Source organism: Perca fluviatilis, chromosome 8 (assembly GCF_010015445.1).
Source record: "Perca fluviatilis chromosome 8, GENO_Pfluv_1.0, whole genome shotgun sequence".
Classification (NCBI taxonomy): Eukaryota; Metazoa; Chordata; class Actinopteri; order Perciformes; family Percidae; genus Perca; species Perca fluviatilis.
In genome coordinates, this window is record NC_053119.1 from 23,495,080 (window position 1) to 23,612,552 (window position 117,473).

Consider the following 117,473-nt stretch of genomic DNA (forward strand, 5'->3'; position numbering starts at 1 on the left):
TGTGCTCAGTTACAATGCATGTTTAAGCTACTCTCGTACCATTGTAAAAAAAAATCTGTTTATTAATATCAGTCCCGTTTTTCAAAATGTGATGTCCCTGATGGAAAAAATACTTACTTTGTAGTCTGTTCGGTTTGTCAGTTTGTGTGTGTGTTGGTTTGTCTGTCAGCAGGATTACGGAAAACCTACGAGCCCGATTTTCATGAAACTTGGTGGAAGGCTGTAGCATGATCCAAGTACAAACCCATTACATTTTAGAGCGGATCCGAATCATGGGGCGGATACACAAATTATTTTTCACTTCCGTTAACCTTTTGAGAAGCAGCATTTGTGATGCATTCCTGTGGTGTCTGAATAATCGTAAATATGAGTTCCTAAGATGGGGCATGCCTCGCCCAGTGCCATGGCGAGTGCCCTTCTAGTTTCAAAAGGATATTTGTAGTGTTTTATCTAAAGACCATCATAACAATTGTATCAATATAATATGGGCTGAACCTCGATTAAAATGTCACCAGCACCATAGGCATAAACCTATTCTAGTCTATCAAAGTGATCCCGGTTCAAATTTGTTGCGATGCACTAACAAATCATTTTTAATTGATTATATTTCTTTCATCATGTTTTTCTCAGGATTTTTTTATGCAGTGTGTATCGAGGGTCTTCAGGCGTTTTACTCGAAGGATCCTATAATTAGATTCAACCACAGGCCCTTGAGTAGTCCCATGATTGAAATACTAACTCAAGTTTTAAACCCTCACAAACAGAACAAAACGGCAGCCATAAAAACATGAAAATAAAACCAATGCAATTACAACTGCTATTTCCTGCAGGTGGTGCAAGGGTTATAATTGCAGCCGCTACTATGTTTGCCTGTAGGTGGCGGCATGTGTAGAACTGGTCTGATATTAAAGCAACACCAAAGATTCTTTGTACCTTTTTTAAAATGTTTCCAAAATCGTTTCAGTGGTTCATCAACTCGTAACCGGGTGAACGGCACTTCTGCATTCGCTTTGCTAAATCGGCTAAAACCGCACTATGCAAGTTTGCCAGATCGGGTTGCGGATCTGTAGTTCGAAAGAGACATGATGAGACGTTACGACAGCAGTAATGGACAATTCCACTTCCAACCTGTAGGGGGACCGAAGAGGAAAAGTGCTTTTGGTGAACCGCTTCCCCTTGTGAAGAATATGCAGCCTGCTAAATGTTAGTGATGTGACAACCGGCTCTTTTACGCGAGTCGGTTCAACCGGACAGTTGTTGGTTGGCGAACCGAGTCTATAGATTCGGTCAACGGTTCACGTGCCTGCGGCTGCGGCATCCGGCTACTCCCGGTCTCGGCAGTAGCCGGGTGCCCGCCCGGTCTGCTCGTGACAGCCTGTAACATTCACTTCTCTAACATTTAACTTAACATAACTAAGATAACGTGTATTTGTATGTGATGCACTTCCCTATCAATAATGTGTGAATTTCCGAACACAGTCACCTAAGATGCATCAGAAACAAGGCTTGGTTAATAACTCAAACTTGCCGAGAACCGTTAGACAAACCGTTTGCTTATATACTCGGTTGTTAACTGTTACATTCGGTCTCGACTCTCGGCAGTGCAGACTCTCGGCAGTAGCCGGGTGCACGGTCTCTACTCTCTTAACAACTCTTTCGGTCCAATGAATCGTGCTGCTCGTGGTAGCCCATTTCCTGATTGATTCTACCACCACTCCAGTGGAGGCGCTAATGAGGTAAAAAACAGGAGTGAGTCGGTTCATTGACGTATGGCACTCGATTCTCCCGGCTCAGTGACACGAATCGGGTTAATAACCGGCTCTTCATCACTACTAAATGTGAATTTGTGAGTTTGTGACTGAGAAACAAAGCAGTTCACACAGGGAAATTAATTTAAAACTGTGCACAAGATACCTGGAATTTTACATTAGTTCTAATGGATTTATTTCATTATAAGATTATCATATTGTAATGTGGCCGACACTTTTGATTAATGTCTCAAAAGCATAAGACAAAAATACTGTCATCCTTATTGTTAATGATTCGTAATTATTTCATTTGCACATTTCATTCCCAAAATACCACCACATAATATTAATACTGTGTATTGTTTATTAAGGAGTGGTATTACAAAAGTAGGCTACAACATATATTTATTTCCCGGTGGTAATATGTTATCAGAGTTTGAGCTTGAGGGACATTTTAAAGAGAATATTTTGAACATTGATTGTCAGGCGTTGAAGTTGGTGTCAGCACTGTACAGTAGGTGGGGTTATAGCAAGCTGACAACTGGGACAGCTCATAGAAAACTCCTCTTTTTACACTTAAAATCGTTGTGCTCAGTGCCTACATGGGTAGCCTTCCCTGCGTGCTCTAGGGACCCCTCGGCTCTCTCTCAATGTCCCCTTGAGGTCCACGTGCCCGAGTTTCGGATTATTCAGTAGGTCATATGAGGGGAATGGGCCGTTTTGTGGTTTGTTCTGAAGAAGAGGAGGAGGAGGAGGAGGAGAGCGGAGGGAGCAGGTCTGCTTGGGCGGGGTTTCCCCTCTTATTTCAAGTCTGCACAGAAGAGGAGCGAAGCGGGAGCGGACGGGTCGTCTTCGGCTGCATGGGAATGTCGCTGTTTTTGAGACGGTTCATTTCTTTAACTAGTACGATATATTTTTTTTAGTCTTTTCTTTTAATATCCTCGTTTTCGTCTCTGTCCCGCATTTGCACCATGTACTGGCTGAGGTAGTAGTTTGTGCTGTTGGTTGGGTTGTGACACTGCCCGCTATGGAGATGACTGCGCAAGCTACTGCCTTGCTAGTGCTGGTGCCTCCACTTCAGCCGAGGAAAAAGCCCTGCTCGCAACGCTGTTAGACGGTTTTAACAGGTAATGCGCACCGCTAGCGTCGCAGCTAGCCGCCCTGTTATATTTAAAGCTGTAATTTACCGCTTTTAAACGGAACATGGCTTGTTACATTGTTGCATTTTGAGCTGAAGCCATTTGAGAAATGTATCATGTTTCGTCCAATAAAATAGTAAATGCTTGTGGAGAACACTTTGTATGCAGTTTTAATTTTGCACAGAAACCTAATGTGAGATTTAGACCTTTATGGAGGAGAACGCTTGTATGTATTAGCTGTAAATGTATTTGTATGCACATTTAAAAATGCGCGAGGAAGTCGATATCTCATATGGATTTGCATAGTTTTCCACCACCTCAGGCGGAGTGGGCCGTGTAGAAAGCATGTAGGTCAACCGCACTGTTGCTATGAGGAGAGGAGTGACGTGGCTCCTGCTGCCCACAGAGGTATCCTACAATACAACTGCTCTGATGCACACAAGCTGGCTTTATGGCTCTCCCCGGCGTTCTTTGTTGATACTGATACATACCATCAGATAGAGTGCGTGTGCGTGCTCTTCCTGCACTTAAACACCTCTTCTATGCAGAGCAGAGCCCAGACACAAATATGTGCAGCGCTGTTGGCCCCGTTCTAGTAGTAATCTGATTATTATGCTAAATCTGCATGGTGTGTGCCTATTTGAACTATACGATGTGCACAGACACGCACCCACGTGACCTAACCCCCCCCCCACAGGCGTTTCAGCAGTGGTGTCCTCAGAGGTCTGGGAGTGCAGTGCTGATGTGGGTCATGCGTTGTGCGTTAACCTTTTTGAAATGCTCCCTCTGCTGCCCAACAGCATCTGGTTGCGCTGTATCACATTAGTATGGGCAGTCAGGGGTCTCGTGATGGGGGTGGGGACCGGAATGGGTAATGAGCTTTGATTGGCTGCAGGGCCCAGGCAGCCTGGGTCGATGAAACCGCGCAGCGGCTGCAGTCTTGAGTTCAGAGCAGGGGCTATTCTAGGATCAGACCTTTAGGGGGGCTCAGCCCCTAATGAGATTGTGGCACGGATACAGTGCCTTGCAATAGTGTTAACCCCCCTGCTAAATCAGTACTTTCACTGGATAACAATGAATACATGTATTTATTATTATAACGGAGGATAAATGCAAAATTTTGAACGTGAAAAAATTAAAAGTCCCTTTTATGGACCACCAGAATCAAATAAAATGAGAATGAGGTGTAAACAATAAATAAATAAAAAATGAAACTTTCCGTGACTGGGTTACAGGTGCATAGCATTGGCAACAGCGACACAGGATATTAAAGCTGTTTCTTTGAACCTATAATTGTTTGCCCTCTGTCGCTAACAGACAAGTTCACAAACAAAAAAAAAACAAAAATATAGATTTGTTTTTTGTTATTCAAATTTTTAGGGGGGCTGAGATGAAATTTAGGGGGGCTTGAGCCCCCCTTAAAAAGGGTCTAAAATCGCCACTGGTTCAGAGTGACCCCCGACAGCCCAGATGAGAGCACAGCGCTCACCGACTGACTGACTGAAGATTGGATCCTGCGTTTGACCTTCCAAGAAGACATCCATGAAATATTTATTAGTTCACACTTGATAGTGTGTTAGGCAGCATTATGTTCATCTCGGGTCACAGCTCTGCCCACTAGCATCTCTGCTGATTTGAAACAATAAATTCTACTCCAGCTACTCAATGTAGAGCTACATGTAGGGTGAAAAGCAGTATTGCTCTTTTGCAGAATATGCAGCCTAGTAAACAAACCACACATGAGACTTGTGGTTATTGTCGAGCCTGTTGAGTCCTACAGGTCTCCATTTCATATATTCAAAAAAAGAGTGTTTCATGTAAGAAATGCATGTAGTCCAGCCTCCAGGGTAAAACCAAATATCATTTATCATCCTGACTTTAAAGCGAGCCAGCCTATGGACCAGTGAGCAGCTCGGAGGCAGCCAATGTCCTCATCCATCTTGTGTCAAAGCTCTCATTTGAGCCTGGCCGCAGATAAATCATACTTCAGGCAGCTGAAGCCCTAAAGCTGTTAATTCGAGCCCCCTGTAAAAAATGACCGTTCAGATGGCTATCACAGCTGCGCTGCTGAAGTAGCCGCACCCTCGTCCTGACAGGACAGTCGGCCGTCATGTGTGTGCTCTGTGTTCACCAAATACCTTCACGCATGCTGCCTCTGTAACGCAACATGTTTGGAATTAGTGCTTAAACAATTGGTATATTAATGAGTTGATCTTCGGAAAATTAAAGTGCAACAATTTTAGTATCAAGCAAAATGCCAAACTGGTTTCAGCTTCTCAAATGTGATTGCTGGTAAGAGGCTGCGACAAACAATTCATTCTTGATTAATCTATTAATAGTTTAGTCAATAAAACATTAGAAAACAGTGAAAAATGCCAAATATTAAGGAGATTCAGTCATTAAATGTGTTGTTTTGTTGACCAACAGTTAAAAAAAACAACCAATTTAAGTAACCGTAATGTAAAGACCATGACTAGCATCAAACTGTCTAATATAATATTGAATTGTCAAATTTAAGCACTGGTAACCATCAAATGTTCAGTATTTATTTCCTAAAACATAAATGGATTAATCGATTATAAAACAGATGCCGATTAGTTTTCTTTCAATCAATAGTATTATCTTTGGGTTCTGGACTGTTGGTTAGTCAAAACAGGCAATGTGAAGACGGCACCTTGGGCCCTGAGAAATTGTGATGGTCATCTTTCAATTTCTGACATTTTGTATAGGCTACTAAATGATTAATCAATTTGCTGATAAGTCAATCAACAGGAAATACTTAGCAAATATTTTCCTAAGTGATTAATTGTCATTTGATGGTTCCAGCGTCTCACGTGAGGATTTGCTTTTGTTGTTTAACTATACAATGAACTGAATAATGTTTTAAACTGTTAGTCGGACAAAAAACTATATATATTGAGAAAATGGTTGGCAGAAAAATCGATAATAAAAAAAAAAGCCCATGTCAAAATAAATATAAACACTAGTATTTCTTTCAATCTATCCTCCTCTGAAAGGAGGCTTGAAGGCTTTGGCCCCAGCAGCGCCTCACTTTGTATAAGAGATGAGTAACTCGCTGCAAGCCCACTCAGCATCTCCCTCAGATCTATCCACGGGTGGGGTGGGAGTGGTGTAACCTTGGAAAAACAAGCCGCCCACAGGAATGACCATGTCATCATTGCCGTCATCCAATCTGGACCACACACACACGTGCGTGGAGAGTAGGAGTGGAGTGCCAGATCAGTGCTGGCCTGACTGGAGGAGGATGCGGCGCTGGCCTGTGGGGACCAGATGGCCTTCCAGCTCCTGCAGAGCACCCAGAAGTGTAAGACTCCCACAAGAGCACTTTATGATCGTCTTGAGTGTGTGTGCGTGCAAAAGCATTCATAAAGGTATGTATGTGTGTGATGCACTTATACCCTCATCTTAACGTGTGGGTAAGATAACATGAATCAAGCGACTTGTTTGCAATTGTTATATGGTCCATAAACCTGTCCTGGGTCTCTGCTCTGACATCAAAAGTTCCAAATTGTACTAAGAAAAATATAAAACCATGGATAAGGTAATACAATAAAAAAATAAGGTTAAAGAAACACAAAGCACTTGTTTATATGAATGGGAAAGGCCACAGAACCTTGTTTACTGTTCTAAAATTCGGTCAAAATTACCTGCACATATTAAAGGACAATTCCGGTGCAAAATGAACCTAGGGGTTAATAACACGTGTACCGAATTCGACCGTTCTCTGGGATATGTTTTCATGCTAATCGATTGTGACCAGTTTTAGCGCAAACAGCTAATTACCTTATAACGCTAGTCGTCGGGGCTGGGGTAAAGTTAAAAGAAATCGCTATTTTATACCACAAACAAGGCTCAAAATAGCACCACACTTCCACGGTAGCATAATGAGGGTCCCTACATGTAAACCGAAGCGTTGAGAACTTTGTAAGTGTACAGACAGTTTATTAAAAAGATAGTTAATAAAGAGTACCGTTCACGTATACGAGCGGGCGCCATCTTGGGAAAACGGTCACGACCAGTCGAGCGACGAATGCCGTGCAACCAGTAACCTAGCTCAAGCACGCCGTTCGTCGTTCTTTTTTTACTTTATCCATGCCCCGACGACTAGCGTTATAAGCCAATTAGCGGTTTGCGTGAAAACATATCCCAGAGAACGGTCGACTCAGTACACACGTGTTATTAACCCCTAGGTTCATTTTGCGCCGGATTTGTCCTTCAAGTTGTATTTTGCAGCAGTGCTTCTTTATTGGTCTCCGGTGCAAACAGTCTCGCTGATGAAGCTCACTGATACTGAAGTCACGCGTGTGGACTGCTTGAAACGTAATCTCCACAGCTCCAAAAAGAAAGATCCTACTGATGCTACAGTTGTCATGATCCCAGTTTCATACCTTAAAGTATTATTTTCAAGATGAGTTACAAAATGCTTTGTAAGGAATGAAAGAAACAAAAGGATCTTCCATATAGGCCTTTTTCACAGAAGACGTTGACATGTCAGAAAAAGTGCAGAGGTAAATATTAAATGATGATGGCTGAATTCCATTTTGCTGCTCCGTTGTCAGCGTCCTGGGATTGTGCATGCTGGCCCACTGTCACCCTGCCGTGACTTACTGGGACACTTGAACATAACAGAGCCATCATTAATGTTATTAGCAACACCTGTGCTTTTCTTACTAGGGACAGGTCAAAATGTCTGCTGGCAGTGTGAAGCCTTCCCCACTCCAACCGTTACTAGGGTTTCACATTTTAAGTGCCACATTATGGTCTTTATTTAGTTTGAGAGGCATTTCCACACAACAACAAGAATACAGTTTTGGAAAGAAATGCAAAATCGGTGCTAGTAGCCAACATTTTATTTCTAAGGCTAACATGTTGACTACTAGCAGTGGCACCCCAAAATAAGCCCAAGATACTGGATTTTAAAGGGGGAAAACAATACAATATGCTGTTTCACACAAAACCTTTGAGTACTAGGAGGAATACAGGTTTCCTTTTACTACTCTAAGGACTATGGAATGCATCATTGTTCATATGATACCTTCATCATGTCATGAACTGTCAAAGCTTCATCCTGTGATTTGATTTACATCGTTGGTCTCAGGTATTTCAGCTATTTGGTATCGCAGCAATTAAGTATCACTAAAGTATTGCCCAAGTTTCATAAAAAAATGACGTTATTCCTCATTGTTCTAAACCCGCTTTTTACTTATTCAAGTAAGGCATTGAAATGAAAGGCCAGTTGAAATGGAGACGCACATCTCATGCACTTTTTTATCAAGTTATTAAGCTGTCTTTCATCGTGTGTGTGTGTGTGTGTGTGTGTGTGTGTGTGTGTGTGTGTGTGTGTGTGTGTGTGTGTGTGTGTGTGTTTCAGTGTCAAATTACGCCCCCCACAGCAGCCTACACCATGAAATCTTCTGTCAGGCTATTCTGTGAACTGATACCCTTCATCATATTGCTTTGGGACTCACTTGACACAGTTTGTCAGAGTGGTGATGGTCGTTTTCTATACAGTTACTGGAGTGTAAGGGAGTTTGCACATATTCATGCCTAGAGTTCCTACAGACTTACATTTTAGGTTCAACAAAAAGTGTATCCATGAAAGCTTTAAAATACTATACTAAAAGTCAATTTGCTTACACAGCTGTTGTTGGGCAAGGACATTGAATGTTAGGTCATCTTTCTTTCCCCATTTGTCTCTTCACTCCCACAGACTAAGTGCTTCCTGGAGCCAGGATAAATCAACATTCAATCGGTTTCTTCTGTCTACTATACAGAGTACACTGACTTTTGAATCAATAACACAGCAGAGTTGTGTGTATTTTTTTTTAATAGAGCAGAAAAGTGAGCATTTAAACCATTTTTACACTGTTCATTGTTTCCAAAACAGTACAAAGTACGTCTTTTGTTACAGTAAGACGTACATCACTCACAGTAAAAGAAAGGAGAGAAGTATCCACTGAAAACATTATTTACATTTTTACATTTAAATTAAGTTACTCTGTTCCATGTTTCACCAGCTTCAGCCACTAGTACAGCAGTTATGATACAATATTTGCACACAATTAGTAGAAACTGAAAACTAAACAAACTAAAATGTGGAAACCCACCGATTAGGGAACAGCATTGATTGTAGACACATAAGGTAAGTGTTGTCTATTTAATTGTCTGCAGTGATTTTACTCCGTTTTCTGAGACATTAAAAATCAGAGCAATTCTTTGTCAGTGGCAGCTGCTATTCATAAGGGTGGGTTTATCTTAATGGGGACAATATTCAGGAAAGGTAAACATGAGCTCATGACAAAGGTTTTTTTGAGCATATGTATAAAAAAATATATATTTGGTACAACCCTATAGCGATCACAGTTTCCTGTGAGGCTTCTTTTTTATTTTTTTTTTCCATCAGTGCTTTTCTGAAAACATTTTTTTTTCCAAATCTTGCAGGTACTGGAGCAAATCACAAACAATGTAACAGAATAATGGCACTAATGGAAGCAACCGATGATGCACCTGATGTAGCATACAAACAGCCACTCAATAAGGACAATGACAACATGTGTTATGCGTAATACAATAAAAAGGAGAAAGAAATTATGAGGTAGATGGCTGATGGCGAATGAGTGCAACAGAAAGACATCTTTGTTTTTTTTCTTCTTAAATCTGGGCTATTTCATACTATGATGGGAGCAGGGTCATGTGTAGCTGACACCAAAATCCTGAAGGGAACTTCTCCTGTTAGTGTATATTCTACACTGATGTGTTTTTTTCATTTCCAAAGAAAATCGTTTTCTTTAAAAATTTAATAATTAGTACAGTATTGCAATGCAAGGTGTGCAAATATAAAAAAAATAGCAACTTCAGCATCAGGAGAACAAGCTGAAATACTGTCTAGAGAAGGCTTACAAATGTTTCTTTGGACAGCAGACTACCATTTGCAGACGACTGAACGTGGCTAATTTAAAAGCTATACATGGAACAGAGGAGGCATGATTCATACTGTATATGCAGGACATCAGTCTTCGGGTTAGTTTTTATTTTTTTTTTTACACTGTACAGGTGTTCAACCAAACACACTTATCAAATGTTTTACGCTTTGGGAGTATTTACATTTTCACATTTATAAATATTGTGCATTAAGTTAGTAACTGCAATCCTGAGATGCACATTAACATCTCATCCATGAGAGGCTATGCTCTCAACCTTAGGCATTGCCCAACAACAAGGTTCATGATGGCTTCCTCGAGATAAAAAAAGAAAAGAAAAATCAAATAAAAAACAAACAAACAGTTCTCTTCAACAGCTCTTTTCACGTTTCTTTTCTATAAAAAAAGGACCAGACAAAAAGAGATCATCCTGTTTGAGGATGATTATGGGGAAAACAGCCTGGACAAAAATCCCATTTCTGACCAGAGACATCTTGGATCCCTCAGCAGAGGAGGACATCCACACTAAAGCACTTTTAAAAAGAGTATAAGGGATGAGGGGGGTTGCAGAAGGCAGGATTACGTTTCGGTAGTGGTTGTAGTTACGTAGCTTGGCTAGTTCTGCTTGTTGCCGTACATGAGGGGAATGATGTAGACAGAGATGTCATCTCCGGAGCCTAATCTGTCGTTGGATATCCTCCAGCCTCGATCCTTCAGCACCCCTCGTGCTCTCATTACGAGGTCTTGAGCTGCCATTGTGTACCTGACATAACAAAAGTGACACATGATTAAGGTGTAGTCATAGCACGGTGCTATACAATCAGACAAATGTTCAAATCTGATCATTACGCGCACTATTTGACTAAGTACATCTGCCTGCAGGAAAGAAATCGGAAAATACTGTGGTGAATTTTGGAAACTAAGCTCACAGGAGAGGAAGAGTCTGAGCGCCTCATTAACAATCTTTTCCTCGACATCAGAGAAATGACTTGTCTAAATGTTTGGAAATTTGCATAATTACAACAAGATAACAAACGTTCATCCTCTACAAATAAGACGGGGGTGAGGGGAAGTTCAGCCCTGACTGGCGGCTGCAGCTGTGTGATGAGTGAACGTGCCTGTGCTGGTCGTCGGGGTCACAGTTTGCCAGGAAACAGGTGACCGCTTCAGCTACTTCCTGGTTAGAGAGGACGTCCCACAGACCGTCGGTTCCCAGCACCAGAACGTCATCAGCTCCATGCTCGCACTGTGCCAAAGGGTAAACCTTGACCTGGAGGTGATATGGGGGGAGGGGATTAGCAAGGGTTGACAAGTGCATGGTTTCTAGGAATCATTTAAACCGGTTACTGAATTTCCTATGAAAATGTCACATAAATGGCTACATGTATATGGCAGAATGGGAAGAACAGGAAAATACCCCTTAATCCGACTTGTGTTCATGTATTACTCCAAAGTGGTTAGCCCATAGACTGTAGAATATTAATGGACAACGCATCCGGTTCGGCCAAGTGCTGCAAATGAGGATGTGCCTTAAACCTGAATTCTATCTGAATTCCAGCAGGGGGCGACACGTGCGGTTGCAAAAGGAGGTCGGAGAAAGTGACCCACTTCTCACTTGATTTATTACCTGAGTAAACATTTTCATAATGAGTTTATGGTCTCAATCGCTGGTTTTAAGTCTTCTGCAACACAGAATGATGTTCATTTTTTGAATTATGGTCTTGTTGATTTTAAAATTGGCGATAAAGCAGGGCGTGTTTTAGGCCGTGGCTATGATGTGATTGCCAGTGAAAGTGTGTAATGTAACGTGGCTCCTCCCTCACTCCTCCCTCTCGTCTAAAATCGTCACATCCGCAACCACGATGGCTGCGCCCGTAACGGCAAACTCGACGACTCATAACAGATCTCCACAAACCAATGGGTGACGTCACACATGCTCTGTCCATTAATATTATGCAGTCTATGGGTTAGCCCTACTGCTAACCTTGTAGTTACATCACATAGATTACATTTACTGGAAATCACATACATTGTACAAACATGTAGATGTTTATTGTGAGAGCTTCCCTCTTCGCAATTAGTTGACTAATCGGTCATTTTGGTCTTAGTCAACTTAGATTTCTTTAGTCGATTAGTCATGTTTTATGCTTTTTTCATACTGAATGACTTACAGTACAGGCAAGTTTGGACACACCTTCTCATTCAATGCGTTTCCTTTATTTTCATGACTATTTACATTGTAGATTCTCACTGAAGGCATCAAAACTATGAATGAACACGTGGAATTATGTACTTAACAAAAAAATTTGAAATAACTGAAAACATGTCTTATATTTTAGATTCCTCAAAGTAGCCACCCTTTGCTCTGATTACTGCTTTGCACACTCTTGGCATTCTCTTGATGAGCTTCAAGAGGTAGTCACCTGAAACGGTTTTCACTTCACAGGTGTGCCTTGTCAGGGTTAATTAGTGGAATTTATTCCCTTATTAATGGGGTTGGGACCATCAGTTGTGTTGTGCAGAAGTCAGGTTGATACACAGCTGACAGCCATATTGGACAACTGTTAGAATTCATATTATGGCAAGAACCAATCCGCTAAGTAAAGAGAAACGAGTGGCCATCATTACTTTAACAAATGAAGGTCAGTCAGTCCGGAAAATTGCGAAAACTTTGAATGTGTCCCTGTCCTGTCTTTTCGGGTTTATATATATATATATATACATACACATACATACATACATACATACATACATACATACATACATACATACATATATATATATATATATATATATATATATATATATATACACACACACACATATATACATGCTTTACTTTTATCCAGCTGTGAGCATTGTGGAAGAAAAGTGTAAATCAAGTTGCCATGTGATTCATCATCAATATTTCAGTCTGAACCAAAGTAGTGGACAGACTGACATATACCGAGGGTCACACTGCTAACATGACTACAAATTCAACGGCTATATCCATATATAGAAGTGTTTTTTCAGCACCACATACCTTAAAAATGTAAGAATGTTTCTCTCTCACACTCTCTCTCACACTCTCTCTCTCTCTCTCTCTCTCTCTCTCTATAATATTTTCTAGAAGTTATTGATGGCCTCAATCTTTCAAAGATATTCAAAGAGAAATGTTACTATGGCAACTCTTGTATGGCACTATCTCTCAAATTCCTATGCCTGAGCAAAAGCATATTCTGAAAAAGCAAGCATAATAACACCTAGAGACCTTGGACTTGGTAAAAAACTTTTGGTTACTTTGGTCGCTTCAAGTAATTCCTTGGCTACCGTGAGGGAGATGCCTAGTCACAACAGACACGCCAACTTACTGCTGAGGCTACTGCTAAAAAGAGCACACCTTGAAAAGTGGTTGTAAACCTTGTGATTTAAGTCAAGCTTTGAAAGAAAGAAAAGGACTGAGGCAGTTCCTAGAATCAATTCTAAAATATAGATTTCAACAGCAACATATTATCCCTAGAGGAGGGGTGATGACTAGAGCGTTTGGTTTCTGACTGCTGAACGCCCATATTTGATCTCATGATGATCTGATGACTCAAGTGTCAAGTTTAGCTTTTAGCCAATTTTCCCTCTGTAACGGCCATTATTTCTAGGACTTTCAATCCCTGCAGGTCACTCTCCCACACATTTCTTTATATAATAATTGTTTTTCCTGCATTTAACATCCAGCGAGACCTCTAATGCTCAGGTTTGACATGTCTTACAAATACTTAGAATGTGTTTGGACCCTTATCTGAAACAATACAAATGTACAAGCATCTGAAAAGTAAAAAAAAAGTAAATCTGAAAAGAAATACATCAAAAAAAGAGCCTGGATTTAATATGACCAATCCCAAAGGGCAATGATTTAAAGATTAAATTAGAAATTAGGAAAATTTAATTAAATTAAATTCCTGGGCTTCGTGACTACTGCAATCATGTGCGTTAGACACTTGGAAGGATAGGAGCTATTTGAGAACAACGGCTGGTGTGGAATGTTAATGTGCACGTTGATCACGTTAGTTCACAGTGTGGACTGTTAAAGGCATTTTAAATTGTTTATGTTGTGTATATTTACAGTATACACTCTGTGCCCTAGTTTTTTCAGGAGGTCAAGGTAATGAGGTAACATAAAAGGAAAGGTCCACCACACTGTTAGCACACTGCTATTGATAATGTGAATCACATTCCCATAATACAGGTTAGCATTTTTTTCAAACAACAGCCAACAACTGAGTTTGGTAGCAGAAATCCTTAAAATACAATCATCCCCTTATCCTTACTTTAACAACTTTGACTTTTTGGACATTAAACAATCAAACCAGATCAAATCCAGAGAAGAGGAAGCATATTTCTTCACCAAATACGTCACAAGATGTGTGTGTCCTTTATTGGTTTATCCACCTTTTTTTCTAAGGAAAATGTATCTTGTCTAGAAGATGGATACTGTTCAATTCAAACAGTGGAAATGTAGGAAATCACTTCTTGAAGTGACCGTTGGAGAATTTGCTTGGCTTTACTTAGAAACTCGTGTCAAACTTGAAGTAGCAACACTCTTAGTTGTGTATAAAGGATAATGTGAATGAGAAAATGTGCTTTCTCTGTACACACTGTGAAGGAAGACATAATGAAGGACAACAGTCAAATTGGATCCTACCTCTGGGCAGCAGGACAGGAAGGGCTTAATGTAGATGTTAGAGTCGTGCACTTTGAGATTGTGGTCCCCGAGACCTCTGGTGACCCCGATGGTCGCCAACACACGAGCCTGCAAAAGATCAGGAAGCATGTAAAGCGCAACCTCTGTTTGAGTCAAACATAGTAACACCCAACTCTTTAGGGATATTTGGAGTTTATTAGAACTCCGGTCTCATTTCTTCATCGGTTATGATAACATCGTACTTGCCAAAGTGAATTCTGAGATGTGGGGACATGGTCCCATCGCTACAATACATACAGACGGGGCAAGAGATGCTTAGATAAACCAACAGTTTTAGTCAAACAATTTCATCTGGAGGGAACCCTGTGAGTGAGTGCAGCCGAAATGCACAGCAAAACGTGTGTGCTTCGTACAGCGTGGCACGAGGCTTCTTGTGTGACTGCTCGTGTTTCTTGCCCCGTCTGGCTTCTTCTTAGTGATGGCACTGCGCTGCTACGTCTAAGCAAGTAACTTGGTGAGTGTAATGTTAATAATTACCTGTAGGAATGACGGCCAACACTACAGTACCAAGACCCATGTTTTAATAAACTGGAATGATCTGTTAAGTGTATATAGAAGTAGAGTTGTGAAACCTGTCTGATATGTCCAGTATGGCGTTTTAAGTAGTTGAAGAACATTTTGACTGCTGTGAAGGTGTTCCTGAGCACATCATATGACCCCAAACTGCTCTAATGAACTGCTAATGTTTGTATCAGGCAGGTTTCTGAAGTGTGTGTGTGTGTGTGTGTGTCTGTCTATATATATATATATATATATATATATATATATATATATATATATACCCCTCCTGATAAAGTTAAGACTTAGGGCCTAATTTACTAACACTAGCGCAGTTTGCGCTGCGTCTGTTTAAGCGAGTTCGGTAATAGCGCACGCTATGCTTCCACATTTTGCGTAGTATTTATCAACCCTGACACCCATCAGGCAATCAGCGTCTTTCTCCGCCCACTATACCGTAGATTGCGCTGTAGCAAAGTGGTACTTGAGCTATGATACGGCTGAGTGCAGACTGCGATATTCCCACTGCTGATGCTATGACTGTTTGAAATGATCCTGATGCCAATATTTGTAATGTAGCGAGGAATTTAACAACTGCTGGAATGTAATGTGAACGCTGAGTGAGAGATTCAATTTCATCTTTGATTTCTTCCAGTAACTCTAATATTACATGGCTGCTTGATCTGTAACGCTAAATGATGTTGTGTTCACTGACAAAGTGTGATTCTTGTGTTAAAAATATTTTCAGTCTCGCCTATGTCTTCGTCTTGCTCAAATTACTGTTGCCATTTCACCAGCGGCATAAAGATCTATTAGGAAACTCGATTGCGGCTGGTTTAGACCTGTTTTTAAGAGGCGGAGAATTTCCCCCGCAGAATAGAGGCGCGCTCTTACTTACAGTCTTTGTAAACACAACGGAATATATAATTAGGTGCACTTTGCGCTTATCCTCCCACCTTTTTGGGTGGAACTCCCACTTTCCCCACGACCCTCCCACGAACGCATATTGAAAGCGCAACTTGTCTCTTCTCGCTCATGTGGCAGACAATCTGCGATTTTACCCAAGTGCGCCCTGTTTGTAAATAGCCCGCATCGGTTACGTCCGTCTTTGCGACCAATTAGCGCCTGGAAACAGGCGCAAACGGCTTGATAAATCTAGCCCTTAGTTCTGTAAGTCTATTGCATTCATCCCTCCTCATAATTGTAAAGAATAACCTGCATGACATGTCACCCTCGTGACATTTCACTGACGGATACAGGCTACTCCAACTGGGAATCTTTATCTGGATGGATGAGCAGCATTTAGGCTAATAAACATCGTCAGCATCTTCCAGTTTTGGGAGTGCTTAATGATCATTCCCCGGGCCCCAGACGCCATCGAACTCATTTGTAAGCTGTGCAAAACTCCTTTTGATTCCTACTGTCTGCGTCGCCACCGCCGCCTCTAAAAATGGCTGCTGGCACAGGACTGGGGAACTGGGCTAATTGAATCTACTGTACAGCTTATGAGACAGGGCGGCACATGAGGCCGGGGGAGAGGAGTACGAGGGCAAGTGAGGCCTGTTAGGAATGGACCTGGATCAGTATGCAGCACAGAGAGGGAGAGAGAAGGGAGAGCGTTTGAAAGTGGCAGCAAAGCTCCTCCGGCGGAGAAGGGGAAACATCCTGGGATTAATTGTTGAGCGTTGGGGCCCAGCAGGCTGCGCGCCGGGCTTTGAAGTGCTCTGGCGTTTCTCTCCCTCGTACAAAGCCCCCTCGCTCTATCTAGCCATCCATCTCCACGCCTCAGTTCAAAGGGAGAGGACTCGACGTGGGCACGGCCAACTGTGCAGGGGTAAACCTGAATGTGGTTGCGGGCAGAGATCATTGTGGGGTGACATCTGCGGCAGTTATCACTCAAACATAAATCTACTCTCCGTCTGAATTAAATAGAAAACTGGAGAACGCCACAGTGAGAACACATTCAGATCTCTCATGTTTCCTCTCTGACCTTATCAATGCAACGAGGACTAAATGCTGCACACCACCACATGTACAGCATCACTCAGGGAAATGTCATGAACAGTGTGCTGAGCTTGACCTTTTCTTTTGTGTTGCGTGTCAAAACACTAAAATGATTCTCCTGCAAGTCAGTGTCTTAGCGGCATTATATTCCAGTTAATAACATATGTCAGTTTTGGACACTTTTTATCTTTCTTTCATCACGACGGGTGGCTCCTAGCTGTCTTAGTGCTTTGGTTTACCTGCTTGGGGGACATAAAAGCACAAATTATGTCCATTAGAGCAGAGATATTTTCTGTGCCATAAGTTGGTGCAGGATGTGAATTGTGGAAAAAGAGGCCAGGAATGCCTTGCACTAGCTGGCTCCTCCACACAGTGACGGGTGTGTGTGTGTGTGTGTGTGTGTGTGTAGAGGGGGGGGGGCTTTGATTACAGGCGAGGCACACAAGGCCGTGGGAGTAATTCTGTCAGCAAGCTGCCACCAAGCACTTCTTACCTTCTTTCCTTCGCCGTAGATCAGGGGAAACTTTAGGTCATCGTCCTCAATGGTTTTATACGCCCTGCACAGAGGAGAGAGGACACTTTAATGGGTTTTTGGTTTATGGCAGGCAGCATACACGTGCCCTGAAGATACATCGCCCCGTGCCCCCGCAGGCCCTGCTGCTGAGCCGACTGGCACACAGAGAAAGAGTATGCTAGGAGGGAAAAGAGAGACAGGGAGGAAAGAAAATCCACTCAGACATCACACGGGGAACGAGACAGCGCCTTAGCATATTTCTCTCCTTTTTTCTCCCTCTACTGATCTTGTAAAAGTCTCCCTAGCGACAAAGAGAGAGACGTCTATGGATGTATGAGACACTCTTGGTTTGCTGTTGGTTTTGTATGACTGTCTGCTGCAGTTTGCTGTATGTGGGTGTGTGTGTGTGTGTGTGTGTGTGTGTGTGTGTGTGTGTGTGTGTAAAGCAGCTGAATGATGCAAGAGTATCCACGTTTACATTCCCCCTTTCTCAGAGCGCTGCTAAAACCTCCCCAACTAATGAATAATATACCTCTTCAGACCGGGACCAGACAGCGCTGCAGTACAAGGTAAAAGACTCTGTAATACTGTATGTATTCAAGCCAAGTCTTAAGATACACTTTTCACCTCTATTCTGTAACTCAGAAACTAGCAGTGAAGAAACCCAGTACTCTTGCTCATAGCTAGTATACAGTTCTACTTCAGAGGAACAGCTGTTTCACTATACAGTACCAGAAACATTACAGATTTGAGCCATTTTCCAGAAGAGCTGCCAGGACAAAGTTTTCCATTCAAAACCCACACCAGGTGCTACGAAAAGAAAAATCTGGCATCCTTACCTAGATCAAATACCAATTAGAAATACAGGTTATTCTTTATTTTAGCCTTTAGACTGTAGGTAAGGAAGGAAGAAATGTTCATAAAAATGGTGAAGTGAATGGTTGAAGTGACTTGGTTGAAAAATAACATTTTAAAAGATAAACAGCTTTTAAGAAAAGCTGCTTAAAACAAATGTAAAGTGTTGATTTGCAAATATTAAACGACCCAGGCCTGCCCCACACACCTTATCCAATGCATTTCAGCTGCAGCGAAGCAGATTAGCAGGGACCAGGATGGCTTTTACATTACTGCTGGTTCCACTCAGAGAGACCATATGTTTCCACCTTAGGCGAGCGCTATACTGCTGCACTCAGCACTTTTTTAACAGTGTGCAGAGCGAGGACTATCAGAGCGAACGCAGCCCACAAACACAGAAATACAGTTTGCAGCCTGAGACTCTTCAGAGCAGTGAGCTGTAACTCTTGTAGAAGAGTTTCCTCACTAATGTTTGCAATATTCATGGTGTGGAAAAACCTCTAAAACAGCAGTTTGATGATGTAAAACTTAAACTGAGCATTAAAAGAGGCACTAATTAAACTGGGGCAGGTCTCACCCTCTCTATTTATTAAAGGGAAACACCATTTCTGCTGCCAAGTCACTTCAAACTTCTTTCATTTGAGTATTTCACCTTCAAGTGTTAGTTTCCTTAAAAATACTACTACATTGGGACATACTCTTTATGTCATTATTTCAAAGATGTCTTGGATGAACTCCTCAGTGCCTGCTGTCTGGGACAGTCTTCCTCCGGAGACTTGTGTTTACAGCCAATCCATTCTGTCAGACTTGAGATAACGAGTGTGTGACAGAAAGAGAGAGAGACACATTAATCCTGTTATGATACCTGCTTCCCGATCTGGGACACAGAGTCCAAAAACAGCGAGGAGAGTTGCTCAAGGGCTCTACTGTTTGACCACAACACTGAGCGCTTTCACATTCAAGGCCTGTTTGGCCGCCTGATACGTTGCAGAGTGTGACCGACAGAGAGAGTGAGTGGGGGAGGGGAGAGGAAGAGAGGGATGCAGCGAAGGAGGGGGGTTGTATCATCCTCTCTGCAGGTGACGAGAGACGGGCAGGAGAGGAGTGATGTCATCTCCACTCGGTGCAAAGATGGGTGATAGAGAAACACACACACACACTTTAAGGTGACGTTGTGCCAGGCCTGTTTCAGCACCGGATGAGTCACACAAATTGGTGCAATTGACAGTTGGGTTCAAATAAACTTTTTGGCCAACCTTGATGGGCTTTTCCGGAAATTGAGTGGTGCTTTCAGGAGCAAAGCAAGGCCAGATTTAATGGCATTGGCCCAACAACTCTCCAAATTATAATCTATATGCATCAGGCATATCGTTACAAAGGCATAGTGCAACAAGAAGGGAAGAAAAGAAGAAGAGATGGAGGAGCAGGAGAGGGAGTAAAAATGTATGACAGTGATGAAGGTGTGTGTTAGTCTCTCTCCTCTCACATTCATTGTCTGTAGGATCAGGAGAACAGACACCCTGGTGGGCGTGGGCATTTAAGGCAGACAGCTTGAGCGCCGTTCATTGTCATTTATCATTGCCCTCCTATGTGGCTTACACACCATCTTTTTTTTCTTCTTCACATTCTTTAAATTTTACCAACATTTTTCTTCCTAGCATTTTCCTCAACTCTTATCTTTATTTCTATCTTTGCAGCTAACATTTCTCTCTGTCTTTTAAGCAATTTCCTTCTCATTTGTTCTTTCCCCCCCCCCTCTCTCTGTCCTCTCCAGCGCCCCCACCCTCTTCCCCACCTTCCCTCCGCCTGACTGGCTGTGCTTTGCCTTGGTGTTTGGATCACGTCGGACACGGCCGACCGCTCCACATTCATCACTCTGGGACGTCTCGCAAACAAAACCGCCTGCCATCCTGGACAACAGCCACCATTACAGTTTGCAACGCCAAAGTATCCAACTGGCCGAGGGAGGGGGGAGGTTCAGAAAGCGAGGGAGGAAGACAGAGAGAGGTGGGCTGCAGGCCTGTATTCCTTCATTAGAGTGTGGCCTTGATCACGGATGCCTTTGAGTGAATAGGATGCCAGTGTACACCCACACACGCAAAGCAGCATGTAGGCACTCTGGCTACACACACTGACAGGAGAGTGTACATGTACAGACAGAATGCTGCAGAGATATAAAAAAAAAAAAAATCCTCTGTACCTATAGAGTGTCTGAACTGCACCTATACAAGATGACACATTTAAGTCACGCACATCAGAGCAATCAGCCATGCCGGCTGACAGGGTCCTAATTTAAGACCCAGACTTAGTGTGGATGAAATAAGCAGAGCTGGTTTATGGGTAGAACCGGATTAAAAATACATCACAGGCAGTCTGCGCTTCGGAGACAGTAAGCAGGCAGACGACAGGCGGAGAGTTCTGGGCCCAATAAGAAACACAGAGGCTGACTGACCTACATTTGCTGAACCGAGCGGCGCCACAAAACACGACTGCACGGAAGAAAACACAATCTCTCCTCAGTCACCTGCACCTACTCATATATGCATAAGTGCACGTACATATGAACAGCACATGTTCCACAGGGGGTAGACATAATTCAAACACTTCAAGAACAGAGAACTTCAATATTTAAATAACTTAATAACAAGAGCAAAAACCAGTGGTAGTATGTTCCTAAGTGCAGGTTCTCAAGTACTGTGTTGCAGTACAATTCTGAGGTACTTCTACTGTCCTTGAGTATTTCCCTTCAATGCCACTTTATATTTCCAATCCACTGCAATTCATTATTCAGGAACAAGGCCCACTACAGTGCATTATAATATATTTGATCATTATTACGGACTCAATGTGTAAGCATTATTTTAATGTTAAAGGTGATGCTAATTTTAGCTACTTTATATACTGTTGCTCATTGACTGTGTAACAATGCATCATATTGTACATGGTCATTTTAGGTTTTGAAATCTTAATCTGCAAAGTAATTACTTACTATAACAAATAAATGTAGTGGAGTATAAAGTACGATATTTCATTGTGATATGTAGGGGAGTAGAAGTAGCATGAAATCTGAATACTGAAGTCCAAGTACCTCAGAACTATATGTAAATCTTTACTTACTTTAAGTAAAGATTTGAATACAGAGCTTTTACCTACTGGCAAAAGCTGCTACGCGGGAGTTAGGTGTGCTTGGCCTATGTGTCCTTATTATGAAAACACTCGTCTTTGAAAAGAAAAAAAAAAAGGGTTAGCATTTTTGTACAGTTCACTTAGAATTTGGGCACCGACAATTTGTTGGCTTTAAACTCACAGTGCTGACCGCTAAACCTCTTTGATTGGTGAATATGCTGCCAATTGGCATTTCACCTTAGTAGCAGTGTTTGTAACTTTCTTTAGGGTTAAAGTCCTTGGACACTTTGCTACTTTAAAGAAACGTTGCAGTGTACCCTTGGAGCTGCACGTTATCTTTCCCTCCCTCAGTTTGTGTGTCTTCGATTCCCTGGTCTCCTCTCCTTTTTTCTCCTCTCTCTCCCTTTCACATTTCCATCTGTATCTCAGTCATTATGTACTCTCTCTTTTCTTCCTTCTCACACAATTTTTTTCAATCTCTTTGACCTTTTTTTTACCTCTCTCTCCACAGTCAGATAAAGAGCTGTCCTTGCTTTGCCCACATATTCCTTCTTACCTTTCTCTCTCTCTCTCTCTCTCTCTCTCTCTCTCTCTCTCTCTCTCTCTCTCTCTCTCTCTCTCTCTCTCTCTCTCTCTCTCTCTCTCTCTCTCTCTCTCTCTTCTCTCTCTCTCACACTCTCAACACACACACACACACACACACACACACACACACACACACACACACACACACACACACACACACACACACACACACACACACACACACACGTCAAGGCCACCTTCTGGCCTTCTTCTGACAGGGAAGGTTTGAATGACTTTTTTACAATACTGCACGCTCAATAGGATGGAGATTGCGGTTATTGGCTATTTTTGGGGTATATCATAGGAAATCACTCAAACGTAGATAATGTCTCAAAATAATTAATTCAGCAAGGCATAATTATATGAGGCTTGGGAAGCAGAAATTATTTTGACTCTCTCAGAGGGCTCATGAATGGATCTGACCAGATACACAGTGTAAGGATGTAAACAATTGAACGGTATTTCAACAAATGTGTTAAATAAATTAGCAGGAAGGCAGAGGAGAAACACACCGAATCAGCAAAATTGGGGAACAAAACTGTGGTATCCTCGCAGTTTGCATGATGTGTAACGTGCATTGCATTTGATATTAAAAGATTGAGTCAATTAGTCAAAAATCAATAAATCTGTCAACCCACCATCCCGACATGGTGAAGTCACGGTACAGCATCCTCTTCCCCACTTCCTTTCTCTGGACTCTCCTCGGGAATTCCAGATGTGTAAACTCGTTTCCTAATAAGTGGGGCTGCATGTAGGCCTTTGATATGAAAAGAGAAAGAAAAAAAACATAAAAAAGAAGAAGATTGACATACCCAGGGGATAGGAAAAACAATTCCATAGTCTATTAAGCTGGCAAAGAGAGCAGGCAGTGTAAGAGAGACAGAGCTAAGCATAGCCGGTGTCTCAACGGGAGGGGAGGTCAGCTCTGCTAATATCTGACAGCTGTGCTTGCTAGAAAGGAGCCGAGAAAGGTTCTTTCTTACCAGGAACTGCAGTCGCTGTCTCTCTGACTCCGGTGTGAACTCTGCTGACATGGGGACGACTTCTCCTGCCCGGATAATGATAGCCCTGAGGGAGAGGAGCAGACAAAACAAAACTGTGTTTATGTAAGCTGGAACACTGTTGCTCCTGCTGGCTGCGGGGCACGAGAAGGTGAGCGTGTGCATCATCGCAAAGGTACGCTTTTCGTGCACAGGAGCAGGGCTGAACAATGAATCGTTTTCAAATCGAAATCACAGTTTGAAAGAAAGCGATAAGCTAATTGCAAAGACCGCGATTAATCAAATGTTAAATATTTAGTTGAATGTTTTGGTGTAACATTTGCTTCAACATTTTTTTATTCCCCTTTATATTATTATATTTAATGTTGTTTCATAAGATAAATGCTGAAATAATGTCACATATCACAGATTGTTTACAGAAATGTCCTATTTTCAGTGGATCTTTCATTTATTTTTGATTACTATATTTAACATGATTGTAGAGGGTGCAATATGGAGCTAAAAAAATTTTCGCGAATCGAATCGTGATCGCAATATCTGGCAGGAAAATCGCAATTAGATTTTTTCCCCCAAATCGTTCAGCCCTACATAGTAGAGTAGTAGAATATGTGTATCTCACCTGCTGTCCCCAGCGTTCCCAACGTAGAGCTTCCCAAGCAAATAGACAACCACCAGAGCAGTGCAGCCACCTGAGATGTTGTAGACTGCCTTCTCCTTCTCTATGTGCACATCCTAAATAGAAACACACACAAATGAATCCTCTGATGAGAGCACATAATTCAAACCCATCCACTACACAGAATCATGTTTCTAATCATCACAGCCTTCAAAAACTTTTTCCTATCACGCTGCGGCACAAAGCGTTTAAGCAAAAACCTGATATGGAGAAAAATAATGCCCTGGTCCTTAGAACCCACCATGATGCTATTATTAATTATAGCACCATAATGAATTAATTCATCAACAGGGCCATAAGTCAAGGAGCAATAAAACGGAATGGAAACCAAAAGGATAGGAGAGAAAGTTTGGAGGGACCGCTGGTTATTACACCAGTTAATTAGCCCAGATTAATTTGCTGCTAATTAAACCAAAAAAAAAAAAAGTTCTTTGAAAAAACCCATGCTATCAGTTCATTAATTAGATGAATAATTAACCTGTCAGCGAATTAATCAAAATGCTAACATAAATTTGAACCAAGCTGCTCACACTTGGTTTAACCCTTTTATGCTCTCTGTCGCTACTGTTCGTCTGCTGTTAACTGCTCCTGAGGGGCCTTTAATGGCAAAACAGAAGCAGGAAGTTATCCCGGGAAAATGGATGACCCCTATGGCGCCTTCTTTGCATCCCTCCGTCACTATCAACCGATTGAGTTGGATGAAAAATGTTAGCGAACACATTTGCAGCAAGGCCATCCCTAACATGTTTTCCCATGAGGAATGTTACCCCAACTAAAGCTCATCGCCTTCTGCTCCGCTTCTGTCTACCTCCATTTGATTACAACTGTGTGAATGTGTGTGTTTGTGCACAGTGTCTGTGGTTTTCTGACAGGAGACAGCAGTGGTTTGTAGTGTATGTGTGCATAAATATGCGTGTGTGTGTGTGTGTGTGAATCAGAGTGCAAGTGCGTGTAGAGAGTTCTGCGTGTGTGTGTGCATAAAAAGCAATCATTTTTGTACCTGGATGTATGTGTGCAGTCACCTTCATTACGTTTGTGTGATTGTGTGTATGAGACAGAATTATTGTGTTTCTGAACGCCTGCACTCCATCTTCCTTTTCAGTTACAGAAAACACACACACACACACACACACACACACACACACACAGTATGGAGTATGGAGGATAGATATGTGTGTGTGTGTGTGTGTGTGTGTGTGTGTGTGTGTGTGTGTGTGTGTGTGTGTGTGTGTGTGTGTGTGTGTGTGTGTGTGTGTGTGTGTTGGGGAGGGTAAACAATGTGTCCTTCACCCTGAATGAATTATGAATCCATAGCGAGCCATACATATTTACCCTCGCTGTATCCAATAGCTCTTGCTGCAGGCAAAGTCTTTAATAATGAAAATGTCTGCATAAACATCTACACCTTTCTTCTCTCTACTTCCGCAAGGAAGAATCTAACAACTGAGCTAAATAACCAGCAGGCAGAGAGAGAGAGAGAGAGAGAGAGAGAGAGAGAAATGGTTTCTGCACTTCTTCATATTACTGTAAACTCGTTATTGTGATATAGGAAAACTTGCAATTATTGTCATCTTAATGCAGAGGTTTTACTTGAACAAAAGCTCAAGGAAACGCACACTCAAACACAAAACAGCTCTCAACACCTCCCCTCCAAACAAACCTCTTAATACCGTGGTTTTTAACCTTTTAGATACACCCTAAAACACCATTAAGTGATGCAACTGACCAATTAAAGAATATATATTTCTGGACATAATAAGGTACGCTCACAGAATATATGTGAGTAAATGTTTCATAGGTTGAGAAGGAGCCATTTGGAGCCAATATTGTCATGAAGGCCAAAATCTTCATAGCAATCTTCCTCTTACTCGCCAAAAAAGAAGACAAGGTTTGACTTAACTGGAAAAAGCAGTTGTTGCGTTACTGTACAACCTATGAGCTACAGGTCGGACCAAAAACTCCCTTCTCCATGCCGTTTGCAATATTAACTGTCAGTGCATTTGCAGAATTAATTAGATACTAAAGCTATTCAGCCTTAAAACAGGAAAAGAAAGTACAGAGATGGCAGAAAAATCATCAGAAAGAAAACTCTGATGATGGACAGTGAGACAGGTAATTAACTAAATAAATCCTTTTAGCTGATTAGCCTTTAATAGAGCATTAACAACCTACCTATTCATGCATTACATTTTTTTAACTATACTAGTGCCCTTGAGATAGACCACTTCTCACCGAATAAGAGCTGGGATGGAGAATATGGATACATATAGAAAATGGATGGATAATTAAACTACTCTTCACAATTCATAAAACACACACACACACACTGTGAATTTAGTATAAATTGAAAACATAAAATTTATTTACCTTAATTTCCTAAAGGCTAATGCTTAACCACAACATACCTCATGCTAACAATAACTTGACGGAATAGTTCAACATTCTGCTTATTTGCTTTCTGTTTGAGAGCGATACCACTCTCATGTCTGTCACAGCTGAAGTAAGGAGGCGTTTAACTTAGCTTAGCATAACTGAAAGTAGGAGGAAACTGCTAGCTCTTTCCAGTGTTCAAAAATATGCCCGCAACACTTATCAAAATAATTTTTGGAAATGTGATTATTTGCCTTCTTGCCACAAGTTAGAGGGGAAGATAAACACCACTCCCATATCTGTATGGTAAATATGACCACATGCTGCCGGTTAGCTTAGCTTAGCCTGGCTTGGTCCAAAGATAACTAAATATGCCCAACAGCACCTCTAAAGCTCACTCAAACACAAGAACACGTGGTACCACACATTGTGGTTCTACGGGGGGTTATGAGAATGACTATTTCTTGGCCAGGAGCATTGACTTCCCTGAGTTTCCGCCAATAAGCAGTAAAATACAGTAAAATACTCGCATGATGGTAAAACCTCAAGTATAGCTCAGTCTGACACATACCAGGTACAGAGGCATGCATGTTTTATACTAAAGAGGATCATATGAGGCCGGTGATCTCATCTCCTCTCTTTCTGTAATGGGCCCACAAACAGTTTAGCCCATAAGCCTTGTCTCACGTTGTTTTTGATGTTTACACATCCTTGAGTGTTTGTCGGGCTTCAGCTACAGCTCCACACACACCGGCCGCTTCCACAGGAATGCAGAGAGTCGTGTCAGAGGAGAACTAAAGGCGGATCCCGCTGATAAGATACAGAGACTCTAAACTCTGAGACAAAGATTTAGAGTGATACCAAACATTCCCAAGATTTTCTGACACCTCCCATTTTCTTAAAGAATGAACTTCATTAAAAAAAATAAGACGGGGGCTTTCAGGGGTGGGACTCTGCCAAACTCAACTTTTGGGTAGTTACTCAGCAAAAATAGAAGTGATGGTCTTTTGTTCCAAGCGAAAATGTGTACCATGTGAATCGTATCGCATTCAGTTAAAAAATGATTACCGAAATAAAAATAATGAACAGCTGTGGAGAAAAGTAGGCACTGTTTTCCCAGTTACAAACATTTTCCTCACCTATATGTGCTCTAATTACAATTAGTGAAACACTGAGCAATGAACTGGAAATACATTGTATTTTGCTTTAATATATAGCTCTCTGAAGAACAACTTTAGACCGCCATGAGAAAGTTTTGTAGCTGCAAGGTTTGAGGTATGCTGCGACATCAACTGCAACCTTTAAAATGGTGGATTTCAGCGCAATTCCCCTTTAAGAAAGAGAGAGAGGACACAGAGGGTAAAGAGTGCATATTCAAAGCGAGATGAGGAGCCAGAGAGGCATGTGAGAGGAGAGACGAGGAGCAGAGTGAGACACAGAGGTTTGCTGATTGCTAGGAGTCGTGGGCAAATATATGTTTCTGACAAGGAAAAGAGAGAAGAACAGAGGCAGCAAACTAAACTACAGTATTGTAAAGTCAGAATATGCACTGACTTAACAGTGTTCAAAATAAATCATCATTACAATTTCCTATAAATCTACTGCTCAGAAAAACAAGATTTTTGCAGATTACTGCCTTTCTATTTTAACAAAAAGTATTTTGTCATAACAACTATGTGCAACTGTAGTTCAAAAACACAATCCTCATGACTCTGTGAAAAAAAAATCCCCTCATCATTAACCATAAATTCAAAACAGACCTTTCAATTTATCCACTGATCCTTATACAATCATTAATTACACCTACACATGCCATAAGTGCCCCAACCCACCATTTCCCTTTGTATGGCCATGTTGCTTGGTGAGAATAGGCAATTGCACACTACCACCTAGTGGTGAAGACATGGAAACACCAGGATGCACTGAGTAATTGTATTTTCTAATTGGATTGAGCGGCACTGCCCTCTTGTAAGATCTTATTTAACCTCCCTGAGTAATCTCACCCACAACACAAATGTTCAAAAGAATTTATGCAGCGCAGATCTGGGTCGAGCATTACTGGAAGATGATTCAGAGTTTCGGTTATAACCTGTTTCTGAAACCAGGCGGCTGGGGTTTACAGCAGCAGGGCATCACAGATTACATTTGGTCTGTTGTACTTTTTTACTATATGTACTGTACTGTATATGTGTCCCCTACTGGAACTATTAGTCGTTTAAACACTGGACAAAATATAAATCATCTATTTTCATTATCAATTTATCGTTTAGTTCTTTTCTTTCTTTTTTCGTGTTTCCAGTTTCTAAAATGTTAATATTTTCTTGTTATCTTAGTCTTCCATAAGAGTAAACTGATATTTTTGTTTTAAACTGTTGGTGAGAGAAAACAAGACCTCACGTCACCATGGTCTCTGTGAACTTGTGATGGGCAATGTTTGCTTATAGCTGACAAGAAAATAATCAGATAAAATAATCGCTTGATAATGAGAATAATCAGAATTGCAGCTTTAATCATCATTAATACTGTGTTTTGTTGAGTTGTAAGTACATTTCTTTGCAAACTCTTATGTTTCATTGAGGTCTATGTTTAAAGGATCCACTTGTTTAATTTGTTTTTGAGGAATCCTTTTCTTCTCTTGTATACAACCCTTAATGAATGTCATTTGCTTGTTTAAATGGGCTGGTGGCATTATCCTGCCTACATGTACATAGCAAAATAGCAAACTCTGAATTACTATAATTTAAACCGCTTTGATTTCAGAACAAGAAGAGTGACTCTCAATGTAACATATAAGATCATTACTCTTTCGCAATCCATCAGAAGACAAACATAACAGGCAGGCCAACACTGTTTTGAATGGCTCTGGTCTTGATCTCTTGGCCTCTGCAAGTGTCCAGCATCCACTTACAGCACGGCCAGATGGCTTGCGTGTGTGACCTGCAGCAGCTAGATGGAAAAAGTACATCACTTCTCCTGGCTCTGAGGCTATTGGCTGACTGACTGACTGGCACCATGTGCTTTCAGTTTGAGAGGGACAGTCATGTAGGTAGGTAAGTCAGGTAAGAAACCTTATCTCTCTGGAAAAGAGAATGATGAGTCCATGTCAACTTACAGCAGTACTGTAATTATAACCTCAAATTACTTTTAAGTATCAATTATCTAATACTCTAATGTTGGCTTCATCATTTATGGTGAAATATATACTGAGGACACAGTGAGCAGCAAAGAGGTGGATCATTGTGGGGAGCTTTTTTTATGGGTGTTTTGATATAATTTCCCACCCGACGATTGGAATAAATTGTAAGTGGCATAATTCAAGCTGACCATATCCACAGCTCTTTGTGAAGACTGGAGCAGACAGCTATTTGCAGCTACTTTTCAAGCCTACAAGGGACAGGTTTTTCATTCTCAAAATATAGATTTGTTTGTAGCGTCATTTTACTGGGTTTAAGGGTTGAGGAAATCTGTATATATTTGTTGCAACAGTCTATATCATTGTGCAAGTTCTGTTATGATGTGAGTGTAATGTAAATGGCAAACGCATGAAATAAAAACACTTACAGTATTTTGTTTGTAGGATGTATTTAGCAGACTGTCTCTTTCTTTTTCCAGCAACTTGTCTCAATCAAGTAATGTAGCTGGAAACGTTTTTTTTTTTTTTTTTTAGAAAAGTGCATGACTAGCCTTTTTCTCCAAATACACATACACCCAGGGATGGAAGCACCAACTCTGGGCAATTTGACAGGGGTATGTCTAATGTTATTTTGGGAATTATAGGAAATCCCTAACAGAAGGAACATTAAGAGAAAGTCTACATAGTACAACACAAATTCCAACCGTCCACAAAATATGTATTAGACATCATACAACGCATAATTTTAATATAATGCTGAAAAAGTGCTACCAAATATCTAAATTTCCTTCCAGCTCACTTTTCATGAAAGTCATCTGTGAACTATAAAGAAGACGAGAAGACGATATGGGAGCATAATTGGGTACAAAAACATAAAATGAATGTTTTCTATGTTCTGTAATTTGAATGGTGTGTATAATATTTTCATTGCACATTGAAGAGTTTATCTACAACATTATTGGCAAAAAGGTCAGCACACTCTTTTAAACACTTTCAGACTTCTAATTTATACCAAGCAAACGCCTCTTACCATGTCTTTGAAAGCATTCTCAATGGCTCCGACCACCAGGCTCTCTTGTGAGACTTTCTTCTCAGTGAAGAAGCGTGTAGGTGGGGTGCTGGGTGAGCCCGGAGCCCCTGCAGCGCCGCGGAGCGAGGCGGCCCTGGTGAGGGCGCGTTGGGATGTCGAGGTGAGGTGGTGATTGATAGGCTCCTCTCCGAGGCATGTGGGTGCCAGCAGGTTTGGAGTGCAGACAATCTCCACCACCTCCTGAAGGTGCATGGCGATGTGGTGATGTAAAAGGCGGGAAGCCATTACAGCCACCCCAGAGCCAGCATGGCCATCAAACAACGCCCAGTAGTGGAAGGTTAGGTCTTCAGAGCTGTCCTAGATACAGATAGAGTCAAACACACACCAGACAATGACACACTAATTCATTGGGTCAATATTTGTATCTGCTTGATTTACATTTATAGTCATCAGTAATCCACAGAAAATAAAAAATAAAAATTCTGTGATTGCATGGTTCCCTATTAATATGACGTGTATTTAACAGTTTCTCTAACAATCAGTCTGAAGTTGATGACAGCCAGTCAAATATTTTAAGATTTAATAAGCATATCTAAATGGATGCTTGGACAACAGCTGCATCCAGTTTCCGATAACTCCAAAAGTTTGGTTTGTATTTTTTATTATTGTCAAAATGAATGAAATGTAATGACTTTTTATCCAACATTATAAAAGTGTGAATGTGGGGTAATTCAAAACTTCCTTCTCCTTGCAGTCAGATGATGTATCTGCTGTGGTTCCTTACCTGGAATGACCCACCAATCTCAAGATACTGTAAATTTCGGGGAAAATGAAAAAGGAAATAAGGAAAGTGACTTTTCTCTCATCTTTGCTTATTGTAAAATACTGGATAGTATACTCCTTTAGGCCTCTAAAGGGAGGGGAACAACACTAGTGGAGTCTCTTGCAACTGACATTTAATATGCAACCTGTGGTGGGGTAACAAGAAGATGTTCAGTTGTGTAAAGGGTCACAAGCCAAAAGGGTTGGGAGCTATATACTGTCCCAGTGACCAGAAGAATAGATACCACATTGGACTGACTTTAGCTCGGATTACAGCTGCTACAGAGACTCAAACAGAAAGCTGCACGGCCCAGGTGTTAAAGCTGACTCATGCAGACATCAGTGCTTCACACATTGCCCAAAGTTTAAAGCTCCATTCAAACTGCATTTAAATGTATCCCATGCTTTAGGTGTTAAATGGGAATGCTTTCAGGCCCTCATTCAATGACTTCTTCTGATCTAAAAGCCCCCTTCATTCTGGGTTTGCTATGATGTTAATTGATGCTCTGGGATCAATGCCTCAAATATGCAGGTTTTAATAGACCCACATGATGCACTATATATTCCAAAGCTGGATACGGTCTTCTGTTTTCATCTACAAAGTGCCATCTCCCACATAATGTTTAGAAAAAGTGTCTTGTGATCTGGTTCATTCATTGCACACCTTTGAGTTTGCCGCCTTCAAAAAGTGCAGCAACTGTATCATCTGACGCCCTCCTGGAGTCAATGGCCATGCTTTTTCATGTCCGTTAAGATACACATTTAACTCCATTCTAAGAAATTCAGTCATATATAATGTATGGACTAATGAAAGTATGGACACGGAGTTGCTATTGCACCATGCATCATGCCGGGACACATAAAGTATGTAAAGTGAAAAAGAGAGGGCAGACTTTATTCTGCAGGCATGGGGCAGGGGTTATACTGCATTTTTCTGGTCACTGAGTGTTGATCATTGCTAGCACATACAGTATTTCTGCACACACTAATAAAGCTCTGGTTGTCTAAATATAGTACAGGCAGATTCTAAGAAATGAGCCTATTAACAAAGAAAAAGCACTAGAAAGGCTCTACACTAGTACTCTTATTGGTCTAGTATCACTGCCGCAGTGAGTCATGAGGTACTTGCACGAGTTTCCTGTAGGCTCTGGGTGGGCCTGAGTAAAGTGCTGGTGGGCTGAGGGGAAATTATAGCATAAGTATTAGTAATAAGTATGTGTCAGTAACTGAATAAGTATATCAATAGTACATCACAGTGTCAATGTAGTACACATTTCCCTACAAAAGCAAACAGCTGTGAGTTTTCATTTCATAATGATATACAGTTTTCCTTACTTTACCTTCCTTTGTACACAACATACTGTACTTGCAGAAGGACATTTGCTAACTTTAAAGCATGTTTTAGTGTTTCTGTGAGCAAATGTACTCGCATTTGCCTGCCCGTATCAGTGGCTGTCGAGAGCTCCTGAAGGCCGAGGCTGCGGTGTGTAAAGGACGGTGTGCAGTACGCCCCAATAAACTGCTGATGGGACAGGATGAAGGGACACTGGGTCCCAACTGCAGGACCCCAGGGGCATTCAAGGACTACATCCACTCTGACCATTAGCTGGATTTCATCAGTGAATAAATGCTAAAATGTAGAAGCTTGCATTACAAAAACAGCATTTGATTTTAAATAAAGTGTGTGATAATGTCTAAGGATAACAAATGGGCAAAGGAGGCAATATATCTCACTACAGTTTGTATTTTGTTCTTAAGTTGTATCTTGTCTCTTCCTGTGGTCATAAAAATGTGTCTGCAGAATGTCATTCAAGTTGGAGATGGTGGAAAAGGAGGATATTTCCAGATGCAACCAGACCAATTAGTTTGACTCACTGAGCACTCCCGGAGGCCCAAACTCTCTCCATTGGGCAGGGAAGACCTCCTGCGGACCATCGGGGTCCGGTTGGGCGTGGAGCTTCCTGCAGGTCTCCTTTTGACCACCAGCACCTCACAGCAGGCCTGGTCCTCATTTAAAGTGCTCTTTCCTGCATTGATTACCCTAGATGGAGAGGGGATAACAGGACACAAAACAGGGATTTGAAGCCATACTTCAGTTTAACAGGACACCTAAGATAAGAGATAAAGAGATACTAATAATGATTTAAATTAATTAATAGTAGTGCAACAGGCAGGCATTATTTGTGTACTATAGGTGATATAAATATAGGTATACGTTTGAATAATAAATACAATAGAGTACATTATTAAATTGAGAGAGAGAGAGAGAGAGAGAGAGAGAGAGAGAGAGAGAGAGAGAGAGAGAGAGAGAGAGAGAGAGAGAGAGAGAGAGAGAGAGAGAGAGAGAGAGAGAAAGAAAACTATTTCCAGGACCAGTTGTCATCTCTACTCACATCATTTCAAGCATTCCCTTCTATCAGAAACACAAACAGTTTGGTAACAGCTATGTCTTGGATTAGCCTAAACTTTCCAAAAGGTGATTGTGCCTCGCTGCATTTATCACAATATAATTTCATTAAAAGATGATACACTGCTACAGGTAATTTAAGGGCTTCAATGTCCTCCTTACCAGTTCAAGGTGGGACCTTTAATCCCCCAACAGTTTTTAAGACTATAGAACCCTTCCAAACTCCATTTCTGTGTAATTGTTTCTCTTCATGACAGCAGTTTTTTTGTTGTTGCAACAAACAAAGTGAGACAATGCGAGATAAAGTCAGCAAATGCACACTCTTTAAATACACTTAAGTTTGAGAGCCACACATGTAGGAGAGAGGCCAGAAAGCCACATAAATACTGCATTATACAACACCTGGCAGATGGTGCGCTGCTGCGAGCTGCTGTCGTCGTGGACAAGCACACGCTGCTTAACAATACTCTAGGCATTCTCGATTTAGCCACACCGTAGGAGATGTTAAGTCTACAGTGACCCTATTGCTAGTGTAGGAAATTAGAGCTCAAGAGGTTAGATAAGCAAGGGGCACGCAAGAACAAAATGTGAAATATAAATATGTACTTTTGGAAAGCGTGCCTGTTTCTGGAATTCTGTCATTTTTTACTCCACAATAACAGTTTATTTTTCAACAGACTGTATGCTTAAAGACGTAGAGACTGGTAGCATGTCTCTATTTCTCTAAGCAATGTCTGAAGTGAGAATCATATCAAATAAATTAGACATTATATGGCTACGTGTTGATATGAGAGGCAGTCATGATTACCTCCCTATGGAGGATCCTATGTAAGTAATCCTAATTGGTCATGGGGATCAACATGCAGAGCACAGATCCTCTGTCTCCATTAACTGGGCAGACCTTCACTCAGAAATATTGATTCTAATTGGAGTCTTATACAATAGGATACGCACCACTTTCCTGTCCTAAAAACTAATAATAGCAAACTCTGTAGTCTGTCAATAAAACAGGTTTAAAGAAAACACTTTAAGGGTAACTACTGTTTTTTTTTTTTTTCAACTTGGACCTTCAATGTTTTTGTGTCTAAGTGACTGATGGGAACAACAATCTTTGACACTGGTCCAGTATTAAGCGAGATCGCTGCAGCGGTGAAACAAGCTACAATGTAAGTTAATAGGGCAATTGTCCAGCTTGTATTTACCTTCACAACAGTGCTCGTTTTGCCACTGACAGGCTCAGATTAGTATTCTAATAAGTGTCTGACAACATTATGAAAAGGATACCTTCAGAGATAGACCTTTAAAAACTTCTTTAAGACCTTTCTGTTTAACCAGAAACAGCTCTGAAGTCGCTAGCGCTAAACCCATCAGAAAAAAAGCAATCCTTTTAGTCTGTATAGAGCCAACGTATTTTCACATGTAAATCGGTAAACTATGTTTATTTCAACCAAAACTAGAATTGTGATGGTTGGGAAAGATGACCCACAACGGCTTTTCATAGTTTTATTTTGTTTCTGTCGACTTTAAATGAAGTGTATTTAACGATGCTAAAATAACTGTTTATTTACATGGAGTCTGGGGGATCTAGCCAACGCGATTTCGCGGATGTTTTTATGTTAAAAAAAGGATCATACTCTTTAACAGAAAGGTCAACCTCCTTAGAAATCCTTTCCATAATGTTGTCAGACACTTAGAATATTAATCTGAGCCTGTCAGTGGCAATACAAGTACTTTTAGATTAGATTCAAATTTACTGTCATTGCACAAGTAAGGACAACCAGTACAACATCTATCTAACCATAGTGCAATCATTAAAAGTGCTTTTTCTTTATAGCAGTGCTTAAGAAAAGACAGAATGCAGACAAAACACAGAATGCAGTATGATCATGTTTGTCCATTATTAAAAGTGCATTAGCAAATAAAGTGCATAGAATTCTGAGAAATCAGACAGCCCTACAGCCATACATCAGCCCTTCACAAATCACTGATAGAGAAAATATAAACGCAGTAAAGGCTCAGGAAATTGCAGATGTCATATGTGCACACACATAATTTTTAACTATACGTCATTTTGACCGGTCAATCACAGGTGTTACCAATACCATCATTACTTTCTGAAAGCAAAGTGACGTGGTGATGTAAAGAACAAGATAGACAACTGGTGTTTTTGTTATTTGCACAACAGAAGTTGTAGTAGTCGCAAATTGCATCATGAATTGGGCGTGAAATTGTTTCAGCATCCTAAGGGTGGCACTACAGAAAAGGCTATTTACAGGTCCACTTGCAAGCCTTTTTCGGTGGCTTTTAATCACATCTCACGGTTTTCATCAAGAGTTGTCATGATATGACATATGATATGAGATGACCCAAGTATGCAACCTGTATGAATTCTCCAGGTCAACTGTGCAAACTCTATCCACCGAGGATGACCATGAGATTTGGTGGAAAGACCCAGAAAAAGATAGTAAGTAAACACTCAAGATTTTTTTCAAAACTTTTTTTGTCAAACTACTATTTCCGAGGGCCAAGAATGAACTTTCATACTCAAGTTGTTGTGATGTTTGCTTAATTTGACTTGGATACGCCAACATTAATCATGTATATTATAATTCAGTTTTGTTTTATATTTATAGTGACTGTTGCTTATTAAGGAATTATAAATGACTTTGAAAACTATTTTCCACAGCATGCCAAACACGTTTAGATATTCAACATTTCCGGCAGCAGTTGCTTTTAGTTCATGCCACAAATCTCAAGCATTGCATGTAGTTTGAGTTTTCCCACAAGCTTTTAAAATCAGTCTATGAAATGTCTTGAAAATGGTCAACAGTAATGTAACTTTACAGTGATGTGTTCCTTTAACTCCTTACCCTAACTTTATATGAATAGAGGCCACAAACGTCATGCACCATCATACGTGTCTGAGACTAAAGCTCTGCAGAGACGACGTTCACTTGACCCTGGAAGATCACAAGATTAACAACAGTTGAGCTGTCGAGCCTTTCATCTCGGATATGAGAGGAAAAGCAATCCAGACCCCGAGGCATGAGCTACGTCCGAGAGCAGGGCTGTCATATTCAGTTACCTCACTTCATTTCTTCACATTTGAGACAATGGCATGACCTCAATTACTCGGTCAGAGCTGTAACCTACAGTGTGCCTTCTTTTGGGGGATTATTTTTCTTTTCAGTAACACCTGACCTGAAGTTTTGCTCCAAAGGCATTATCAGACACCACACCAGGTAATTTAAGGTACATTATGATATTATATATTTGCATAAGTCCCAAAATTAATAAATTATCCACTTAGCTGACTGGCAAATATAATGCCATTCTACTTCAAAAAGAAAACTAGTCAATTAATTGATTAGTTGATTGGCAGAAAAGTGACAGACAACGTTGCCATGCAATTAATTGTTTAAGTAATTTATCAATGAAAGATTTGCTGCATGGTAACAGCTTCTTACATGTGAGGATCTGCTGCTTTTCTGTTTTACATATCTGTAAGTTTAATATCTTCTATGGAGTGTTTAAAAAGTTTGAAGATGTTGGGCTCTGGGAATACTGGTGACGGCCATTATATAGACTAAACAATTCATTTTTTTTTTTGCAAAAATAATACAGATTACTTGGTAATTGAAATCATCATTTTTTATAGCATTTGTTGTACATTCACACACCTATCTTTATATTCCAATATTTCTTATTTGTGTGGTTGTTGCTACTGTACTTTCTGCTCATAGTTACATAAAGGAAACCCAGCACTGAACTGAAAAAAGCATCATGTTGTTTCTGCAGTAGAGCGATGTGCCGTGTTGATGTTGCAGAAACAACACAAGAACATGTGCTGTATCATGTGATTAAGCACTGGAAGCTTTGGACGTAAAATGTGCTGCTCATGTGCTTCCTCTCAACCGTTGAGTGTGACATTTAGCTCCTTTACAGTGGGGAAATATCAGAAAAGTAGAGGAAAAGACTGAACAAAAACCAAACGGTATTATGGATAAACCTACAATAAAAGTGGAAGGACCACATACATATGTATGGCATTTTTGTGGTGCTGACAACATGTTTTCACCCTTCTTTATCTTGGAGATGTTGGAGATGTTGAACATGCAAGTTAGTTCAAAAACACACGCTTCACACTTTTAAACACCCTGGAGCTGCCACTTTCTTATCTCTGTTCCTTTAACTTAGATGGTAATGCAGAGTATGGCAAATTACAGCCTCTCACCCATGAAGGTCTGCTGACCTGCAGACACAACATACAGTGTGCAGTGGGGGTGCTCGTGTTCAGCTTACAGACACGCATATTCATTACTGAGTATTGATCGGATTTGCCAGCCTTTATTTGTTCTCAAGACCTCACTTTTATCCAAACTGAAACTACACATTAGGTGGAGACCACAGCTTTTTCACTGTCCCTTCTCTCATTGTTCTCCCTCCAAAAAGTAACTTTGAGCAGACAAGGTAGAGGCTAGAACCAAGTACTCCGAAACAAAGTGGGAGTTTAGGAATCTACAGCTGGTTAAGTTAGCAGGTAAATAAAGGCGTCAACTAATGATAATTGCCATAGTCCTTTTACCCCTCAATTATTTTCGTCATTAATAGATCACTTTTTCAGTTGACTGCACCCAAAAAATTAAGTGGGAGGGACCAGGAGTCAGGGAAATTTTAAGTTCAAAGTGGTAATGGTGATGTAAGCTAATACCATTACAAATTACTGACTGTACTGTACAAATATTAATATAAGGTATGGTAACTGTAATAGTGACCTACACTCAGTGGCCACTTTATTAGGTACACTGGTATGAAAATGGAAAGGACAAGAAATTAGAAACACAGCTCAATATAATGCAGTCCAGAACAAATTTAACCCTGACCTCAGTATAACACACAAGGAATTTACACATTTCCGACAATTTCGAGGAAGGAATTATTGTATTGAATCGCATTAGACAGCACAGGTGTACCTATTAAGTGTGAATGACTTGGCATTTTTGGTTTTGTGCATGGACATTGTCACAGCGAGGTTGACCCCTCCAAAACTGAAAACACTTCCTGGAAAGAACACGCCTGATTGAACTCAACTGAAGGTGACATCACGAGCAGTTTCCTCCTCATATTAAGAGAACACCAAGCACCATGCAACACAGCAGCACTGCAAACTGCACCCTTACAGGGAACTGAGTGCACAAGGGAGAATCATTACTGGCCAATGCCGGTGTATACATGATGGGTAGAAAAAAACTGCACAGAAAAGCAGCAGTAAATGTAGCCTGTCTACATAAGTGAGGCCTGTGAGTGCGCTGGAGAAGCGAGGGCGGTGAGCAATACGCACTGATCCATTCAAATGATTGTGCACTTGACCAGACAATGCACCCACATCAGAATCCTGCTCATAAAGCTATAACTGCTCTTCCTGTCTCCACAGGGAGCAATCTAATAACCCAGGATGACATCAGCAAGCTCAGCTCAGAGAGGCCTAAAGACAGGCAGGGGTATGAAGGGGGGGGACAGATTAGGAATATGCAATTCATCCGCATGATCCTAAACTTTGATTTTACATTCCATTGCTAAATGATACGGACACAATGGAATCCTTTAATATAATTTACAATGAGGAAAAAACAGTCAGGATGTTGAAATAAGATGTAAAAAGTACAACAAAATAAATGTGTAACCATCTCAGAGATTCCCTTCAAACCATTTTTTATTCAAAGAAAATGTATAAATATATAGCTGTAACTACCAAGTCTTAAAATGCACTACAAGGTGGCCGGGTTCGGTCAGCGGTTAGAGCAGGTGCACATATACTGAGAGACATATGCCTCGATGCAGAGGTCCAGGGTTCGAATCCGACCTGTGACAATTTCCTGCATGTCTTCCCTCTCTCTCCCCTTTCGGAGGCGGAAAAGCCCAAAGAATTATGTTAAAAAAAGAAAAATGCACTACAAGTATGTATCCTGGCGTTTTATGAGAGAGACCCATTGCTATCTGACAATGTTAACCCCTACATCACATCATCTAATATGGGCTCGTGTCTGTGAGATTTCACAACAACAAAGCCAGCTGCTGACAAATCCCCAGCATGGCTCATCACACACACACACACACACACACACACACACACACACACACACACACACACACACACACACACACACACACACACACACACACACACACACACACACACACACACACACACACACACAAAATCTATTAATGTGGGGCTGTTCAACTGATCCTATAGAATTATACATCTTAGTTAAGTATGGGGATTTTTATATATGAAACAGAAACCTCAGTAAAATATTTGTGTTGTTTCAATCATGAACTTATTATGATTAATAATGAAATACACAATTAGCACACAAAAATTCTGGATTATCATTTTAACTAAAATGATGCAACCTACTTTAGAACATTCATGAGTGGTTTCCTTTCTTTTCCATTTTGAGATTAAAGATTCTTCGTGGCAGATTAGCATTGCAGAGGGCGTATGATAATTAAAAAAGGATTTCCTCATTTGATAGGAAGCAGAGAAAACATTCAATTAGTCAATTTAATCAACAACAATTTTAAGTATTGAATCAAGCAAAAATGCAACATTTTCTCTGGTTTCACCTTCTTATATGTGAGGATTTGCTGCTTTTTTTTTTTTTTTTACATCACAGCAAACTAAATATCTTTTGGACAGTTGGTCAGACAAAACAGGCAATTTTAAGACATCACCTTAAGCTCTGGGAAATTGCGTTGGCCAATGTTTCAGTATTTTATAACAATATGTTTCAGCCCTGCACATCTACACTGGGTTCACAGCAGGACAGCTGAAGTTGAAACATTAATTGCAAAAGAGATAGGGGGAGTTTCTGCACGCAGCACTCACTGAACGTCTAATATCACTGATTAAACAATTAAGCTCAAGGAAACAGGCACTCTATCATAACAGCCATCAACAGCATGAAGATAAGATATGTCAAGAGGAAAACACAGAGCACACTAACTCTTCTTTGTATATGTATGAATTCAGGGTACTAAACTGCTGTTTCACACAATGTGAAGTTGGGATTGCCTTAAGGCCTGAACTGTGACCTCTATAGTTAGACAGCCTCACTAACCATCAGATCGCCCGGATACTTATATGGGAATGCATGAGTAGAAGTGATAGTGACTCTGCGCTCTCTGGCGTTAGAGGATGATGACAACAAGAGTTTATCCCACTTTGTGAGTTATGTCCTGTCAAAGGTAAATGTAAACTGCATTAAGTGTTACGTTTGTGTAGTGCAGGTCCTGTTTTAGCCCGTGGAGGCGTACAACATGCTGTGCTTAACAGCATGCAAATTAAGTAATTCCTGGCTTCTCTAGCCTGCATTTTCTCATGTCCTGCCACTTTTCTGCAGCTGCACTCCCAAACTAACGACACGGTTTATAGAAGCAAAGTAACAACTTAGCTTTTCATGAGTCAAGCTGCTGCACTAGATGCGGTTTATAATGTCTTTTTAAAATACAACACAGCTGGTTTATTACAGCCTTAATGGCAGGAGGATGCAGGCAGCCAAATGGCTGTGAACGCCCAAGATGTGATATCAATAATGTAACAGATGATCTTGAAAGGTCTGGTTGTGATTCTGGTCTCAGTTGTGAAGTAGATGGAGGATGACTGTAAGTGTCTGACAAGACAAACATGGAATGAGCAAATACTTAAAACCTGCTAATCTACATGTGATAACTGTGTGTCCCATGTCACTAGGACATGGTCAGGTTTTACCAGTTTTACTGTGAGACTATGTATTTTATTATTACTATGTTCAACATACACGAACAATCTGAATTAGTAAATTATTTGTGAGAGCTTTCCTGACTAGCCTCATGAGTGCCAATACAAAATATTATTGCTTTTCAGAATAAAACCTAGTTGTGTGGGATAAACCTATAGTTTACTGTTGATCTCATTATGTTTAAAAAAAACACACATAGGCCTATGATCTCTTGCCTTACAGTGAGTCTACACTGTAAGATTGTGGTATTTTTTCCATCTACTGCGCCATCACAATAATAAATCATCATCAATCCGATATGGCCTAAATTATAGCGACTTTAGAGGTAGGCTGTGTTTGGAAAATGTTTACAGATTTAGGCAATCACTGAATGAATATGGGAAAGGCCAGCTCATGCACCTTAGCCTATTTTTTATTTCACAAACACATAAAACCTGCCATAATAATAATAATAATAATAATAATAATAGCCTAATAAAAGCGGCTGGTGCTCATGTTTACGCCTTGCTGAGGGATCTCAGCGGTCCGGGAAGAACGCGCACTTCCAAAGGATGCTGTGTGCTGTGCAAGAAAAGATGGACGCATAGCCTACAGGTTACTCACTCTGCGTAGCCGGTGGCCCACGGCAGCCGTTTGGTCTCCTTCAGTATGAGGATCGGTCTCGCGACGTGGTCCGCCGAGCACTCTATCTCGTCCGGCGACAGTCCCAAGAACTCCGGTCTGCTGTACGGAAATTTCAGCGGCAGATCCGAGCCACCGCCGGGATGGTCACCGTTGGAGCCACCAGCCATCATACCTCCCATAAAATTGGCCACCGCCGATTTCACCCGCGTGAGCATGGTCCTGCTGCAGCGTGGGTCCAGGCGATGCGATTGCGTGAGTTTCCCCCCGCCCGACAGATCCCAACACGGCGACGCAGTTTCGCGGCGTGAAAGGTAGACACACAGCGGCCGTAAAAACTCATTCAGCCCAGCGCTCCCTCGATGAACGCGGAAATAAAAGCTACACAGACACACAGGCAGGCAGGGCTGCATGCTAGTCATGTGACAAACCGGTTGCTGCCGGTGGATTTGGTCGCACTGGTCAGTGAGCAGCTTATGTTTACAGTGCTGGAGGTCAAGGTGCGTTAATCCCGGAGTGACGATTACCTGCTGGGCAAGGTGCAGCGCAGCACTGGGTCCTGACGTCAAACAGCACATTCCATGAAGGTCACAAAATGAACTATAAACTATTTCACCAAACAAGGAAATATGTCACGTTGTAGCCATAATATATGGGCTACAGTTTTGATCAATAGACTATGTTTATTTATTTTTTTGCAAAAAAGTAATTCACAAAGACATGTAGACCGTAGGCATCCTTACAGAGTGATGTTACTTATGTTTGGGATCAACAAGCCCCTGTTAAGCCTCTCAACTCTTAGGCTATACTACTCCAATACTCCAATAAAATCAATAGAATTATTAGTTGGAAGGGATAGTGCTGCAAAATCCAGCATCAGCATCAATCACTTATGGCATACACAAATCTATTGCATTTAGCCATCTTTTACATCTGGGGGTCTCTGAGCCCCCAAACAGATGTAATGCAGACTTTTCTGGAGCAGATTTCTGAAACATGTTATCAGTTCAAAATTTAGGAAAGTCATAGAAGTGTTAAGCTAATAAACAATGTTGAGTATCTTTTTTGAGCTGTTAAATGTTAACCCAAAGCACAAATTCTCCCTAATAGCTGGACTTAATCCTAATGCTGTTAAAGGTCAACCCCAGATTGCTCTGTCTTTCCAACAATGAAAAAATAACTAAAATGATTCTTCTTATGCTACTTATTTGTCTGCAAAAGAATAAATAAAATAAAGGAAAAAGAGCTTTCTGTTTGTGTGTGTGTGTGTGTGTGTGTGTGTGTGTGTGTGTGTGTGTGTGTGTGTGTGTGTGTGTGTGTGTGTGTGTGTGTGTGTGTGTGTGTGCACAAACAGTATCAAATCCATTTCGAACAAATGTTCACTGGAAAAAATGTTTGCTGTTTGGACAGTCTGCTTCTGTCAACAACCCTTTAGTCAAATGTTACTTGAGTCTGCTGAAAGTTGGCAGATGTCTGATCAAAATTCAATAACACAAGCTTAATTGATGGAAGACACTAATTATATCTCTGATGATGTTTGTGAGGCTTTACATGTACTTTTATTCGTAATATCTGTTTTTAAAGTGTTACCCCATTGTCCGTGTGACTTCTAATAATTCTTTAGTTATGAGTATATGACAATCATTTATTTGCTTTAAGTCTCAAGTGAAGCATGGCCAGATTAACCGATTTGGTTGCCCCAGAGCAAAACTTTGCTTTTAGTCCTTCCTGGCCCCCAACCTCCTGTTTCATTATACACGCAGACACCAGCAGTACTCAAATAATACTGCTACTTCACATGTGAAATACCTGAAAACCATACATGCTTATACAGTATGGTAATTAATTGAGGAAGTTATTTATAACTCATGTTTATTTCACATGTGAATTTATTTATTTTTCTTTCATTTCATATATGAAATATCTGAAAATCTAGTGTGCCTCTATCATATCAATTTATCACAAGTTAAATGTCCTTAACCACAAGTTCCAATATGGGATGTTTTTTTCTTACAGTATGAAATAGGCTCCATATGTAATAAACATGTGAAATGTATTTTGCATGTGATACATTGACATGTGCTGGCAGAGAAAGAGGGTATGAAAGCCTTATGGGAGGAGGTCAGGCAAAGACTGTCCAGGCTTCGCAGAGCTGAACGTATCCGCAAGCGCAGCAAACGGAAACAGAAAGAACGAGCCAGCTTCTTCAAAGACCCCTTTAAGCATGGCAGACAGCTGCTGGAGGAAAAGAAGAGTGGGAAGCTCGAAACCACCAGGGAGCAACTGGAACAGCACATCAATGAACAGTACAGTGATCCAGTAAGGAACGTCCCATTAGGAACACCAGGGTACGTGCCTAAGCCTGCACCTCCGACTGCTGTGTTCAACATCATGCCCCCCAAGCTTAGTGAAGTCAAGTAAGTCGTGAAGAAGGCAAGGTCTTCATCAGCACCAGGCCCCAATAGCATCCCCTGCAAGCTCTATAAGAACTGCCCCAAGGTACTAGAGCTGCTATGGTAACTCATGAGAACTGCCTGGAAAAAGCAACTCATCCCATCCGAGTGGCAAAGAGCTGTAGCAGTCTTCATCCCCAAGGAAGCGAACTCCAAAGACATCAACCAGTTCAGAAACATCGCTCTGCTGAACGTAGAAGGAAAAGTCTTCTTCTCAGTGCTGGCCAGAAGGATGACCACCTACCTGCTTCAGAATGGCTACATCAACACCAACTGCCAGAAGGCGGGAGTCCCAGGCTTCCCTGGGTGCGTAGTGTACTCTACAATGATCTGGGACCAAATCCAGAAGGCCAAGTGGGAGAAGCCAGGCCTGCACGTCATCTGGCTCGATCTTGCTAATGCCTATGGATCAGTCCCACACCAGCTGATAAACTACGCCATGGAGTTCTTACATATGCCCTCCTGCATAAAGAACATGGTTGCATCCTACTTCAATGACCTGCAGGTGTGTTTTGCTCTTCAAGATTTCCCCACGGGTGGCAACAGTTAGAAGTAGGAATCGCCATGGGTTGTGCCATCTCTCCCATCCTGTTCATGTCAGCCTTTGAGGTAATCCTTGTCGGAGCAAGATGGTTGGCGGGATCAAGCTACCATCTGGGCAGAGACTACCCCCACTGAGGACGTACATGGACGACGTCACCAGCCTCCTTCAGACAGCAGCATGCACATCAAGACTGCTGAAAAGGATGGACAAGTGGATGTTGTGGGCACGAATGAAGATCAAGCCTTCAAAATCATGGAGCCTTTCTCTCAGGAGTCAGAAATGGCAGCACCATCTTCTTCGTAGGGGGAGAGAAAATCCCACTCCTCTCTGAGCAACCCATTAAAAGCCTGGGGAGGCAGTACATGGCAGAGCTTACGGACAAACAGATGGGGAGAAATGTAATGACACAGCTCTCAGAAGGCCTGGCAAAGATCAATCAAAGCCAACTCCCAGGGAAGTACAAGGTATGGTGCTACCAATTTACACTCTACAGGAGGGTGATTTGTCCACTGAAAATGAGTGAGATCCCCTCATCCACTGCAAGTAAGATGGATGGAAAAGCCAACACATTCATCCAAAAGTGGTTGGGGCTGCCACCGTGCCTCTGAAACAGGCCTCTTCGGAAGGAACACCCTCTAGCTGCCGCTTCAATCCATCAGTTTTGGCTACAAGGAGGAAAAGACCAGGCTTGTTTTCGAGTTGAGAGAGTCTGCTGACCAGGCTGTAAGGAATGCAAACCCCAAGGTTCGAACAGGCCGGAAGTGGATCGCCCAAACTGAGGTTGACCAAGCTGTCAGTCATCAACATCAAGAGATTGTAGGCACAGTCCAGGCAGGAAGAGCAGGGTTAGGGTGGGGAGAAGCGCCACGGTTCTGGTCCAAGGCCAGCCACAAAGAATGGAAGGAGATGGTGGTGGCAGAGGTGACAAGAATGGAGGGAGAGCGCTACAAGATCAAGGACGTGTCGCAGGGTCGACAGGGAAGCTGGACAACCTGGGAGGGAGTTGTCAACCGAAACATCACCTGGTCAGACCTGTGGCCCAGGCAAGGCTCAGCTTCCTCATCCGCTCAACCTACGACACTCTTCCCTGTCCTCGGAACCTTCACCAGTGGTTCGGGAGTGAGGAAAGCTGCACACTCTGCAATACCCCTAAAGCAAACCTCCAGCACATCTTGTCAGGCTGTAAGATCGCGCTCTCCCATGGACGCTACAGATGGCGCCACGACCAGGTCCTGAGAAAGCTAGCCGTGGTGCTAGAGGGGCGTCAACAGGGCAGCAAAGGGGTACCACCAGTAGAAAACCACAACCACATCAGCTTTGTCATGGAAGATGGGGGGAGAAGAAACATCAGGCCAAGAGAAACACCCAGGCCATTTTCCCCTGACCAGGAGTTTCCCGGTCGAGATCACTGCTACATCTCTCCGCCCCGACATAGTGGTGTGGTCCACCAAGGCAAAATCCGTGCTCCTCATTGAGCTCACAATACCAGCGGAGGGGGGGATGGAGGCCACCTACGAACGCAAGAAGGCCAAGTACTCAGATCTGGCTGCTGAGTACCGGGAGGCTGGCTGGAAGACCACCATCTATCCAGTGGAGGTTGGATGCCGAGGCTACGTGGGGCTGTCAACCATACGCCTTCTGAGGGACGCAGGAGTGACTGGAGGGAACCTAAAGAAGGCAACCAAAGAGCTAGTGGAGGAGGCCGAGAAGGGGAGCTTTTGGCTCTGGCTGAAGAGGAAAGACAAGAGCTGGGGGAAGAACAACTAACCCCGACAACAGCCGCAGAGGGTAACACCTATCAGCTGCAGGGGGTGACAGGGAGACGTCCTTGTCACTGTCCCGCCACCAGGAGACGTTCCAGGACTAAAGGAGCGAAACGTTGGTGAATGGTGGTTCCTGGCTGAGACCCTGCAGCTGACCCATGGGCATTGGAGGAGGTGCGACCGGCAGCAATGCCTAGCAGGTGTTCCATCTACCTGTACATTTCACATTTCACAGTATGTCTCCAGTGAACATGACTAAACTCCAATGAAAGTGGAGTTGTCCAATTGGCAGACTATATCCAATCAATAAGTCATGAGTTTGCCAGAGCTCTACTGACCTAATTACACACATTGAGCTGGTCTGTGAGCTGTGGTGCAGGAGATGATGCACTATACAATCATCAATAGTTAGTAAATGCCAGAGCTTGTTTGCTTTGGTCTCCAACATGCTTTGTTTGTGGTCTAGATATTTTTGGCCATGTAGTGTACTTTCGTTAGACAGACAGACATTGACATCCACAGAGCCACACGTAGCCTACAAATTAGTAATGCAGCAATCTTGTTTCAACTTTAACCTTTTTGTGGCTTAAAATTGTAATTGTGGCCTCTCTTTTTTGTGTGTGTTAGAAATGCAGTATATCGGGGCACCTGGGTAGCTCACCTGGTAGAGCGTGCGCCCATATACAGAGGCTCGGTCCTCGACCTAGCGGCAGCGGGTTCGGTTCCGACCTGTGGCCCTTTGCTGCATGTCATTCCCCCTCTCTCTCCCCTTGCAAGTCTAAGCTGTCCTGTTAAAAATAGAGGCAAAAAAGAAATGCAGTATATCCTCATTTTGTGCTGAGTTTTGAGACCTTTTCCCATGCTAGATTACATAAATTTGCAGTATTGGTCAATAATGTTTAACAAGTATCTAATCCAATTCTAGTGAATGCTAATTTACTGTAGGTGCTTCTATCTTTTTGTCCACTCCTTGCACATCATCTCCCTCCAGCTTTGTCTGTTTTATTTATCACAGGATTATGACGGTGATCAAAGGGTCAAGATGGCTTGAACATTGTCACCAGCCTGTGTGTGTGTGTGTGTGTGTGTGTGTGTGTGTGTGTGTGTGTGTGTGTGTGTGTGTGTGTGTGTGTGTGTGTGTGTGTGTGCGCGTGTGTGCGTGCGCCTGTGTGTAATCAGCCTTCTAGTCCATCTGATGACTCACAGATAGACACAGACGGCCGCCCACACACAGTCGTACCAGAGGATAATCTGGAGGTGGTGAACCCGAGTGTGAGTATGGACGATTGCAAAGGTTGGTGTCTGTTTATCTGTCTAAGACATGTTAACACTGCATACATTTGTCTTAGAAAAGAAATACTGAGATGTTACAAATTCAATGCAGTTGTCACACTTATCACAGTGGTTTTGTTCAGGTAAAAGTTAAAAAACAGCAGCAACTAAACTACTGTTACTACAACTAGTAGTGCTAGCGTTAGTATTTAACTGGTATTAGCCCACTGTACTAGTACAACAACCATTGCATTCTAGTTACTAAAACGAAGACTGTTTTTTGTGTACTGTATTTTACTTGTATTTAAGTATATTTTATCTCAAATATTATACGTTGCTACATTTCAAGTCACATCCACTACAGAGTAAAAATCAAAAGTGGAAAAAAATCCTTGATAAACTCTGAGAAGGGAACAAAAGTCGTGGAGCCAAATCAGCAGCTGCAGCAGAGAAGAAGCTCCTGATGTGTCTGCAGCTGCAGGAGGGCAGGGCTCCAGAGAGGTGACACTCTTTAAAAAGTAACTATATATGTTTTAAATATAAATGTTCACTGGCCGATTATCATGGGGTGTGAGAGGTGCAGCCGGGCCGGGCCTAGCAGTTTGTAAAAAGTACAACAAAGCAATGTAATGAAGAATTGTGCCATTGTGGGTTAAGGTTAGCATTATTTTACCTGAGCAATCATTAGGTCAAAAAAAGATGTTGCATTCAGTGGTGAAGAAGTAATCATATACACAGTACATGGTACAATACATATTTTACCTTTATTTAACCAGGAAAAGATTCATTGAGATTAAAAATCTTTTTCAAGAGTGTCCTGGCCAGTTTATAACCACAGTCTAAATACACTGTATTACAAGTAAAAGTCCTGAATTCAAAATGTTACTTATGTTAGAGTTCACAAGTATTATCAGCAACATGTACTTAATGTACAAAAATACTCGTTATGCAGAATGGCTCCTTTCACAGTGTTATAATATTATAGAATATTATATTGTTCTGTAAATGCATGTGTAGTTCGTCATTGTATAGCCAATTTTTGATAAGTTGTATACTACTGGGTAGATTAGTATAGTGCTGCGTTATATCATATAAGCATACAATGTGTTTTTTTAATGTTAAAAGTAACTATAAGTGTCAAATAAATGTAGTGGAGTAAAACATACAATATTTCCCTCTAAAATGTAGTGGAGTAGCAGTAGCACAAAATGGAAATACTCAAGTAACAAGTAATTAAACTTAAGTACAGTACTTGAGTAGGCTTAATGTACTTAGTTACATTCCACCTCAGGTTGTATTGATCTTAATTCATCACTAATGTATTGCACCACCCTGCCAGCACGCTAAGTGTTCCAAATCAAACATACCCAACAGGTGCCTGCTGGGTGTGGCTAACATGCTAAATGCTAAAATCTACTGAGGAACTTTTCCTTTCTGCTGTTTGTGACAGCAATCCCTGCAGAGCCTCATTCAGATCAACATGTTTGAAAAATGAACCTGGAGCAGATTAAGGAGGACTTTGCAGTGCACACAGTATGTCATTCAGACAGGTGAGTGCAACAACACTGATGGTTGTAATTCTTCAGAGGAGAATGTAGTGTTGTGTGCATGTGGGTGCATTGCATGTGTCTTCTTTGCTTATGTGTGTTTGTTGGCTGCAGCCACTGTGGAGTTTATGTTGTTTATACGTTCTCTGTGTTGTTTTTCTTGGTGATGTTTTTTCTACTGTTGATTCTATAAGCTTTTATAGCTTAATAATTGTTGCACCCGCTATGGTGTCCAGTCATTATTTATAGTGTATTGTTTGTTTCACTATCTGAGTTTTTTTTTCCTCTTTTCTGGTTCTAGTGAAGCTAAGGTGGTTGGTTGTATTTGATTATCAGTTCAGTCTATAGAAATGGAATGTAATGTTTGTTTGGTTTGATGTGCATACGTTGACATGTTAATGATATATAAATGTGTACATATAAATGTATAACTGCATATAAATGTGGAATGAAATATGATTGAATTTATTTCAATAAGTCAATCATATAACAGCATCGTCCTATAGCATTTTTGCAACCCTCCCTCCACCTCCTGTTATCTTTTTAAAAATGTAAGCCAGTAATATTTCACTAAAAAAAAAGAATACTTTTCTAGAACTATTTCCAACTCCACATACAGTATGAGTGCCGTGCTGTATTTTCTCATCATTTTGCTTGCATGCTTTGGCCTGCTGATGGCCAATCCACTCTTGAACCTGATTCGTTCTACTCACTAACATCGGGAGGCAAGTCACCAATAGTGCACCCAACAACAATTGCAGAAACACTGGAACAACTTTGTTATACTTTTTCTGTTTACCAGGAAATGAACAGGTCAGTGTGCTTTTGGTCACTACAACCAAATCAGGCAGTTTATCTTCTCTCATTGGTATTGTGACATACCTGTATGCAGGAGATACTGGGATCTTCTTTCCTTCTATCCTAAAATGACATGGTATTGACACGGCTTCATGTAATAAATTGCAAACTAATTATTTTTCAGCTGTTGTGATTTACTAAAACTAGATATTGACCAATGGTTCCCAAACATATGAAACAATTCCTACTCTGCATGTGTTTATCTGCTGCAATCAACACTGATTTTATTTGCTCTGGTTTTGTGGGTAGCTTGTTGTTTTAATTTCTGACCAGCAGATGTCACCAGTGTACTAAGAACCTTTCCAAGAAAACCTTATCCGACCACTATTTAGTAAAAACTAAACACCGACGCATTTGTTGTTGTCGGGGGTACTCACATGCTTGTGAAACAAAAAGATGTATTATGTATTCTATATCTGATTTACAAAAAGGTGGGCCTTTTTTGACTTTGACTACTTTTGCAATGTAAACTACATTTGTAGAAGAACAGAGTCCCAATGCTGCCTTGTCAAAAAAACAATGGCTAAAATAATGTGTTTTTGTATCTTTTATTAAACAAAGGTAGTGAGCCATCACAGGAAGGCACCAAGTGAAAGAAATTACAAATATAAGTGTGTAATGGAAATGACTTGCAGTGAAAGCTCATACATGGTGGAAAACTATAGTTTAGCATCACACTGTTTCAGGGATCAGTGCAATATCCCTAACAGTCATGAGGGCAGGGGATAAATAAAACAACCTGTGTAAGTCACAAATTGATTTTGTTTTATTCATTATTTATACCTGCACTTTAATAATTTCTGTGTCTTTATGCCTCATTGGTACACATCATCATAAGGACACACTGGCCATGGAAAGTCTCTAACAAGAGTACATATCATGCATACTGAGCAGACATAGCATCATAGCCGAGCCTGGAACATTAATGGTTCTTTATTACCTGGTATAATGGAGCAGAAACAGAATATTAATTGAGTCATAACCTCTTGTATTTCAATGAGCTTCCACTACTCCTGCAAAGGAATTTTCTTTCGATTGTTAAACGACAGTGGGCACCACTGGAGTCACATGTGCAAAACTCTAACTCCAGTCTGCACAGCAGCAGTTCATGTGGACCAAACTCTAGTTTGTTTTTCATTGCTTGAACACAGTTTTCAAAACTCTACAAACTTATCCCATGACTTTAACAACGTGCACAACGTGCACAACACTGTAGATTTACAGCACTTCGTTCAAATGCTAACACACTGCTGTCAAAACTGTTAACCACACATTCAAAACAGAATAGATTTCAGTCTGGTGCCTATCAAACACTCCTGATTGGAATTTTAGCTGAAAGCATAAGCAGGTGTCTTGTTTTAGACTAGTTAGTGAAGATATACGGTATTTATATAGAAAAAGCTCAGAAAGCCTTTTTTTGTATACAAACACCAAATAAGAATGAAACCATTCTACACTGTACCGTTTGAGAGAAACAGGGAAAAGAGCAAAGATACCAACATGTCCAGGTAAGATGTCTGAGGTTATGTACACAGCTATAAAAAAGTTTAAAAAAAAAACTATATCTTTACAATAGTAAAACTGTGTTCTTACTGTTTTTAAGAAAGCAATGGAAACAACACATTCGCAAACTTCATTTGCATTTAGAGATGAAGCAGACATCCAATGTGATGAAGAAAACTTGCCACATGATGCTGGAGAGAGGCAGGATTAGTCACACTATTCGTTGGTACTGTTACTGTTATGTACCTTTTTTTCCCCAGTAATTCCATAAATTACTAGAGACAATATACTATATTGCCTTTTTATTCCTTCTTGTTTACCTTACGTAAAAAATGGTATATTATTCAATCTATATCTTTTCTTTAAATAAACTATTGAGTAGTGTGAAGTCACTCAAATTGTTCAAACTGTAAAGATGAGAAAGTTTGTAATTTCTGTATTGGTGTGTGATGCTAGTGTTTTTACTCTCAGTGTGTTCTGAGTGACAGTGTGTGTTATCTCAGTGAGGCCTGTGCATACTGTTTGGCTGCACTGAGCCTGTTTTGAGATGTGTGTTAAGAGTTGTGTTGCTTGGAATGAGTTTTGCAGGTGATGTGAACTGTTGCTAATGCAGACTGTGGTTTGAGTTTTGCACATTTGACTCCAGTTGTGCCCACTGTTGTTTAGCAATCGAAAAAAACTGTAAATATGAGATGCAAAAATCTACTAAAAGATGTTGAATTTGTAGTTTAAGTTAAAGTGGCTGTATATAGGCCATTAACAGGATTCAATCTCAACTGCTTTAATTTTGATACACTAGCATAAAGTAGATCTAGTCCGAAATGCCAATGGGTCATGTTTTATTGTGGTGTTATTTTATCAATTGTTTATTGATAAAAACACAAAATTGACAACATTACACATCATATTAATTTGCCCCTATTTTTCTGGACACAACACAATGTAGCTTTGGACTTCACATTCAGCCACATCACCCTGTTCACTGCCTAACATAGTCTCCAGATGAGAAGTCCTGATAAAATCCCAGACAAACCATTTCTCAGAAGGCAACCGCTCGCCTTTGTCAGATGTTGGAACATGCGGCACTTACCGGGCAGGAAGGCATTAAGAGCAACACCTCATCGCTCTCGGCTAGTGACATTACTGTTCACAAATAAGGCTTTCATAATTAGAGAGAGTCAAGTTTTCCCTGACATGTGGCAATGAGCAGTGAAAACTATTGCAGTGACTTTCATTAGTCATTGTCCACGGAGCCAATTTAACCTGCTATTGGTTTCTAGGCAACAACTCCGCTGTGAAGGCATCATATGCTATTCATATTTGAGTGGTTGTGGTGTGTGAGTGTCAGTCACTTGTATCTCAAATAATAAAGCTGAACATTTTTGTTGCATTGTATGCATACATTTAGAATATTTACATAGCAATACATGGTATATTCAATATAAGGTGTGTGTATGTATATATATATATATATATATATATATATATATATATATATATATTTTACAACATTTATTTGCATCAGAACAAGCAATTTGTCAGGAAGGCATGTTGCCTATGCTTGGTTTCATACTTCTAGTGTTGTGTATGATTTCATATCCAGCAGCCTCTCATGTCACCTCCATGGCTCTGCCTTTGATTCCCACCTGGTTTGGATGTTCACAGAGCAGGTCTATCATCGGTCATGCTGCGATCCTATGGCACATCAAAGCACGTTTTGATTAATAAGGTCTCGATGTGACCTTTCCATGTCTTACTAAAAGGCATAAATGCCAACAGCTGTATGAAGCTGGAATACTGATCCAGAAAACAATTGTTGGATTGGTAAAAAATGGAAAGACTTAGTTTGAAGTTTTAAAACAGGTTGTGTTTTTGGTGATAATTAGTTGAGATGTCACTGACTCTTTAAAATGTTTTTACTTGATTAATTTATTTGTGAGGAGTATTCACAAACAATAGTAATGTGTTTGACAGTTATTTGTCTTTCGCCCACTTCCCAAATTTGTGTTTTGGGATTGCTTCTTGTTTTATAATATTGAACTATTTGTATTTAACTTCAATTCATAAAATAATTATTTTGTTCTTCTTTTCAAATATTAGCAAAGAAGACCAGTAGTATGCTCTTACTACCCTGTCACCCATATTATGGCCATGATCCTAATTAGGATTCAAATTCCTCCGATTCCCCTTTTGAGGACCTCAGCTGCAAATACCAGGAATGACACCCTTTGCTGGTAGGAAACAATAACTTATATACACTGAGCTGACCCAAGACATATGCTGACATTTGAGACTGGAAGTTAACAATAGACAAACAGTTGTACACAGATCCTGCAAAGCAATTCAGTTTTGATGACCAAAGATTCACCAAGAAAAAAAGTTGTTTGTTAAGCAAACCTCCTCTGGATAGATAAATATTACAGAAAAGTAGGACAAGCTATACAGCAGCAGTTATCAGCTTCCTTGTTGGGGAGGAGGGCAACATTGTACACACAATACTTTTTCTTTATAAAAAAAACCCTGATTTTGTGGGACATTTTCTAAATGATAGTTGTATTTCTTTCTATTTTGCCTTCTTCACACTGCCAGGACGTGACGAGTCATAAACACTAACGTTTGATCACGCTCCAGATTTTGTGTACGAGCATGTTTAGACCGGTATGTTTGCATAAATTGAATGACCTCTGGGGAGTGATTAAACATCACAATGGTAAATAGAAACTATTTTTAAGGATATTTGAAGGAGAACAATGAACAGGAAGAGAGAGGCTGCACGTAATGGCAGCAGAGAGCATCGTCTCATCTGTCTCCTCTGATTAAAGTACTGAAAGAACTTCCTTTATTTAAGGCAAAAAATCTGGCTCGCATGGTTACCACTGACCAACAGAAATTCAGCCAAAAAATGCGAAGCTCCATTTGTTAAAAATCAATATTTCTGTCAGAATAGCCACTTTGTAAACACTTGTCCGACTGTTTTTGGCATGTCTGTTTATGCTATCCGGCCAATTGAGGAAAGGCCAGGGTGTCAGGTGGAGGGAAGCCAGCTGTGGACACAATTATCCAGATATACAGAAAACAAGACTTGTTTCCTGTGAGGGAAACTTGGTAGAAGCTGTTTACTTACTAAGAAAGGAAGCATGGATCTTCTTGGCATTATCCCCACACAATGCCCAATCAAAATCTATTAAGAATATATAGGAAAAGAGCACCATTAAGTCTTGCTTCCAACTCTGTGGGGTAAACATGTTTTCTTTGAGTAATGGCATTCTTTCAGCTAACGAACAGCAAACCGATGCTTGAAGTCATGTTTCATGTCTGAGAGACTGAAGTGTGAAGTGATTATTCAGAGGTGTGCCAAGGAACAATGACATTCATATGCATGTGCAGTTTAATTATTCTGCTTCTTTGTTTGGCCTCTCACTTCCCTCCAGCAGGTTTTTTTTCCAGAGGTCTAATGATAAATAAAACACAGAGGACGCAAAGGATAAGTCCTTTGTTGCCGTTGCTCTTCACAAACCCCTGTCGGACCAATTGATCTTTCTTCCTGCATTCATCTCACTAGCAGCTCAGTACATACTGTCGAGAGACTATATTGATTTTCTGATTGAGTTCCTTCTTGTTCTCCTTTGTCGTTGCAAAAAGATATCCAAGTGAAAAAGAAAGCAATGACCCATAACAGTTTGTCACAGAGCTGATGCAGTACATTTTACACAGAAATGTATTGAATGGATGGCTTGCGTTTGTTTTCATGTGCAGAAAATTCAGTGTCAAATTGGTACAGAGAGCCTCTTTTATGGCAATGCTACTTGTTTTATGACCCTTTACAATAAGATCTGTCTGTTTTCTGGCATCCTAACTTGGAGTCTTTCTTTTTTAAACTATTTGGAGAAACTTAATCACTGCCTCCTGAAGTATTTGCTCAGTCTAGATTCTGACTAATGACCTTAGATCATGTTAGCATATATAGCCAGGCTTTCAGAGGCATGCTACTTAATGATTGGCATGTCTAATGAGAGCCAGTGGGAATTTGAGATATGTCCATCAGAGCTACAATACTCCCGCCATTCCGCCTTATGTAGAACTTGTAGCTGCATGATCAGTTGATACTGGCTGGGATTGCCTGATGCCAATTTTTTCTCTTTTTTATTGCTGACAATGAACATCTCCATCCTTTATTGCAGGTCTTAACCTTCTCTACCCTATTTGAAGGGCTCACACCTATTTCTGTAGGACTTCCCCTCCCATACATCTCTGTGATATGAGTACCAGACCCTTGTGTTATGAGGTCAGATGGCCAGAGATAAACTGAACCATAGAGGATCAAGGGAGTTGGGAGGGTTTAGCTGCTATAGGAGAAACTGGTCGATATCACCAGCTCTTTGGAACAATGTGCATTACTAGAATACTGTGACATGCTGGTATAATTACTAGAGAATTACTAGAGATGTTCGATACCGATACCAGTACCGGAAAAGCCTCCGATACTGCCTAAAATGCTAGTATCGGAAAGTACTCCAGTTTATGCACCAATCTGATACCACGTAATTTAGCCCATATGATAATCTACTTTAAAGTATTTTATTTATCTTTTCCGTTAAGACTGTCAAACTGTTTCACAAAAGCTTTAACCTGAGCTAGGCCGTACAACAAAGACATAAATCATATCACATCCATACAGGGTTAGTAGTATACAGCTGTTAAAACATGATAAAATATATAACACACTGGTAGCGGATCGGTACTTGGTATTGGCCGATACTCAAGTTCAGGTATCAAAATCGGTTTCGGGAAGCAAAAAATGGTATCGGACCATCTCCAATAATTACTCATAACGCTAACAATGACGTTGAAATTATTTAATGATGCAATAAAGACTACAAGAGTCGCTGGATGAAGTAATACCACTGCCTTATTACATTACACAATTAAGATTTCATGAGGTGTAACACTATTTTTCAGCAAGAAACTGAATCATGTGATGAGTAAATTAGACAAGATTTAGATAGATTAAATAATCAAATTAAATCATGTTGTACTCCTTATGGAGTCTAATAGACGTCATTGAAAAATTACAGTATAAAAAGTATTTTCTTTCTAAAGTGTAATGGAGCCATGCAGATATGGTTTTATTTGCCCTTGTTTCGAGATATCTGTCTTTCTTTGTTTAGATTTTATTGGTACAGATACATTTCCATTCAACAGCTTTACAAGCTATTACATTGTCTGTATATATTTTAAGTTATGAAGGGGTGGGCAGCTTTCCTCCCTTTAACAGAACTATTTTGTTTCACATTATTTTAGACATCATAATAACGGCATCATCCCAGAGCTTGGCAGGTGATTATTGCTTAGATTGGCAAGAGATATAAGTTCAGAATTGCTCAATTTTTTAGCAAATGTAACACCAGAGATTTCTGTGCAGCAACTGCATGAAGCACAAACAAAGCAAGTGAAACCATCCGTGCCGTGGTTGTGAAAACAGGAGACAAAGCCAGTGTAGTATTCAGTGCATAAATATGTATATTTCAACATATATGTATAGTATATTTAGATTTTTTTTTTATGTACACAAGCCATTACAGACAAACATAAATCATGTTGAACAGATTTACATATATTATTCCTATATACAGATATTTAAGTGCCTTTTATGTACAAATATACCATACAGTCAGATAGAAATGTCTTCATACATCATAACGTACATGTTCTCATGTTGGTCTGACAACCGTTACTGTCCACATGCACATCGCATTAATGTGCAGGAGATTGTTTTTGTCTGGAGTGCAAATGAAGCCAAAAAAACAGACCACCCCCAATGGTGCAGGATGTCAGAAAAAAAATCAGGAAATGTGTTGACGTAGAGTGTGTGGAATGTGTGAGCTTCTCCCCAACATTTTGTGAAAGCCGTGGGATGGGTGTGCGGGTCGGTAGGTAGACTCCTCCAACTGTGAAACACCCACCGCCCCCCTACACTATGTGTGTGTGTGTGTGTGTGTGTGTGTGTCTGTAGGTGAATGTCCTGCTATTTTCAAGGTGATCCCATCTGCCTCCACTGAACAGAAATGAAAGCCAGTCGTTAGGGACCCACACAAATAACTGCCAGCTGCAACATGAAATAATGGGGAAAATGTGGATGCACGCAACGGCCTGACTAAAAGATGTAGTCTAAACCCCACACCCATTATTTTTCTTTTTTTTTTATGATAGGTCAAAAGGAAAGGTTTCTTTTTACATAAGCCACTAAAATGTGGTTCTGAGAAAAACAACAAAATGGAAAGCTAAACAAAGGGTGAGGTGACTGCCTCAGTTACTTAGAAACGTGCGGTCTGGAGGAGTCATTTTCACCAGCACGCATTTCTGGCTGCTATGTGAGTTTTATCTTTGTAAACACTCTTAGCAGGACAGGGTGTTCGGCAGCACTGAAGAGAAACCTAACCACTAGTAAAAGCAGTATTCCTGGAAAAGTGTTTTTCTCTTCAAAATGTATCAAAAAGGAATCATGTTGGGACTCTAAAAATCAGCTTGACTACTTGGGACTGTTGAATTTGTTGAAACTGTTTCAACAAAATTATGTAAAATAATAATTGTCAGCATCTAGTGATTATACTAACAATTGTAATGAGCTTGATAACTTAGAAGTAAAACCTTGGAATTTCTCTTCTTTTTCCCAGTGTTTTTTCAAATATTTTTTGCTGTGGTTACGTAAAAGAAAAGAACACGTTTGCATGCAGAATCAGGCAAAAAACACAGGTAATGTGTCCATATTGACTGTCCTTGTTGCAAATTCTCAGTCAACACGACTTCCCTCTTGTCTCCTGATTCATATGCAAAAAGCTTAATTTGCTTTATAGTTTTGGACTTTGGGGGTATTTCAGTCACTGTCATACATGCCCAAAGTTAAGATGAGTTGATGCTGTATGTGTAACTTGATGCCACTCCCAGACATGTTTTCATTCCCACCCCAGTAAACAGAGTTGTCTGGCTGCAAGTTTACTCCGCCTGAATGGAAGATTTGGGAGAATTGTCCATCTCTCGCCAGTTGCTCGAACTACCCGTAGGGCTCCGATTGGCCATCTTTGTCAGCAATGTTGTTCTGCGGAGACTGCTGTCTGAGTCCTCCTTCTTGAAGTCAGGGTTCATTTTGAGGCAGCAAGAGAGGCAGTGCACAAAATCCTGGAGGAGGTGGCCGCTGAAGACCATGTATATCCACGGGTTACAGCAGCTGTTGAGACTGGCAAGGAGTGCAGACAGAGTCACTGCTGTGTTCTCAGAATCTGAGGAACAGGGAGAGGAAAGAGGAAAAAGATGATTAATCCCGCAAAACATCTGGTCCAGGCTAGACTGCAGAAATGCCTGTCAAAATCAACTCATCTGGTGTTGAAATGTAAAACCTATTTTTTCTTTAAAGAAGAGTTTCTTTTGCAAATCAAAGACTTTTTGTGTCATTCTCTTGCTATGAATGAACTAATCGGTCGTTGTGAATGTGTCCCAGAAAAGTTCATTAAGCAAATCAATCAAGTGTAACTTTTTCACCAAATTACAGTAGTTTTGTTTCCAGATAAAATATGTATTGACAGAATATAAGACTCAGCATGAGGTGAAGGGTGGTGGGTGAGAGCACACAGTTGAGGTGGCTGAAATTCGGAAACAAAGAAAATACTTCAATAAAGATAGGTTTCTGCAGTATAACAAATTATTCTAAAAGGTCACAGTGCTGCACTCGCATATTTCATGTAACTGAAGTAGCTAACAATAGTTCATTTTAAAGGTTTCTTTTTTAATTCATTTTTACTTTTGTATTCCAAATAAATCCGTGCGTGAAGGCTGTGCTCACGTTTGTGCACGATGAGTGTTTGAGTTTTTTGTAGCAAGTGACCAAGCGCTTTCTCTGGGCTGTTTTTGTTTTGGCAATATATCACATAATTCCTAAAGCTGTAAGAGTAATACATTCAGTAATACTGAATACACTTATAGTTTCATCACATTAGCACTCACCAGCCCACTGAAAGTTTTCATCCCACACCGACCACATCTGCACTGTGAAAAACGGAGCCCAGCAAACAGTGTACGCCAAAACAATCACAAAAGTCATCTTAACAGTCCTCAGTTTGGCTCTTGATATAGTTGTAATGCTGCTGACTGAATTCTTCCCAATCAGCCCGTTCTTGTTCGCAACACCATCCGTCGATTTCCTTTTCTTATATTTGATATTTTTCCATATGCTGTGGCAGATGAATCCGTAGCACATCATGAGAATTACCACGGGCACGAGAAAGATGCCCACAGTTATCCAGGTGATGTACGCCTTGGCGCCCCACGGCTCGATAAAGTGCGCCCAGCAATCGTTAATGTTCGAGCCGTTCTGGATCTCGCTAAGGGAGAAGATAAAGTACTGCGGAGTGCTGAACACCAGGCTGCATATCCACGTGGAGATGATCATGATGTAGGAGCGCTTGGTGGGCTGCTGGAGGGTTTTCAGAGGGTGGCAGATGGCAATGTAACGGTCCAGGGTCATCATCACCATCATGTAGGTGGACGCAAACATCCCCATCACCTGTAGGTGCTTGACTATCCTGCAGAAAAAGTCCGGACCGTAGAAGCGGAAGGTGATCTTCCAGCAGAGCTGCGGCAGCACCTGGAAGAAGGCGACCACCAGGTCAGCCAGGCTGAGGTGTTTGATGAAAAGGTGCATCCGCGACATCTTCTTCTTAGTGTTGTACATTGCCAGCAGGACGCTCACATTCCCAATCACAGCAACCACGAAGGTGATGCTCAGGACCATTATCTCGATTTGGGCCACTTCTTCGTTTCGCGCAAACGGATCGGATCCATTCGGGTGGACGGTGTTGTTTCCGAGCGTTTCCATTGTTCGGTCATTAAAGGGACTGAAACCCAGAGACTGGTTCCCACCGCTCAGAAACTCATAGTCAGGAGTGTGCATGGCACTGTCCCTGCGCGCGCCCTAGCAGATACAGTGCCAGAGGGGCTGCGAGGTGCCGCTACATATATGGAGCTACTGTGCGTGATGCTCACAGAGAGGAACCCGTTGGTCTCCGAGTTGTGGCTGCTACCGGGGCGTTTTAAACTCGAATCCAATTTCAGAAAGCATGTGCGTAAAAGGGATACACTGCAAAAAATCCAACACCTTAAAAATGTATTAGGTGTAGTAAGTCCTAGAAAACATATTCATCAAACAAGACATGTGCGCCCTGCAGGGCATGACATAAATAAGGAATAGTTTTAATGAAGTAATATAATTAGATTTTCATGTTTCCAGTGCAAATTAGAAGATGCATTTTCTTGAAATTGCACCGACATTAGAGCCTTCAATCAAAATGTGTTAAATCAAGAAAAACAATTTTTTCTTGCTTTGGGACATGTTTAAAATTACATAATAATGGCTAACTATTTTTTGCAGTGCATAGCCAAGCCCTTCCCCGTGGTGTACACTCAACCTCCACATCACCACAAGTTGAGGATAGTTTGCTTTATTGCGTTCACATAGCAGTCACTCTCCAGATCTCCTCTCTTTCATTTCCGCTGGCCCTTGTAGTGAGTGGTGCAAACTGGAGCCTCCTTCCTAAAATGTCCTGCTGTCCGCTTGAACTGACTTAGTGGTATGAAGTTTCCTCAATTTTCATGTTTCCAGTGCAAATTAGAAGATGCATTTTCCTGAAATTGCACCGACATTAGAGCCTTCAATCAAAATGTGTTAAATCAAGAAAAACAATTGGCAGTGCTGTTATTTTTTTTTCTTTTTTCTTGCTTTGGGACATGTTTAAAATTACATAATAATGGCTAACTATTTTTTGCAGTACATAGCCAAGCCCTTCCCCGTGGTGTACACTCAACCTCCACATCACCACAAGTTCTCCCACTTATAATGTGGGCCACTTGTTGTAGAAAGTAGTTTTGTTTGCATTAAAAAGTCACACACCAAAAATTGCAAAAATTTCAAGGGAGTAAGTTGAGTAACAAACTTTTACAGCAACAGGAATACATTGACCAACACACTGGAATGTTGTTTGCTTTTACTAAGGCCTTGTGCAATGCTGATCTGTTTAAAATCGTTTATCTGAAATGCTTTGCTCAAATAATCACCAGACTTGATTTATTCAGGTACAGTGAAGTCAAAGGTCAAAATGAATACACCATTTAGGCTGCAAAAACAGATTTTGATCATAATGTTCAAATGAGGTGTTCAATGTGTTTGTTCGTGCTGTGTATGCAAGCATGCGGTTCTGCCTTTAAACAGTTGAGTTTAACTTGCGTTCATTTTGTCTGTGTACCAAGCTCACTTATACCAGACACCTCAGAGGTGGATAGCTCAGAATCTGTGCAAATATACCATCAGAATTAATCTCTGCGCATCGGAATGTAAATGTGTGTGAATGTTTATCTGATGAGCAGGTGGCACCTTGTACGGCAGCCTCGGCCACAGTGTATGAATGTGTGTGAATGGTGAATGGTTCCTGTACTATGTAAAAGCGCTTTGAGTAGTCGTTAAGACTAGAAAAGCACTATATACAGTATATATATATATACACAGTCCATTTACATTTACAATAATCTTGAAATTTGGATTAATTGAACTTTTATCACCCCTCCATGAAGCTCATTAAAGATCCCCACATGTTTTAAATCCTAATGTATATAAAATGCTTTGCTTTTATCTTATTATTATTACATCAGCTTTTTTTCATTTCAAAAGTTAATTATAAAGTCCATTCTCACTGTATGTGCATAAGAGGTTTCAAGTTCCCACATACACTTGTGTAAATTGCATTGGACTATATTGTTTTGGATTATGATTGGCTTACAAACTACCTCAAACAGGAGACACTATTTTTTATTATTATTTAATTGACATGATGGAGTTTCGAAATGTGAGTCTTGGCGATAATTTAAGGGAGCGGGCGGGGGGGTGGGGGTGTAGTGATACCACGAGTAGTACAGAGATATAACCCTGATGTCCAGATGCTAGTGGTGGTGGAGAAGAGATGAAGAGAGTTGGCTGGAGTGGGGCTTCTGGTGAGCTCAGTGGAAGGAAGCCTGTAGGTGAATGGGTTGGAAGAGGGGCAGTTTTAAAGTTTGACAGCAACGATATGATTGGCTCAGGGAGATAGTGGCAAAGTCTAATTGGTTTAGCTGAAAGAGTGAACGTCTGCTGATTGAGTAGAAGTGTGAGACAAAGAGACCGAGAGAGAGTGTGAATGAACGAGTAGAGAAAAGAGTCTTCCTGACTGAACTTCCGCTAAGCATAATTTGTGATGTCACAAAATCATGCTCACGTACATGTTTTAAACTTAGATTAAAGATGAGCACAAACACTGCCTTCAGTGTCAAACTCTGCACATACATCCTTCTGCACACATGAACACATTTGAGTGGAGGGGGTCGTTTAATATTTCAACTTTACCAACTAGCGTTGGCTGCTGGGGCGCTGCTCAGCGGGCGACTAACATGTTTGCTCCTAAACAAAAAGGAGCACAAGGAGGTGCAGTACCACCGCGCATACTCAGGACTGGCCCCCCCCACCAACTCAACACGCACTGTGATAACACACACACACACACACACACACACACACCCGTCCCCCACATCTCCTCACACCAACATGTGATCTGTGTATCATTGTGGGACTGCAATCATGACATTTTTATGTGTATTATATTAATGTGTGTGTGTGTGTGTGTGTCACTGAAAGGTGTGTTGGGTGACTATACAGATGTTTTTTTGTTTGTTTGTGTTTTTTTATGTTATCTGTTGATTGTTGGAGCAGACAATGCAATGAAATATTCTGTTTGAACAGACACTAAAGTTGTATCTTTTCTAATCTTAGCCTTTTGCACTGCCTGAATGTTTTCTCTGTCTCTCTTATAGTTTCCCATGTTAAGAGCGTCGTTCAGGCTCCGCTGTTGCACATTTGTCTACCTGTTCTTTGCTTCAGCATCCTTTGGTGACCTCAGTTTCCAAGTGACTTATAACAATGTGAATTGTTGATTACAGTTTCCATTGCGAAAGCACATAATTGCCAACTGGCTGTTAGTATCCGGCAGCCATTAAGCTCATCTGATCCATGTGCTGATAGTGAGGATAGTTTGCTTTATTGAGTTCACATTGCAGTCACTCTCCAGATCTCCTCTCTTTCATTTACGATGGCCCTTGTAGTGAGTGGTGCAAACTGGAGCCTCCTTCCTAAAATGCCCTGCTGGCCGCTTGAACTGGCTTAGTGGTATAATGAAGTTTCCTCAATTATCCCGATGTCAGTCTCTGCTGATCTTCCCATCAGAACCACAGCCAGGGACATTTTTGATCCCTTGGGCTTCTTTTGACCAGCTAACCAGTTTCCTCATATGAGAGCCATGTTATGTGTCTCATTTATGTCTCCAACCATCCGCTCTGTTACAGTCTTGTCTTGTCCTGGGGGTTCAAGGACGACAGAACGGATGTCTCCCTTCACGCTGGACTGAACCGCGTTTACCCTCATCTCCTGTTTTTGAAGACGTTCACCGGAGACGTGCTGTTATTACTGCTCCAGGCTTGGATTGTCTCATCAGTTTAATGAACTCTATTGACCATCCTCAACTGCGGACGGTGTGTCTGGGTCCGGGAATCATGGGAATGCATATTGTGTCTCCAGTAGCCGCAGCAGTCAGTCTGAATCATTTCCGTGAGGTTTCCCTTTCCTTCATTCTGTAAGAGCTCCCCAGACTCTCTGGGAGGAGTTTTTTTTTATCATTGGGGATAAAGAATCTTGTTAAGGAGTTTTTTCTTCTTCTATTTGCTATCAGAAAGCGTTGTGAATATCTAAACATCTTCTTTACACATGTTAATTGAAACATGTAGCTTGATTAAAGTCCATTTAAAAAAAACTTTTAATTTAAAATTTAAATGTTTTTAGTTGGCGAAATATGTCAGTTAAGGTTATTCTGTGCTCTGTTACAAAACAAAAAAGGTTTCTTAAAGTTGAACATCATGTCAGAGGATTTATTTACGTTGTTTATGTCTCTGCCATATGTAATCACACGCATGAGAAGAATGTCTGCTCTTAACAAGCTGCATAGTATGCATGCTTCCCTTGTTCTGTCTGGCTTATATCATAACCACCTCATGCATTATAATACCCAGTCAGTTCATCATGCTACCAATAAGACATATAATGTGCTTTTGACGTAGACTGCAATCAAGAAGGAGCACCTCCTGATTCAGAGAGTTCTATCTTTTCTTTATAGTATTCATAAAAGCCCAAATGTGTTTGTCCCCTGGGCAACTGCAGCCCTACGAAGTTCACGTCAAACAAAATATTGAATTACCTGTTTACTTTATGGATGAAGTTATGACAATCACCAGGACCTACACAGATGTTCCACCTATAATACATTTGTTATGTAAGTGTAAATGTAGGTTTGAATGTTCTCCTTTGGCATTGTGGGCTGATGATAAATCAGAGCTTCAGTAAACATCCAGGTTTATATTCGTGAAAATCCGTGTCTAGTACACGGTTGTTATACAACCTGGACCTACGTAGATAATATAAGAAAACTTCAGTGCAGCTGCTTTTGTTTGAAGCCATTTTCCTTTGACTCTGTGTTTTGAGTTTGAAAAAGGGCACAGTGGCCTACAAACGAATATTTACAAACCGCAAATATTGAGTGAGTATTGGTTGGTTTGATAAAAAATTATGTTTTTTTTATCACTTTCTTTGGGGTTGAATAAAATAATGGAACTTTACAAAGGAAGGTGGCGCAAATATGTTTTGCACCATGATTATGATTTTTATCAACATAATGAGGAAATGTTGTTAATTAACGTATCTGATAAGGCGTAAAAGCATATCAGCTTGTTGTCGTTGTCGTTTACAGACATTGTATTTCATTTGTGTTACCTACAATCTCGTTAAGTAACTCTGTAGAAAAGGCCCCAAAGTTATGTTAGTGTTGCTATTATTTAGTACAGTTGACCATATTATGTTTTATGTTTCACGTTTACTCCTGTTTATTCAGTGTTGTGTGCTGATGTCACACAGTTAATAAGCAGTATGATAGTTAGTCGGTCAGTTGGATTGTAGTTGTGAGCGGCATCTTTATTCAGAGTTTGCGTAAATGAGAAGAAAACCACACTCACACTCACACTCAAACTCACACACACAAGAAAGAGGAAGAAATAAACTGAATAAGAACCATCTCTCAGCTCTTCATTTCTTACTCAGGAATATTTGGCCTTAAATGGTGTTCTGAACACACCTGAGTGAACCTGGTGATAAACCCAGAACTAGCACCTAGACTGAGCGTCTACCCATTATCTTCACTACAAACTCTGTTAAAGTTAGGGAAAAATGTCTTCTTGGTTTGATATTGAAAAAGTCCACAGTGATTTGAAGCATGAGACACGACATTTTACTCTCATCAACTGAAACTAAGCTATTTCCCTAACCAAAGTGTCTATGTTGGCTGAACCTAAGTCCGAATGGGAATCACTCCAGCGCTTACACCCACCATCCAATCACCACCAGAGATAAATACACACACAATTCTGATTTTTACTCTATTATCATATAAACACATAATAATAATTTTTTTGAGCAGCCTTTCCAACATGACACCTACTAAGACCTGATTCTTAATTAACAAAATAGGAGAAATTATCTCTGTGTAAGGTGTATCTTTGAACAGGATTGTGATGTCGTTACTTTGAAATGAAATCACTCCTTTATCCACAGAAAATGAAAACATGGAAGAGTTTTCTCTCAAAAACAGAGGCTCAGATCATTTGCTCAAACAAAAATAGCCCAGCTAAAACCTAATGGCTTCTACATTCTCAATGAGTCATAGAACAATGACATGTTCGAGACCATTTCCTCAGCGGACAGATGCACTTGTCCAGCGTAATGACTGGCTGCTCTGCTCTCACACGGACATGGAATTCTGATCCCATCTTATGTAAGATCCCTGGGCCATTAGTATCATTAACAGATTTCTCTTCACATTTAATTGCATTTTGGTTTCTTGTACAGTCCATTGCTTTATAACTTAAAGTGTATAATGAGCATATTTTGTAATATATAGTACACAACACAATATTGATATGCAGTATTTTTGTATACTTCTTTTTTCCTAAAACATATTCACTGTGATGCTTTAACATTAAACATATGACTGATGTACTCTGTAAAATGGACGCCAAAGAGCAAAGGTCATTATTACAATAAATTCCACAATATAATGTAGTGTCCTACATAATACCCTGTATTTAAAGCTCCATTAAGAAATATATTTTTAGCCATTCTTGCGTCATGGCTTTAGGGATGTAAATGTCACTCTGTGAGTCGGGCTACCTGTCGGTCACCACTTTGGGGCACACTGAAATATCTTAACAACTATTGGACAGATTGTCCTTACATTTTTTACTGACATTCAGGACCCACAGTGGACGAATCTTTCAGATTTTGTTGACCCCCTGACATTTCCGTTACATCCACCATCCGATATAATGACATATGTGGTTTGAGTGAAATGTCTCAACAGCCAGACAGTGTAGGTTGAATTTATATAATCGGGGGGAGACATTTGTCCCTCTCAAGATGAATTGTAATAATTTTGATCATCTTTGATCATTTAGCTAGCGACAGAATTCCAATTTGTCAAAAGATTTTCACCGGGTGTGTATTATTTTGTTAAATATATACGAAGTGTGCTTTTGTACCTGTCCTTCAATTTTTTTGAGAAGAACATAACAAATCCAAATGCTTCCATGTGAGGCACAAGGGCTCACTTGAGGCTCACTCGATTGGTTTTACGAGTATGACAATGATGTGAATGAAATATTGTGGCATTAAAGATCTCAAAACAATGAGATACTTAAGGGAGTGTGATTAAATAATTAAAGTTAATTCAATTCAATTTTATTTATAGTATCAAATCATAACAAGAGTTATCTCAGGACACTTTACAGATAGAGTAGGTCTATAATTTACAAAGACCCAACAATTCCAGTAATTCCCCCAAGAGCAAACATTTAGCGCGACGGTGGCGAGGAAAAACTCCTTTTAGGAAGAAACCTTGGGTGGTGAGAAAAACTTCCTTTTAGGGAGAAACCTCAGACAGACCCAGGCTCTTAGTAGGCGGTTTCTGATGGTGCCTGTTGGGGGTTTGATGAACAATGGCAATAATAGTCACAATAAAGACAATGGAACAATGACCAGAAATAGTATTTGTAGTAGTTCATGGCATAGCAGGGCACTGCAGGGCGTTACAGGACATAGCAGGGCACAGCAGAGCATAGCAGGGCGTAGCAGGGCGTAGCAGGGCGTAGCAGGACGCAGCAAGACGTAGCAAGGCACTGCAGAGCGTAGCAGGGCGCGGAGCAGGACCACCGGGATAGCTGCAACCATGATTTAGGTGCCACCCTAATCCAAGGAAACATGCTGGGCAAAAGTTTAAAAAAGTTAACATCCTAAAGTGCATTAATATGATATAGACATTACTAAGAGGTTACATGTTTTTAGGAAATGTGTGTGTGTGTGTGTGTGTGTGTGTGTGTGTGTGTGTGTGTGTGTGTGTGTGTGTGTGTGTGTGTGTGTGTGTGTGTGTGTGTGTGTGTGAGTGAGTAGATAATCAATGGTGCTCTTTACAATATGTGTGTAAGCTTGATAAGATAACCAATGGTGATCTTTGCTATTTGTGTGTAAGCTTGTTTAGATCATTACCCTCCCTGTAAACACATGATGAACTGGTATTGACAGGTTACATCAGTATGGGACAGCGTAAAAGTACTAAATACCTAAAATCAGGATGAGAGACATAGGTTGTGAAACAACTGTTATGAGTGTGGTCATGTGCGAAGTCATGTAAGCGTTTAATGAATTATAGGTACACTCCTCCCTATGGGAGCAACTGAAGAACCATTGGACCAGGAGAGCGCTAAGAGGCGTGGACACGCCTGAGCGCCACCAGAGGGCCAAAAGGACCTGGCCCCAGCCAACCAATGGGAGAAGAATACGGGCAAGTAGAATAGTATATAAACTAGAGGATCTACACACTTTCTGTGGAGTCTGAGAGTGAAGTGGAACCTGTCCACAGCTGTGAAATCTGTACTCTATTTTTACTTATTGCTTTTGAATAAATATTAATTGAATGGGAGAAGTTGAAGAGATGTTATTATACTTTTCTTCACAAACGAACACGACGGGAGTCAGTATGAGCAACATGTTAGATGAGGCTCTCCACACCACCACCACCACCACCATTAAAACACCAAATAAGGGATTCTTTTTTGTTCATCCCTCCAGTAGACTTTGTATTTGATTTAGATTAATTGTCCTAGATGGATATTTGTTTCCACAGTCAGTACACATAGCAACACATAGCAACATACAGATATACACATAGCAACATACAAATATAGTCAGTACACAAAATCTCAATAAATGCATTCATCACCGTAGCTCACAACAGTGTGAGCAAGGGAGATTGTTCAGGGCGGCTGTTGCAGAGGGGACAAAACTCTTGCTGAAAGGAGCTCTTCGCCATTTGAGAATTCTGTATCTCCGGCAAGATGGAAGAAATGTGAAGTGTGGATTGAGGGGGTCATCAGTGTTATTTGCTATTGTAAGTGCTAGGCATGTGACGGCTCTGAGGTTAATATCTGAGAAATTGGGAGTAGGCTGGCAGATGTTTGTTGGAGATGGTTAACATGGTGAAGAAGCAGGAGGAACAGTCATTTAGAGGTATAGAGTTGATATGCCAAGGATTGGTTGCAACATATTCACACTACCAACTACTTTAACATGCAGGGTATGGTTAGGTTTAGGCAACAAAACTACTTGGTTAGGCCTAGGAAAAGATTGTGGTTTAGGGTTAAAATAAGTACGTTTGTAACGTAACTTACATAGGCTACGTGACGTTAGTTAGGTAGACTTTGGTTTTACATGGGATGCAAACAACAATTTGGGTGAACGTCAGTGTTGTTTTACCCATCCATCCATTCTGACTTCTTCCCCAAGTGGACTTTGTCACTCTTTATACCATGTCATCTCACTGAGCCATGGACGAGCAGTTGAAAGATCGGTGCGTCTCATACAGACGCTAAAGGGTGCCTTGTGCGTCGGTTTCAGACTCTAACCATAGTCCTCAAATCAACCAGAGTTTAGAATTCCAAGATAAAGGAAGCGTTAGGTAACGGAAATCCAATCAAAAAAAGGACATATGGCGGAATTTTGGCGGCAACGGGGCAATCCTAGAAGTGGAAGGTCGTGGATATAGACTGCCGCAGGGCAGGTGGGAGCGGCAGTGTCTGAAACCACAGGAGAGTTACTGTAGGAGGAAAACACTAAAAACACTAACTAAAGTGCTCCTGCTAACATTTACATTAGCAGACATGAAAACTGACTTGATGCCCTGTAAGATATCTGGGATATGAACTACAAATCGCAAATCTAAACTTAGTCTCAAAGAAAAAGAAGAAATACGACTGCAACAGTCAAGTGTGTACAGTATATCCTATCTAAATACCACTTGGAAAATATTGTCAAGGCAACTTTGGAGACAGAGATGAAATTTTACAATGAAATATTCTACCAAACTATGTGTTCACTTTACACATACAGTATATCAAATATATATCATACAGCCATTTCTCTGAAAGGTTTATATTTCTGTGTGTGCATGTGTGTCCTGCAATAACAACTTATGGGAAGCTCTGACGCTCGAAAAAACTCATCATTTATCAGGAGAGTTGACAGCAATGTTCTCACTGCTGTTTCTTTGAAATCACACACTGTGACCTAATAACATCAACCCTCTGGGGAAGCAGCCACAGTCTTCACATTGATCCCGTATGTTCATTTGGCAAGAATGCAATTGGGCTGTTGTCAAAAAATGTCTAGCTATATCACAAACAGCTTTTTTTTTTCAAGGTTCTAGTCCTCCCTTTCTATCTCCCTCTCTACCCTCTAATTTGTTTGCTTTTCTGAGACTTAGGGACATGTTTGTGGGGTTACTGCTGTGGATAAGCTTACATTGTTGTCTTTTGAAGAAAATGATTCATTCATTAATAAAAGGTATATAAAATCAGCCACATTTTCAAACCTAGACGGGTGTATGTTTGTGTATGTTATGGAGCACCACTAAACATTACGCTAAACAGTCCCTATCTTAAGGGAAACAGATGGGTCCATGCATTCGGTGTGTGCATCGTGTATGCTGCCACCAATGCAGACACCAGCGATGGTTTCAATTCAATCAGGAGAGACGTTCGATTTATTGCACATAAGCATAATATGAAATGTACAGAGTCTTTGGGGATTAGACTCCAACATTAAAAAATATTTTAAAGGGGTGGAGAAGCCAGACATATTCCTCCCGATGGAGCCTAGACACTGGTGATGGTGGAGAAGGAACCCGGAGACTGAATGAAGGAACTGTCTGGCAGAAAGGGACTCAGGTTGCCGTCGTTGACGATGACCAGAGGTGGAAGGGGAGGAGGAGGGTTGCGCGTTTGCCTGAAAAGACAGCTGATAGCAAGGAGAGAAGACATTTAAAGCAGGAAGTCATGCTGTGATTGGATCATGAATTTCGTGGTCAATTTTGGTTGGTTTTCTGAAAATTGAACGCCTCTTAACAGTTGAATAGTTTTAGAAAGCGATAGAGGTGATTTAAGTTATTTCGAAGTCTTCCTGAAAGAATTTGCGCTGAGCTCCATTTCACTTTTCGGTCAACAGCTGCGGGAAATAAAATTGAAAAAAATTGGAAAATTTAAATTAAATCAGAATACCAGTTCTTATTATTCTATCTTTTTTATTTTGGAAGAATAACAGATGAATTTCAGTTTCAGTCTAAATTTTAAGCTGGTGGCTAAACAGAGTAGAGTCCCTTCTCTCTCTGTAGACAAACATAGGTAGCATCCTGCCTTAAGACTGCAGCAGCTTGGAGCAGAACCATGAATATATGGACACAGGTCAGGACAAAACTAAATAGTAAACCCCTCATGGATGAGGATTATTTTCCTGTACTGTATATCAAATTTGATGTTACTCAGTAACATCAAATTTCAAAAGCCAGAAGCTAAAATAAATCTGGGGATTTTTAATGAGCACATAAAACGTAACATTAAAAAATGGTTAGAAAAACTACACAAAATATAACAAAGCTAAATGTGACCTCTCACCATGAAACAGAAGTTATTTGTGTACATTTAGTGGGTGACACTGAATCCGTTTAAAGGAAATTAAACAAATAAATAAACCTCTTTACTATACATACTTTAAATTCCTGCTTATTTTATTGTTACCTTACACACCGAATCAAAATGTGTTGGTGACTTCTCCTTCCCATGTTGCAAGAGTTGAAGGGCAGACAGAAATAGAGGTGACTGAGGTTGGAGTCATATTGCTGATAATGGCTCACAAGAGCACTTCAGCTTGGCCTTTAACCTAACTACAGTCCTCCTTTTCTCTTCTTGCTCTTATTGTGTGTGCTTGACTTGTCTACTTCATGCAGTCCATGCTAGCTGAAGTAAATATTAGACTGGTTTTGCATACCAGCAGAATGTCTTGAGTGTTTATTCTGACACTACATATGTGAGTGTTTATATACTGTATACATGAGGTTTAGCTCATTTGGAACCAATCCAGGTTTGGATACAGTGAAGGAAGTTTTCAAAAGCTGGAGTCCTACTTGGAGTTGTAGACTTTCAGAAATGTTTACTGGACTGTTGTACCCCAGAATTTCTAAAGACAGGATTGTGCCACGTTGGTCAGAGAAGTCATCACATAGAAGACGTCCAACATTACCGACAAACAAGAATGTTAATATTGGACTACAGTCTACAAAGCCTCAGATTATTTTCAATGACAATGTTTTTAAATGTCCCATGCAAATGTTTTATAAATTCTTCCTTTTTGCAATATCTGTGAATATCTGTGCATAGAAAACATGGTGTGGTTAAGGTCAGGGAAATATTGTGGTTAAAGCAAATAAATTATAGTTATTTAGTGTTAGGCAAGTAAAACACTTAGTTAAATATTGTGTTTACAGTTAACAAAAAGGCGACTGTGGATCTGTGACAGTCGGAGGACTCCAGTCTCCTGCATGGCACGAAAGTTAGATGGACTACACACTCATCCACCCCTCCACACCTTTACTCCCCGCCTCACGACTTAAAGGACACGCTGCCTCCCAGAACACTGGCAGTCGACATGAATTGTGAGGTGCAGATTCAGGACATAATTCCTAGGATACCAGGCTGAAAAGGTCACATACTGTAAAAAGACTTAGTTCTTTTCAATCAGTTTTAATGTCTTCACTGACAACCATCAGTCTTACTACAATGTGTCAGGGTAAAAGAACAGTCAATGTAAGTCTTTACATTACAATTTAATAGGTAGACACGTTTGTCCAAAGCGCATACAAAAAGTGCATCCAAATACAAAAGGAAAAAAAAACTAGATGTCATAAATAATTGGAATTTCAGCCACAGCTAAATGTTAAAGGCAGCATTAAAGCAGTTCTTCATGATTTCTAGATACTTGGCCTTATAAAACAGGAAATCAGAAACTGGAAACCCCTCAACTTGTCTTTTAAAGAAGTCTCAGTATGGAGCTCATTTTCTATTCTCCTATTGTGCGATTTGGTTGTTTTATTATGAAGAAATTAAAGGAATAGCTAATTGGCTGCAGCCTTGTACAGTATAGATATGAGAGTGGTATCAATCTTTTTATCCAACTCTCTGCAACTAAGTGCAAACTCGTATTTCCCAAAATGTTAAACTATTCCTTTAGTTAGCAATGCACAAAGTAATCAGATGTGTCATCCTATTAGCCATCGAGATTCCTGTCTTTCTCATGTCACCTCAATCCCATCAAGGTGCCTCTTTTTATGCCCAGATTTGGATTTCTTTTTCTTTGATTTATTTTGGGTTAACTACTTTAATTGAACAAAGTCGGTGGCAAACATCTCACTTAATGAAAACAGATGGTGTTGACACAGACAATGTGTTTATGTTTTTCTACAGTCTATGACTCCATTAGAGCTTGGTGATGAGTTGTTTTAATTCACTGGCTCAGCTGTTAACCACATTCAATTTAGAATTTAAAGTTTTAAGTGGGCTTTCTGCATCATCCAGTGATTGAATTGTGTCCTGGACAATCTTCAGCCTATACTATTCCTGACCAATCATAGTAGCACAGCATCACTTTTCTTCTGCCTGTTAACACAAGACTAATGTATGTATCAAACTACTGATTAGTGCACAGACATGCTTTCCAATACAGAGAGCAAAGCAGAACAGTGATTTGTGTGAAATTGTAAACATGCTGGTGAGAGGTTGACTGGACTCAGGCTGGTCACAGTAAATGGAAGAGCAGCCGCTGGGCCCCTGTTTTTGTCAGAGGATGACGAAGAGATCCGGTTCACAGAGTAAAACTGCTCCGTATCCACACCCCACATTGTCCTCAAGAGGAAAAAAAAACTCATCTTCTTTAAGAAGAATTAGCTATGGGGTAGTCTTGCATTGCTAGACCTATCTTCACAGCACAGTGTCAGCGCTGCAGTAGTCTGGCTATACTACTTATCTATTCTGGGATAGGGGAAAAACGCTCTCGCTTGTTTGTATTTCTTTAAACCAATCACAACAGGCATAAGGATTGAGATTGGTTAGGGTTAGGGTAAGAATACCAAGGTTAGCCAATCAGAGGCAGAGCCAGGAGAGCAGGGTGGGAGATGCTTTCGCCATTCTAGGACATGCAAATTCACACCCCAGATGCAGCAACGGTTCCCTTGCAAAATAGATAGGGGAGATAGCGGAAGGGGAGGGACATGTCAGGCTTTATTCCAGCAAAGTACATCTGTTGAGCCAGACTAGCTATAGGATAGCAAGTCTACAGTCACCCAAGGAGCTCTGTGAGGCTTTACTAAGGCGCCATGATTATTTGGACAAAAACCAAACATTTGGATAAATGACAGTTTTGACCTGATGATGGAGCTAAATAAAAAGTTCAGGATCAACAATTGATCCCGAGGGTGTCTGAAGTTTGACAAGGTGGTTGTTTTTTTTAAAGATTTTTTTTGGGGCTTTTTTATGGCCTTTAATTGACAGGACAGCTTTAAGACAGGAAAGGGGAAAGAGAGAGGGGACGACATGCAAAAAAAGGCAGTGGGTCAGATTTAAACGGGTCGCATTCAAACCAGCTGCCAAGGACTTAGGCCACATGGGGCGCACACTCGATTGGGTGAGCTAGAGGTTGCCCTGACAAGATGGATGTTTTTGTATGATAACCCGCAATTCTCGTGGGATCTTGTGATATCGCGAGAATCCTGCTGTGCAAGTTAAGACATGGATGTCTGTGCAAAATTTCTTGGCAATCCATCCAAAAGCTTTTTTTTTTTTTTTTTGGGATTAAACTGACACATTTACAGACACCTTTTCTTTTATACTTTACATCTTTAGTTTCATTATTTAAAGTCAATTAAAACAATTGAAGGCAGCTAAACCAAACTAAAGTTAAATCTGTTGGCATTATATAAAAGATTATTTTGTAAATAACTCAAGTTGATATCTCTCTGAGGCAATAGTTCGAAATGATCCAAAAATAGTTTATCTTAATCAAATCTGATGAGTGAGTAAAAAACACGCATGCAGTGTTTATTTTTAAACTTTCACATCCTCCTTGTGTACTAGCAGAGTTGCCAGAGTCAGCTGATAAGCAAGAAGCAACATTGTTCCTGTTTCTACATCAGTTTTCAAATTTCTCCCACATAAAGTGGCCATTTCACCCAAGTGTTTTTCAATGGCACAGTGTTGAACAGTTGAAGAGTAGATAGAATTTCGACAGTGTGAGGCACATTTTAGCTGTCTGAGTCAAGATGAACATTGGTGATTTTCCTGGTAACCACACAAAAGTCCTCTGATCCGTCTCAAGCAGGCACGACATTACCTCAGCACAGCAGCTTTACCATTATTGCTTTGGCTCACGCTACAGGGCTCAGCTATCACAAAGAGCGATATGTTCCTTTCTTCCTTGTAGTGTCTCTCCCATTTATATCTGCAGCAGCTCTGCTTGCTAGGATAGGCATTTCAGTGAGTGCCAGGGGAGTTTGAAAATCTCTCTTTCACTCTGTCTGACCACAATTAGTTGGACTCTAATCCTTGCCAAAACGATTCCTGTAGAATGTAGCTTGTATACCATGGAGACCATTTAGCATGGTGACCATTTAGCTTCTTGCATCCCTGTAGGTTCCCGAAAAATTATAATGAAAAGCCGATGACATGCATGTCATGCCAAGTGGTAGTCTGTTCTGTGGGACTGTGCAAGGACTTGATCTGTCCATATGGCTGCTGTTTTTCAGTGGCAGACATTTCCAAATACAGTAAGCCCTCGTAAAACCCTTTTCTAAGGGCACATTAACCAGATCCATATCCTCTGAAATAACAACTTAACATGAAACCTGAGATTCTGCGAGATTTACTTGGCTTATTCTGGACTGCTACATTTCCATTAGGTGCTGATAAATCTACGGTACAGGTACAGACTGAATTGTTAAGATTTGTTGCTATCTTATTACGACCGATATACAACTTACATAACAATTGTCTGTGAGCCGTTTAAGAGTTGAAAAGGGTGGGCAACTTCATCTCTATAAAATGTAATCTAAACAGTGAATTAAGGAATCTGCTAGAGGCACGATCAGACAGTAGGGGAAATCCATGGAGACCTTTAAGTTACCCTTGTTTTTTTGTGTGGAATAATGGTAAATTAAATAGATTTGAAGCACTTCAATTTAAGAAAGAAGCCAGTGAAGTGATGTTATCATATGATGTTTTTTTAATCTACACATAATCTCTTTTAGAGTGTCATACCATCCTCTAAACTCCAATTTATGTACAACCAGTCCAGTTTTGTCCTTCTTATGCATTCTATATCCACATACAGTGCCTTGCGAAAGTATCCGCCCCTTGAACGTTTCGACCTTTTGCCACATTTCAGGCCTCAAACATAAAGATATAAAACTGTAATTTTTTGTGAAGAATCAACAACAAGTGGGTCCCAATAATGAAGTGGAACGAAATTCATTGGCTATTTCAAACTTTTTTAACAAATAAAAACTGAAAAAGTGGGGTGCGAAAATTATTCAGCCCCTTTACTTTCAGTGCAGCAAACTCTCTCCAGAAGTTCAGTGAGGATCTCTGAATGATCCAATGTTGACCTAAATGACTAATGATGATAAATAGAATCCAGCTGTGTGTAATCAAGTCTCCGTATAAAATGCATCTGTTCTGTGATAGTCTCAGAGGTCCGTTTAAAAGCGCAGAGAGCATCATGAAGAACAAGGAACACACCAGGCAGGTCCGAGATACTGTTGTGGAGAAGTTTAAAGCCGGATTTGGATACAAAAAGATTTCCCAAGCTTTAAACATCCCAAGGAGCACTGTGCAAGCAGAAGATTGAAATGGAAGGAGTATCAGACCACTACAAAGCTACGAAGACCCGCGTCCCTCTAAACTTTCAGCTCATACAATGAGAAGACTGATCAGAGATGCAGCCAAGAGGCCCATGATCACTCTGGATGAACTGCAGAGATCTACAGCTGAGGTGGGAGACTCTGTCCATAGGACAACAATCAGTCGTATACTGCACAAATCTGGCCTTTATGGAAGAGTGGCAAGAAGAAAGCCATTTCTTAAAGATATCCATAAAAAGTGTCGGTTTAAAGTTTGCCAAAAGCCACCTGGGAGACACACCAAACATGTGGAAGAAGGTGCTGTGGTCAGATGAAACCAAAATCGAACTTTTGGCAACAATGCAAAACGTTATGTTTGGCGTAAAGCAACACAGCTCATCACCCTGAACACACCATCCCCACTGTCAAACATGGTGGTGGCAGCATCATGGTTTGGGTCTGTTTTTCTTCAGCAGGGACAGGGAAGATGGTTAAAATTGATGGGAAGATGGATGGAGCCAAATACAGGACCATTCTGGAAGAAAACCTGATGGAGTCTGCAAAAGACCTGAGACTGGGACGGAGATTTGTCTTCCAACAAGACAATGATCCAAAACCAAAGCAAAATCTACAATGGAATGGTTCACAAATAAACATATCCAGGTGTTAGAATGGCCAAGTCAAAGTCCAGACCTGAATCCAATCGAGAATCTGTGGAAAGAACTGAAAACCGCTGTTCACAAACGCTCTCCATCCAACCTCACTGAGCTCGAGCTGTTTTGCAAGGAGGAATGGGCAAAAATGTCAGTCTCTCGATGTGCAAAACTGATAGAGACATACCCCAAGCGGAACTTACAGCTGTAATCGCAGCAAAAGGTGGCGCTTACAAAGTATTAACTTAAGGGGGCTGAATAATTTTGCACGCCCAATATTTCAGTTTTAAAATTAAAAAAAATTTTTTAAATTTTTTTTTTTTTTTTTTTTTTTTTTTTTTTTTTTTTTAAAAAAATTAAAACAGTTTTATATCTTTATGTTTGAGGCCTGAAATGTGGCAAAAGGTCGAAAAGTTCAAGGGGCCGAATACTTTCGCAAGGCACTGTACTTTGCACGTCAAACATGCAGAGTCTGTATTTGCTTTTTGCGCCAACGGAGCTGGCCAGAATTAATGTTCTTATTCTAGTTTATGTGTCTCGCACACACAATGTTGAATGCTTGCAAGTGCTAAAAGGTGCCCTTTCTTTTTGATAAAAGTCACCACTATCTGAGCATTGCAGAATGAACGGCTGCGTTAGGTCACTGAGAGCGTGGAATAGATCTGTCACTGCACAGGCCTGCAGCTCCCCAATGTTAACTGAAGGGTCTGCCGTCCTTCTCTTTCTTTTGCCATTGTGGTTTTCTTTCAGGATCCTGCAGGCTATGTCACAAGGTTGTCCGCTGAGAAGAGATTTATTTTTTATAGGAGTGTTTGGTTTGGTTTGCCCAGTCGGCTGGTATCTTGTTAAACCTCTGCTCAGTATCTGAGGCTTGATATATGGTGTTGGTTTAAACCTGAGATTATTGACCCAGATGTCACAGTGCATATTATATAGGCCTTTGATAATGAAAATTTAAGCGTACAAAGCACACACACTGAACTAAGAACCTTTACACATGGATGCACACAAATGGTCAATACACTACCCTCAGCGGCCTTTTTACACCCAGGCAATATCATGGTCATTGATTCAGCATGGAAAATGTTCGTTACAGCTTACAATGGCAGGCTAATATATTCAACTAGTGCATTATTATAATTTATTCAGTGGTTCAATACGAGCATGCCAAATTCAAATTCATGAAATTCAAAAACAATCCCTGTTGGCACTAATCTTCATCTTTGCCTATCATACCGACACAGGCAGCTCAACACAACAAACAAACAAAGAAACAAATGGATTGCCTCCTATTCTTGTCTGAGCTGACGGGACAATGCTTCCTCAAGAGGCAACTAATCATATCTGTCTTGACATTCTAGACCCAAGCAACATCGTAAGGATGCAGAAAGAAGCGCGCCGTAAAGTGTGGCACTGCATTGATTTAAATGAAACAGGTTTTAAACATTTACTTGACTGTTGAACAGAAAAATGCTGAACTGTTCTTGAGGCGTATTTATGTTGAAAGGATTTTAAATCATGTCACAGGCTTTTGGGCCATAGATATTTCCACCTAGAAATCTTCTTTTCACATGTGTCCTTGGCAAAAACAAAATGCAGCAAGCATGAGTTTCAGACATAAAACAGCTAACACAATAATTATAAATATCGCACAAAATCTGAACTAAACAGAAATGCACGAATACATTTCCCCCCCAACATCATGGAAGTGCAATTGCTGCATTACTCTTTAAATAAAGTAAACCTTTCATCATCATGCTGCTGCAAGTGCTGGGACTTATCCTAGCAACTAGCAGTCCAAGCCAAAGGTAATGAAAACTCCCTCTCGGCCCCTCTGAAGCTCACTAATCATAGCTTGTTTGTTCACCCCGTACAAAAACCAAAGTGTTGAAATGACAAGTTAGACAAGAAGACAATTTTTTTGGCAGGGAGCAATGACTTCCTCCCTCATTTCTACACTTATCCCCCACTAATCTGAGAAGCTTCATCATTTCTAAAACTCCTAAAGTCCAGTTCCTTTTGATTTCTTTTCTTTCTTTTCTTTCTTTTATAATTGCGTTGGTAAAGGGCATGCCCAGAGATTCATCCACAATGGGGTGCATATCATTTTTTATACATAATTAGATAATGTATTGCTTTTAGACCTAAAGCTAACCACCGTCACTATGCTCTATGAAGGACGGAAATGCCAACTTGTACTAGCCACCTTTCCAGTCCGCATCAAGTGAATACTTGATACTAAACGGAAATCAACAAAATAATAACAAACCAAGTAATTTGCTTGTGTCAATCATTTCATTAGTTCAACAAGTCATTTTCCATCTGCTGTTTTTCTTTCATCTCTCCATACTGCAGCAGAGGCAGAGGAATGTTTTAATTAACTCAATTGAAATTCAAAACATGCCATAGTGTAACATTAGCTTTTACAAGGCTGTTTTCAGAGTTAATTTAGAAAACTATACCATTTTCAGGACCCGGGGCTCATTGCACTTCAGAACAGAAGCCTTTTTGTTGCAGAGATTTACATACTGTAATAGCTGTTGTGGATCAGGAAACAACTTCATGTGAGAATAAGCACATCTGTGCATGCATGTCCACGTATTCACACTGTCACGTGAAAAAAAAAGAAGCTTTAATAGATGTGACAGGAGTGGAGATGATTGAGCTAATTCAGGATGAAAGTCATTGCTGAGGTTTAGACGGATTGTTCTTGTTATGACTGCCGCTTCTGTGAGCAATTATCCCACCTTACAACACGTTCAACGTGCGTGCACACAACATGATTATATGGCAGCTTTTTTTTCTTACCTGAGACATGTACACTTTATCCATCCTAATTCGGTTTTAATTGAACTGCAGCAGTGAGAGGACATTTCCACCTCTTATTAAGCACAGTGAGAATTTAATGTGTTCAGTGTGACCCAGGCATCAACCCACTGACATGCAATCTTGGTCTGCTTAATATTCCCAGCAGTGTGTTTTACCGTTTGTTAGGATCTGTTGCTACAGACCCCTCAGGCAACAGTGTTTCATATCCTAAATCCCATCACTGAACGTCGTAAAGGACAGCAAATATTGATCCTTCTGCTTTGGTACATGGTGGCGCTCACATTTCAAGCAGGTCTTTGTTTCTGATAAGGTGGCATCAGTGGGAAAGGTCAACAAAATGTTGTCAACAGAGCAACAGATAAGAAAATCTTATACCTCAGGCTTGCATAAGCCCCAGACCTGACTTACAGTATATTAAAGCATTAGTAGTTAGATATGTGTGCCACAGTGTAAACAAATTTAATATATGATTTAATGAGGACTCAGTACTGCATGCATAAGCATTCTTGTTTGCTGAAAGTGAACCCAGAGGCAACTGTGTAAATTATATTATTAAACTTTAAAAAAAATAATCAGTTGGCATATAAAAATCAATCTTTCACAAATCTCTAAATGGTTACTGTTACATGTCTAAATAGGCAAATACATTGGCTTTCTAGTTTAAATGTTTGTTAAGTCTCTGTGTGCAAAAGGAGTGCAATACTTAATAATAAAGGATACAGAGCTTAATGCATGTTGATTTAATCTGAGTCATCATGCAGTATTTGTTTAACGTTAAGTAATAATTTGCAAATGAGTATCACGGCTTGACTTATACTTGAGGGGACAGAAGTCAGTATCTCATGTGTGGAGTAATGATTAAGTAATGATGAACCCTTCATGTGTTTTATTTTCGCTCATTGTACATATACTGTACATACAATGGGTGCATCTGTTCATCTTAAACAGGTCTGTCCATTCTCCCTTAATCTGTCTATTGGCACCTGCTAGATGGTTTCGGTTTTCTTGGTTCTCTTCCGCCCTACACTTCAATTCTTTCAACAGCAACAAACAAATGTGATAAAATAAAGAAACATTTATGTGTCTTCAACTGGTTCTATTGCCTAGCTTGTAAAGGTGACATATAGATGTATTGCTATTGGGTCATGCAGATGTTTGGCGTACAGCTTGATCTTATTGCTCCATATTTCTACGGGAACAGGTACTGTTCTGCTTTCAGAGAGGCTGATCAAATGAACATTTCCTTGGATCCAGCTAATTTAATGGCATGCCAATTCATGTATGACCTACTTGTGAATTAACATCCATTATTTGATAATTTATTAAGTATTAACTAACTACATAAAGCCATATAGTGACTTGATTATTGATCAATGATGAGCAACAGAAATCCATAACACATGCTGTATTTAGGAGTCATGCAATAGTTAATTACTCAGTTTGCGTACCCTTATTGTAAAGTGTTACTTCAATTAGAGAGTTTTATTCTCGTATTGTCTGTTCTAGACCAGGTTAAAAAAGAAAAATTCAGGAGATAACCCTGGGTGCTCTCCATTCACCCTCCTTTTTTCTGCGATCTTACTCATTTTTTTCCATCACCAGCCAGTAAATAGCATAAGGAAACAAACACTGTGCTTGTCATGTAATACATTTTATTGAAGTAATTAACAATGGAAACAGCATGAAAATGATCAAACACAAAAATATGACAACACTAGCTATTCAAGAATAATTATATAAAATAGGAAACTGCAAATTAATCTCTCCCCATCTGTTTTGCGTCTCTACTTGATGTAGAGAAACGTATGGGAAATGATATGCCACGAACAGGGAGTTGTTTGCTTGGTAATCTTTATATAATATTGTTTGTTTGTATACTAAGATCCCTATTAGCTTCTGCCTGTCTCAAACAGAAGCTACTCTTCGTGGGGTCTATTTTTCCATAAGAATATTACATTAACTGGAATACGTACATCCATAACATTCATACTCACAATACATCAAAAGTGTACATCAAAGGTACAACAAAATATAAACTTGGGGTCATTGAAAAAGAAATCCAAAGAAAAATGATTTGTCTTGAATCACCAGTTGCACCGAGTTACTCATTGCAGGCCCATAATGTTATGCTATTCCCATTGCTCTGTACTCAGCTGCTGAGAGACATACTGACAGAAACACACCCCTCCCTCCAGGTGACCAGTGGAGCCGGGCTGGGGAAAGGGAAAGTGTCTTTTAGCAAGGCAGCAGGCGTAACCTGATGAGAAGAAGGTCAGAGCTCTTTGAAACATATCCTCAGCACAAGCCTGCTCAGAAAATGTTTCTGCAAACTCACGTTTGCAACCGTCCAGAGAAAAATACACCAGATAGATTTTTGAATTGGACCGACAGCCCATTAACACCTTGTCCTCACAGAGGATTATGTTTGCCTGGCATATAGCTTTCTGCATTTCCCTCAATGTGTATTTCTCATCATTCTTTTTCCAGAGACCCATCTGAATAAGCAACCCCAGTGGAACACAGAAGAAACTAGAAATAGTGAGGACCAATAATAGGATAGGGTACTTTCTGGTCAAACTGTAGACATCAATAAGTAGGAATGTTGGAAATATAAAAAATGCTACCGAGATTAAAAAAAAAATTAAACCTGTAATGTAGATCAGTACTCTAAGCCAAAGTTGCCGCAACCACACTTTATTTTGAGAGACACTATTGATCATCCTCACGGCCTTTCTGTACTTGTCGTGGTCCTCAATGATCAGGCGCAGTTGGTCCGGCACCTCCATGTCACTGAACTGACCACAATCCCATTTACTGAGTCCCTCCTCGTTGACGGCAATCAAAGGCTGCAGGACCTTCCCGTTGTAGATAGAGGGAGGCTGGAAAGGCACCACAGTGGACCCTTGAAGCTGCTGGTTGGCGGTGCAGAGCACCTTCAGCAGCTTACTCTCAAAGTCGGGGTCGTTGGCCTCCAGGTAGGTGAGGTGGCAGAGGTGGAGAGGAACAGAGACTCCTTGCTCCAGCAGCACTGGGACGATGGGTTTCCTCTCCAAGCAATCTCTGAACAAAGACATGTTGGCCTCCAGGAGGCACCAGCGGCTCCTCACAAACTCCGGGCTGAGGACCAGCAGCACCTTCTGGCTCTCCTGGATGCAGTCCGACATGTTTTCCAACACGGTGCGGCCGGGAGTGAAGTCCCGCTCATGGTAGCAGACCTGCAGGCCGCAGGACTCCAGCTGGTTGATGACGGAGTGGGTCCACTGGTAGTCAGTGCTGCTGTAGCTGATGAAGACATGGTAACACTCACCATCTCTCAGTGGGGGAGGAACATAAATAGAAGGAGGCAGTGGGACAGCAGGCTCTGACTGAATGTCTGCAGTTTCAGGTGAATTCATTGGCTCCATTATCTATGAAAAAAGCTAAAGTGAGAAGACAATATTTAGATTATTTATGTAGGTATATGTTTCAAAGATTTCATGTAGCCTTTTAATGTTATTATACAGTAGTTCCTACTAGAAACACATTGAAAGGGCATCCTACTGCTCAGTGATACGCTGCTGCCCAGCATAACTGTTTTTTTTTTTTTTTTTTACAGATAATTTTTTGGGGCATTGTTAGGCCTTTATTGACAGGACAGCTGAATAAATGAAAGGGGAGAGAGAGGGGGAATGACATGCAGCAAAGGGCTGCAGGTCAGAGTCGAACCCAGGCCCACTACTTCGAGGAGTAAACCTATATATATGGGCGCCTGCTCTACCAACTGAGCTATCCAGGAGCCCGCCCAGCATAACTCTTAAAAGTCAATACAAGTTTGTGTATGATACATTTTTCTTTAAATAAAAAATTGGAAAATAATTAAAAACGTGTGTAATTAAATTAAAGTCATTATAGTTGCTTTTAGTGAATTGTTTGTTTTTTTGGAGCTCTGTGTTTTGAAGTATGATATAAGCAAAATGTTTATGCCACAAAAAATTTTTGACATACTCTAATTGCCTTACTTTAATTCAGAAGGGGGAAAAATCATTTACAGTAGGACATTTTAAATCAACACGGCTAATCTAATGGAATCAGCATGTTTATTTGAAAATAAGATTTTATGGGTTTTGAAATACCCCAAAGTGACTTTCTTAGAAGAGCACAACATTCTCAACTGAAAAGTATCATCAGATTAAACACCTTTATATATATAAAGTCCAGTTTTTTTTTAATGTAAATCCACAGTGAAAACAATAAGTAATTTTTTTTTTTTTTTTCTGAATTTACATTCTATTCAGTTCCTATTTTCACATTACAAATAAAGCCAATTTCAAAAGATATACAAGCTTCTCAAAGTCATCCAGGTAGCCTACTCATGCATGAAATTCAGAACAATGGATTTTAAACGAGTTTAGGTTTGTGTAAAACATGAATTCTGGTACTAAATGTTTACAAATGACACACTGTAAATCGTACAAAGACTGCAAAGACTTATGGTTGTTTTTAGGTAGCCTATAACAATATCCCAAATTTAAAAAGTGTAAACATCACTTAATGCAGTGTAATCAGTATTCAAACAACTCAGTGCTGCTCCAAATATACAGGAAGCAGCATTTACAGTACAGGCCAAAAATTTGGACACGCCTTCTCATTCAATGCATTTCCTTTATTTTCATAACTATTTACATTGTAGATTCTCACTGAAGGCATCAAAACTATGAATGAACAAATATGGAATTATGTACTTGACAAAAAAGTGTGAAATAACTGAAAACATGTCTTATATTTTAGATTCTTCAAAGTAGCCACCCTTTGCTTTTTTAATAACTCTGCAAACCCTTGGTGTTCTCTCAATGAGCTTCATGAGGTAGTCACCTGAAATGGTTTTCACTTCACAGGTGTGCTTTGTCAGGGTTAATTAGTGGAATTTTTTCCCTTATTAATAAAAAAAGCAAAGGGTGGCTACTTTGAAGAATCTAAAATATAAGACATGTTTTCAGTTATTTCACACTTTTTTGTTAAGTACATAATTCCATATGTGTTCATTCATAGTTTTGATGCCTTCAGTGAGAATCTACAATGTAAATAGTCATGAAAATAAAATAAAAAACGCATTAAGTGAGAAGGTGTGTCCAAACTTTTGGCCTGTACTGTATGTGTTAAGAAGTAAGCAAATAATCTAGCTTGCAGAGTTACCGAGAGAAGCCTAATAAAGATCCATAATGTAAAAACAAACAAACATAAAGTGTGCATTACAGACTAAAATGTTTATGGTGAAGTAAATCTATGAAAAAGAAATAGTTCCAGGACATGTAGGCTAAGCTTCCATACTTTCGTTACATTTTCTAAAAAAAAACAACAACAGAATCGTACTTCTCTTTTTAAACATGAAAACTAAAATCACACTAAGGACAACATGCTGAGCTATGTACATTCATACCTGTTCATGATAAAGTAAATTCAAGCAAATACAATGAAGACTGGTCACACCGTGTTGATGATCAAGAACCGAAAGTAAACTCGGAAACCAGAAAAAAAAAAAAAAACATTGTTCTGCTTTCAGGTCCGTTAAAGGAACAGTGTCCGTTCTGATGTCTGAGGGGCTTCTAACATGAATGAAGTTACTGTGCCTTTAATGACTCTCGACGCTCGTATGAGTCCAGACATGTTGATGAGGTGAGTTTTCATCAAAAAGTACCAACAGACAAACTTGTCCACACTACTATTCCCATTGCTCTGTACTCAGCTGCTGAGAGACGTACTGACAGAAACACACCCCTCCCTCCAGGTGACCAGTGGAGCCGGGCTGGGGAAAGGGAAAGTGTCTTTTAGCAAGGCAGCAGGCGTAACCTGATGAGAAGAAGGTCAGAGCTCTTTGAAACATATCCTCAGCACAAGCCTGCTCAGAAAATGTTTCTGCAAACTCACGTTTGCAACCGTCCAGAGAAACATACACCAGATAGATTTTTGAATTGGACCGACAGCCCATTAACACCTTGTCCTCACAGAGGATAATGTTTGCCTGGCCTATAGCTTTCTGCATTTCCCTCACTATGTACTTCAATTGATCCTTTTCCCAGAGAGCAGCCTCAATAAGCAAACCCAATGGCACACAGCAGGAACAAGAAATAAAGAGCCCCCAAATATTTCTATTCTTCAATGAATCCATTGTGAAGACAATCACCATTGTGATTAAAGCCAGCATAAGTAAAAACAATACTGTAAAACAAACACCTGTCAGTATTGTAAACGAAAGTGAGTGCATTTTATTTTGAGAGACACTATTGATCATCCTCACGGCCTTTCTGTACTTGTCGTGGTCCTCAATGATCAGGCGCAGTTGGTCCGGCACCTCCATGTCACTGAACTGACCACAATCCCATTTACTTAGTCCCTCCTCGTTGACGGCAATCAAAGGCTGCAGGACCTTCCCGTTGTAGATAGAGGGAGGCTGGAAAGGCACCACAGTGGACCCTTGAAGCTGCTGGTTGGCGGTGCAGAGCACCTTTAGCAGCTTACTCTCAAAGTCGGGGTCGTTGGCCTCCAGGTAGGTGAGGTGGCAGAGGTGGAGAGGAACAGAGACTCCTTGCTCCAGCAGCACTGGGACGATGGGTTTCCTCCCCAAGCAATCTCTGAACAAAGACATGTTGGCCTCCAGGAGGCACCAGCGGCTCCTCACAAACTCCGGGCTGAGGACCAGCAGCACCTTCTGGCTCTCCTGGATGCAGTCCGACATGTTTTCCAACACGGTGCGGCCGGGAGTGAAGTCCCGCTCATGGTAGCAGACCTGCAGGCCGCAGGACTCCAGCTGGTTGATGACGGAGTGGGTCCACTGGTAGTCAGTGCTGCTGTAGCTGATGAAGACATGGTAACACTCACCATCTCTCAGTGGGGGAGGAACATAAATAGAAGGAGGCAGTGGGACAGCAGGCTCTGACTGAATGTCTGCAGTTTCAGGTGAATTCATTGGCTCCATTATCTAAGAGAGAGAGAAGACAGGTGAAAACATCACAAAAATAATTTATACCCTACCTTAGTGTATTTAGAAGTAAATGGATCTACAACCCCTGTCAGTGTGCTAAAAAGACGTTTACTCCCACAGTGTCTTAGCAGTGTGGTTTTGCAAAGATTTACTACCCAAAAGAATGGAACATCAACACCTATAAAATATATTTGTATATTTTAATAATATAATATTATTATAATATTAATACTATATTGTATAATATAGCATTTGTCAGAGAGGTGTTTATTCAACGTCAAGGTAATTTTTTCTTAGTGAGTTGCCTCATATGGTCAGCCAGGTTCACAAAAATGCTTTAGATTGAATTTCATTATGTATTTTATGGTTGCAAGAGCACTGCACAGCTAACGTCTATTGTTGTCTTCCAATAATCAGGGTTAGAAATAAAACATGTTTCATCATTATCATTTCAAAATTATTGATATACTATAATATATATACTCAGTTAATTAGGTACATTTCACCAAGACTAATGCAGTCAAACAATGTCCTGTAACAAATCCTACTTTCATAAAAATTATGTTTGTTTTATCATATTGTCATGACGGCTGCCTCAGTTGTTTTTATTTTGCCTAGTTTGCCCCTCTGTCTCACTTCCCCCAGGTCACCTGACCCCTACTTCCAGGGGGTTACATTGGGATTTTTTTTTACCGTATGTGGGGGTTATCTGTGGTTTCAGGGTTTCCATGGGACTACAAAATGTGATTGATACCATTTGACAAATTGTAAATAAAATATAACTATTTAAATTATGTCATTAAATGTATCAGTTTCAAACCTATATGTCCCTACCTTGCCATCCACCTGTCACTCTCTGCCATCTGTGCTGTCTGATTGACTGAAATGCACTGAAGTCACTTTTCTTCTTTTTTCTATTTTATGGCGGGTGGCAACCAGCGTCAAGGAGGACGTAGACTGAGGTCGCAGATCTGCTATGTAGCTTTTAAGGAAACCTATTGACAGAAAAAAGGAAACCCTGTGAAAGTTCTGATGTTCGCAGGTTCTTAAATAATCTCATTTAGGAATATGTTCTCTACGGCTACGAAGAAAACGCATTTCAGTCATTGTTTGAATTATTAAGACAGAGAAAAAATTAAATATATACATTGTAAAAGATGTGCTAAGTTAAGTGTCCCCTGATGACATAGAATTGCGCAGGGCCATGTGCCGGGGTTTCTTCAACCATTTTGTCTTCTTCTGTTTTGACTTGATTTCTAGGCCTGTCATTTTACCATTAAAATCACTGAACTGATCCTGTCTTTCTGGTTGTGCTGCCTCGTGAGGGTAGACTAAATAAAGCAAAGAGCTCTCAGTAAAACCCAAATGCAATCTAATAGGACCGCAAACTACAGCCTCCAAAAATGACCATACAGTATGTTTGAATCCATACCTATTTAAAACAGTTCCAACTAAACAGAATATCAGAATTCAGATATCATTTAAAGTTGATATTTTTTTCCTAGTGTTGTATTCCATTAAATCATTATTGGTTTAACTAAGGATAGCTGAAAAGTAAATGTATTATCATACCTGTAGTTAATAAACTTCTAAAGCAGTGCAGCAATGGGTGGCCGACAACAGTATAAGGAAGTTGTAAAAATAAGCACTGCTCTGTTGGGAGTTTTGTTAAGGGCATATACTATATTGTCTTGTACCAATGGCTTTATAATGTGGGTGTGGTTGGTACAGTGACTGTACCTTTAATAAAAATAACTAACCAAATACGTCACCCTCACCCTCCATGCTTCAACCTGTCTGCATGGTTGGTGATGGTCCGACCTGTCTTGGGTTGCATATTTTTAAAATACATTGTAAGATTTATAATTTACTTAGGTGCCTGCTGTAGTATTAGCTTCACAATGGTGATACAGCTTTCTGAAGTGAATTGTATTAGTACACAAAGACTCTTACATGCACATTAGTAGTAGAGTGTTGATTTAGAATGTGCTATTTTACATAAAGCGTAAATAAACCCAGTTTGCTTTCTGGCTGCCTACATTTATCATACTGCTATTGTATTGTATGTGTAGATCATCAATATATGATTTATTATCACTTATTTTGTTTCACTAACTACTACGTAACAAGTTAATGACACACCTGTAAATGTAGATACATATTTAATATAAATGGTACATGGTTATATTTATATACCGTGTGGACGGCCGCGATACTTGTAATGGCAAAAACATAACTGCCACAAAACAAAAGTAGTGATCTTTGACATTTCTTTTCTTATAACAAAGAAAGACTATATATTATAGAAATATAGAGAATATAGAAAGAAATATAAATTATATCAGATAATGCCACAGATGCAACATCTGTTAATTATTTAGACAAATCCATTTAAATATAATTTATTTCATAATCTCGATCAGGTTGTATCATGTACATCAACATTTGTGTGTGTGTGTGTGTGTGTGTGTGTGTGTGTGTGTGTGTGTGTGTGTGTGTGTGTGTGTGTGTGTGTGTGTGTGTGTGTGTGTGTGTGTGTGTGTGTGTGTGTGTGTATAGGAATGACCCTTTAGGAGCACTGAGATAACGTCCAGGCGTGTTGTGTAGTAGTTCATCGATTCTGTTGACGTGTTATTTTAAATTAATGCTCATGGGTCATTTTTCTGTGGTGAACGAGTTGAACTGGGCTTGTTAAATGGCTGTATGTTGACCAAAAATAGCTGCAGATTTAAGTTCTAGAGGACAACCCGAACATATCTCATATAATATAAGGCTTCATGATTCATACTCTCTTATCCCAGTTGTGACTCCAGAAGTGACCCAATAAAGAAGCAAGGTCTGTGTCAATGACCTAGGGCCGTTTTAATATCTTTAAAATATTGAAAACCGAGGGGAATTTCATTCATCAAAACCACCTTCCTATCCCAGCTGATATTAAAGAACAATTCAGAGGATAGAAAATCAAACAGGGCCATCTCTCCTCTGACTCATGTTCACAAATTAGGTTCTCCAAATCATTAAATGAAGACACAAACAGAAAATATGAAAGTTCTTGGCCTCAGGGGTGTTTTGTTTTTTCCCTGCTCAGCTTCGAGTGCTTTCATGCAGACTGGTAACCACTTGTAATCTTTTTTGTGACATAACTGAATAAGTGTCTCGAGGCATAGAGGAAAGCAGCTCTAACAATATAACGTAGCTGTAATCTAGACCAACATCTGCTGCTCACTGGATGCACTGGAAGAGCACTCAGCGGACAGACAAGATGCTGAACGCAATAACAACCTATTAATTCATCAAGAAGAACGCTTCAATAGACTGTTAAACTGTACTTTCTAGAAAAAGTTAGCAAGATATATCTGGACCTATATCCATTAAGCAACATTTATAACTGCAGACTTACTTGCTTTTAACTTATTGTAAAGCATTAGCATATATTTGATTAACCATTACTAAAGCCATTGGTTACTACTTATAAATCATGATAAAGAATGCTTTATGGGACAGTGGTATTATTCTTTTGTATATTCCATATGCACAAAATTGTGAACCTGTAATTAGCAGCTCCACAAATACGGTACATGACAGCTTTGAAATGGAGTCATTCACTAACAAGACAGTTCACATATTCCATCTGCAGAGCTGATCAAGTATGACTTTTCTCCATGAACTTTCTCAGTTTATATTTTGAGTAAACTGAACCTACAACCTGCAGCAAACATTTCCACAGTGTCACACTCAAGCAATATTTCCACTTGCATAAGCATGTAAATCCCAGGTTCCGCAGTGCATAAACCATCATTCATACTGATTTTTTTTTACTTTGGCTGTGACAAACACATTAAAGCTATTTATTAGTTGTGACAGATTTAGGACAGGTAGATGGGTAATGAGAAGATGGAAGAGGCAGTGGAATATTATGCGTCAGTGTTTGTGTCTGCGTCTCCTGGTTTAGGAATTACATATTACAGCGTCTGAGCTGGGAGGATAAAAAAATGTAGTTCGTCCCAGCTTCTTTTATCACCACATCTGCCTGCGGAACATAAATTTGCATGGCTGCTCTGGTCTTTTTTTTTGTTTCTTTTTTTTGGTACCAACTGAGACTTATTTAATCATCTTTTCATGCCTTGGCATACATTAGTGATCTGGCCAGCTTGTCATAATTAATAGAGTATACTATCATGATGACTTGTGTGTCTGTTTGTACAGGCATGGCCCATGTGGATTTGTAATATGCATATGTGCATGCAAGCATGACTGAGCATTGAAATATCTGTTCACACATTTTTAATTCTTGTATCTATGGATGGCAATGGCAGTCTGTTGGTCTATCCGTCCACCACTTTGGTCCAGGCTGAAATATTTCAAAAACTATTGTATAGATTGCCATACAATTTGTGTTAGCATTGCCATTGTGAACTCTTTACATTTGCATAGCCCAAAGCATTGATGTGCCTTAGTATAACCTTACAAAGCCACATGACCATAGACTCTCAGTCTTGTTTAAGACATACTATTTTAAGGGGGAAATAATAACAATATACTGTATGCACACATAGATGATTTAATAATATGCCACAAAAGCTTTAGAAATTATTTACAGCATATATTACTCCCTTGCTGTTTTGTCTTAGGCCTGCAAGCATAACAAGTTCATTTTGATGTCAACAGAAGCAAATTGAGTATTTACCAAATAAAAAAAAACATGTACTAGATTCTCCAGTCAGTGCCTTTGATCAAGGCACTGGCTCAGATCTGGAGTTGGTCCCTGGGCGCTGTAAATGGCTGCCCACTGCTCTCTTGAGGGATGGGTTAAATGCGGAGAATGAATTTCGCTACATGTATGTGTATATGACAATAAAGTACCTTTACCTTACCATAACTATTACAATTGGGATACATATTTAATGTTGTGTGCATTAATCACACATAGTTTTACTGTTTACATTGGTACTGTCTTGTTATCATCATGTCACTCATTTGTAAAGCACTTTAAATTGCACTGTATGAAAGGAGCTACACAAATAAAGATTGATTGATTGCTTGTTTTTAGCTTTTATAATATAGGTTTTCAAGTCAAAAGTGTTCAAATGATAAGGCAGGTGTACATGGGGGAGAGAGGGGTTGAAATCTTCAAATGTATGCAGGATGTCAATGTCAGGCCCTTACAATGAGGTCGCAATACTAAGTTTTGAAGCCTTTATTAGTAACATAGCCTTATTAATTGCACAGCATGTTCCATTAATGTTTATAATGATGAAAGTAGTTAAGGTGATGGTACTTTCTTTCAATATGCAGCTTACCCAACTGGGTCATCAGAAATAAGCTTTGTGTGTACATAAGATGATAAGACTGCATTATCATATCCAATCCCTTGACAAACACAGTATATAATCACAGCTAATATTTAGCTTTAGTCTGAGTGCATAATCAGTCACTTTGCCCAGATCATGGAGTTTATGTAGTGCTATTTATTGATTTAATGGATAAAAGAATACAGTTTTTTTTTTTTAAAGGCCCAGGAGGAGCACTGTGTCTGTCCATATATAATATATATATATATATATATATATATATATATATATATATATATATATATATATATATATATATATATATATATACAGGAAAGGGACATGGAGCTTTAAAATAGTAGATAATCTGAGAGCAGCAAAGGACAACAAGTCCTTAAAGATCGGGAAAACGCTTTTTGCTAGACAGCTGGATAGTTATGTTTTTACAGCATGTCTGGATCTTGCACATAGCGAGAAATATGTTTGGCATTTTTAGCAGCCCTGAAATTTCCAGGAAGTCTTAACGAAAAAACAAAAATATAAAAGAAGCATATGGAATCAAAGGAATCTTACTGATTAAGTAAGCTTTTTTCATAAATTTCCATTGCAACATTTGTGCAAGCACAAACTTTCCATTCTGCACAAGTAATGATGCATCAATCATTTAGACTTGAAGAAAAGTTCACCTCTGTTTTAGTTGGCTCAAATGTGTGATCGCCGATCTGCCAAATACAAATACGAGTGTGCTGCTATTCATTCTCTAAAATCAGTAAACTTCCAGTACATAATCTAATTACCTGGTATCATATTGATAAGTAAACCAAGAGTTTTTGTGCCGTAATAGTGGAAGCCAGACATGATACAATGAAAGGTAATGAACACTTCTGCTTTGTGTTTACTCAGTGTTCCTATTTTGTTCATTGGCGTATATCCTGTGCAAATGCATTATGGCAATCTATGTTGACAGTGGGAATACACGACATGGGAGGGCATTATTTGTCCAGTTTTAAAATAGGTCAGCTTGCCACAGACAAGATCCACAGCACAGACAGATGGTCTTCAAATAATTTAATGAAGTTATGTGTTATAGCACAAATACAGTTTCTGTTCCATGGCAATACATAATTACTTTTTACAATAATGATTACTGGAGGGACAAAGGCATACATGTTACTAAAACCATAAAGAAAATGATGGATGAGCGGTGTGGATACTTTTGCTTTGCGCATTTTTAGATTTCTTTCTTATTATTTTACCATTACATAAATTGTAATGTAATGGGAATGTGATTGTTATTTTAAGAAACTAATCACATGTTTCACCACTTGTACTGTAACTCCAGTTACAGGTGGGGAACATGACCTTTACTTTAACTTTTAGCTGACAATTTCACATAATGAATACCATGAAAATCCAGTTCACGCTGTTTTCACAAAGACAAAGTTAATTGTAGAGAAATATTATGTTCACATATAGAATTAATAAGTAAAATAATTTACATTAGTGTTTTGAATTGAGAATGACATTTTAATGTCAATGAGACATTCTCAAAGACATTTCGTTCTTCTGTGATTTGTAACATTTGACTGGAATGCTGGGTTTACTTAAAAGTACTCCATTGATTTAGCATTGCAGTCCTACAGTATAACACTGTTGGACTCACTATAGAAAGTAAAAAAAAATACACTGGATGCAGCAGAACCAGAGATATCGTCTATTATATTCAGCACATTCTTTGAACTGTTACCCACAATGCAACTCGACCACTGAGAGCTTGGTCAGAGATTCAGATGTGTTATACTAGTAGTGTGTCACAATGTCTGCCTCAGTCAATTTCATTTTACTCGGTCGGCTCGTCTGTCCCTGTCTTCAGTCACTTCTCACCTCCCCCAAGCCCATACATTTCCTCTGAACTCTCATTCTCCATCCTTTCACTTAATGCCCTCATACTTTCCCACCAGTCACAACCTGACTCTTTTATTCACCTGTTCACCTGTTTCCAGCCCTGCAGTTTATAACTGGCATGTTTCCACTCATTCCCTGCCAGATTGTCATGTTTTGTCGTGCCTTGCTTTCTAGTGTTAGGATACTCTAAAAAGACGTGATCGTTTGATTTCTGGAGGAAGGAGAGGCTGGGGTCGAATTGAAAGTTAAGCAAGAGGTTTAATGAAACAACACGATGAAAACGACAGTCAAACCACAATCAAACATAAAACATAAAACACTGCCAGCAGCAGACTGCAAAACATGCTTCCCCTGTCGGGTCACAGTTAGCAGCCATGCGACATGACAAAACAATACACTGTAAACAGCGGTCTTCAAAATGCTTCCCCTTGCGGGGTCACAGATTGAAGCCCCGAATCTTTCTCCGGCTCACACATTTATTCCCTACACCTGGGTGTTTCCTCAAATGAAATCTTCCCCTATTGGTCAGATGTCTCTCAGGTTAAGGACACACCTCTGATTTCCATTTTGCTCCAGTTCACAGACAAAGGTCATTTATCATGGTAGTGCTGATTATATTCAAGTTTACAGAGATACACATTTTCTTTGTTCTAACCCAGTCTGGCCCAACAGGGGGTGGCTCCCCCAAAACAGATACAATAGATCTCCATGTGTGGAGACAAGGAGCTTTCTCCTGTATGCTAAATGACTGATATGACCTGATTAATTCTTTAGAAGCTTGGGTTTGGGGTGGGGTAGTCAAATGCTGATTAGTGTAGTTACTTGATTAGATTTAGCTGCAGGCCCCATTAAACAATGTTTTCAAAACATAAGCATGGTTTTAACTTTTTACAACCTAACACTAGCCACCTGAACCCTTATTTGTACCTGCCTGCCTAAGTTTACAGTATGTATATCCTTCATTCTTCAATAAATCACTGAACTGCTGCTGTCTGCCTGGATTGTGTGAATCCAAGTTCTTTTCACTGTTACCTCAAACCCTCCTGCCTGACAAGTGGCTAATGATAGCCTCGAACCGCTAGTTTTCAGCAGAGATGTGGAATGGGCTACAGAGGTCTGGTAAACTCACTTCTTTCTAACTCCACTCCCCCCAGATTTTTCTTCATTGTCAAATATGTAGTCTTCAGCCCCAACCAATGCTGACTCAAGTGACATTACTTGAGACAATTTATCAGATTTATCAACTCCCTCTGGAGCAACAAAGGCCTTTTCAAACATTTTTTCACTTAAGAACTCCCCAAGACCTGTAAACAGACTTTGATGTGTAAAATGTGTGGAGATCCCCTTTAGCTGCTATGTTCTTGTTTTGCATCTTGTGGTTATTTCTTTAGGACATTTTTTACTTACTAACGCTTCTGGTTTGGGAATTCAGCACAGCAGTGCTTACTGGAAACTGGCTCTGTGATAATGAGAAGCTGTTGACAAATCTAATCTCAGGCAAACCACTAGACACCACTATGTCAAATGTTGCCTCTCCAGAGGTTTCCTCCATTTACTTAATAGTTCCAAGATTTTGTTTTAGTGTTTTATCCTTGTCTTCTGAGAGCGCATAGGCTGACTCAGGAAGCCATGCTGTTTGTGGGCTTATACAGTCCTTTGAGACATAAGTGAAAATGAGTTTTAGGCCTACAAATAGACTTGACATAACTTGAATACTGCCTGATCTCAATCACTAAAGCTGTACAACAGCCAGCCAAAAGCATTTTAAAACCATCTATTAAAGGATTGAAATCAGGCTAAGGCACTATTTGTTGCACCTGCAGGATATTTATTGAAATATTAACCATACTGTACATGTAGTTGTTTTACCAATATTCACTATAATGAGCTCAAGCAATTGTTAGCAGTTTAAAATTCAAAGGTTGAGGATATTCAACCTGTAGCCACTTGACATTTGCATATGTTCCGTTGCAAGCATATTAGAGACTTATGCAGTATATGCAATCAATACTGTGTATTCAAGTGATTCTGTCAACATTTATTTAAATGTCACAATTTAATTATCCGGTTTGAGATCTCTCAACCTTAATATCCTCCAGGTATGCATCACATCAGATTGTACAGCAGGAATCTGCACTTTATTTATTTTCTCTGTTAGTGCAATCATCACGCTTCAAATGTCTTCAAGTTTAATCAAATGGAATCCAACCAGACTATATCTCCAACATTCAGAAATACGTCCAGCAGGAAAATGTGATTGCTACATTTGATTGATACACAATGCCATAGAGAATTGTTCATCCTGAAGGGCATATCATAAAATGGAATGTCTTTGTATTAATCCTTTATATTTTTTCCTCTCAAAGGTCTTATTTCAAGTCCAAATAATAAAAATAGATGTTTAAATTGTATCACTTAGTGACTCATGTTGATTTATTAACCAAGAGTGCTGGCATCAGCTCTTTAATGCAAAATAAAGAAAAACATACTCAAAAGTTCTCTGAACAACTGTGACTCTAAGAATAACAACACATCTGTCTGGAGTTCCAGTTTCCAGTCGTTAACCACATCCATCTGGTCTTGTGTTTAAATGTATTGGCATCTCATGCAAAGTGCTTAACTGTAGTGTTTGTATTAAAGTATTAATCTATGACTACCTATGCGTACACTTTGCTTGTCATATGGCGAAACGCACCAGCCTCTAAAATTTCAGATATGTAAACTTAGCCAGGGTGAACTCAATGTTGAACGGTAACATGACATAACTATGGAATTTTGGATGTGGTGCAAATTTCAAGGGACCTTAAAAGCCTGAAGGTGGAATGTTGAGCGCTTTTAGGATTTGATAAGAAAACAATCGGTCCCTGTTTTCGCCAATAGAGTAGCCTACTTCCCAAAATCTGCCTTTGGGAGTTGCTGAGGAAACTCCATCCTATTGGGTCTGTCAAGTTCATGAAATATCATGAATGCCCCACACACCTTCTTCTCTCTGGGCTCTCAGCTAAGTGGTCAAAAATATAAAAGGCACCATTAATGTAAATCAGTTACTTGGAAAAGACTGAAGGGACAATAGCCAAGCTTGACATACAATACTTTTTAAGAGATTTGCATAACCAACACATACATACACTGGTTTTCTGTCTACATACTGCATAAAACAATGTTTTCTATAAATTCATAGAAATCAATTATTGTGAGAATGTAGAATATGTACAGCATTAGTGTTTAGGCTCTGACCCCATAATGATGATAGACGCCTGTCCTATGGGAAGGTAGACTCAGAGCCTACAGGTAGATGTAGTACTGGCTATATCAATAGAATGAGATTGTTTTAGGTGAACGGTATGGCAGCAGGCATGCAGCAAAATAGTGAATACAACATTGACGAGTTAAATACACACTGCCATGATTAAAAGGGTGTGTTGGATATATTTTGTATGAGCAGCACAGGCCATGTGAAAATTTTGTTTTGGTAAGGAGATGTGCTTATATTGTAAGCATAATTGTTAGGTAAGGCATGTAAGGTAAACCTAAATTAACAAAAATATTCCTGTGGGTGGCCAAATCCAAATAATGCGCCATTGTATAACATGTAACAGAAAGGCCCTCAATTTATGACACAATTTATTTACTAATGTATTACCCCTATCCTGGCCTCTTTGCACTGGCTGCCTGTTAAGTTCAGGATCCAGTTCAAGATTCTTGTAATTACATACAGAGCCATCAATATTCAGGCACCAGCCTACATTAGTGATCTGCTGCACCCTTATGTTGTCAGTTGGCCTAATATCAGGGCTTACTGGCTGTTCCCCATACTAAGCTGAAAGCTAAAGGTGACAGAGCTTTTGAAACAGTTGCTCCTAGACCTAGAAGGCCTCTGTTGGAATCTTTAAAAAGCAGCTAAAGACACATCTTTGCTGGCAGGAGTTTGATTAGCCACATTGTTGAATTATATTACTATGTATCTTATGCTATTGTGTTTTACTATTATTTACTGTGATTTATTGTGCTTTTTATGATTATCGATTTGATGTAATTATTTATTTGGCCTGTGAAGCACTTTGTGACTATGTCTGTGATAAGTGCTATATAAATTAACCTTACTTACTTACTTACTTACTTACTTACTTACTTACTTACTTACTTATTTACCTATACTTACTTACTTAATCAATACACAGCAGTGCAAATACAGAGCACATACAAAGAAGCCATACATAAAATACTGCCACCCAACACATAGCAGAGACATTTCATACATATTAGGTGGTGATAACACAAATTGCTGCAATTTCATCTATTAAAAAATTGTGCAAAAACTCACCAACCAGCCTTTGGAACAGACAGGGAAAGAGAACCAAACTGAAGACCAAGAATTACAGTAAATCAAGGAAACATCTCCAGGTGCAGCTGTAGTTTGATTTATTTATTAAAGGGAAACTTTGGCATTTTTCAACCTGGACCCTATTTTCCTGATTTGAACGAGAATCTGTGTATTGAACAACTAGCCTCAACTTCAGCCTGTCCGAATCCAATGGTAGCGTCTATGAAAGCTGTACGAAGTATAGATCGACAAAAATCATGGGAAATTCAAAAGCAATATTCATATGATATTGAGCACATTCCTGACAGAGGGATAATCAAGAACATATAGGAATTTCAAATTAATTTAGTTATTATTTGTAGACATTATTTAACAGTATATGTAACAGTAAAGTTCAGGGAACTTCCCAAGACGATAACAGAGGTTCAGATATATTCCTTTCTTAAAAAGGTATAGGGAGTCTTTCAGCTGATGTGCCTTCACTGCCATCATGTCTTACACAAGAAAAGCGGAATGTGACCTTTCCAAGATATTGTCTTTGTTGAACAGTTTCTTTCTCATATTCAGTGAGAGTGTTAATCATCAAGGCATAACAACAGAAGTGAGATGCTCTGAAGCCCCGTGAGAATGGTCAACCTTTTTCCAAAATACAATCAGCTTGTAAAGTATTTGTTTTTCATTTGGCTTTGTTTCTGGTTACATTTGCGGGCTAATATCTCATTTGTTGTTATTAAAGTGGTATCATTTCAGAGCATGCATACATTTTTTCCCTGCTACATTTCTATTTTCATTAAAAATGTATGCCTTGTGATAAAAGTTATGAACTAAGACCCAGTGGAGATGAGACAAGGACAGTCACTCATGTCCCCATAAGTCGGTCCTGATGCTGTAATTGATCCAATCAGTTTTCATTGCACTTCCAATATGAGGTATATAGCTCTGGCAGTAGCTCAGTCCGTAGGGAGTTGGGTTGGGAACCAGAGTGTCCGTATGGACCAAAGTACAGAGTGTGGATTGGTAGCTGGAGAGATGACAGTTCACCTCCTGGGCACTGCCAAGGTGCAAGGCACCGTACCCAACCGCTCAGGGCGCTTGTCCAGCACTGGCAGCCCACTCACTCTGACATCTCTCCATTTGTGCATGAACACCATGTCAGCAGCACAGAATATAAACATGACAGACATCAAATATTACACAAGAAATAGTAATCAAAATATTCCCAGACTATGAAGAGATACCTTTATCACAGTGCAAGATGCAAGGACTAAAAATGGAGGAGTGTTGAAATGAAGAGGCAGAATTCAGAGTCCTTGTCGCAGCAGGGCAAAACAATTTTGCAGGCTGAAATGATGACAAACGCTGGTCGGTTTTATAACCCAAGCTCGCCAGTTAGAAAACACTCAAGCTACCTTTGCATGATGTTGTGCTAAAAGACTGAGGCTACAGAAGCTCATGTATTGCTAAATAAAGACAGCATTTTTCTTTTGTATTGCAGTTAAGAGCTGGTTAGTCCTAAAGGTATTAGTAAAATATGTTAGATCAGATTTTCAAACTAATTAAAATAGGCTTTTAGGATGACGACTAACAGATGTGTTGAGCAAACATAACACATTCACTGTTTAGGGAATGGTGTTTAGAAAGCAGTCAATTAATCGTCTTGTGACCCCCTCAGTTTTATTGTGTGACCCTTGATGGGGCCCAGGCCCCCAGATTGCAAACAACTGATTTAAAGTGGTCTTGAGCTGTCTGAAAGCAACCACCTTGAGTCCATGAGCAAGAAACTGAGCTTCCCAGCTTATAAACTTGAATTGTAATTTAAAGAAATCTTCTTGATCTTGCTCAGTGCATGTTACATAACTGTCTCCATCTAAAATGCCTTTTAGTGCACACTAAAACCCTCAAAACAGTCTCATCAAGCAACACAATGATTTACGAAGAACTTATTGGTTCTTCGTAAGTACCACCATGTGATGCACCCTAAATAAAATCTTTTGAAAAATCATCGTGATCCATAGCCATATCCATATCCATATGCACCACCTGTCTATACTTTGTATATCACATTTCACTTTTCTGCTTTTGTTGCACTTCTGGTTAGATGCAAACTGCATTTCGTTGTCTTTGTACTTGTACTCTGCACAATGACAATAAAGTTGAATCTAATCTAATCTAATCTAATAACTTTTATTGACCTCTGTGCTGCAATAGAATCAACAGGTGTCTGGCATGAACTGTTTTCGATACAAATACAAACGGCATATTTTCACAATACTAATGAGTAATTATTGGTGAAATACCCATCAAAAAAATACAAAATTCTTTCTAAAAATAAAAACAAAATTGCTTATTTGGCTTCAGAACACATGCATGAGCGTGCCTATTCCAAGCAAAGAATACGAGGTGCAAAGTGATTTCAGACAAACACAAGTCTCAGCCTCTGGCAAGACATGATCAATGACAAACAACAACCCTATTAAAACCCTCACCAGTCTATTATAGTCTGCTCTTATGAGGAAAGAATGATTCGTTGCAGCTTCCAACTAAGCCTACACGGTCAAAAACACTCTGAAGTTATTGTAGAACCCATGTTGAATTTCACGCACTCTTAGACAAAAAAATGATCAGAAAAGGACACTGGATAGTTTTTGCAAACCTCAGTAAAAAAATATTATTCAGGCTCTGTTTGACAGATTTACTATATCATGGAACATTTGACCTGCCTAGTTGGAGTACATCAGCTGCCAAACTGCTGATAAACTAAAGTCTTCATCAAAACCAGATTTTTTCTTCAGTTTTGTCATCAGTCTTCACACAAGTTCTGTTACTAATCAGAAACAAAAAGCACAAAGAAAAAGGCAGATTTACCAATGTTTGTTTTCAAGTATTATCTAAATTTACTAAACTGAATGTCTAATTCTTTCACAATTTCAAGCTATTAGAGTACTTTAAATGTTTAATTAGGGAGAGTACACCAGGAATGCTGTTGAACAGCAGTACCAATAATTTGTTACACAACTGACCATTCACTAAACCTCTCACACGAACAGAGATTATCCAATCATAGCCATTGCAACCGTTACCATGCACATCAGGTCCATTAAGCTTTAAATTTCTAAACATGTTGAGGTGGTATGTATGGGGCTCTCGTGAGATGTAATGAATGTACGCTTCAATCTTCAATCAGGTCTGCTTGTAAAGTTAGGAAGTTAAGAGTAAACATACAGCAACGAAGAGTTCCATAAGCCAAACAGTCGTGATTTTTAATAGTTATATAGCTATAGTAGTATATTCATAAGTATTAAGTTTTATTACTGACTATATTACTTTCAGGTCCTTAACATCTCTGTTCTACAGTTGCACAATGATAAAAACAGAGGAAGAAATTCCTTTTTTAACCTTTTTTACTGTACAAAATGATCACAAAGTTGTTATTTCCTGAAGTGATGAGTGATCTTGAATATCTAATTATTTTCTTTGCCAGTATTATATTATTAGGGCCCGAGCACAAAAGTGCCAGGGCCCAACGGTCCCAGTCAACACGTGATGCTGCATGTGCACACATCTCTCTGTGCACTTTGTGTGTGGATAGACAGATGAGCAGCAGTGCATTCCACTTATTTTGCCGTCAGATAAAGGGCCAAGCTAAGTGAAAACATGCCTCACATGATGACACCAACCTGGCATGCCATCCTCTTCACCCATAATCCCCCTTAATCTCAGCCTACTCCGGTCAAGCATCACTCCAAAGGAGCTGTCTAAAGGAGATAGCAACTGTCTTCAGTGTAACAGGGTTGCAACAAGTAAGCACAGAAAGTAGTTTGGCTTCCAAGGTCTTCTTATTAGGAGGATTGTATGCCCCTCACCTTCCTGTGTCTACCACACAGTGTCAATTTGCCCTCAATTTATATGATAATTGAACACAGGTTTTGTCAAATGCACTAGTGGAAAGAGCAACAGAGACATTTAATATGGTTATAGTGGGATTTGAAACAGACTTTTCTTAGGCCTTTCTTCCCCTCCACTGAATGGCTAAGCCTCACAGGCGATATAAATTAATGATATTGTCAGTTTGTTGAGTGAATCCTGGACCCTGTCTTGCTATTGCTCAACTCAGGTCGAAAAACACGCACAGGCCATGCAGAGACGCCAAGAAAAAAGGTCACCACAGGGTTGGCATTGATCATAACTTGGTTCACCAGGAGGTAATGACACATGATCCGTGTTACCTGACCCGCTGCTCTGAACATAGGTTACGGCCTTCACTAAGATTAAGCAGAGTCCCTAAGAAGTATCATATTTACTACTTTTAGAATGATATTTCTGTGCAGATGTTCACTGTTTCCTCACTTTTTCTCTCTGTAAGTGGTAAACCGAAACCAGAAAAGGGGAGGCTTTCTCATTCACAGCTGCAATAAACAACGTATTTGCCAAGTTCCTGGTATCATTCTTCGATCTTGAGTATTTAGCAATGTTTTGCAAGAACTAGAATCATCATATATTATTTTTGGGTGCCTGCCAAGTTTTATCTCTTTGATCTCTTTATCACACTGATCTGCAGAGTAAAATAAATAGTTAATGGCAGAGATGAAAAGTAACAAAGTAAGCAAGGGGGGTACTGTATATACTACTCATATAATACTGTATATACTACTCAACAGTGTATACAGTACTTTAATTAGGGGTAGCTCCACCAAGACCAGCTATGAAAATGCTCCTTACAAATTAAACATTAATGAATCAATAATGTAACACTAGAAAATCCCTTCTGGCTAATGAGCTAAGTGCAGTGCAGTCAAAAAGTATTAGGACTGTTTTTCATTGTTTTGGCTCTCTACTCAAGCACATTGGCTTTGACTATAAGGTTTAATCTTAGGGTGTTTTATCCATATAAGTGAAAGTGAAAAGACTCATAAGCATTTATACAAATTTTCCCCAAATTGTTGGACAATGATCCTAACCATTGACAGGGAAAGAATGGAATTTCTATGAAACAACTGTGAAATGTTCTTGACTGGCCAAGTCAGTCACTTGACCTCTGTCAAACTGACCATGTGTTTAACTTGCCAAAGACCACACTGAGGGAAAAGAGCCCTCCAAACAAGCATGAGGATGTCTGCAGTACAGGCCTGGTAAAGCATCAGCATAAAAGATGCCAAGTTTCTGCTTATTTGGGCTGTAATGACTGCCTGCACATTGACTGTATGGTTGAGTCTCACTGTTCTCACCAACCTCCCCATAAAAAAAACATAGGTTGTATATCCATTTAACCCAGATCCCAAAACTAAAATTCTAACCTAGGAGGTAGCACCTGTCTAGATTGTCTGTCTAGATTTTCCTGGGCTGGTTACTTCACTGGCAAATCACATTCATATGCTATTTATAGAACCTGTTGTTGGGATATTGTTCAGAACAAAAGTTGTAGTAATTAGTTTTCGTCAACTGTTTTTGCCACACTATCTACGTGGCTCTTTGGATGGCAATCTCGGTTGGTACACACATTCATATTCCCTTTGGTCATCCTCTGACTTTTCATTTAGCACCATCATCACATCAAAATACAATGTAACCACTACTTTTGTTACAACTAAATATATGCAAAACTATTGACATGCCCATTAGCCTTATCCGTACTTTTTGTTTAGGGCACAAAATGCTGACACACTAAGCAAAGATGGTGAACATTGGAAGCATTACCTCCTAAACATCAGAGATTTTTATATAAATTGTGCATGTAATCATGTTGGCTAAAATCCTATTTGTCCATCTTCTGATCATCTGTCAACAACTGGACTACATAAATACGCTGTGAAAGTCAACACCATCCATCACAATAAAATATGTCATCCAATTGTGCAGAACTGTAAATGTAAAGCAATCAATACCAAAAATCATTAATAGCTTTTTATTTTATGTAATATTGATTAATATACATGGTGGCAAACTGAAGCATACCATTTCAACACATGCACTTTAAGGTCCACAGTGTCACCATCTCAGTGTTTCCTGTAAATAGCTGAATGGATTACATCAACATGCTGGGCATTTACACCAGCTGTTAAGGCAGCTGAGGAGACGAGCGATATGTTGGTGTGGTGGCAAGAAAAGGTCCCAGTGGGATCTGAAAACAGCAAGCCAATACGAGCTATTGACATTTTTCTGAAGGGCTCATGGGTGAAAGGCTTATTGACTGCTAAATTGTTTTAATTTGTCTGCGATTACTGAAGCCCCAACTTTGTGTACATTTTGCATGTGGTCCTAGAAAACTGGGTCAATCAATGCAATATGTCTCTTAACTCTGCTCTGCTGTTGTCACCACTTTATAGAGTATTGCATAGATGACACATTTTTGTTGTTTCCTCAATAGTTTCAGTGTTGGCTCTGACAAAATTAGGATTACTCACTTGTTCCATTGAAGAATTCAATGTATTCTTCCCAGCTCAATTAGTGTAACCTTTCCTAAAACACAAATTCAAGCAGCCTAACTCTAATCTGTCAATTCACAGCAGTGTTCTGCTGGAGCTGCTACTCTGTGAATACCAGACTGATGTGTCTTCACAAGATACAAATTGTATCTTGACATTCCTGAACCACCTTGTGCTTTAATCTGCTCAAGAGCTGAATGGATGCTGACAGAAACATGGGACCTTTGTAATTCACTACCCTCTGTAGAGCTTTATATCTTTCTGTGACAATGGTATTTCTCATTCCACGCTTTTGTCTTGGCTTTCAGTGAAAATGGTAGATATTCCAATACATCCTAATACCTAAATTACATTATAGACTGATTTCCAAGTCTCCCAAAACGATACGCACAACCGTTCTATTTACTGCCGCACGGTGGCGGTTTAATCATGTGGACATCATTGCATCACGGACTAAGGTCCCTAAAACTTGGTTAATTTCCAAATGACTTTAGTTTAACATGGGACAAGAACCCCGGTCTCCTGAGTAAAAGTCCTGTGTTTGTTTGGCCCATCTGCCTTCCCAACCTCCCTACATGAAATTTGGCACTCTTTTACTTTGTCACCTCACTTTCTCGTTTTCTCGTTAGCTCGCTGCCTAACAAGAAACTTAATTGTCGGTCGTTATGAGCAGCTTGCATAATCGACCCTTATGGTCGATTTCTGGGCAAGGACGATATACACATATGGCCAAAAGTACGTGCACATCTCTCTCCACATACATGGAGTCTTATGCAATTTAGGCCCAAATATTGTTCAATTACGTCTATTAAATCCTGATAGTTAATGTACATTTTACAAGGAAATTAGTGTCAGGCGACATGCCAAACATATTAGTCTTGTATAATACTGCTGGACTTAAGTGAATGATTCATATGATTTGGGTGAAAGCTACTCCAAGTCAAACATGCTATTACCTCAGTGTGCCTGAGAATGTTTTTTCAAGTACAAACCAAGATGCCAAACTGTCTTTGTTAGTTAAAAGTGTATAGATATTCTCTTTTAGACAATGAATATAAAGTTGAAAGCACATAAATAAAAGTAAAAATAAATAAAGAATGTCATGTTTTGAGAATATTTAGAGATGTGTATCCATAACATGCTTGGATTCTCTGTAGTTTAATGAGGTTAAACCATATACTCTAGCCACACAAATACAATTAAGTGTGGTCAGAATCATTTTTTTTTTTTTTTTTACAATAGACATCCCATTTGTCATTCTCTTACTAATTAACCCTATAGCAGACTACTCCAGGAGAAACCAGATTACTGAAGTTATCTCTTCAATCCACCCTGTCAATTCAGATCTTCACCCTCCACTGACAAAAGCCACATCTCTCAGTCCCATTTCCCAGAACAGTGTTTTTTTGCCACAACAGCTGCCATACATGCGGTATAATTCTCAAGTGTTTATTTTTCCAGAGGCATTATATTCCAGAGATTATACTGTGGCCTCCTTGCAGATTATAATGGCATGGAAATCAGAAACCAACACAAAGTTTCATCTCGTTTAAAGAGGAAAAAAGAAAATAGAAAGATTGCAGTAATACTATGGATATTTCAGGTCAGGAAGCACCAATGAATTGCCTCTGAGGAAACCTCTGATGATAGTGAAGGTTGGCAAGGAAGCTAAACATCTGAAAAAGGGAATTAACTTCATCAATGGAAGTATATGAGTGTTATATGCATGGCTACACTGCCTGTGTTGTTGACAATAGACAAAGCCACACTGTCAATCAAAACTTGTACATGAATCTAGTCTTACTTCATTACTTCATTCAATTTATAATATAACAACACGTTTTTATGAATATCTGTGCACTTTCATGTACATCACACTTGACCTGGCTCATAACTTTTTGTGTGAGGATTGAGGAGTGATTTTGTAAGTGAGAAGTGTGGGCAGTGAGTCACTTTCCTCACATACAGAGCTGTGACATTCTCACTTCAAGAAAAAGAAGAGGAAAAGTGATGTTCTGTTTTCCAAGTTTGTGGACCCAGTATTACATTCTGATGATTTTCTCCTGGCACTGTGTTAACCACAAAAGCAGCCTTCATACTGTACATGATGGTAAGGTAATTTAAATGGTGAAATTGAATTGTGGTAAGAGATGTAGTAGGTGAAGCAGACCACAAGTAATCATACATGTGCCTCAGACTTTCCTAATTGCTGAACAATCTTTCGTATGACCTCATGTAAATATTGCACATAGTTATTTTCAAATAGGGTATATTAGACTTGCGTCCTATGCATACTAAAAGATCCTCATTTCCACTGCATGGTTCAGCTCGACTCAACTCAACTCAACTCACTTTTGGAACCAGGTTCTTTTCTCTGTTTCGTTTTTCACTGCAGATAGTAACCCCTAAGTGTAGGCAGGATTCTCAACTGATCGCCATTGCAGGATGCCATTTTTTTAATTGCATCACATTCATTCATTTTTTCAAACATCCAGCACTGCTCCTGTTGGGCCTTGTTTTGCCAGAGGTCTGCCAAATTATACAGGAATAAAATACTAAAAGAGTTTTTGAGTGTAAGGTTTAGGCTTAAGCAGAGTAGGATAATCTCATCTATGTCAGTTTGTACTCAATGTGGATACTGCAAGTGTAAAAGCATTGTGCAACTCAACTCAGCCTCAGGCCTTATCTATGAAGTTCTGTACTGACCTCCACCATTTGTAAACCACTACACTTAAAGGACCTCAAACCTGATACCAATCTGATAAAATGATCAATTGACCTAAAAATGAAGATAACCCACACCATTAACACATGTTAATGAAGTAAAGGCAACATTTTTCAATATGGCTGTTTTACCATTTGAAATGTTTTCCTGTTTTAAGTACAGACTGAATGCAAGACGTGTGATAGTGTGTTAATCCTCTCCACTGTGCATCATAAAATTCCATGGGATTTTACTTGGTTCCATATGTTCTGATTTTAGCCCATTAATGGCAGACACACACAAACTGGCAAACTGGCCTCCAATGAGAAAATGTGAGGATGAACAGCTCCTATACTGAGCCAGGATTCTCACTATGATGATTCCCTGAACACTCTGCACGACAGGTGGGAACAGTTGGACTTCATCAAATGTGTTTATGTTATGAGGATATGAAGTATGTTTTGGTTGCTAGGGATTTACTGTGTTTTAATTTTTGTTTCTATTAATCAGTAAGTAAGTCATGTGAGGGTTTGTTTTGAAAATGGTTGGAACATGTACATACAAAATTGCAATGCCTTACATGTATTGTTATTTTTTTTTCCCATTTGGAAATGATGTGGTTTCATTTTGTAACACACACACACACACACACACACACACACACACACACACACATATATATTTTCCATCTATACCCTCATTGGTATGAACTGGTTGGACAACATTTTATAAACTGTTCGCACGGATTCATAATCTGTACCCTCGAGGGAACGGATTTTAATTCTGTGCACACGGTTTAGTTTTTTTTCCCAGCTGACCCCAGGGGAGCTCCGTAAGAAACGCCTCTCACTATAGTGCAGCACAAATCAACAGCACAACAAATTACAGCCTAAAAAAATATATATTCAATTGAAACAACACCTTTCCAAAACAATTTCTTACATTATAACATCATACATTTAGATTTTACTTCAGTTATGTTGTATAGATGACATTAGCTGTAGGGACTGGCAACTGATAATACAATACTGTATAATTAGACTATATCTTAACAACTGTAACTACTTAGAGACCCTGCTGCTCTGTTATCCTTAATGTGTTTTCTCATGGTTAGTGTTCCATTGAGTAATTGCCCCCATACACTCCCACCTACTCAGCTGATGTGACTTGGGCTATTGCTGTGCTTTCCTGACAGCAAGCCAAGGTTCTCAGCCGAGCAGACGATGAGAAACAAAATCCCTTCCAGATGTTCCAACCAATAGCCCTCATTTATCGACCGAGGAGTAAAAAAAACAGGGGTGATTTCCTTTCATTCTTCAGCAGCAAGACTCTTCCCTGGTGTCCCCGATTGGGGGTGAAAATATACCTCACGCACTGACCCCCCCACGAATGCCTCATATATTGAAATAACAATACTTCAATGCACGGCTCTTAAATTTATTTTACCAGCAAACAATTTTTACATGTTAAAGAAAGGAACGAAAAAAGCACATCTGACCATCAGATCAGGTTGAACATTTTCAATGCATGAAAGGACATTGTTTTAAACAATCAAGAAGCTTACTTCATTTTATAGAAAAATTAACCTTAGATTTTGTGGCTGGTACTCATGTGGTTACAGCCATCTGCAACCATATAGCTATCTTTGCTCGTGTTGCTATTTCCTGCCTTTTACTACCTCACTGATGCTGCTCACCATGCCTCTGCCAGGCAAATGTGCATACTGTTTTCTTAAAATGAAAAGATCATGCCACCGCTTTTAATGTGGTTAAAACTCTATACCCAAATCACTGGAGATCAAAGATAACAGTTTTCCATTCAAAAAATGAAATGTTCCCCAAAGAATATTGGCAAAGATGACAGAACTGCTAAGTACAAGCTGCATTTGCCTGCTACCTGTGTGTTTGTGTGTGTGTGTGTGTGTGTGTGTGTGTGTGTGTGTGTGTGTGTGTGTGTGTGTGTGTGTGTGTGTGTGTGTGTGTGTGTGTGTGTGTGTGTGTGTGTGTGTGTTTGTGACTACTCAATGTCAATGAGTTTTGGTATAGTCATTAGTTACACATTTGTTTTGCCCCAATTAACTACAATATCAACTAAGATGGCTGGGCCCTGCATTATTAACTAATGATGTGGCCCTGTCTTGTAGAAAGCCCTGTCTCAATATCTAAGACTGTGTTGTTCACACTGCAAGGTATATATCTATGATGTAGCTGTTCTGGAGCTTTCTATGATGTCACATCATCTTCATCTACAGATGGCGCATGCCTAATTGTTATGGAATTATCATCTTGTCCATGCTGTCTAAAAACTTCAAGTTCATTCTTGACCTCCATTTCTTATTTTAGTGTATGGTACTCACTTGGTGCATGTTCCAAAATAAAGTTGTTCAATCAAAATCAACATACTTTCTGACACACAGATATCTTGTGACCAGGTAGTATTATTTCAGCATAGGAGTACTCAGTGGCGCAAAAAGTGGGTATACGCTACGCGGCGTATAGGGGCGCAGCACCATGGGAGCGCCAAAGCGATGGTAAAAAAAGAAAAGATTTAAAAATAATTTTTTATATGTAGCTGCTTTTGTGCGTTTCTAAATCATTTCTGCATTTCCTCAATGTTGCATAACATTGTAGAGGACTAACAGGCTAGAGTAGGCGCCCTATCTCATAAGATTCCATCATAGAATTTTGACATACTGTAGAAGAGGTATAGATATATATATATCTATATATATATACCATATCATTATTTATAATTATGGTAGGCCTACAGTGGCTGATATATAGGGGGGGGGGCACCAAAATAGTTGCTGCATACTCCTCTGACACTGGGTAGTTGCACCCCTGGGAGTACTGATTGGCCTTTGGTTTAAAAAAATAATGAAGCTGGTATTTATGGTCCTCCGTGTGCACTGTACTGTACTTAATTAAATTTTGAAGGCAACAGGGCACATGCACAGTGCACATGGAGAACAGTTTGGGGTTGCATGTGCTGGGCCAATAGGTGCTCAACAGCAAATGTTTGCCCTGGTGCATCCTAGCTGGTTAACCTGGCTACGTCTGCAATGTAATTCAAACAAAATTTCTCATGAATGATTGCACAAATGTTTTGTGTCCAAGAAAACAGACTCCTGTTCTGGTCAGGATGTTCCAGAAAGGAATTGCATCGAAGAGGTTCAAAGTGCCTGAATGCATCTCCTAATTTCTGCAGGCCACACCACACTGCACCCAACATTGCTGCTACTGTTTCGTCATCACTCTTTTGGACAGTCTTCTCAAGCCCAGTGAGCAAAACATGTTGTAAACACCATCAGTCATTTCTGCACGACACCATTTTAGCTTAGCCAGCACAACCTTTATTCAACCTTTTAGTGTTACTCAATAACACATCTATCATGTGTTTACTGATTAGTTTACTATTAGTCCCAGCGTTTCATCTCATCGCATGTTATCAAAAAATCTAAAACCCTGTCATGTGTATTGTACTTTCTGTGACAGAATTGGCTGCAACTGGTTATTTAGGCAAGTCTGTCATCAAAACAAAGCATAGTGATCATCTTTGCACTGATTGTCAAAGACTGAATATTTACAAGTTTACATGTCATGGACTGTGACATAGAAAAGATGGTCTTCCAAACTAAATACAGAATGACAAATGTTCTCATGACTTTTTCCAAGTTAACCTTTTTTGCTTTTGGAGCAGCTAGAACATTAATTCCTTACGTCTGTATCTAAGCAACAGTGACCATAACAGATGTTACACTAAATGTCTCGTCTCGATGATGTGTGGGTGAATTAACAGGGAAGACTACCTGGTGAATCAAATAATTTTTCCAGATTTGTATTGGTTATTGCTGCTATAAAATTAGGCTATTTTGTTGTGTAAAGCTCAAACGGCATTTATGTCTCATAGTTTTCTAACATCTTCCCAGTTTTACATCTCAGATCATCATCACAGATTCAACTTCTGTTTTACTGCTTTTATTTAGCTTTGGAAGATAGCTTTCACTGTTAAATCAACTGTATCAAATAACATGAGGAACATATCAGTTTCTAATTTCATCAGTAATCTCCTCATTTCACACTTACAGTCCTCCTGGAAAGTTCTTCTGGCCACATTTCAGCTACATTATTAGTATGTAAAATATTTAGATTAATTCCACATTGTCACCATATCTTGTTTTTGTTCCAGGACAAATTGTCTGTTTGCAGTGATAATTGATTTGTTCAGAAAATAAACCGTGCAGTGTTTGGACTTGGAATGCAGCTAGCATTGGTGGGTTGAATGAAGGAAATACACCTCTGAATGAAGCGATAACTCTGCTGACACCTGCTTCAGTAATCAAAGCATGTTCGACTTAATATATTAAATCAAACCCAGCTCATATTTATTCTTTTAAATGACCTACTAAAGGGCAACATGAGCTTTGAATAATTTATCAACAATTATATGCAGCAGAATGTTTGAGGAGTATGGCAAGTGAACAAGCATGCAGGTGGTTGTTATGATCCCAGACATGTTTGATTTAGTTAGTAGTTATATAGCAATTCCCTGAACTAACCGCTATATGCACCCATTCATCAGATGATGAAGATCTTTTATACCCTCATTGTATTATGCATTGGATTTTTTTAATCTTCAAATTTTCTACAGACCCGGACAAACCTTCAAGATCATGAATACCATATGAGCATCGACTACCCAATGTTTAGGTTGTGATCTTGCAAACAGTGACTCAATTTAACAAATGGAACAAGGTAGACTCAGAAGAGTGCAGAGAGAGCCAACAATCTCCCAAACTTTGCCCTGATGCTGGGGCCACGGGGAATAAGTGATGGTTCTGGAGGAAAAGTCATTTGGTCTCAACAGTCAATAGCTTTCTTAAGTAACCTATTTTGTGTCAGTAACAGGTCAGGTGGTATGTTTATTTGAGTATAAAAGTTTAATGTCAGTGCAAGAAAAGAAGTCATAGAGCCAAAAATGTTTAGGCTTTATCCTGTTGGGATTCTCAATATGCCCAACACATTTCATATTAATGTGATAATTAATTTCCAAAATGTGTTAGTCAATGACAGACAAACAAGTAATAAGATGTAAGTAATAACATAACCTCTAGTTGTTTGTGAACATTAAATGAAGAAATACTGTTAAATAATAGTAAACTAGAATATTATTGCTGTTTTGTTTTTTTTGAATTTATTTGAGCAATAGTTCAAAATGTTCAGTCAAGCGTCAGTTGAAGTGTATACATTAATCAGTCAAAGTGATTTTTTATTAAGTTTTTCACCTGGTTTAGCCATGATTAGATGATGATTCAAAAAAAGGGTATTATCACCTCTTCTTGAAACCTCTTTTGATCCAGCGTGCCTACATCTGATGATGGGCTGTACAGTACGCCTGGCTGATTGCATTGATCCAACGAGGTTCCTTTGGTGCCAAAGACAAAATTAGCACCAAAAAGAGCAAATTGAGTGTTTCCCTGGAAAAGTATTGATGTACCTTCTTTTTTTTTGTGGCAGCACTGCTCTAATTTCATAAACACAGTCTTGTGTAAATGTTGTATACATGAGTATTTATATTATATCCTTCTTGGGGCCAGATGGGAGCTGGGAGATGGTAATAAGAAACAATTTGTGGAAGGGAATATTTCTACATGTACTTCCTGACAGCTTGCCCCATCTGAAGCTAAAAATAAGTGCCCTTAACTCTAAAGCCACTTTTAATTAATCCATTCCACAAATGCCTTTAACATGAATTACATCAGCTCATGGATAAAAACAAATGGTGCAGATAAGGGACATCATTGACTTCCTGCTTTAAACCCAATTGCCTCAGAGCAAAATGCAACTCCATGGGAATATTGTGCCCTCGTTCAATTCCCCAACTTCCAGTTTAATGTCGCTAACTCACACTCATGTATACCATCAAATAAATGTTAAGCATGTAGTCTAGTCGCTGGCTGCTAAATTGCAAGAAACATAAAGATCATGTGTTTAAAGGGAAACTTGAGAATCAGTGTCCCTATGAAGGAAAGACATTCATCTGCATTTCAAGCAAAATGATGTAAGATTAAAGTACCATATATTGAATATGGCTTATTAATGCATACTCAATCCTTATTTTTGAGATGCATTTATAGATAATCAGCCACTAAGGCAGGCAAAAGCAATCTCCAAGACTTCATTTCCTGTATTTTTGTCTTTCATGTCATGAACTTTTTTCTTTTAACGGCTTTGACCAACTGGGGGGATTTGGAATGTTTCACTACAGACAATTTGTATGTATCTTTTTAAAATTGCACTGTACTGTCTGTTAGAAAAATCAATGTAAAACATCTTTAGTTTAGGACTAAATGTCTGTAAATATTCCCATAACCCATAATATTCCCATAACCTTTGGCTGTACTTTTACTGTTTTGGGCTAATTGCCAAATGTTAGCATGCTCACATGGTAAACATACCTGCTATAATGTTAGCATTATACTTGTGAGCATGTTAGCATGCTGACGTTAACATTTAGCTCAAAGCAACGCTGTGCTAGATATACAGTAGCCTCACAGAGATGTGAGCGTGTACAATACAAGATATTCTTTGGGATTATGGAGGATGAGAGCCATTCTCCACAATCTCATATTGTGGAGTTACATATTGAACTGGCAGGCTGGAGCTTCTGATCTCTTACGATATTCCCTTTGTCCTTTATCCTCTTTGGTATAAGAGGTTTGTATGCACAGCGTGAAACTGATTGTTGTTTTTCATAATTCATGTGTGATTCGATACAACCAGAATTTTCTTGTTTTTAAACTTGAATTAAAAATGTCTTAAACTTGAAGCAAATTTTTACGGGTCAGACAGATTGGATTTTAGGTTTGTACCTTCAAATCACACCTTACGTAGACCAGACACAAAATGACATCTGAGGGAGAAGGCTGGCTGATGGCTTTGAAACAAGTTTGAGAACATAGCTAGTGATTACAGATGAATTGGGTGAAACATTCAGTTTAGAAACAGTAGAGATTAGATAATATTATTTTTTTGCTTGGAATTTTCCCTCAGTACTTACTACAAGATAATCATAAAAAAAGATATGATTCTCATGTAATTGACTTTAAACACGTATTAAACCTTAAATGAATAGATGATTGATGGAGTAAGGTTTGCAGTATAGGATACATCTAAGAATGCAAGCTTTCGAGTTGAGGTGTTTGTCTTATTCATAGCCTATGAGTCAATATTTGATGGTGCTCTCCAACAAAACAACTATGATTTACTGACCATAGGATTTGGGGGGATTTACTGTAGAATGGAGCCTGTGTCTGTTACGTCACCAATAACTTGTTGTGACATATGATGTCAAAATTAATACCGTAAAAGGCCTCAATGAATTTCCAATATTCACCTGTGGGTTGCATAAATTAGAGGATAATGATAGGGCCAGCACATCTGTTAAACAGAACTGAGGACTTTAAAGTATGGGATTTAATTATTGGCAGAAAATCTACCTGGATCATTTTTATTTGATAAATATTTAACAAAAGCAGTGGTAGAGAACTTGATAATGTGTTAAGTAAATTTTAATTTACATATAACTCATTGATCCCTGGCTCGAAAATATCCCATATTTCAGCACTGACGACATCACAAGCATGGATTGTTCACTCCAGATATTTCCTCTCATAACAGGGCGGTTGATCACAATGGGCCCACAATTCAATTCATGCAAGCGTCCCTCAACAGTTAGTGCGCTATAAGGTGTACAAGTACGACATTCCGCATTGGATTTTTAAAAATGTATTAGGTGTATTTTTTTTTTTACATTTTTATTATGAAGCTTTATTTTAAAATATGAAGTTACAAAATAGTTATTACAGTGGAAAAGAAATTAATTTATAAATGTATTATTACATTTTAATATTATTGTATGTAATTCTATTACAACAGTCTCTTCTTTTACAATGTATCTTAATACATATAAATACTACTGTAGTATTTGAGCGTGAAAGTACGTTGATTTGGAAATAGTAGACAATAGGGGTGCACGATTCAGAAAATGTCACGATTCAATATCGATTTTCAGGCTCAAGATTCGATTCAAAATTGATTTTCGATTCAAAAACGATGCTCGATTTTAAAAAACGATTCACAGTATATGTAGTTACTTTTCCCATGTGACTGCAGTAGACATACAATTTTTTATTATTATTAAAAAATATGAATTGATTTTTGAAATTCTATGAATTGATTTTTGGAATTCTATGAATCGATTTTTGAATCGGTAGAGCTTGCACCCCTAGTAGACAATTAAAGAAAACGGTCCACTGGTAGTTTTTTCCAGAGCTTTTAAACAGATCTCACAGTCTAAAAACGACTAGGCTGTTCATTTACCCTATGTATTATTTTTACTCTGAAAGTGATGAATATTTTTACATCATTTTTGTCAATGACAAATTTCTTATCATCACAAACTGTGGGTGGAACTTGTCTAATCAAAATCTTTGAATCTCATGAAGGTGTAACCAACAGCATTAATGTCATCCCTTGTGACAATGCAATATTGCTTTACAACACCAATAAATAAATGTAATTTCTGACAATGTTGTTACAACATATTCAGCTGCAGCACAAAGCAATTTTGAGCAGCTGTGCTCCGGTGCAAATTAAATACGTTTGTGCCAAAGTAATGATCTGTAGCCTAGCACATTGCTCTGTACCGTTTTGTTCAATTATATCTCTGATTCAGACACTTGAACAAAGCCAGTCAGGGGTGGCTTTTATTTTCCATCCGGCTATAGTTAGACACTTGGCTACAATTATCAACCTTCATTTGCACATCTTTTGAATTTGGACATGTATGGCAGTCAGTCACATTGCTATCTTCATAGATATATCTATGGCTATCTTGCTGTGTATTCATCCTCTCAGGGCTGTAATTGCGTCACTGTTTGACTCAGACGTTTAAATATCTTACTAGTGGCATAATTCTGTTAGTACCTACATCATTTCGTATCCAAAGTACATAA

The 117,473-nt window shown here is 39.7% G+C and overlaps 3 protein-coding genes and 1 long non-coding RNA gene across 8 annotated transcripts; 1 reads left to right on the top strand and 3 right to left on the bottom strand.

The window, feature by feature from the left end:
- Positions 1-8,717: 8,717 nt before the first annotated feature.
- On the bottom strand, positions 8,718-42,446 carry ppm1h (protein phosphatase, Mg2+/Mn2+ dependent, 1H). Of its 2 annotated transcripts, XM_039808562.1 has the most exons (12): positions 41,975-42,446; positions 33,056-33,221; positions 32,310-32,357; positions 31,143-31,169; positions 30,359-30,715; positions 23,769-23,881; positions 23,132-23,216; positions 22,787-22,905; positions 17,562-17,625; positions 14,507-14,614; positions 10,947-11,098; positions 8,718-10,591 (listed from the first exon to the last, which is right to left on the bottom strand). In XM_039808562.1, exons 1-12 carry the CDS (start codon positions 42,412-42,414, stop codon positions 10,444-10,446), a joined length of 1,827 nt encoding a protein of 608 aa, XP_039664496.1. In that variant the 5' UTR covers positions 42,415-42,446; the 3' UTR covers positions 8,718-10,443. The 2 variants fall into 2 exon arrangements, with proteins under 2 accessions (XP_039664496.1, XP_039664497.1); XM_039808563.1 differs by lacking the exons at positions 31,143-31,169; positions 32,310-32,357 and having other exon boundaries at positions 41,975-42,445.
- Positions 42,447-48,012: 5,566 nt separating this feature from the next.
- LOC120564719 lies at positions 48,013-51,184 on the top strand. The gene is made up of 2 exons (XR_005640136.1): positions 48,013-48,046; positions 49,475-51,184. It is a non-coding gene; the product is annotated as an uncharacterized LOC120564719 (long non-coding RNA).
- A 5,589-nt stretch (positions 51,185-56,773) lies between these two features.
- Positions 56,774-60,997, bottom strand: avpr1aa (arginine vasopressin receptor 1Aa). Its single transcript, XM_039809914.1, has 2 exons — positions 59,931-60,997; positions 56,774-59,209 (listed from the first exon to the last, which is right to left on the bottom strand). Exons 1-2 carry the CDS (start codon positions 60,874-60,876, stop codon positions 58,926-58,928), a joined length of 1,230 nt encoding a protein of 409 aa, XP_039665848.1. The 5' UTR covers positions 60,877-60,997; the 3' UTR covers positions 56,774-58,925.
- Positions 60,998-82,498: 21,501 nt separating this feature from the next.
- LOC120563353 lies at positions 82,499-89,488 on the bottom strand. Of its 4 annotated transcripts, none has more exons than XM_039807478.1 (4): positions 89,384-89,488; positions 88,646-88,806; positions 86,270-87,808; positions 82,499-84,260 (listed from the first exon to the last, which is right to left on the bottom strand). In XM_039807478.1, the coding sequence occupies exon 4, from the start codon at positions 84,255-84,257 to the stop codon at positions 82,983-82,985; it is 1,275 nt and encodes a 424-aa protein (XP_039663412.1). In that variant the 5' UTR covers positions 84,258-84,260; positions 86,270-87,808; positions 88,646-88,806; positions 89,384-89,488; the 3' UTR covers positions 82,499-82,982. The 4 variants fall into 4 exon arrangements, with proteins under 4 accessions (XP_039663412.1, XP_039663410.1, XP_039663411.1 ...); XM_039807476.1 differs by having other exon boundaries at positions 82,499-84,272; XM_039807477.1 differs by lacking the exon at positions 88,646-88,806 and having other exon boundaries at positions 82,499-84,272.
- Between the last annotated feature and the right edge of the window lie 27,985 nt (positions 89,489-117,473).

What these genes read in the sequence shown, in the direction of transcription:
- ppm1h (XM_039808562.1), bottom strand. Translation starts at nt 42,414, where the DNA reads ATGACTAGCATGCAGCCCTGCCTGCCTGTGTGTCTGTGTAGCTTTTAT. An exon ending in GGGAACGCTGGGGACAGCAG is followed by an intron (nt 23,217 to 23,768) that starts GTGAGATACACA and finishes CCTCTCCCTCAG; the next exon opens with GGCTATCATTATCCGGGCAG. An exon ending in TCTACGGCGAAGGAAAGAAG is followed by an intron (nt 14,615 to 17,561) that starts GTAAGAAGTGCT and finishes GATCTTTTGCAG; the next exon opens with GCTCGTGTGTTGGCGACCAT.
- avpr1aa (XM_039809914.1), bottom strand. Translation starts at nt 60,876, where the DNA reads ATGCACACTCCTGACTATGAGTTTCTGAGCGGTGGGAACCAGTCTCTG. An exon ending in TGAAAACTTTCAGTGGGCTG is followed by an intron (nt 59,210 to 59,930) that starts GTGAGTGCTAAT and finishes CCTGTTCCTCAG; the next exon opens with ATTCTGAGAACACAGCAGTG.
- LOC120563353 (XM_039807477.1), bottom strand. Translation starts at nt 84,257, where the DNA reads ATGGAGCCAATGAATTCACCTGAAACTGCAGACATTCAGTCAGAGCCT.